We start from the raw sequence: 144,179 nt of genomic DNA, 5'->3' as shown, positions 1-144,179 counted from the left end.
CCTAAGTAAATGCATCCACCAAAACAATAACAAAAACAAGGTTGTCAATTATCTGCAAACCTAACAGGATAAACACACCCAAACATGTATATTATCACTGAAGAGAAGTCACAGTGTCCGAATGGACTGCCAGGGTTCAACATGCACCAGCAAGAGGGAACAGGAGAGAGCTGATCAGATTAACGAACAAAAGCTTAAGTATTTACACAGCCTGCCTGTGTGCGTGCGAGTGATGCATTCAGTAATAACAGTAAGAAGGGCTTGGACACACTGCCTCCCAGAACAGAATGGCTACTGACCAGTGTCACGAATGAAAGGGTACAGGGGGAAAGAAAACTCCCTCTTGTTGTTTGTTCCTCTTTCAGCGCATTAATTCTCCCTGGTGCATTCCATCTGCGGTGGGGTGCGGCCAAACTTTTGCCACTCAGATGAGCCAACACACTGAACTTAAGAGCATGTGCTCCATGGACAACTAGCATTTCCAGTCTCCTTGTGGGTGAAAATGTGTGTGTGTGTGTGCTCTGTGTGAGTGTGCATGTGAGTAAGGCTACGCACGCACCACACGTTTAAAGGACATTTAGAGCACATCCCCCTTTCCCAAATAACCCTGGGAACTGTAGTTTACCCCTCGCAGAACTGCACCCTTAACAAACTACAATAACTAGGACTGTCTGGGGGAAGCCAAGTGCTTTAAATATGCTTTAAATTAGGGTTGCCATATTTCAAAAAGTGAAAACCTGGACACAAAAGTTTAGGGGGTTTGTTTGTTTGTTTGCAAAGATGCTGAGCTTTTCTTTTTCTTTGTTTTTTTTTTTTGCAAAATCTCTTGACATTTTCAATCTATTTTTAAGGAAGTTCACCAAGAAATCGACACCAATTTTTGGAAATTCCACCCAGACGCTATTTTCGTTGGACGAATACCAGATATGCTGGGGAAATCCTGGACATATGGCAGCCTTATTTAAATGCATGGTGTGGCTGTGACCTTAGCACATTCAACAAATAGCCAAACAAATGACACTGGTACAAGTGTTCTTCTGATATATTTTTTTCCTGAATAGTTAAAGAACCAGATATAAAGGCTTATCCTAATCACACAGACCTGTGAATCCAGTCAGACTTACAGGGTTAGGATTGCACTGTTACTAGAGGGTCTTGACTGTACATTTTATTTTTGGCATTCTGGGTAGGAATAAAGGGGAATTCAAATGAAAACTATGGTGGTTGGTGGAAAAGAATATACATGATTACTGCTCGAGGAACCAGAGAAAGTTCAAGTGAGGTTGCAGCTCTGACAGCACAAATACCCAAGTTTATTACTCAAGTTGAACAAAATTAAATGTGATTTGGGCATGACTGTAGCCGCTGCTACAGGGTTAGGCCAGGAACCTACATGTGAAACGGGAAGGAATTCATTAGCTGGTTTGAACACACACACAAATATGCAGAAGGAGAGAGGGGTGTTTTAAAAGAAAGGCTTGAAGCTCTGTGCTTCAAGAGTACATCAAGGGGCAGGCGATATCCAGACTGCAATTTTCAGAGTTTGGTTAAAGCAAGACCCTTTCCTCTGTATCATTTCATTCCAGCTGCTTCTTCTTGTGCCAATATACTTTCCACATACTTTCAATACGTACACACAGGGATTCGTGCTGCTGGGAAGATCATAGGCAGGGAATTTAGATGAAGAGGCAGTGTGGCATAGTGGTTAGAACGTTTGACTAAGACCTGGGAGACTAGGGTTCAAATCCCCACTTAGCCATGAAGCTCTCTGGGTGAGCTTGGGTCAACCACTGCCGCTCAGCTTAATTTACCTCACAGGGGTGTTGGGATTAAATGATGGGTGGGGGGGGGATGTAGACCACCTAATAATAATAACAACAATTTTATTATTTGTACCCCACCCATCTGACTGGGATGCCCCAGCCACTCTGGGCAGCTTCCAGCATAAACTACCGTAAGCCAGTCATGGTGCAATTTTTACCCATTCTCATTGTTGTTGTTTTTAATCACTGACGCCAGAAGCTGAATATTGAACAATTGGTTTTCACAGCTTGCCATTTTACTTCAGAAAGATGCATTGAAGACACTTTAAAAAATTGGTCTGCTCTCTAATTTTTGCTTTCAGATTGCACAGTAAGTTCAAAGTTTCAATGTTAGCCTTTCCGATTTCACACAAACTCTCAACCATACCCCACTTTCCAATCCTAGGAAAGAGGGAGATCAATTCAGGGCTAAACCTTTTTAAAAAAAAAATGGCAAAGAACATGGTGCGATTTGAGGCAAGCTTCCTTTAAAAATAAACAAGTTCAGGCAGTTCCCCACTACTGCTTATCCTTTGATTCCTCTATGACAAAGTGAAATATTTGCCACCAGTGTTAATTACTATGTCAATAAGGATAGAGACGTTTTAATGAGAGATTTCCTGTGAAATTATAGCAGTCGGTTTGGTGCCAAGGTTCTGAAGGAAACACAGATTTTTTTCTCCAGCTGATAAATCACATGCCTGTTATACGAGTTGACTGTTTTTAAAAGAATAAATGGGAACCAAGAGATGCTAAGCCTTTGTAGCTTTCACTGAACTCATTTCCGCATAGGAAATGGCATTAATCCCATGTGTATTTTGCTCCATATACACCTATAGAGGCATAGCATTTTTACACGTGATGAATTACACACTGGAGTCATGCAATGCACATCATTATTCTTATTGTTCTTTAATATGTACATCTCACTTATCTCACTTATCTCACTTATCTTCATAAATAATAGCTCCAAATATCTCAAAAACGGCAATTATTTTTGCGGTTTTGCAAAACAACAACAAATAAAAACTTCAACAACTTTGGGCAAAAAGGAAGAAGGAGAAGCTCAAGAACTTTGCCGCCACCCCCCGAAATGAAAAAGCTCGACAACTTTTGTGTCTGGATTTTCACTTTTTGAATGAGGGAAGGGTGGTCTATAAAAGCACATGATAAATTATATGTTACATCTTTTACATATGTTATAATTCTGAGCGTTTCTCTCATGTGGTTGTCATTTATGATTTGTAGTTGTGGTGTTTTTAAAAAAGCTTTCTTTTATCTGTATCAACATGCCAACGAATCAGAGCCAGCTCAAGACATTTTGCTGCCCGAAATAGCAGATCAGATGGTAGCCCCCCCCCCTCCCATGTACAGAAGATGTCAGCATGGCTAGTTGAATCCTACTGCAACACTGACAACGGAGCACTGCACCTAAGGGCAAAAGACCAGCTTGGAGTGTGCAGGGCCGGCTCTGTTTTGCTCATTGCTGCTCCCCATTTTCCTGTGAGAGCACTACATTGCTGAAGGCAAAGCAGGGCTGGGAAGGGATGTTGGAGAACTCCAAGAGAAACGGGAGAGGAAATTGCCGGTTGTTCCTTTATTTCCCCCGTGTCCAGAATGTAAATCAATCCAGCTGATTCAACTGGCATTCATAGTTGTTGATGCTTTTAGCCCACAAACAATACATAATTGATTACACACACACACACACCCATTTACATTCTGTTCCCTTTGCATGGAAATGAATGGCAGGGAATAATGTTACGGCAATGTAATTTGCATAAATGATTACGTAAAGTACATAACTTCGCAACAGCAGACAATAAAACAAAACAAAAAACATCATTTATGGAAGGTGAGCTGCAGCAGAAGGGAAACAGTGCTGTATGTAACGAATACAGGGCAGAATGAAAAACGATGCCTACTTACATCCCTAGATCTTTCTTTGATCAGCGGCTGGGTACTTGGGAACCACCTGTACACTGCCTTGGGCTCCATGATGGAAGAAAGTCAGTTAAGAAAAATAAATAATCTGTTGCCCGAGGCAGTTGCTACACTCTGCCTAATTGTAGGGCCAGTCCTGTAACCAGTTTCCCCCCTCCTTTTTTTGCGACTGGGGGGAGATGTAACAGTGAAAGAGGTCTGTTGGACCGTTACATCCTTATGTCCTTGAGCTGCAGTGCATTTTGTGGATTAAATTGTTTATAAAATGACTAATGGCACAAAAGGCTCCCTGTTCATTCAGAGGTACCTAGAACATTACACCATAACCATGGCTCCATGTTGGCTGGGGTATGTGAAACTATAGACACTTATGAGTCTTTACTAAATCCATTATGTTTGAGTTACACTCAGACATAAGAGGAAATAGAAATGCTTTTGATAAATTCCATTTCTGCAGATGGCCTCTCTGTAACCTATTTCCAGGCAGAGGTGTGCTTTTTAAATATAAGCTAAATCACTTTTACGGCATCTTCGTGTCTCATGATGATTCAGTCAAATACAGTACCAGTATTTCCTGATTCCAGAAGCCCTTCGATGCATCATTACATACAGTGCAATACCCCTATATGTGACTATTTCCTAGTCAAATAATAATACATTGCAGAACAATGGTTTGCTATCAAGGAAACCAAGCATAACAAATAAACAACGCTGTCTCTTGACACAATAAAACTCGGGCTATTTGTTTGCCAACTAATCCTAGTTGCCCAAGCAACAGCAAAATTAATTGCTCTGGTACTGGAGCAAAAAACATACATAAACTCCAATGTATAAACAGACTTCTTGCATATATAGATACAGGACAACTTAGAGACATGGCTTTGTTCCAATCATATTCACAACAATCAAACATTGTCTTGACAACTCTATTTTGTTATGGTTAATCAGAAACAGAAACCTTACCAGGAAAGCTACAAACCAGGATGTGCCAATTTAAGCGCTCATTAACCACTTTATTTTTGCACAAGTAGATTTCACCCTACGAAATATTTTCTGTTTTCACCTTTAACGGATCACAAGCTGTGCTGTACTCTCTGTGTAACTTATTAAAACAAGGAGTGAATTGCAGTAAAGGGAGAATGTCCTGAAAAGCTGAACTCAGGACTCAGAGCCAGGACACAGAGCACATTCTCATTTCACAAGCTTTGCAAACAAAACTCTCATAGGCTATTTCATCAGTAGAATCAATGAAATGAACAAACAAATAAGCATTGCAAAATACGGCTTTTTCCTCTCTCTTGCCCCAGCAAAACTTTGGCTCCTGTCCTGATGGTCAGTTTTTGCCTTGACTACTGCAATTTTCGCTCTGGTCTTCATTTTCTCATGTTGGCCCTGTGTTCCCAACTCCCTCTCTCTAAGCTTCCCCCTCCCTCTTCCAAATCAGTTGCAGAAACTGGGGGGGGGGGCAGGATGCTAACCAACCACTGCTGAAATCAAATGATATGAGTGGTGTGCACAGCACTCATTCTGTTAGCACAACAATTTACACTTGTACAACAGAACTTCTTTCCCTCTCCTCCTCCTGGCATGTGTCCCACGACTGGTGCAGTCCCACTGCCATAACAAAGCTGTGCAACAGAGCCAGAAAGGTGCAAAATTTTAGAGCTGCAACGGAAGCTGCTGAAATTTGTATGCCCAAAGTCCGCCACTGCCCACCCCCTTGCCAAATCTGCTTGGGAAGTTTGGGAGAAATCATTTAGGGAGCACATGGGGGGAGGAGAGGAACCTCCGTTGCTCAAACATAAATCCTTGCACTGATGGAATGGAGTTCTAGCACATTGGATACAACCCTAGATATATATAATAATAATTTACTATTAATTATCATTCAGTTTCTAAGCAAATAAAGCATGTGTATTTTGTACCCTGCTCCCTGCTCCCAGGCTTTTAAAAATATCATAAAAAGCACCCAAGACCAAACTAAAGGTAAAAGTAAAGGGGCCCCTGACCACCAGGTCCAGTCGTGTCCGACTCTGGGGTTGCGGCACTTATATCGCTCTATAGGCTGAGGGAGCCGGCGTTTGTCTGCAGACAGCTTCCGGGTCATGTGGCCAGCATGACAAAGCTGCTTCTGGCGAACCAGAGCAGCACACGGAAACGCCGTATACCTTCCCGCCGGAGCGGTCCCTATTTATCTACTTGCACTTTGATGTGCTTTCGAACTGCTAGGTGGGCAGGCGATGGGACCGAGCAATGGGAGCTCACCCCGTTGCAGGGATTTGAACCGCCGACCTTCTGATCAGCAAGCCCTAGACTCTGTGGTTTAACCCACAGCGCCACCTGGGTTGCTATTGCTTTCTGTGCTTCTGGCTTGCTTTCTTCTTCTATGTATTCAATGCAGACCAAGATATCCCATTTTGTCGCCTGGCCTAAATCTTGATCCCTTGACAGGTGACCTTGTATTTGGCTGTATTGGAACACACTGCATTTGAACACGGAGAACCTTGCAGGCAGGCAGTCCGGCCGGCCAGCTGCCTTTTAGATGTTCTCATTATCATTACTGCACCAATCTTTTTATTATCTGCCGATCCTCAATGGCCAGCAGTGATTTTCGACTTCCTCCAGATCCCTGTTGAACACATTTAATCACATTGGGGCTAATAAATGGAAGGATATTTTTAACCTAATTTTAAATTCCCTCTGCGTGTCCTTTTTCATTTTGCATTTCTGAGAAACTGATAATTAAATACAGCTCATTTGGTTTGGTTTTGTGCACAAGCGTTTTTAAAACCATGTGGCAGTGCTGGTTTGGCAGACTGGCAGATGAAAGTTACTTCCACCCCAAAATGCCAGTGAGGGTGATTCAGCCCAGCTTATCCCCATTATTAAACATTTCGGCGCTGTGATTAAACTACTGAGCCTAGGGCTTGCTGATCAGAAGGTCGGCGGTTCGAATCCCTGTGACCAAGCTCCCGTTGCTTGGTCCCAGCTCCTGCCAACCTAGCAGTTTGAAAGCACATCAAAATGCAAGTAGATAAATAGGAACCGCTATAGCGGGAAGGTACTGGAGGAGACTCTTGAGAGTCCCATGGACTGCTAGAAGATCAAACCTGTGAGGGACAGGGGATATCGCGAAGTCCCTCCCCTTCTGAGTTCCAGCCCATCCCCGAGCGCAGGGGAAAGCAGGGAGAGCTCCGTCTCAAGTGGGGAAGCAGGAAGTGGGGTCCGAGGCTCAGACAGGGTAGCGGAGCCAGCGCCCTAGGTAAGACAGGAAGGGGAAAGTAAGGGGGGCAGACCTGTTCCCCCAACTCCGGAATTGCGCAGAAAACGTAGGGGGAAGAGGATGGGTCTCCCCAAGTTGTTATGTTGGAGGAAAACACGCCAAACGCCATTCGGAGGTTCTGATTCTAGCGGATAAGATGTGTCTCTGTAAATAGCACTGCCTTCAGCACTGTAAATACGCAGCACCAATAAAAAGATAAAATGCAGAGCGGTGTAGAGTCGTTACTCTGAAGTAGCCCACTCCGGCCACTGTGACAAAACCTATCCATTCTTAAGGAAATCAGCCCTGAGTGCTCCCTGGAAGGACAGATCGTGAAGCTGAGGCTCCAATACTTTGGCCACCTCATGAGAAGAGAAGAATCCTTGGAAAAGACCCTGATGTTGGGAAAGATTGAGGGCACTAGGAGAAGGGGACGACAGAGGACAAGATGGTTGGACAGTGTTCTCGAAGCTACGAACATGAGTTTGACCAAACTGCGGGAGGCAGTGCAAGACAGGAGTGCCTGGCGTGCTATGGTCCATGGGGTCACGAAGAGTCGGACACGACTAAACAACTAAACAACAACAAAACGGCGTTTCCATGTTGTTGTGTATTGAGTCAAAGGATTTTATATCTGTATTATTATTGTCTGTATTTGCATTAGGATAAAGTAACTGCCTTTTGGTTCCAGAGGGTACAGCTACTATTGGTTCATTTAAGCTGCTGTATTTGGATCCTCTGTCTTATTGGTTTCCTCCAAAAGGCAGCACTGTGATTGCTTGATATTGTTCCCTCCAAAATGTATCCCTTCCTAGCTAGTCCCCTGTCCCTATAAATGTAGCTTTCCTCTCCTCAGTCTTCAGTCTTGTTCACTTTAATAAAGAGCTGTTACTAGAGAACTGTCTCCAGCATGTTATGTCAAGAGAGCTGAAATCACAAACCCCACGTCACAACAACTGGCGACGAGGATGGGATCCGGAATGCTGAGGAGCGGTTAAACGCAGCCCTGCCTCAGAGTCCGGATTGCAGCTTAGAACAAGACTCACTGGCCAGCTGAGAAGACGACCCTGCCCGCTAGGACAATGGAGAGTCCAAGGGTATTGGAGCCCTTCCAGCCATCAGAGCCCCACACATGGGAAGACTACGTCGAACGCTTCGAGTTCTTTGCAGTGGCTCAAGGGATCACCGATGCCAGCAAAAGAAGGGCCACATTCCTGAGCTACTGTGGGCCCGAGACCTTCAAGCTGGCCAAGGCATTACTTGCTCCAGCGAAGCTGAGTGAGACATCTCTCAAAGATATTCTTGCCTGCCTAACAAGCCACTTGGCGCCTACCGAGACCAAGATGGCCCGGCGGATGGAGTTCCATAAGAGGCAGCAGCATGCTGGGGAGTCTGTATCCACATTTCTGGCTGAACTCCGGAAGCTCGCTCAGCACTGCGGCTTCCGCAGCTTCAGCAGTGCGACATGGAGGTGGACTCCGGATCTGCATTCACCATCGTGTCGGACCAGACCGCGAAGACATTCTTCCCCAGGGGTAAGTTGCCCCCTCTGGAGCCCTTCCCGGCAACCTTGCAGTCGTACTCAGCAGGCCGCATCCATGTTATGGGAATGTGTGCCGTGAGAGTACAGTTCCGGGACAAACAGGCTGTACTCAAACTGGTGATTGCGAAGGGCAGTCGCCCCAGTCTCCTGGGCACTGACTGGTTCCCCGCCCTGGGACTGAGTATCTCAGGGCTTAATTCAATCCAAACCTGCCCTGAGATGAGCGAGGCATTATGCAAGGAATTTGCTGGTCTCTTTAATGGAAAACTGGGTTGTTATAAAGGGCCCCCAGTTGACTTCGAGTTGGACCCCGGTGTGGCCCCAATCCGACTCAAACCAAGGCGAGTGCCATTTGCACTGCAACCCAAGATCGAGGCAGAGCTGGATAAATTGGTCAAGCAGGGAGTTCTCTCACCCGTGGACTCTGCTAAGTGGGAGACTCCAATCGTCACGCCCCTTAAAGCAAATGGGGAAGTCAGGATATGTGCAGATTACAAATGTACTATCAATAAGGCACTCAGGGGAAACTCATACCCCATTCCAGTCGTATCACATCTGTTGGCTAAACTGGCTGGGGGCAAGGTGTTCGCCAAAATTGACCTGGCACAAGCTTACCAACAGCTGCCAGTAACCCCACAATCAGCGGAAGCACAGACTATTGTCACACATAAAGGGGCGTTCAGAGTTAACAGATTACAGTTCGGAGTTTGTGTGGCCCCAGGGATTTTTCAAGGGCTCATGGAACGCCTGTTAAGAGGTCTGCCGGGGGTCTTGCCATTTTTTGATGACGTTTTGATTGCTGGAAAAGACCCACAGGAACTGGTTGCGCGTGTCCGTGCAGTGTTGCTCAAGTTCAAGGAGGTGGGGTTGCAACTGAAAAAGAAAAATGCAGTTTTGGGGTGCCAACTGTGGATTTCTTGGGGTTTAAAATTGATGCATCAGGCATCCACCCCACAGATGCTAAGATTAAGGCCATCATCGAGGCGCCACGACCACAGAACAAGACGGAGTTGCAGTCATTCCTGGGACTTATTAACTTTTATCATTCGTTCTTACCCCAGAAAGCTTCGGTAGCTGAACCATTACATAGACTATTGCAGAAAAAGAATGTGTGGCGATGGGGGTGGGAGCAGCAGAAGGCTTTTGACTCCTTGCGAGGAATGCTGAGTAGCAGGAGCGTCCTTGCTCATTATGATGAGTCAAAGCCGCTGGTCCTGGCATGTGATGCCTCTCAATACGGTCTGGGGGCTGTGCTGAGTCATAGGGAACCGGATGGGTCGGAAAAGCCCATCTCTTTCTATTCCCGTACGTTGTCGCCCACAGAGCGCAACTATGCTCAAATTGATAAAGAGGCACTGGCTATTGTGTCCGGAATCAAAAGGTTCTATGATTATTTGTACGGTCGCCATTTCTCCATTGAAACAGACCACAAACCACTGTTAGGGTTGTTCAACCCAAACAAACAAACGCCACAAATTCTCTCCCCCAGAATGTTGCGTTGGTCAATATTCCTGAATGGGTTCCAGTACACCTTGACCCATGTGCCGGGGAAACAGTTGTGCCATGCTGATGCGCTGAGTCGATTGCCCCTTCCTGGCGGGAGCAATGAGGATCCTGCTCCGGCGGAGCACATTATGATGCTAGAAACACTTCCGGGGGCTCCTGTAACAGCTACGGATATAGCTGAGAAAACTAGGAAAGATGCTGTTCTCTCCCGTGTGCTCACTTGGGTGGGGAGGGGGTGGCCAGGTGGTCCGCATGAAGAAAAATTCAGGCCTTATGCGACAAGGCAGCACGAATTGTCCATGCATAAGGGTTGTCTCCTATGGGGAGATAGGGTGATCATCCCAGCACCACTGAGAAACAGGGTTCTTGAGACGCTTCACATGGGACACCCGGGAATGGTCAGGATGAAGTCGCTAGCCCGATGTTATGTGTGGTGGCCTGGAATGGACCAGAACATAGAACAATGGGTACGAACATGCAAGGCATGCCAAGAGGTGCGGCCAGAAGTGGCCAGAGCACCAGTCCACTGGTGGGAGCAGTCCAGGACTCCCTGGAGCCGGCTGCACATAGATTTTGCTGGGCCATTCCAAGGGAAGGTCTTTTTGGTTATCGTTGATGCATATTCCAAATGGTTAGAAGTGGCGATGGTCCCTAGCATGGCATCAGCTGCTGTAATCAAGGTGTTGAGGCAGCTGTTTGCTACCCACGGGTTACCTGAGACCATTGTATCAGATAATGGGGCAGCTTTTGTATCCCAAGAATTCAGGGCATTCTTGGCTGATAACTTTATAAGAGGGGTCACATCCGCGCCCTTTCACCCATCCTCCAATGGGCAGGCTGAGCGCATGGTAACAACAGCCAAAGAATCCATTGCGCGCTTAATGGAGGGTAACTGGTCGGCTCGCATTGCGCGAATGTTATTTTTGCAGCATGCGACGCCGTGTACTGCGACGGGCAAGTCGCCAGCCGAGCTGCTCTTAGGTAGAAGACTGGTAACGGTGCTGGATTATGTCCACCCAGATAAAATGCCAAACCGTAATTCAAGAGCAACCCCCCAGGCTGAGACTGACACAACAAGGTATCTCGCCCCTGAAGATCTGGTCTGGGTGAGGAACTATTCACGAGGTCCGCGGTGGGTGGCCGGTGTGATCACCCGGGCTAGTGGACCTGTGTCCTATTATGTGACCTTGGAAAATGGGCAAGTTTGGAAGAGACATATAGATCAGCTGAGGCGCCGGGCGCTCAGCAGGGAGGAGTCAGATAATTCATCCCTGGCTAATGACGCACAGCTGCGAGACCAGAGTGAAGATGGCCCAGAGGTGCAGTCACCAGGGGCTTCAGCAAATGAACCAGGGTCTGCTAGTCCTCAGGATGACGAGGTACAGGTCGGGGACCCTGAGATGTCTGGGACTCCATCTGTCCCTGACGAAACCCCTATAGCAGCCCCTCCACCACAGGTAACACCCAATCCAGAACCTGCAACACCTGTTGTCAGGAGATCAGGTAGAAGTTGTAGGACCCCACAGTACCTGAGGGATTACGTCTGCTGTGCTCACTAGGGGGGGAGGGGTGTTGTGTATTGAGTCAAAGGATTTTATATCTGTATTATTATTGTCTGTATTTGCATTAGGATAAAGTAACTGCCTTTTGGTTCCAGAGGGTACAGCTACTATTGGTTCATTTAAGCTGCTGTATTTGGATCCTCTGTCTTATTGGTTTCCTCCAAAAGGCAGCACTGTGATTGCTTGATATTGTTCCCTCCAAAATGTATCCCTTCCTAGCTAGTCCCCTGTCCCTATAAATGTAGCTTTCCTCTCCTCAGTCTTCAGTCTTGTTCACTTTAATAAAGAGCTGTTACTAGAGAACTGTCTCCAGCATGTTATGTCAAGAGAGCTGAAATCACAAACCCCACGTCACAACACATGTGCTGCTCTGGTTTGCCAGAAGCGGCTTTGTCATGCTGGCCGCATGACCTGGAAGCTATACGCCGGCTCCCTCGGCCAATAATGTGAGATGAGCGCGCAACCCCAGAGTCGGTCACGACTGGACCTAATGGTCAGGGGTCCCTTTACCTTTACCTTATAGCACATTTATCTGTAGCGAAGTGAGGCAAAGTTTACAACAGGAAAACCTTGCTTCTTGAGTTTTGACCATATTACATTAGACAATATAAAACTTATAAACAATGTAAGATTTAGCGTAAGACAAGTTGCAGTATAATTACATGCTAGTTTTTCCCCACCCATTTTATTTGTATGCCGTCTTTCCATAGTTCAAACCATGCTCAAGGCAGCTTACAACATGAAAAAATACATAACTACTATATAACAAAAGTAGTCATAAACAATAAATAAAACATTTTTAAAAAAATTACACACAACCAAACTGAACAATTTCCACGTACATCACAAGATCTAAAACAAAGATACAAAGAAACCAACACCAATAAAATTCTCCTCTGCTTTTGTAGCTGGAGTCAGTCAGGGCCCTACCCTCCCAGGCCAGGTGGGGAAAGGCCCACAAGGCAGGTGGCAGTTCTTTTGGGACGCATTTCCAACTCTACAATTCTATGATTCCATGAACAATGCTTTTTAGAAGTCCTATCGCACTGTTCAGAAAGCAATTCCTTCCTTTATCTGCCCTCCTGTCATGATGCTGGTCATTGTCCCATGCTACATGCCAGGACCAGCCCTGTGATGGAGGAACAACGGCTGTGTCCACTTAGAGGTAATAATAAATTCTCCATTTTCTGGCTGTTTATTTGGCCTTCACCAAATTGTGCTGATGGGGCTTGCATTCCAAATCACAGGAGGGCATCAGGTTGGTGAAGGCTGTGCTAAGGAGTTTTTGCCCAAGGGGCCAAATACCCAGTAGAATACTTCCAAAGAAATACGTAGATTGGAGGACAGGGGAAAAGAGAAAGAGCCGCTCTTCTATTCTGCATGATACTTCTACCCCACAAGTGACAGCCTTCCAATGGAAACTGGAAGCGAAGTCCGAGGCCTATGTGATGCTCTTGTCCTCTGCCCTCTCTGGTTTTACTTCACCCCTGTGCAATGGTATGGTTGCGCTGCCAGGAGTCTTATAGTACACTGTTTTATTGAAGAATGGGCTGTTTTATTGCGAGCTAAATTATTGCACCGTAAAACTGTAGTGGGGCGATTTTATTCCACCCCACACAGAAGAACTATGAGGAAGTTATGAGCACAGAGACTCAAGCGACCTCAGGAACACCCGGCTTTAGTGTACAATTGCAGAACAACAACAAAATAATAATAATGGGGGAGGGAATGAGTGAAGAAACAGCTGCTGAAGAAGAATGTAACGAAACGATATTCCCAATACCATGACAACAAGGCGACAGTGGAGCTAACAGTGACAGCATGTCCCTAAAACTACTCTTCCTACTGGGATTCAGATTTTGCCATTCTTGAAACCTCTGTTTACAGTCATACGATAAGACAGTTCTTGCCTGCGTTTCATCAAGGTATCACATGAGGGCTACAATTAGTGTGCAGGATTCCTGAGCTGTACATTCACCATAAATGCTCGACATGGCCGGGTCTGATCCAGGGTATACTGAAATCCCATCACCGAAAGCGTTAGAGAAAAGCATGTATTAGACAACAGACCCTCCATGTTACCTGTAACGATCTCTGGCAGGCAAGCAAGCCCCGATAAGAAGTAATGACTCTCCGGCAGTTTTATGTACTGGTATGTTTATTTACAACAAAACACATCCAGAGCACGGCTTCTCGCCTGCTCACATTGACGATAGTTGGTCAGTCTGTATCTGCGCCCCTCCCACAGCAGGAAGGACGCCAATTTCCCGCCTTTCCCCTCTTGCCTTTTCGTTGCCCTCTGATCTTATCCAATCTCCCAGAACGAGGACTGAGAGGCTAACCTTCACCCTCCCCACTTTCACTTGACACAGTCTCAGTCCTCTGCCTATCTGCTAATTGCCTAGCAACGCTCTGGCTGCCTTCCAACTCTCCCTCTTCTTGAGAGCTGACCCGTGTCTTCCTTGGGAAGGGGGGTCGAACTGCCCTTTGTCAACTCTGTCAGCCAGCTCTCCTCTGCAGAGTCGGTCCCTCTTTCACTTAGATCAATTTCTGAGTCTGACTCTCCCCCTGCGCTCTGGTGAGCCACGTTCCTGACATTACCTATGCCAATGTGCCCACTAGCCAAACCTTTGATATTAACATGAAGAGGGTCTTCCTTATAGAACATCTGAGGTGTTAAGACCAATTGAAGAGACCTTTTTAGTAGTTCCACCACCCTCAAAAATTCAGGGGCTGACAGCCCTGGAGAGGGCATTCTCTGTGGCAGCCCTTAAGCTGTGGAATCCCTTCCCCAGAGGCATGTCTGGCACCTTCATTGTGCAGCTTTGGTCATATGCTCAATATGCACCTCGTTACCCCGGCTTTTGACCCCTGAGGGGTGTGTGCGTGAATAGTATTTATTCTTTATTCTAGGCTTCCTCAAACTCAGCCCTCCAGTTGTTTTGAGACTACAATTCCCATCATCCCTGAACACTGGTCCTGCTAGCTTGGGATCATGGGAGTTGTAGTCCAAAAACATCTGTAAGGTCGAGTTGTAGTCCAAAAAACACCTGTAAGGTCAAGTCTGAGGAAGCCTTCTGTATTCTCTTTACTGCAAATTGTTTTAATTGATTTTCATGTTGCATTTTAAAATAGTTATAACCTGCCCTGGATCCTTATGGTGAAGAGTGGGGAATAATGTGTTCAGCATTAATGTGAAAGGAATCTATGCAATGGAAGCCATGTTCCCTCAAATTCAGAGCACTAAATAGCTTGACCAGCATATATTTCTCTCTTAACAAAGATGGCACACCTGATTATGAGGGAATTATGGAGGAGGAGAAAGTAATGGTCTCCATCTCCATCCGTTTTCGTGTGGGTTTAGATTTTGGTCTCCCCAATCTCTAACAATACATCTTTTTCCAAAGCAGCTTACCCTAATAGAATGAATTTTTGTATGTTATTTTCACCAATATATGCATTTTTATGCATACGTTGCCCCAGTAGATGTATTTTTGTACACATTCCTTGGCTGGAGAACATTGCAAAATCTAGACAAGGGTGAATTTAGAAAGGTGGCTCTTTTGGTTTGCGCATTGTTTCGGAAAATGCTAATTAGGTAGGTTCCATTTTAAATGGAATATCTTCTCCAAACCTTGCTGCAAACACATCCATTGCTGGAGCAAGGTGACACATAAACAACAACAACAAAAACAAAAACAACAATTTATTATTTATTATTTATACCCCACCCATCTGGCTGGGTTTCCCCAGCCACCCTGGGTGGCTCCCAACCGAATATTAAAAACAGAAAGGTCTGTTATAGTTGTGCCACATCATTCCCTTCCGAAAAGATGTGCTGCATAGCTGAGATTATGAACACCCCCACACACACACACACACTTTGGGTTCAGCAAATATTAACCAGCTGGTGCTTCCCCAAATCATGGATGAAAAAGCATGAGTTGTTTGGGAGAACAGGACCTAAGTGCAGTCAGTTTCTGTTACTGTCTCATGAATCATCACTTAAACTCACAAACCTAAGTGGGTCAGAGCGCTACCCGTTTGGTCTTTCTTTCTTGAATCACTGATTGGTGGCTTTCGCTTTTAATTTTTTTAAAATTAAGCCTTCGGACAGCTTCATTAAGATCTGCCTTTACTAAGCTGCGTTTCCAAGTAATGCCTTCTTCAGTCATGGATGCCTGTTATAATAGGGTTCCATATGCAGAAAGATTTTGTGTCTGTGAGAAACCGCTGGTGGAGGAACATTCAGCATTATTTATCACAGTGCCCACAATGCACAGAACCCAGGAGACAATTGTTAAATTCCCTTGTTTGTCCAGGAAAACTGTCTCCCCCCCAGGCAGAGAAGGTTCTATGGCTGCTCGGTGATGCTAATGCTCCAGTGACTTATAATGTGGCCCCCTTTGCACTGGCAGCAAGAAAGATCAGAAAGAATCTGGACAAAATTGCAGTTAACTGTAAGGGAGATTCAGAGGTCTAATTAGGAAAATATTGACACATGCGTCTGCATTTTATGGCTCTGCTTTTTATATATACAGTGGTACCTCATGTTACAGACGCTTCAGGTTACAGACTCCGCTAACCCAGAAATAGTACTTCGGGGTAAGAACTTTACCTCAGGATGAGAACAGAAATCGTGCTCTGGTGGCGCAGCAGCAGCGGGAGGCCCCCTTAGCTAAAGTGGTACCTCAGGTTAAGAACAGTTTCAGGTTAAGAATGGACCTCCAGAACGAATTAATTTCTTAACCCAAGGTACCACTGTAGTTATATACTTATATAGATATTTCTTTTCCTGACAGTGCTTGTATGGTTTTGTCATGGCCTTTGGCTAGTACAATAAAGCTTATTTTGCTTTGCTTAAAAAAAGAAGTAATCTTACCTAAAGATGTTTAAAGGTAAAGGTACCCCTGATCGTTAGGTCCAGTCGCGGACGACTCTGGCGTTGCAGCGCTCATCTCGCGTTATTGGCCAAGGGAGCCAGCGTACAGCTTCCAGGTCATGTGGCCAGCATGACAAAGCTGCTTCTGGCGAACCAGAGCAGCACACGGAAACACCGTTTACCTTCCCGCCAGAGCGGTACCTATTTATCTACTTGCACTTTGACGTGCTTTCAAACTGCTAGGTTGTATTGATGTTTACAAATCAATAAAATGCAGATCCACATGATACATTTAAAGCACATGATTCCGCCCCAAAGAATCCTGGGAACTATTGTTTCTCTCTCAGAACTACAATTCCCAGAGCCCTTAACAAGCTGCAGCTCCCAGGTCACTCATTTATATCTGTAGCCCACTCTTCAATACTGAAAAGCCGGAACATACGTTGGGGTTTTTTTAAAAACCCTATTAAAACTCTCACGTAAAACTACACTTATTTAGGTAATTTACACCACTCCTACCCATAGGGAAAACGAAGAAATAGCTGAACAGTAAAAAAAGAATGATGAAAGTCAGGTTAAAACCAAGACCCAGCAAGGATAAACTGCTGTCAAAATGGCAGCTAAAATACCTGAGGAAATGAAGTGAGCAAAATGGTAGGATGGAGCAGAGCCAATTATCTATTGCATCCCATGATTTATAAACTGAGATCTGCATATAGAAAGAAGGGTATAGCTACTCCTGAGTTCCTATTGATTCTAAACAGCCTAATTTAGAGAAATGAGAAAAGGGAGACAGAGCCTTTATGTTATTGCTATTGTTAAGTGACGGAGAGTTGGAAACCCCTGCAAACCATCCAGAGATCTGTCTACCAGTAGACTCTGATCGACGTTCTGCCTATCCATCCTCTATCCTTCATGTACAGCCTGTTCTTGCAGGGCACTGGTATTGTTGCATTGTCTGGGCTGGAAGTGTGACAGCATACCCACATCCTCCCGCAGTGTTATATTCATTATGATGTAAGATCAGTAGAGAGGGCAGGCTGTCTTACACATGAACCTTTCTGCCATTACTGCTCCTGTCATTGAGGAATTCCTGATAAGCATCCAAGGAGACCCAACAGTGAAAAACAACACTTGTTTTGCAGCTAGGAATGGGCCAAACTATCCATTTTGGTTTCTCTCTGTTTCTCATGTTTCCACTCTTAATTTCAGCTCTCTACATTTCCAAACCAGCCTGCTATTGGGGTTTTTTTTTTAAAAAAAAAATCCTCATAAAAATTCACCAGCTTTTTAGAGCAATTTTTCTGCTAATAAACATATTTTCTATGCAATTTTGTCTACGGTGCAGATTTTGTCTTAATACAGAATATTTTTGTACAATATCTTTCCTAATGTATTCATTTTGTTGTTGTTGTTTAGTCGTTTAGTTGTGTCCGACTCTTCGTGACCCCATGGACCATAACACGCCATGGTCATTTTAGTGCACACTATTCCCTAGTTTATGCAATTTTGTATACATTGCTTGGTCAGAGAATTGCATTGCAAATTCGGAGATATGCAAATTTAGAAGTGTGGCTGTGTTTCCATTTGAGTTTTGTTTTGGAAACTGCCAATCAGATAGTTTTACCATTTAAGAATACAGAAGTGGTACAAGCAAGAAACAGTTGTGGTGGGGAATGTTCCTATTCTTTCAAGATATTCCACATACTACTTGAGTTTTACATCAACACCACAACCAGCAGCCATTCGACATTCTGTGACCACTGCACAAATTCAGTCCTCATTTGCCTGAATTGTCTTTTTGGGGGTAGGGTTCTCCACAGTAGGTTAATTTCCAGGTTTTGCTTTCTCTCTACTTTTGCAAACCTTTGGGTTCTCCTAATGAACCTGCTGATACTTTCCTATTTCGTGTGGAGTGTGTCCTTTTTGCTATATAGGGACTGGCACTCAGATAACTGAAATTGCTATTAACATATATGATAAAGAAATGAAACTGATATGCCTCCCCAAATTCTCCATTGCAAATCACTGACACTGAATATTCACCAAATCTTTTCATTTGAAGAGCAGTGTTTGATAGCTGACATGAAGCCGTCCATATTTGACAGCCAACACGCAGTTGTATTTAGCATTTCAATGGAATTGTGACAGCTGGCAGGCAGTGATGTTCAGATTTTGACAGAACTTGGCAGGAAACACACAGCACTGTTCGATATTTGACGGCTGACATGCAACTGTATTTGGCAAATAGTTGCCTTTTGCACTATTTCCCCACATTCATTTAACCGACTAGGGAACAGTCCTGCTAAAAAGTCAACAGAAACAATGAGACTTTGAGTCTGGGAAGCAAGTAATTCCTTTTAATGACTTTCCCTGCCCTAAAAAAAATAAAAACAAAATCCTGCTGGCATCTAATAGCCATTGGTGTCTCACCCAAATCTGATGTTTGGTGCTTGAACACCCCACAGAGTCTTTGCCCTGATTCCCAGGAAAACTGTGATTGCAAAAATGAACTGTATAAATTAGTGCTCCAGGATAAGCCTTTGGTGTGAATCACTCATCTGGGGTTTTCAGATAGATTAATCATACTTCCATTCTGTTCATAAACACTTGTTTGTGTGCCAAGACAGCAGACATATGTTGATCCTGGTGGGTCATCCTAACTCCAGGGAAAAGTGAGGGGGGAGGAAATTGATTGATTTTGCTGCATAAAACCAGTGAAAGCAAACCCTTACTCCGATTGGCCTTTATTTCTTAGCTAGGGTGGGGAGCATTATTTGGCCCATGTAGGTAACCTTATATGGGCTGTTTGCCTGGGGTGGGTGGGCAGAAGAGCCAAAAGCCAAAGCCAAAGGTTTCTTCTACACATGCACACTCACCTCTCCAGACAAACATGAGACAATATCGCCGTTTAAGGACACATTCTTGAGGAGGGTCGTTGAAGAATGTGGCCTGAGGGGAATTCCTGTGTTGTGCGCATGCACGTCCATGTGCATTTGAACATGTGCATGAGCAGCGTTTTCTTCCTATATACCAACAGGAGGCCATGCAAATTGTACCACAAGGGCAGAACAGCTTGCTCAGGCAGGTGGGCACCCAGGCAAATCACAGAGGAACAGTAGCAGCTGCTCTGTCCTGTCCTGATGGTTACTCTGTAGTTTGCCTGGGCCATGGTTTGGCAGGTGGGCAAGCAAGTGACCAAGGCTAGTGAGGGGCTGAGGAAGTCGGGAGAAGGTAACTGGGGGTGGATGCCCGGAGCAGGGCCGGATTTAGGTTTGATGACACCCTAAGCTACTGAAGGTAATGGGGCCCTTTATATGTCCAGCTGTCCTTTGTCAACAACAAACTGTCACTGGTTTTTTGTGTGTTGAATATATGCTATATGGTAATTTATAGACCTAATAGGTATCTAAAGCCATTTGCACATCACAAAATATGTATTTTATCAAAGTAATTGTTGAACTGAAAAACAATTAAGAAGACATATATTAATAGTATTATGGTGCTTAATACAATTAAGAAGAAGTATATTAATAGTATTAATAGTATTATGGTGCTGGAGGTGCTGGAGGAGACTCTTGAGAGTCCCATGGACTGCAAGAAGATCAAACCTATCCATTCTGAAGGAAATCAGCCCCGAGTGCTCACTGGAAGGACAGATTGTGAAGCTGAGGCTCCAATACTTTGGCCACCTCATGAGAAGAGAAGACTCCCTGGAAAAGACCCTGATGTTGGGAAAGATGGAGGGCACTAGGAGAAGGGGACGACAGAGGACAAGATGGTTGGACAGTGTTCTCGAAGCTACCTACATGAGTCCGACCAAACTGCAGGAGGCAGTGGAAGACAGGAGTGCCTGGCGTGCTATGGTCCATGGGGTCACGAAGAGTCGGACACGACTAAACGACTAAACAACAACAACATATTAATAGTGAAATACAATTAAGAAGAAGTATATTGGGGCAGGGGGCAAGAGAGTGGGGCCCTAAGCTATAGCTTGTTCAGCTTATATGTAAATCCGGCACTGGTCCAGAGGCAAGCAGGCAGGCTGACATGCTCTGAGGCTGAGTGAGACTGAGTAATCCAAGGTTATCCCGTGAACTTCCATGCCTGAGCTGGGATTTGAAGTTGAGTCCCTTTGCTTCACAATCCACATTCTATCCACTAGCCAATCAGACACACTGATAAAGCAATCTCCCAGGCCACATGAGGCATTGTAGATGCCTATGGTGGACCTTCCTTACTCAACATGGGCAGTGCTTTTTTCTATTAAAAATATATATATTTAGGGGTCCTCCCATTTTGACTCAAGAAAAGCACCATTTTATAGCTCAAATCGGGGAAAATAAATACAGTAAACGGACAAAAAGCCCCCATCGGGTGGGTAGCAACAGATCAGACGATTCACCGTGCTAGAGAAGAAACTATTTTTTATAATTTTTTTAGTTTCTTCTCCTGTTAGATTCAGTAAATGTTTAGGGGTTTACATCCCCCTGTGCCTAGGAAAGAAAGCACTGGACATGGGGACTAAGCAGGTATATGATCCACACAAGGATGTTGTGAGGGGCAGGGTTAACATGCACACCCCGATCCTGTCCACACTTTTGAGTGTTTGCATGTTCAGGCTGATACCTGAGCACACCTCTTCGAAGAGGCGCTCCTAACAATAACAAGAAAGCAGCTTATGTCATCATTTGTACCTCTTCTTTTGTCCTCTCCCTTTCCACTTCCTAGGTACTGCTGTTGTCAATTAAACCTACTCCTAACACTTCTGAGCGGACAGGGGAACAATTTGCAAGAAAGAAGGAGGCCCTTTTTGTAGCCTCAGAGAACTTAGGAGTTTCCTTGTCCTCCGTCTGAAACTTGGTTCCTAACGAGTTTAAACCAAAATAGAGTCAAGGCCACACACTTCCTTAAGTATTAGTGGTTCCTCAAAATATTTTGGAGAACAGCTGAATATTATACTGCTGACACAGCCAGCGTTCCAAAGTCTAGTAGCAAAATGTGGCGCTGAAGATAATCGGTCTGAAAATATGTCGAAAACAATAATAAACACTCATCTCCTGTTTACAGTGGTATATTCTTCAGCGAAGGAAGCGGAACCTACAATCTGGAACAAAAAGGAACCAGCCAAGTTCTAAGTAGCAGTTCTCTGAGCTGCCCTCTGCCTGACAAAACGATTCAGCCACATGGTTCGGCAAATATTTATGAATAACGAAATTGTCCATGGAAATCTGGAGGAGTGTCTGACAAACCACCAGCTGGAAGGGGAATGTGGCTGACATAAAATATGACTTGTAACAAACAGCTGTTTCAAATTGGCCCTCGCAAATCAGCCAAACCCCAGCAAAACAGCAACCTGCCTGCCTGCTTGTTGGTTTATTTCTTTTTTGCTGCACAGGAAATCCACAGTGAGACAGCTACTCAGTACCAAGTCATACAAGCTGGTCTTTCGAAAGTGGTTTTGTGTCTGCTACGATATGTGTCTAGGAGGCTGTGATTCATCACACCCTGGAAAACCCTTTGGAAGAAAGGAGATTTCTTAGGGTGAAAACAGAAGAAGAAAAATACACGTGGATCAGCTCTGTGTCTGCCCTAGCTAGGCATTAGGCATTGCCAACAAAAGAGGGCACCTATTTGCCTCAAATCTGCATAGTCTAATTGATATGTCTAGACGTACACGTAGAATAATTACTATAGTCTAAATAAAAATGCAGTAAGCTCACTGTGGGGACCCAGGTGGCGCTGTGGTTAAACCACTGAGCCAAGGGCTTGCTGATCAGAAGGTCGGCAGTTCGAATCCCTGTGACGGGGTAAGCTCCCGTTGCTTGGTCCCAGCTCCTGCCAACCTAGCAGTTCGAAAGCACGTCAAAAATGCAAGTAGATAAATAGGAACCGCTACAGCGGGAAGGTAAACAGCATTTCCATGTGCTGCTCTGGTTTGCCAGAAGCGGCTTTGTCATGCTGGCCACATGACCTGGAAGCTATACGCTGGCTCCCTCGGCCAATAATGCGAGATGAGCGCGCAACCCCAGAGTCGGTCACGACTGGACCTAATGGTCAGGGGTCCCTTTACCTTTACCTTTAAGCTCACTGTACTCACTTGTTGTCTGTACTCACTTGATGTATGGAAGTGAGAGCTGGACCATAAAGAAGGCTGATCGCTGAAGAATTGATGCTTTTGAATTATGGTGCTGGAGGAGACTCTTGAGAGTCCCATGGACTGCAAGAAGATCAAATCTATCCAATCTTAAGGAAATCAGCCCTGAGTGCTCCCTGGAAGGACAGATCGTGAAGCTGAGGCTCCAATACTTTGGCCACCTCATGAGAAGAGAAGAATCCTTGGAAAAGACCCTGATGTTGGGAAAGATTGAGGGCACTAGGAGAAGGGGACGACAGAGGACGAGATGGTTGGACAGTGTTCTCGAAGCTACCAACATGAGTTTGACCAAACTGCAGGAGGCAGTGCAAGACAGGAGTGCCTGGCGTACTTTGGTCCATGGGGTCACGAAGAGTCGGACACGACTAAACGACTAAACAACAACAACAAGCTCACTGTCTGCTCTCCCTTATGTTTCTCTAGGTGTATCCAACTAAGTCAAACTCAAAGGAGACCCTTGAAATTAATGGACATGGCTACTAATTGGAGGCAGCAATGCTTCTGAATACCAGTGGCTTGAAACCGCAGGAGAGGAGAGGGCTCTTGTGCTCAGGTCCTGCTTGCAGGTTTACCAACATCTGGTTGGCCACTGTGAGAACAGGATGCTGGACTAGATGGGCCATTTGCCTGACCCACAGAGGCGTAGGAAGGGGGTGTGGCAGGTGCGAGCCACCCCGGGTGTCAACCCTGAGGGGGGTGACAAAATTACCAACAATTACCACCCTCCCCTCCAAGAGGTGGGCGGGGTTTGCGACCAGGATCCCAGGTGCCACCCTCCTTGCCTTGGGGCCTTCGCCCCGCCCCCAAACCCAGCTCGGCCCAGTCTCATTTTGTTCCCCTCCAGGCCAACTTCCCAGGCCGCTGGATGCTGCCTGTCCCTCACACCCCCTTTGGGCCCCAATCCCCCTCCGAGAAGCCCCCCAAAGCAGAGTGTGTGGGACAACGGCACCGGCCCCATTTTGCCCGCGCATGGCGCCGGGAGGAACAGTGGAGCGCTGCCCTGGATGCTTGGCAGGCCGGCCTCCCCTTTGCTGATCCAGCAGGCTCTTTTTGTGTCCAAAGTTTGGTGATCCAGCATTAATTTTTATGCCGGAACCTTGAATTCACAGCACCACTACTCACCTCTTGGCTGTGATGGAAGAGGAATATATGTTTTGGAGGCACTGTTATATTCAGAGTTTGCTTCTGTTAAAGGGGGGGGGAGTGGTATCCATGAGAGTTGTAAGTGGAAAATCATGGATGGAGAGGTGAAAGCTTTTATCATGCATGGAGAGGTGGAAGAAGCTTTTTTTTTTTGTACAGTGCGGAACTCTCTGTACAAAACCTTCACAAAGCTGGGCAGCACGTAATGCCAGTCCTTGTTAGCGACAGCTATATGGAACGTGTGTGTTCTCCCTCACAACCAATTACTTGGACAAGTGAACAAAGTCATCTACATGCTGATGTCGTAAAAACCAGAGCATCACTGCAAATTGATTTGTGACATGCCTTGTCTTGACTTTTATGGCTACATAAGCCAGAAATCAGAGTTACTCAAGGCTATATACATATACACACACACACACACACACGATTTACACGCAAAGAAAAATACTGTGGAGCACAGTGTGTGAGCTTGTGTAATTTAGTATCTTTGGGTTCTCCTGATTCTGATGGGCAAAACACATACATTCAGACTAATCAAATCATCACCACATTAGCTCAACCACATGGAAACCATCACAAAATGGAGGTGGCTCCACACGAGGGGCAATAAACATGCACCATTTTGTTCCCCTGAATGAAATGGAATGCCACTAACTCCAGCCAGGAAGGGGCAGTGTCAACACGCAGAGTCTCCATGTAAATTGAGTCAACTCATGCAAAGTCTTTCTATATATTACAGCCGGTGCTGTTTTTCTAGAAAAAGAGGTGCTGGAACTTGCCACGAACACTTCCTTCATTCTCCTAGAATGGCAATGGCGGTCACCTGAGAGGCGACAGAACTGAGTTCCAGTGAGTTCCGGCTGAAAAGAAGCCCTGATTACAGCTCTTCCGATCATGGCAAGTGGCAGCCACAGGGAAGCACTTCTCAGTAGGCTGGCATGGCTGAGATAGTACGCAAATTGGCCCTGAACTCTGGCCAAAGGAGAGAATTACAGGAAGCCAGACCTACAGGAGCCATCCAAATGCTGTATAGGTCAGAGCAGACCATATTATATACCCTACACTCTGTAAAATCAGCCAGGCTATGAACTCAGCTTAGGAATCTTCTCTGCTCTGGAACATTTCAGAAGCATAAGAAGAGGCTGCCTCAGTCTATTTGTCTGCCTAGCTCAGTGTCGTCTGCTTGTGCCTCTCTATGGTCTTGGTTTTTCATCACCTGCTGCTTGTTGACTAGATATTCCAGAGACTGAACTTGGTGACCTTCCGCGGCATAGACCTACAAGGTTGCACAAACTCATTCTCATAATTTTGTTGTTGTTGTTTAGTCGTTTAGTCGTGTCCGACTCTTCGTGACCCCCATGGACCATAGCACGCCAGGCACTCCTGTCTTGCACTGCCTCCCGCAGTTTGGTCAAACTCATGTTTGTAGCTTCGAGAACACTGTCCAACCATCTTGTCCTCTGTCGTCCGTGGACAAAGACAACAGGCATTCTCATAATTATCCTCTAGCAAATTACTCCACCGTTCTCTTAATTGGAATAGGTTTTGAGATTTTTTTCCATGTGTTCCATGTTTCAACATGTAATCATCTGCTTCAGATTTGCATGCAGAGCAAAACTACACTATGAAACAAAACTATAAACACGGAACCCAACTAAGGAAGCCAATGAAAACCAAGAAAACCTCATTCCCACGGTATGGTCTGGAGGCACATGGGGCCACTGTCTTGCTAAAGCTAAGTTGCAGTCAGTGCTGGGATAAGAGATAACACCTTGGATGTTCCTTTGAGTTCCCTGGAGGAAGAAAGGTGGGATGGAAAGGTAAATTAAGTCAATAAACAGTGACACATCTCTGTTGTCTTTTAACTTTTCTGCACAGATAGCTGTTGTTGTTGTTTAGTCGTTTAGTCGTGTCCGACTCTTCGTGACCCCATGGACCATAGCACGCCAGGCACTCCTGTCTTGCACTGCCTCCCGCAGTTTGGTCAAACTCATGTTCGTAGCTTCGAGAACACTGTCCAACCATCTTGTCCTCTGTCGTCCCCTTCTCCTAGTGCCCTCAATCTTTCCCAACATCAGGGTCTTTTCCAAGGATTCTTCTCTTCTCATGAGGTGGCCAAAGTATTGGAGCCTCAGCTTCACGATCTGTCCTTCCAGGGAGCACTCAGGGCTGATTTCCTTAAGAATGGATAGGTTTGATCTTCTAGCAGTCCATGGGACTCTCAAGAGTCTCCTCCAGCACCATAATTCAAAAGCATCAATTCTTCGACGATCAGCCTTCTTTATGGTCCAGCTCTCACTTCCATACATCACTACTGGGAAAACCATAGCTTTAACTATACGGACCTTTGTCGGCAAAGTGATGTCTCTGCTTTTTAAGATGCTGTCTAGGTTTGTCATTGCTTTTCTCCCAAGAAGCAGGCGTCTTTTAATTTCGTGACTGCTGTCACCATCTGCAGTGATCAAGGAGCCCAATAAAGTAAAATCTCTCACTGCCTCCATTTCTTCCCCTTCTATTTGCCAGGAGGTGATGGGACCAGTGGCCATGATCTTGGTTTTTTTGATGTTGAGCTTCAGACCATATTTTGCGCTCTCCTCTTTCACCCTCATTAAAAGGTTCTTTAATTCCTCCTCGCTTTCTGCCATCAAGGTTGTGTCATCTGCATATCTGAGGTTGTTGATATTTCTTCCGGCAATCTTAATTCCGGCTTGGGATTCATCTAGTCCAGCCTTTCGCATGATGAATTCTGCATATAAGTTAAATAAGCAGGGAGACAATATACAACCTTGTCGTACTCCTTTCCCAATTTTGAACCAATCAGTTGTTCCATATCCAGTTCTAACTGTAGCTTCTTGTCCCACATAGAGATTTCTCAGGAGACAGATGAGGTGATCAGGCACTCCCATTTCTTTAAGAACTTGCCATAGTTTGCTGTGGTCGACACAGTCAAAGGCTTTGGCATAGTCAATGAAGCAGAAGTAGACGTTTTTCTGGAACTCTCTAGCTTTCTCCATAATCCAGCGCATGTTTGCTATTTGGTCTCTGGTTCCTCTGCCCTTTCGAAATCCAGCTTGCACTTCTGGGAGTTCTCGGTCCACATACTGCCTAAGCCTGCCTTGTAGAATTTTAAGCATAACCTTGCTAGCGTGTGAAATGAGCGCAATTGTGCGGTAGTTGGAGCATTCTTTGGCACTGCCCTTCTTTGGAATTGGGATGTAGACTGATCTTCTCCAATCCTCTGGCCATTGCTGAGTTTTCCAAACTTGCTGGCATATTGGGTGTAGCACCTTAACAGCATCATCTTTTAAAATTTTAAATAGTTCAGCTGGAATATCATCACTTCCACTGGCCTTGTTATTAGCAATGCTTTCTAAGGCCCATTTGACTTCACTCTCCAAGATGTCTGGCTCAAGGTCAGCAACCACACTACCTGGGGTGTATGAGACCTCCTTATCTTTCTGGTATAATTCCTCTGTGTATTCTTGCCACCTCTTCTTGATGTCTTCTGCTTCTGTTAGGTCCTTACCACTTTTGTCCTTGATTATGGTAATCTTTGTACGAAATGTTCCTTTCATATCTCCAATTTTCTTGAACAGATCTCTGCTTTTCCCCATTCTATTGTTTTCCTCTATTTCTTTGCATTGCTCATTTAAGAAGACCCTCTTGTCTCTCCTTGCTGTTTTTTGGAAATCTGCATTCAGTTTCCTGTATCTTTCCCTATCTCCCTTGCATTTTGCTTGCCTCCTCTCCTCCGCTATTTGTAAGGCCTCGTTGGATAGCCATTTTGCTTTCTTGCATTTCCTTTTCCTTGGGATGGTTTTCGTTGCTGCCTCCTGTATAATGTTACGAGCCTCCATCCATAGTTCTTCAGGCACTCTGTCCACCAAATCTAAATCCTTAAACCTGTTCCTCACTTCCACTGTGTATTCATAAGGGATTTGATTCAGATTGTATCTTACTGGCCCAGTGGTTTTTCCTACTTTCTTCAGTTTAAGCTGGAATTTTGCTATAAGAAGCTGATGATCTGAGTTACAGTCAGCTCCAGGTCTTGTTTTTGCTGACTGTATAGAGCTTCTCCATCTTTGGCTGCAGAGAATATAATCAATCTGATTTCGATGCTGCCCATTTGGTGATATCCATGTGTAGAGTCGTCTCTTGTGTTGTTGGAAGAGAGTGTTTGTGATGACCAGCTTGTTCTCTTGACAGAACTCTATTAGCCTTTGCCCTGCTTCATTTTGAACTCCAAGGCCAAACTTGCCAGTTGTTCCTTTTATCTCTTGATTCCCTACTTTAGCATTCCAATCCCCTGTAATGAGAAGAACATCCTTCTTTGGTGTCATTTCTAGAAGTTGTTGTAGGTCTTCATAGAATTGGTCAATTTCACTTTCTTCAGCACCGGTAGTTGGTGCATAAACTTGGATTACTGTGATGTTAAAAGGTCTGCCTTGGATTCGTATCGAGATCATTCTGTCATTTTTGAGATTGCATCCCATTACAGCTTTTGCCACTCTTTTGTTGACTATGAGGGCCACTCCATTTCTGCTACAGGATTCTTGCCCACAGTAGTAGATATGATAGTCACCCGAACTGAATTCGCCCATTCCCTTCCATTTTAGTTCACTGATGCCCAGGATGTCGATATTTATTCTTGTCATCTCATTTTTGACCACATCCAGCTTACCTCCACTCATGGTTCTTACATTCCAGGTTCCTATGCAATATTTTTCTTTACAGCATCGGACTTTCCTTTCGCTTCCAGGCATATCCGCAACTGAGCGTCCTTTCGGCTTTGGCCCAGCCACTTCATCAGCTCTGAATCTACTTGTACTTGTCCTCCGCTCTTCCTCAGTAGCATGTTGGACGCCTTCCGACCTGAGGGGCTCATCTTCCAGCGTCATAACTTTTATATGCCTGTTGTCTTTGTCCATGGAGTTTTCTTGGCAGGGATACTGGAGTGGCTTGCCAGTTCCTTCTCCAGGTGGATCACGTTTAGTCAAAACTCTCCACTATGACCTGTCCATCTTGGGTGGCCCTGCATGGCATAGCTCATAGCTTCTCTGAGTTATTCAAGCCCCTTCGCCACGACAAGGCATTGATCCATGAAGGGGGCACAGATAGCAGAACTGCACAAAAGCAACACATTGATAAATTCAGCTTCAGCCCACTGAACCTCATCCAATCTCCTCTCGGCTTTCCCAGACTTGCTGCATTCCTCTGAGCATTGCCTTATCTCACCTTGACCTTTGCACTTTTGTTCCTGTTCAGGAGCTTAAGCCTGATAGGGAGATGGGGTTAGCCTTCGGAGCTCAAGCCATTTTGAGCTCTAAAAAAAAAAAAAGCCATCTTGAATTGTGCATGAAAGGTTATTTGAAAGCGACTGCAGGCTCCAGAGCATATCAGGCACACCAGCACAGTCTGATTACATTCACAATCTTTCTCCAGTCAATAACTATACCGTTCCCCATTGAGGAAGGGTAGCTATTTTTAGCAGCATGTGAGAAAACCAACATCAACAGTCACAAAACAGAGATTAGCCAGCAATGGGTGGAACATGACAGCAGAATGGCTCGGTCACCACACCCAGGGAGTCAGTTGACACATGACCTTTCTCTTGGAACTATTTACTACTTTATGGGCTGTCTATTTGAGGCCGGGCTTCGTCTGGTCTGCACATGCGGTCCTTTCTTGAGGGCTTTACGGCGGCAAATGCTTACATTCAGGCCTCATAACTGGAACAATAAAATTTGCCACCCACACAACGCTCCACCCACATGTATACAGGAAACAACTGGCTGGTAAATCAATTTAGCATGGGGCCTGGGCATGCTTATGCTCAGAAACATGGTCTCGCTGGTCACAAACCATACGTGCGGTTTTATGCGACTCAGAATGGCCTGGAGGTTCACGCACATACACTGTGTTTCAGGATGTCAACGATGAGGTGTGTTCCGAACCTGGATCTGATTGACTGCAGGTAAATGGCTGTCACCAACCTACCTTTGTGGTGGGTGTGGCGACTCAAACGTACAAACCTTATGGTCTGGGACACCCAGAAGCCCTTACATATCTGAACTCTGAGGATCAGCAAAAAAAAATACTGGTAGTGAAAGAAGTCCATCTAGACAAGGCTCTCATTGTGAGGAAGGACATACCAGGCCTCACCCTGTCCCTTGGCTTTCTGATAAAAAAAAGATCTGAGAGCAGGAATACAGCAAACATCAAGAACGCATGGCAACTTGTCTAACATGTGTTACAGGAAACTAGTTACTCCCCTGTGGCACAGGTCTTCACCTGGGTGAGCTGACAGCCTTGTGACCTGTGAATGACTTGAAGCAGGTTATACCAGCAACACCCCCTTCATTATCCTTTTAAAAGAGGTTTTGTAAGAGAAGGAGAAAGAGATAAGTAGAAGGGGTTTTTTTGGGGGGGGGGTTTAGAGAGAGACAGAAGGAAAACAGAGGGAGAAAGATAACCGAGGGGGGGGATGGTAGGTTTGTTTAAAGTAGATTAGCATTTAAAACTTTGTTTGGTGGGTGCTGAATTTCTACCAACTCCCTGGGCTTACCTGACAACCATATTTATTTGGATTATCAGAACATTACCTGCCTTCCTTGGAACACAGCCTCACAATGTTACCAGCATGTTCTCAGTTTTGACGTATATTAGCATTAGGAGATTTAGGAACCGCTGCAGGAATAAAAATGTAGACATTTATAAATTCCACATGTGTTGTAAGAAAGTGAATCATCCGGCGCTTACTTTGGGGGGCTTTGCCCTCCAAAATCTGAAAAGGCAGAGGTCTCCAAAGCTCAGCACAGCACCATAAACTATACATATTACCTTGTGCATGACAAGACATGGAATTGCTTTGTGTTTTTCAGTTGAAGATGCTCACATCATGATGCTCACTCATTAAGGTCAAACCTGGTTATAGGTTACCTACAGGACACAGGCATGCAGGGCATGGATTGAAACCTTTCAAAAAGCTTATCCACCCATGTTTTCTCCTGCCAATTAAAGGCTTTATAGCTGGGCCTGGCATAGGGCAATGGTGATTTCATACGTCAAGGAGAGCTAATGCACTTGTAATTGATTATTTTTCCTAGGTCTATCTATCCTCAGGGGAGTTGTGGAAGATATCAAGAGGCAACAACAACAGAACACGATAGGAAAAATGTGTCCCGCACCTCAGCAACATCCCTCCCCCACCCACCCCACACACAAATCCAAAAGAAAATCTAGTCTATGATTGAAAGCCCATTTTTCATGGCAGGAAAGTAAACAAAAACAAATCACTACCATGCCTATTTTAGGAACTGAGAAACGAAGGGAAAATGTTCTTGTCCATTGAGTCCACTGTCCTGCCAATGTACAAAGGTCCTTCAGATAATATTTTCCATGGATTTTCCGCCCTGTCCAGTTTTAAAGTGAGCAAGTTATGGTGTTTCCATTTCTATTCTAGCCTCGAGGGAACAGAGCACAGAGGACATTCTGCCCTCTCCATCTTGTTGGCCCAAACTTTCCATTGCTAAAAGTTATCTTCCAGCCTTGGGACATCCAACCTTCTTTTACTTTTGGGGGAGTTGTTGCTGGTGCAAGGAAAAAAAATTAATATAGATGTAAAAGAGAATTCCTGGATGCCAAGAACCAAGTTTGGGGTAAGTAGTCTTTGGCAACAGAACCCTAGCAGAGATTTTAAATCTTGAAATATGAAGAAGAAGAAGAAGAAGAAGAAGAAGAAGAAGAAGAAGAAGAAGAAGAAGAAGAAGAAGAAGAAGAAGAAGAAGAAGAAGAAGAAGAAGAAGAAGAAGAATAGTAGTAGTTTGGATTTGATATCCCGCTTTATCACTACCCGAAGGAGTCTCAAAGCGGCTAACAATCTCCTTTCCCCTCCTCCCCCACAACAGAAGTGTGACTAGCCCAAGGTCACCCAGCAGCTGCATGTGGAGGAGCGGAGACTCGAACCCGGTTCCCCAGATTACGAGTCTACCGCTCTTAACCACTACAACACACTGGCAAAGCATGGAAATATAGGCTGTCAGACCTTTAGAATATGCCCTTGTGAGTTCCGAAATTGCCTTCTTCTCCTAGCATAGAAAATACCCCACACACATTATGTATTTGCTAAGAGGTGCCTGATCAGTTCTCTGTGTTGGCCAGGATATGGCAAAACATCATTTTTGAGACTCACCCCTGCAGAGGCAATATTGGGATAACATTAAAGGCCTGTAAATGCTCAAATATGTAAATGTTTTGACAGTGCTCATGATTATGAACACAATTCAGCCAAAACTGAAATAAAACACTTTTATAGCAATTGGTGACAAATGTTGAATTATTTACCTTTTTAAACAATTCATGGTGAAAAATTCACATCTAGATAATAGATTCTTGTTCATACCTCACTTCGCTTAGAGATAAACGGCTTAATTTTTTTTAAAAAAAGTGGTATATGATTTTCTTGAAATAAAAATATAGAAATGTTCGTGTATGCAACTTTCAGAACAAAGTAGTGAAATTGCGATGTCCGGTTCTGAAGTAAATCAGGCAAGGCTGTTGCTATCGAAATGAATATGGCTCTTAGCCATAGCTGCCAAGTTATCCCTTTTTTAAAGGGATTTTCCCTTATGCTGAATAGGCTTCCTCGCGAGAAAAGGGAAAACTTGGCAGCTATGCTCTTAGCAAACTCCTGGAATTTAGAATGCATTCACCATATGCCCTCAAACCACATCCAATATAATGAAAAAAGCAGGTGACAATATAATTGTTTCCCCCCCTTTGCTTCACTTCAGTCTGCATTCTGCCACAGGGAGGCACCTCTGACTTCTGGAAGAAGAACAGAGCATCACCAGAATTAACAGTCGGTTCCTTGGAAAGTCGCAATAAAATGCTTTGACGGGATGGCTTCAAGAGCTTGCCAAGGGTAAGGAAGAAGCGGGTGAATTATGCCTTAGATGACCTCGGGTTTATGACTAGCTGATTCCTACAGTGAAAATTCCACGCAAGTAGAAAATCAGCACACCGGGAAGAAAGGTTCTGGCCCAGCTCTTTCCCTGCTGTGCTCTTCTTACAAGGATTTTCATTTTTCTTTTCCTAATGTCAGGGAACAACGATGGGATTCACGCATCTGCAACCTCAAGTGGTATCGTTAACTCAACCTCTCAGAATTCTTCCAAGCAGTACATACAGTGAGGTGTGAATGGACAGCACCATGTTTTACTGCAGGCGGGATATACCATTTTTACGTTTCCTCCATGCTCTTCCTTTAAAATTCCCCATACGCAGAAATTCAGCACAGCAGAAATATAGCTAGGCTAGCCTCTTCTCTTCCCTGCTTTGCTGGCTTTATATTTGACTGGAGTTTCACATAAGGAAGAATTCAGAAGTGCGATCTCCTAATCTCGGAACCCGCTCTGCAACCTCAGCACTCAGTCGCCTTGTTCTGCTGCATGGGTAGACCAGGCCTATGTTTTCTTTATTATCAATGGTGTTCATATTAGTTTTAATATCCTCCTTTGCTAGGGGGACCCACCAGCTCCCTTTTCCCTGCAAGAGCATCAGGAATCCATCTCAGAATCCTTTTGCATAAGCCATTTAAACCCTCCCTGACCCTCCCACCAAGTCTGTGATATTTTTTTATAAAAAAATTCAATTACTTTGGCCCGACCCTGAGAGATTTATTACCTCAGCCTTTCGGCAGACATAGAGCTTTGTTTCAGAAGAGCCCCCCCCCCCAATAGCTCCCTTTTGGTGCCTTTCAGAATTCCCCCCTCTGAGAAGCTTGACACAGAGGATGAGCTAGCAAGACCCTCTTTGCGTCTCCCGGTGACCCCCTCCACGGAGAAGGTCAACCTTCCTTTCATGAACAAGCACCAACCACCCACCAAGCTGTTTAGAAAAGAAGAAGCTTAAAGGGCAGCTCACTGCCGGCACTCACATCTCTACCGGTTCCCTTTTGGCACTGAAACAACCCCTTGCCCTCCTTGTTACTCTCTCCTCCCTTTCTCAGCTGTTTGCAAACTTTGCTAAAATGGCCCCAGCTGAGTCAGGGCGATCAAGTTACACAGGCATAGAGATCTCTGGCTGATCTAGGGAGCTCCAGGCTCAGCCAGAGATCCGCTGCGCCCTAAGCTGCTCACCCAGGCAGGTCTCGCCATAGGATTGAGATTCCTGCATCGGTTGGGAAATCCTGCATTGCAGGGGGTTGGACTGGATGACCTCCAGGGTTCCTTCCAACGCTGTGATTCTATGATGATGCCATGAAATCATCAGTGAGTGCATCGCAATGCGTTCACTGCGGCCAATCGCAGCTGGGGCGAATAACGTCACTTAACACATCATACCAACCGTAAAGAAAAAACAAGCTGTTCTCTCCAGAGGTGATGCTGTTACGTGAACAGAAACAGCCCCAAAGCTCAGCATCTCCTTCGATCTGTTGAGATTTCCTTGTGAAACAAGATGGCGGCCTCCTCCCTACTTGTGTCCTGGGAGAACTGGACAATTGGGCAACTGGGCATGTGCGCAGGACAGCTCCCAGTCGAGGATCTCTTGCGTACTGCTGGTGTGGATGGGCCTGGCTTAAAGAGGGGGAAGCCCAATGCCTAGGTTCCCCCCCCCCAGATCTACGGATGAAGGGCGTCATACCAATGTAATAAATAATAACAGTGAGGGACGTGCTTGCTGGCAATGCTGCTGAGTTAAAGGCATGGCAGATGGCAGATAGAGACTGACTTGACTATAAAGGAGGCAGGCAGGATTTTGTACAAGATTCTGGAGGGGCCCAGAAGTGTGGGGCCCAGGCAGCTGCCCCTCCCTCTAAAGCCAGCAGCGCTCCAGGCGCCCTTTGTCAGGTCATCCCACCCTGACCCCATCACCGTTTGCAGAGTTGTTCTCCTTCTCCCCGATGAATGTTTGAAACCCGATATTCTTCCTGAATCAACAAAGGTGCATAATAACTAAACCCACATAGATTTCGTTCTTCGTAAGGCCCAAACTAGAGGTCGCCTGATGGGGCCCTAGTCTGCAAATATTGCAAGGGTGGTCTCACTTTAACAACCAGATGAGTGTTCAGGAGAGGGGCCTTCTTTCTCTCCCTCCATTGCTCCAGGCACTTTTTCCTCCTTTCACTAGTGGAAAAACAAGCAGAAATCTTTCCTACGTCTTTCACACAGTGGTGCCTTTCACAAAGATTGCAGCTCTTCCACATCTTCCAAATTGTTTGAGAGCTGCAGCCTACTCCATGCTTCACTTAGGCTGCAATCCTCTCCCTGTTTACCTGGGAGCAAGCCCCATTTCATTTACTGGAATTCACTCCTGAGTAGACCTGTATAGAATTGCACCATGAACGGCCCAGCCCAATACGACATGACTGCGCCTACTTCCAGACTCTGGTAGGGGGGCTCGTCTCGCAAAATAAGTTCTTCAGATCCAATAGTTCTGTGTGTGCATTTGGCATGTTGGCTTAAAACAGGGGTAGGCAACCTGAGGCCCGGGGGGCCGGATCTGCCCCAATCGCCTTCTCAATCCGGCCTGCGGACAGTCCGGGAATCAGCTTGTTTTTACATGAGTAGAATGTGTCCTTTTATTTAAAATGCATCTCTGGGTTATTTGTGGGGCCTGCCTGGGTTGCTGACCCCTGGCTTAAAAACATAGAATCATAGAAATGGAAGGGACCGTGAGGCTCATCTAGTTCAACCCTCTGCAATGCAGGAATCTTTTGCCCAGTGTGGAGCTCGAACCCATGACCCTGGGATTAAGAGTCTCATGCTCTACTGACTGAGCTCTCCAGCCTTGTCAGAACATAAGAAAAGTCTTCTGGGTCAAGCCAGTGGCTTGGTTCCACTGAATACTCACAGTTGTCAACCGGATGCCTGTGGGAAACCGGCAAGCAGGACCCAAGCAAGACCTGAGCCAGCACTGGCGCTAGGGCTTTTTGCGCCCTAGGCAAAATCACCTTCTGGCGCCACCCCCCGCCACGTGCATCATGACGCGTGCACAACACCGCTGACGCCCCTGCATCCCCTCCATAGGCAGGAGGGCGCTGAGCTCTCTCATTTTGGCTTGCGCGCTTCCCGCCTATGGAGGGGACGCTGTGAGCTTTTTAGCGGCGGCGGCAGCAACAGCGCCCATAGCTGAAGGCTTCAGCTACGGGCTCTGCCACCGCCACCGCTCGCTCGTTGCTCCTCCATAGGCAGGAGGAGCACGAGCACGCGCCTTGGGAGGGCGGCGGCGGCGCGGGGTTTTTGCGCCCCCTCCATTTACGCGCTCTAGGCAAGTGCCTAGTTCGCCTAAATGGACGCACCGGCCCTGACCTGAGCACAAGAGCTCTTTCTCTGCCCTTGTATGGCTTCCAGCTACTGGCATTACTCTCTCCAGCATAACCATCATGGCTAGGAGTGGTACTTTTTTTCTGGCGTACTCAATGGTACGCAGTACCATTTCCGTCAACAGGTTGTACTGCACTCTTCGGCTGCCCTGCAATGCGCACTCTCCCCCTGGACGCACCGCTGTGCTGCTGCCTTGCTGCGACACGAGTCCTTTGCCCCACTCTATGGTGCAATTATAGTGTGTGAGCTAATTCCCACATATGCATTGTGTGGAGATCTTGAGGGTGCTGGGAAAATCCATTCCACCTTTAGAGCAGACATGGAATTGTTGCGTGTCACATGTCTGTTTACATACCAGCACAGATTGCTGGGTACTTCCGTTGTGTATAGCTTTTGCTTCTGAGACTCTCTCTCTCTCTCTGAGATGAGGGAGAGATGACATGTTTTCTTTGTTCTTTGTCCTGATTTATGCTTAATAAATCTGCTTGCAATTACGCTTTCACAAGCCTCCTCACGCAGCGCGCTCTGCTAATATAGTGTACTCAGGCTTTTGAAGTCTGGGTCGCTGCTTTGTGTCGCACCAGAGATCGGGGGATCGTCCAGCATGTCGGCTGGAAGGGCATGATCCAGCTGGGGGCTAGCCAGCTGGCCTCTCATCCTCCTCTGGATGCTGATAGAGGGAACAGAACCTCCTAACTGGGTTGCTGAAATGCAAAAGTGCCTTCAATGTGGCAATTGGAGAAATAGGCCTGCTCCTATTTTACTGGAAACAAAATGGCCAACCTTGAGTCCAGCGTTAGACAAACTGCCCTCCCTCACGAAAAGACCTACGAAGTATCCACATGACTAGCGACTGCAGACGTATAATAGGTTGTTTTTACTTATCAGATTTTCTGCAGTAAAGAGAACTGTGCATTATGTAGCTGCAAAGGAGTGGGGGGGGGGGAAGCTTTCATAACAATGGCATTGTGTGGACAAATAAACTTGTGTGCATAAGCTGCACTGACTTCCACAATAAGCTATTCATCTTGCAGTGATATTTGAGAGTGCCTTTAGCCAGCAGCGGAACTGCATGCAAGAACTCAGTTTACCTCTGCAATTATTTTAATATATTTATTCAGCATTGCTTCTGCTTCAAGCTACAGGTCCCGTCCCCCCCATCACCTCAGTCTTGGTTCCACTGAATACCACTTCCAATTTTCATTTTTGTTACTGACATGCTCAGATATTCACTGTATTGTTTCCTAGATACTTTTTAAAAAAAAGAGTGGCTTTGGTTCAGCTCCCCTCTCCTCCAATATCTTAGGGATCTGTTTGGTGCCTGGTGGGCTTATTTGATGTCAGTCAGCTGAGTACATATTTGCAGTGGCTACACCTTAAGCACTGAGCAAGGTGCGAATGTTCCTGCTGAACATTTTTAATGGGCTGTTAAGACCATAAAACGTGTCACCAAAACAGAGCCGCTCCATTTAAGTAATTGAAATGCAGTAACACAGCGCAGCTGTTGGGCTGTATATTCAGCTGACCTAAAGAACAGATTGAAAGACAAGGACACAAGGCCATTTCCCCTCCCTCTCTCCATAACTCAAAAGAAAAGCAGAGCGAGGCCCTTGAACAAACTTACCCTTTCATGGAATGTGTTCTGTCTGTAGGCATCATTTCAGGGAAGGGAAGACTGAGGTATAGTTGGCCTTTGTAACAGCTGGGGTGCATTATAGAATCATAGAATCATCGAGTTGGAAGAGACCACAAGGGCCATCCAGTCCAACCCCCTGGCGAGCAGGAAACACCATCAAAGCATTCTTGACATATGCCTGTCAAGCCTCTGCTTAAAGACCTCCAAAGAAGAAGACTCCACCACACTCCTTGGTAGCAAATTCCACTGCCGAACACCTCTTACTGTCAGGAAGTTCTTCCTAATGTTTAGGTGGAATCTTCTTTCTTGTAGTTTGAATCCATTGCTCCGTGTCCGCTTCTGTGGAGCAGCAGAAAACAATCTTTCTCCCTCCTCTGTGTGACATCCTTTTATATATTTGAACATGGCTATCATATCACCCCTTAACCTTCTCTTCTCCAGGCTAATTGTAGGGTATGCACAATCTATCAGTTTTGGCTTCTCTCCATTTCTCACTTTTCCAGCATCATCATCATCATGTATTGTTTATACCCCGCCCATCTGGCTGGGTTTCCCCAGCCACTCTGGGCAGCTTCCAACAGAAAAATAAAATACAATAACTTATTAAACATTAAAAGCCTCCCTAAACAGGGCTGCCTTCAGATGTCTTCTAAAAATCTGGTAGCTGTTTTTCTCTTTGACATCTGATGGGAGGGCGTTCCACAGGGCGGGCGCCACTACCGAGAAGGCCCTCTGCTTGGTTCCCTGCAACTTGGCTTCTCGCAACGAGGGAACCGCCAGAAGGCCCTCGGTGCTGGACCTCAGTGTCCGGGCAGAATGATGGGGTTGTGTACATTTCCACAGAAATTTGCAGTGTTAAAAAAAAATCCTTTTGAAAATTCATCGGTTTAGTGTGATTCCCCCCCAAAACACACATTTTTAATGTTGTTTTGACTAATCTACATATTTTGCAAGCATTTTTCCAAAATATAAGGCATTTTTGCATGTTATTTTAACAAATATAGGCAATATCCCTCTCCAAGGGCCTTCTGGGAGCTTCCCTCACTGCGAGAAGTGAAGTTACAGGGAACCAGGCAGAGGGCTTCTCGGTAGTGGCACACGCCCTGTGGAATGCCCTCCCACCAGATGTCAAGGAGGGCTGAGGAAACACAGCCAGATGGGTGTGGTATGAATAATAAAATTATTATATTATTAATGCTTCAAGGTAAAAGGACCCCCGACCATTAGGTCCAGTCGTGACTGACTCTGGGGTTGCGGCACTCATCTCGCGTTATTGGACAAGGGAGCCGGCGTACAGCTTCCAGGTCATGTGGCCAGCATGACAAAGCCGCTTCTGTCGAACCAGAGCAGCACACAGAAACGCTTTTTACCTTCCCGCTGGAGCGGTACCTATTTATCTACTTGCACTTTGATGTGCTTTTGAACTGCTAGGTTGGCAGGAGCTGGGACCGAGCAACGGGAGCTGCTCACCCTGTCATGGGGATTCGAACCACCGACCTTCTGATCGGCAAGCCCTAGGCTTTGTGGTTTAACCCACAGCGCCACCCGCGTCCCGCTTACTTATCCCTAAAAGATGCATTTGTGTACACATTGTTTGACTGGAGGCCCTTCTTTTAATCCTGCCATCGTCACAGGCATGTTTGATGGCGACGTGGGAGAGGGCCTTCTCGGTGGTTGCTCCCAAATTGGCACTCCCTTCTTAGAGAAGCTAGACCAGCTCCCTGCTTCTTGTTCTTCCACCAGCAAGTGAAGACTGTTTCATTCCTGCAGGCTTTTCGGAACTGACTGCTCTGAAGCAAAGAATAGTGCTGACAGTCGGGTGCCTGACTCAATAGAGATTGCTTGCCTATGTATAATGAACGAGATTATATACAGCCCAATCCACTGCGTCCAAACTCAGCAGTCTCCCTGTGTTTAACAGGTTTGCTCCCTAGTACTGTAAGTGTTTTTAGAACTGCAGCTTTGTGAAGCAATTGTATGCACGCTTGCTTCCTTACTCAGAAGCGAGTCTCACTGATTTTACTCTCATGTTCCATGGGTCTAGGTTTGTAGCCCAAACAAGTTTTGCAAGGATCACTAGTAAATGCACCCACCTGGTGTGAACAGAAACAGCTTTGTTTCAAAAGACAGAGAGCCCTTGGTTGAAGAGCCTCTGAGAAGTTAAGAAATGGCTGTTCAAGGCCAATTGCAAAAATAAACACAAGAGCCCTCCTTCCTCTTAGAAGCTGCTCCACTCTACCATGTAAAGAAAAAGTGAGTACCAAGGAGTGTCCGAGTAGGGCTTGAAAGCCCGTCAGAGCTGCTCCCCAATGTGTCATAACAGCATGTGCTATTGCTTGGTGACGACTCATCCAAGTCTCTCCAGCCCAATTCAGAATGGCATTGATCTATACTAGCATCATCGCATCAATGCATCCGCCTCTGACCCAGGTGGCAGAGATCTTCCAGTTCTGCAGCATGAAGGACGCAGTGCTGGAAACACAAGCTCTTCACTCCCTTCATACAGTTATGGGGTCTAGTGGGCAGTGGGCTTCTCATACTGTTCATGCATATTTCCCCCTCCCCCACATTGCTGTAATAAGAAATATGCAAGTACTAAAAATGTTGATTGTGGATGCCACATTGCAAAATTGCATGGCTGTTAAGTGGGAGGACATACTCTTCAACCTTTCTCTGATGAAAATTGGGAAGTCTTATTCCTTATTATTATTATTATTAGTAGTAGTAGTAGTAGCAGTAGTAATAGTAGTAGTAGTAGTAGTATATTACTCTGCCCATCTGACTGGGTTGCCCCAGCGGCTTCCAGCATATATAAAAACATAATTGTTATGTACTGAGCTGAATCATAGAACAATAGGATCCAGAATCAGCAGTCTGATTGGTCCGCAGGAGCCACCCAATCCAACTCCAGGTGGAAGTGAATCCACAACCTGATTGGCCTGCAGGAGCAGCCAATCAGGCTGCTGGCAGAAGTGAATCCGCAACCTGATTGGCCTGCAGGAGAAGCCAATCAGGCTGCTGGCAGAAGTCAATCCACAAACTGATTGGCCCACAGGTGTAGCCCTGAAGTAGCCAATCACACAAGGCCCATTGTGTAAATAATGTATATAAGCAGATGGTTTGGGGAAAAGGGCATTCTTCTTCTCCTTGATGACTACGAGCTGAATAAAGAGCATGAAATTCACTCTCGACTCCGAGTATATTTCAATAATAAAACATTAAACATTTTAAAAAACTTCCCTATACAGGGCTGCCTTCAGATGTCTTCTAAAGGTTATGTAGTTACTTATTTCCTTGGCTCGGGGTGTGTGTGCATAACTCCACACCCTCCAATATTTCTCTGATGAAAATAGGAACATTCTCAGAAAATGTGGGACATTCCAGGATCAAATCAGAAACCGGGACGGATTCTGTGAATCTGGGACTGTCCCTGGAAAATAGGGACACTTGGATGGTCTGGGAAGATCTAGTCCTGCACTGTGCTGCTTCCGGTGGAAGGAGGAGAGGCCCCTACCTTCTCCCGCAACGATGCAGCTGCTTTTCATCGTTTCTCATTCTTCTCACACCTGACTTTCCTTTCTGCCTGACGCCTCGGCCCTGACAGCCCCAGATGGCTACACGCCATTCATCATGACCAGTTGTGATCAAGAGCTGTCTCAGCCCAACTCAGATGAGACTCGGATCCCTCCAAATGGGAACAATTTGGTTTAGGATTTGGGCTTCAGCCAAATCGGGTGTTCAGCCCTAGTAGTTATCACTTGGACAGCAAACTAGGCAGGCACCATAAGTCACCTGGTCTCAGTGTCCCCCTGCTCTGGTGAGAGGTATTGCATTTATATTTATATTTCTAAATTTGCATCTAAAAATATAAAGGTAATGCTTTGATTAAAAAGGACATGGCAGAGTGAAGCAGCTTCTAAGAGGAAGGTGGGCTCTTGTGTCTATTTTTGCGATTGGGCTTGAACAGCCATTTCTTCTCAGAGGCTCTCCAGCCAAGGGCTTTCTGTTATATTTACCATGTAAAGATAAATTAGCATATGCTTTTCTTATGCAATGCTGCACCCTCTTCTTTGGCAATGTATAAGCAGCCACTAGAGGCTCCTTCACATTTTTATTGAGATATGAGCCCAATTTTGTGTTCGCAAGTGAAATATACTCAGAGTCGAAGCATGGGTTAGTTTTCTCCCATTTTGCTTTATTACCTTTTAATATTTTAATGCTTTGATTAAAAACAACCACCGTTTTCGCCCTAGAAATGTCTCTGTCTCCTCTAGGATGGAGCCTAGTAAATCATATGGAGGGACGCAATCGGTTGCCTTATATACTGAGTCAGACCTTTGGTCCCTTCAGTTCAGCATTGTGTACTCTGACTGGCAGCAGATCTCAAGGGCTTTAGACAAAACTATTTCCCAGCCCTACCTAGAGATGTTGTTGTTTGTTGTTTAGTCGTTTAGTCGTGTCCGACTCTTCGTGACCCCATGGACCATAGCACGCCAGGCACTCCTGTCTTGCACTGCCTCCCGCAGTTTGGTCAAACTCATGTTCGTAGCTTCGAGAACACTGTCCAACCATCTTGTCCTCTGTCGTCCCCTTCTCCTTGTGCCCTCCATCTTTCCCAACATCAGGGTCTTTTCCAAGGATTCTTCTCTTCTCATGAGGTGGCCAAAGTATTGGAGCCTCAGCTTCACGATCTGTCCTTCCAGGGAGCACTCAGGGCTGATTTCCTTAAGAATGGATAGGTTTGATCTTCTAGCAGTCCATGGGACTCTCAAGAGTCTCCTCCAGCACCATAATTCAAAAGCATCAATTCTTCGACGATCAGCCTTCTTTATGGTCCAGCTCTCACTTCCATACATCACTACTGGGAAAACCATAGCTTTAACTATACGGACCTTTGTCGGCAAAGTGATGTCTCTGCTTTTTAAGATGCTGTCTAGGTTTGTCATTGCTTTTCTCCCAAGAAGCAGGCGTCTTTTAATTTCGTGACTGCTGTCATCATCTGCAGTGATCAAGGAGCCCAAGAAAGTGAAATCTCTCACTGCCTCCATTTCTTCCCCTTCTATTTGCCAGGAGGTGATGGGACCAGTGGCCATGATCTTGGTTTTTTTGATGTTGAGCTTCAGACCAGATCCCTTCATGGATCAATGCCTTGTCGTGGCGAAGGGGCTTGAATAACTCGGAGAAGCTATGAGCTATGCCATGCAGGGCCACCCAAGATGGACAGGTCATAGTGGAGAGTTTTGACTAAACGTGATCCACCTGGAGAAGGAACTGGCAAGCCACTCCAGTATCCCTGCCAAGAAAACTACCTAGAGATACTGGGGATTAAACAAAGTACCTTTTGCATGCAAAGCGGATGCTTCACCACTGAGGGATGGCCAAACTTGAGTGGTATATAAGCAGAGACTCTAGAGATTTATGGCTTCCCAGTATGTGTTGTCGGGCAGAACATGGTGTCACTGCTTGGCCCAGGAAATGCTGGCTTTAAAATCCTAGACTTTAGCTTGATGCTGCTGAGGATTTCCAGTGTCAGGCCTTGATAATCCTTTGCATACAGATGCTTCTCCTCTTGCAGTTTCAACTCCCCCTTATTAATGGCTCTGGGATTTTTGCACAAGGTTGAGCATTTGTATAGGAGCATACATTTGTAAAGGAGCATAGAGCCAGTGTGGTGTAGTGGTTAAGAGCAGTAGACTCGTAATCTGGGGAACCGGGTTTGTGTCTCCGCTCCTCCACATGCAGCTGCTGGGTGACCTTGGGCTAGTCACACTTCTCTGAAGTCTCTCAGCCCCACTCACCTCACAGGGTGTCTGTTGTGGGGGAGGAGGGGAAAGGAGATCGTTAGCCGCTTTGAGACTCCTTTGGGTATTGATAAAGCAGGATATCAAATCCAAAGTCTTCTTCTTCTACTACTACTTGATTTGCACTGTAATGAAAGCAAACAAGATCCTGACCCCCATCTATGGGGTACCATTTGTTGACTGCAAACGGCCGCAGGTGCCAAAACCAGGCCTCCAGAATGAGACAGGTGGGGATCTCTTTACAATCAATGCTTTTATTTCACCCTGACTTTCATACACAACCCTTCTTTTGAAACTTTGTTACACACACACACACATGCAAAGAAACCGAGGAGAGCTTTAAAGACATTTTCCCACCATGCTGTTCCCAGCAGCTGGCCTTTTGATTCGGAATGTGTTCAATGTAATCAAATGCCTATTTATGCTAAATTGTTCGTCAACTTTTTGCTGCAATTGAGACATTCAAAAGCTCCGAAATATCTCCAGCTGTAAACACGGACCCTGCCCCACACCTTGATGCCTGGAATCAATATGGGCCAGTACCCCCCTTTTTATATAGCATCTGCAAGAAATAAACACGACATTTTGACAAGCATCTGCTACCCGGGTTGCCCAGGAAAATGCAGTGAGTTGCATGTCCTTCCTTGAACTACAGCCAATAACGACCTCTAAAGCCTTTCCTTTGACATTTTTATGGTTCCATTATGTCATCTTCATTGTGCTCTCAGCAAGCTGATGTTTGGAATAGCCCCCAAGTAACTCGTTCCTTTTAATTAGAAGACTTAACAACCTACAATGTCCTTAAAGCATCATGCTGAAGGACTGCTTGCGAGGTAATCAAGGAGAACCCAACATACTGGCAGCTGTGCCATAACTTGGGAGGGAAAAAAATGCTCTTTCTCTAATTCTCTAACAAGAGCTGGGCTCTGAATCGTGCACCAAATATAATACCTGGTCCCGTTTTCAAGAAGAGATTGCGAGGCACAAAGACGGAACGGTATATGTTTTGTGTCACAACTGCCAGAAAAGGAAAACACGTCAAACCTTCATCTTTCCAAATGAGGCAAGAAAGCTGTAAGGTAAAGGTAAAGGGGACCCCTGAACATTAGGTCCCGCCGCGGATGACTCTAGGGTTGCGATGCTCATCTCGCTTTACTGGTCGAGGGTGCCGGCGTTTGTCCGTAGACAGCTTCTGGGGCATGTGGCCAGCATGACTAAGCTGCTTCTGGCGAACCAGAGCAGTGCACAGAAATGCTGTTTACCTTCCTGCTGGAGCGGTACCTATTTATCTGCTTGCACTTTGACATGCTTTCGAACTGCTAGGTTGGCAGGAACAGGGACCGAGCAACGGGAGCTCACCCCGTCACGGGGATTCGAACCGCCGACCTTCTGATCGGCAAGCCCTAGGCTCTGTGGTTTAGACTGCAGTGCCACCCGCTGTACTGGATGCTAAAGGACCCTTTCAGTTCTTTAAGGCATGGGGAACCTTTGGCGTTCCAAATGTTGCTGAACTGTAACTCCCAGCAGCCCCAGCAAGCATAGCTAAGCGCCAAGGATGACGGGAGTTATAGTTTAGTGACAACTGGAGGGCCAAAGGGTCCTCACACCTGCTCTGAGGTGATCTCTGGGCCATTCCCTCTCCTGACTCTGCCACAGACATTTTTTCCTCTGTTCAAAAGTCAAAAGCTAATAGGCACCTAAATTCCTCTGCACAAGATACAATTTGTCTATACAGTCATACCTTGGAAGTTGAGCAGCTTAGTTCCTGAACATTTTGGCTCCCGAACGCTGCAAACCCGGAAGTGGCTGTTCCAGTTTGTGAACTATTTTTGGAAGCCGAATGCCCGATGGGACTTCTGCCATCTAGTAACAATATAATTTATGTCTAAGAAGGCAGTGCTGTCGGTTCACACAGTGTAGTGTGAGGTGGAAGAAGCCATGCAGAGCTGCCCCCCCCCAATTTTGCTGCCCAAAGCAAGAGACAAGATTGCAGCCACTATTCCCCGCCCCACAAGCCAACCAAACTGATGGGTGAACAACGCAGACAGAGGGATTGTGTCATGGCAGAATGGTCCTTTGGAGGGCACCGGCCAGGGCACACCCAGCCTTGTCTTCCTGCAAGGGAAAATGGCTGGGGAGGACTGAGGGAGAATGGCAGGATGGAAGGCACCACTATAGCTGCCTCTCACAGCCCCCAGCTCCTGCCACCAGAGGCATCTCGCTCATTTGGTTTACTGGTAGGACCGGCCCTGGCAGAAACACCCCCACCCCATATCTTTTCTCATTCCGAGCAGGACTTTGCAGCCAACTGCAGCCAGCATTTTTGCCTGTGTGAAACCATTTGTGTTAATAACGCAGTACGCTGTGATCTTCAGGCTGATGCAGTCCAGAACTAGGTGTCTTTGGATAGGCTGTGCCGCATTACTAACCCTTTGGGGTCAAGAGTTTTGGGAGCCTATGGAAAAAACATTCTGTCCTGCGATAGGCACAGAGCGTTCACTAGTAACGTTGGGCTTTCATTCTGAGACTTGTGTTAGCGTCAGTCATTGACCCTTAAGGAATTATGTGAAATATTTTTAACTCCTTGGGTCTACTTGCTCTGCATTAACCATAAAATGAACCTTTAACGGATGCTTGCTTGCTTGCCTTCAAGCAGTGGCAAAACATCAAATAGCATGAGTTCCTGTACATGTCTCTCTGCTTTCTGTTCTAATAATCGGGGAAATTTTGTTTCTCCCCCATTGCATATTCTAGTTTAAATAACGACGCAACTCTATAATAACAGGATATTTGCTGCCTTGTGGGTACAAAAAGAACCTCATTTTATATATTGAGAACACAGGTAATTTATTATCCTGGTGCCAGTAGAAATTCATGACAAGCACAGGGTTCTGGGTGGCAAGATTGTAATAACTCGATATTTGTAACCCTACGTTTGCTCAATGGACAAGAGAGTCTCTCTTGAGGGCTGGGCAGAGATAATGTAAAAGGGCAATGCCTTGTTGGAGAGATTTTGTGTCTCATGTATTATCTGGTTGAGATTTTGGCATCGCAGGGGGTTAGACTAGATGACCCTGGGGGGTCCCTTCCAACTCTACAATTTTTATGATTCTATGCCCCAGAGAGGAGTTCACAATACAACATTGGGGGCTCAGGGTGCCCATTTCACAAATTGTACCTCCAGCGGCGAAACCTTTTGGCAGAGAGCTTTTGAAACAACCTCTTTAGAAGATGGCGGTGATTATTATAATGTGCTTCAGAAAATGATGGATGCTGTTGAAGACTGAGCATAAATGAATACTCATTATTATTTGCTTCTGGCGCGTGTGCAACATACCAGGTACTTACAGGAGAAATAAATACCTTCCAGTTGCTGTGATCAAGAGCACATATTAGCAAAACAACAAGGCTTGTTGAAAGAAAACAGAATTCTGAGTTGGTAGAGTGAACTACACCACTTCAGACTGCAGGAGGCTGGGTGATTAAAAATAAAAAAATAAACTAACATTTCCAGGCCTAGCATGAGCCCAAGGCATCCCCAGTCAGATGCCAGGGCCTCAGTACCTGACTGTTGCCCAAGACCCACTGTTGCCCAGCCCAGCCCAAGCCCCCTCTCCACTCCAGCACCAGGCAATCCACTGGCCCAAGCCTGGGAGCCACATTTCAGATTTCCTACAGTGTCTCTGATGTGGACATTTGGACAGGCCCCACTTGGAAGGCAGATGGAAGGAACTGTGCTCATCAGCCTGTCACTGAAGCCACTGATTTCGGAACAGGCCCACCCTCTCCCCCCATAGCCCCCCCCACATGAAAAGTTCCCTGCAACTGTATTTATTAAAAAGTACTCTTCCCACCCATTTGCTGCTGCCTTTTCTGTTCCATCACTGCTCTCCTCAACCCTCAGTCACCTTCCACAGAATCCCCGTTGTCCTTCCCTCCAAGTTAACCAGGCAGAAGCAGCAGTGGGGTCTCCCCTCTCCCCACCCCTACACCTAGCGCACGGCTGGCAAGGCTCCAGGGAGCCGCCGTTTTATTTCCCCAAGACCGGTTGCCCCAGGCCTGGGATTGAAATCATTTTTTTAAAATTGCAGGAGCGAGGTGCCACATTAGGGATGATTGGACTAACATAAAATGGCACCCTCCATGCAACTACCAAAGCAGGAAACGCCAAATTAAAAATCTCAGAGAGCCTTTTGCTGAATCGGGCTTGCTTTTGAGTAAATATTGTAGGAGGAGATTTACTGGCTATGCTATGGAGACAGGTATTGATGGAAAATAGAGCACTGTATTAAGCGCTAATTCCACCTGCTAATTGCAGAAAAGCATCGCCTCAGCAGTGGAAGCAGCTCCATGGTGAATCCTTTCGTGAAACATGCACTTAGGATAATATGACATGGCTTCTTTGCCTCCATCATGACTAATTAAATCCACTTACTCCAGCCTAGAGGGTTCGAAGATCAGACTGATAAAAGGTTCTTATATTTCTGCCTAGTTAGAAGCTAGCGTCTTCCTGCATGCCCTGGAATAAAATATCCATGCTAATATAAAATACCTTGCAATATTTTCTGCCTCTTCCAGACATGCCTTGTCTTTCCCCCTCTCATTCACTGGCTCAGTCAGCCATGATTCCAGCTTCTTTTAGCTCCGGTCTTCAGGTAAAAGCAGAAAGGAATTAAAAGGAAACAATTCCTGTTTCATTCCAGTCTGAGATGGCACATACTTGCTAGTGAAATCTAGCTGCACTGCTGAGCACAGCACTTACATAGCTGCCAAGTTTTCGCTTTTCTCGCGAGGAAGCCTATTCAGCATAAGGGAAAATCCCTGTAAAAAAGGGATAACTTGGCAGCTATGCACTTAAAAGATACGATAGTTACAGAGGGAGCCTCTTTTTTTTTTTTTAAATGTGTCTTTACTAAAATGAACACATTCTAGAATAAAACTTGTAATATGCTATTCTGCTGTCAAACAGTTTGTGCCACAAACCGTACCAAATTTGAAAGTGCCGTTGCTTAGTGAATAATATAATTGGCCACATGAAAAAGGAAACATTGTCATAAAGCTAGTTCTGGCTGATAGGATGCTTCACGTTTAATAGAATCCAGGTTTGGTGGGGGAATCTTGGTAGGACACATATGGTTGGTGCAGAGCAGTGGAGGTGTTGAAAATAAACACACACACACACATTTATTTGCTTATGAGATGAACTTTTGAAACTATTGCTTCCGCTGCTTCCTGACACTCATTTAGCAAAAATGTCCAACAATTTTGCTGTTATTATACAACTTAGGGCTGTTCATCTCATCACTGAGCCACCAACATCTTCAGGTGATTTGGCTTCTGCTCAGTGCGATGTTTATAAAAATTTACGGTAGTTTCCTTTGCCCCATAAGCAATTTGTTTATTCCTCAGGCAAATATTCTGCTGCCTCTCTTCATTCTGCAGTTCTTGGCTATTTGCACATCTAACCTCGAAGTCAGAATGAGAAATACTGGTCCTTTACGAATACTATTCGTTTGAACAGAGCAACACCACCACAGTACAATCATGCTGGACAAGTAGGACAAAACCAGAAGTTGTGAGGTGGGGGGGGGGAAGAATTTTGCATGTTTTTATTAACATTTTAACAACGGAGGCACGCAGGGTGAAAAATACTTCAGGATGGTGTAGGTGTGAAGTACTTTAATCAATTTATTATATCCTCTACACCCGCTGTAGATAGGCCTCATTCTCATTGACATGCTTTATCTGTGTCTGCATCGTACCACTTCAGATTGAATACATATCCTGTACACACACAAATGTTGTAGCCCAGTCTTCTCCCTGCCACACTAGTTTTCTACATGCAGGGACAAGGCTAGGCTTGACACCCCTGAAATCTACTTTGCTGTAGGGAAATACTTCCACCCTGCTCTTCAGTTTATCCTTTATGTGAAGCCCCACCTGCAGGCAGAAGCCATATACAAGATTGCTACTTCAGTCAGAACCAGACCTCAGTCACCAGAACCAGACCTAAGTCATCATTTACTAAGCAAAATGCCGATTCATGATTTCAGTATAAAACATAAACACGTGTGAGATTAAAAACCACTGCTTAGCTTAATTTGATGTTGCTTGTATATAAAACAACACCACTCAGCGCTAGAAACATGCTTATTGCCCAACAGTAAAATCTGGTATTTTCCCCTGTGGGCCACACTGAGGTGGCCTCATGACCTATGTCACTGTTTTCCCCCCCCCCCCCGACTCTTCTCGGAGGGAGAGAGAGCGAGAGAGCAGTCCTTGACTCATCACAGCCCACTCATCTGTCTTTTTAGAACTGCTGTGATTCTCTTCCTGGATTCATCTAGAGATGTTTTTCTGCTTGGGGACTGCAGCGCAGGCAGAGCAGGCAAGCTTGCGTTCATGCCGCTTTTGTACCTATTGGAGAGTGGTGCTTTAGTGGTTCTTGAAATCCCAGAGTTTCCCGAGAATGTGATTCCTTTCCCACAGTTTGGGCTTCTCTGCCTGTGATTGCTGACCAATGCAGCGGAGGTTAGGCTGCCCTGACTGAGAGAACACTGTGACAATTGGAAGTTTCCACCGAGTTTCTTGAGCTCCACGACTTGTTCTTTGGCTTGAGCCAAGGCTTCGGTGAGCTCATACCGTTCCTCACACTCCCTGCGCACTGTGTCCTGGAGAAGAGCATTCTGCGAGCATAAAGAAACACATATTTCATAAGGCATTTGTCAGGGAAGACAAAAAAGAAAGGTATAAATATTGCGTGCTTTCTTCTTAAAACGTACAGGACTCAAGGAACAGAGTGCACAGGCGACTATGCATTATGTGCTGAAACGCTTGCAACAGATAAGCAACGTATTCGTGTCAGTAAAAGTATTGGCTGCCGCATTCTTCTGCCTTGGGTGTGGTGACAGAACATCTGTGCCTGGGATGCACAGTTCAGTTCAGATGCGCTCAGGACTCTCTAAAACTGTTTTTCCTTTGAACAGCGCCGAGTGCCATGACGCATCACAAACTGCTTTTGAAACTCACTTCAGTTTCAAAAGCAGTTTGCTTTTTGGAACTGCTTGCTCTACTTGGTTCTTTGGCTAGACACAAAACTGTTCCTGGATACAACTTGATTAAAATACTATATACCACTATTCATTTTTAAAAAATACTATTGTGGTTTACAACAAATATACAACCCCCCCACACACACTTAGGCAAGAAGAACCTGCTGCACAGATGGGGGGGGGGAGCACCTGGCTTTCCAGTAGTACATGTGAAAAGGATCTAAGGGTTTTAGTAGACTACAAACTTAACAGGAGTCAACACTGTGATGCAGCAGCAAAAAAGCTAATGCTATTATAACCAATGCATAGTGTCCCAATCAAGGGAACAACAACAATTCTATTTATATGCCGCCCATCCGAATGGGTTGCCTCAGCCCCTCTGAGTGGCTCCCAACAAAATATTTAAAACTCAATAAAACATCAAACATTAAAAGCTTCTCTATACAGGGCTACCTTCAGATGTCTTCTAAAAATCAAATAGTTGTTTATTTCCTTGACATCTGGTGGGAGGGCTTTCCACAGGGTGGATGCCACTACCGAGAAGGTGCTCTGCCCAGTTCTCTGTACCTCCAGAAGGCCCTTGGAGCTAGACATCAGTGTCCGGGGTGAACGATGGGGTTGAAGGCGGTCCTTCAGGTATACAGGACTGAGGCTGTTTAGGACTTTAAAGGTTAATATCAACACTTTGAATTGTGCTTAGAAATGTACTGGGAGCGAATGCACCAGTGTTATATGGGCCTTGGCAGTAATCCTTTGTATGCGAGTTGTGATATTGTTGAGTGTGAGTAGTTTATGTTTGAGTGGCTGGTTGATAAGACAAAATGTATCAGGCAGTGAAAGGTTCTGGTGGCTGTGTGGACTGCTGAGTGAGATTGGCAAGTTGCATGAATGTGTGCTATATTCCTTGAATAATTCTCATTAAAAAGGTAAAGGTAAAGGGGCCCCTGACCATCAGGTCCAGTCGTGTCCGACTCTGGGGTTGCGGCGCTCATCTTGCTCTATAGGCCGAGGGAGCCGGCGTTTGTCCGCAGACAGCTTCCGGGTCATGTGGCCAGCATGACAAAGCTGCTTCTGGCAAACCAGAGCAGCACACGGAAACGCCGTTTACCTTCCCGCCGGAGCGGTCCCTATTTATCTACTTGCACTTTGATGTGCTTTCGAACTGCTAGGTGGGCAGGAGCTGGGACCGAGCAACGGGAGCTCACCCCGTTGCAGGGATTCGAACTGCTGACCTTCTGATCAGTAACCCCAGACTCTGTGGTTTAACCCACAGCGCCACCTGTGTCCCTAATCTTCATTATGCTGCCTTATTAATGCTCTCTGGTTTTATCTATATGGCTATTCTTTGTTCTCTTATGTAAATTATTTGACATGCTTTTTATTGTACGTACAGTGGTACCTTGGTTTAAGAACAGCTTAGTTTATGAACAACTTGGATTAAGAATGCTGCAAACCTGGAAGTAGGTGCTTTGGTTTATGAACTTTGCCTTGGAATAAGAACATGTTCCGCTTCCTGTTGAGTGTGTTCCATTTGTAAATTGAGACCCTTGCTTCTAACGCCTTGGTTTAAGAATGGACTTCCGGAATGGATTAAGTTTGTAAACCAAGTTACCACTGTACTTATTATGTGTGTGTATATTTTGTGTGCGTCATTCATACACACACTCTCTCTAAATTGTCTGTAAATTAAATAAACAAAATAAATAAATAAAACAAATTATGTCAACACCATTCATAATTTTATAAATCTGCCTTGAGTTGTCCATCTTATTTTCAACCACTTTTCTCAACAGAATTGCGGTTAAGGTTAAATGAGAAAAGGATGATAATGGTAGAGGAAAACATCCACAATGATACTAGATATGCAAGCTGCATTTAAGTTAATAAATGGAGCAAAACCCTTTTTCCTGAGTCATAGTGCGTAATCCAGCATTAAGAATTATACTGTGCAAGCCACATTGAACTGAATGACAGTTGAATGCCTTGTCCAGCAATTGTACAACACTTAGATTTGCTGACAACAGAACTGCAAAGGCCGTATCTCCCCACCCCCACCCCCGGAAAGCTCACATGGTTCAGAAATGTCTTAGTCAAAGACTATGTCTATGTGCCTCAAGCCCTTGGAAGGAGTGAGTTGGAATTTTTTTAACACACACGTCTACCTTCACCTTTATTGCAGCAAGACTGCTCATCTTTAAAGGGATCTGAGAGTGTGGCTTCTGTCTGATGCCCGGACATGGGCTAGGACCATGCCACTACCCCAATGGGGACCCCTCGGGGTGCCCCTATTTGATGTAAGATAGGGCTCCCCTTATTGGTGGTTTACTCTTAGTTGGACTCCCTGCAGGCAGGTGGGAGTCGAGATAAAGCCTGGCTTCACCCAATGCCTAAGCCAAACCACACACATCTGTAACCAATAAAATTGTGCCTATTTGAACCCATAAGCCAAAATACTTGTGTACATGTGTTTATTATCTACTAGGGAACTGTGGGTCATGAGGCCTTGGCATGCAATAACCATTGAGCATTAAGGGCTGGAAAAATGTTAGATGGTTTTGCGTTTTATAAAAAAATTAAAAGCAAACAAACCCCAATATAGTCAAGGACATCGTGAAGGATCTGATTCTAAATTATGAGCTCAGTCTGATTTCATTAGTAGTCCTATTTCAGTCTGAATCTGAATAATGAGGTCTTATTTTAGTCTGAATCCAAAATAAGACCTTGTTAAGAGAGATGAAATCACATCAAGCAATTTAAAAAATATTTAAAAGCGAAGGTGGTACTAAAATATTTAAAGGTGATAAAGGTGATATTCACTCTTTCATCAATACCCCAAAACTGCCCAGCTCCCACCCTGCAAGCAAGATCAAGAAAGTTTGGGGCAAGAAATAAAACTAACAGCCTCTGGTTGCAAATGTCTATTTGAATGGCTCAACCTTTCTACCTTTCAGTGGAAGACAGGGGGGCATACGGTACAGTCTCAGAGATAAATATATTTACTTTAGAAGCAGAGTTTTATGATGAGCTAAAAAGTTACCCAAACTCACCTTATGGCCTAGTTGTATCTGTTTATGTTTGCTCTCAATTTGATATTGTATTTAGCAAAATTTTGGCTTAGAATCATAGAATCATAGAGTTGGAAGAGACCACAAGGGCTATCCAGTCCAACCCCCTGCCAAGCAGGAAACACCATCAAAGCATTCTTGACATATGGCTGTCAAGCCTCTGCTTAAAGACCTCCAAACTTCTTGGCAGCAAATTCCACTGTTGAACAGCTCTTACTGTCAGGAAGTTCTTCCTAATGTTTAGGTGGAATCTTCTTTCTTGTTTTTTTTAAGAGATTATATGAATGAAGGACTTGCTCTCTTATTGACTGCAGAACATCCTTAGGGATGTCTACAGTCAATTAACAGTCTACGCCATTAACAGTTGTGTAGAAGAGAAAATGTTAGCAGGTGTAGCTTGCACCTGTCTACCTTTGTTCTAATGTCACACAAAGGGAAATATTTGGATTGTGGAAATTTAGCAAAACATGCCATCATTTTACCCAAACAAAAGGACAAAACCTAACCCTCATGCTTGCATCTCTTTCCCCTAGGACAAGGATGGTGAACCTGTGGCCCTCCAGTTGTTGTTGGACTACAAGTCCCATCCTGGCTGGCCATTGGCCATCCACACTGGGGCTGATGAGAATTGGAGTCCAACAACATCTGAAGGGCTGCAGGTTCCCCATACCGGATTTTTGTTTCTATCCATTGATCAGTACTGTGGCAGAGGATCTCACTACGGTCCCTATCTGAATTGCCCCTTTGCATCCATGCTGGCTATTCATGTTTTAGAAAAGGGCTTAGCCTCTTTTGGGGTGTATTAGGGTGTTGTTTTTTTACTGTTTAATTATTTTATTATAAGCTACCTTGGGTATTTTTAAAAAACGAAAACTGGGGTACAAATTACTTTTAATAAGAAATCCAATCAGTTGTCACAAGGATAATTTTTGACATCTGGCTCGTAATTCCCACCCACAGCCAAGTCTTTGGGGTTTATTCTATTTTGGAATGTCTTGTTCTGGCCTATGTACTACTATTCCTACTACATTTTGCAAGATTCAAGGTCACTACCACAGTCTGACTGAACTTGACAGCTACATTTCATAGGGCACTTTTATTGTGTCTGGGGCAATTGGTCTGCGGCCAGCAGAGAACTCCCTGGAGACTTCATAAGGATATGTGCACTTTGTTGGAAGAGAAGCGGGAGGGGGGGAGAAATGTGGACACAGCTTCTGTTGAGGGTCATGCGCAGAGTGAGACAACCTTGGTCAATCTGCTGCACAGACTACTGCTACCACAAGGATGCCTTCACCCTAGGGCCAGACTACACTCATTTGGGACTGATGTTGCTACACAAAGATGTACCTCTTCCAAAAATTTTGTTTCGCCTTTCATGACACTTATCAGTGGAGCCAGTTCTGTTCAGACAACTAGGGATGCTTTCAAGCGCTGAGCAATGATACCTTTTTGCATGTTGCTCTGAACATATGAAAGTGAGCAGCACTGTGCAGTGTCCCTGCTCTAGACCTCCTTGTGCCTCTCTGCAAAGAACTTGGTTGGCATCCATCTGTCTTGGGAGATAATGGAGAAGTGCGCCTTTGTGGGTGAAAACAAACTGTTGGAAGGTACAGTGTCTGCTGTGGCTGTAGAGACCAATATGCGTGAGACATGTTTTGTTGTAGCTAGGGCAGATGAAGGCATCTGGTTGTACTGCTGTAGATGCACCATGGGATTTCTTCTCTCTGCGCTCCTCCCAGAAAATAACTTACGTATTTACTATGGTATACATGTAGGGCTTTCTGGGAAAGCAGGTTTCTTAAGCACCCTACTACACTGATGCAGACAGTCAAATGAGCGTGTAGAATTTGGGAGCCAGGTCAGTATGTGCAACCCTAATCCCCTCTTCCACATGTTCAACATAATGGTCTTAACAATCCTAACCCAACAAACCACTGTTTGTTCAACCAGGAACAAGCTCCCTCCATCTCTTCCATTGTGTCTTAACTGAACACTTCCTTATTTCTTAACACAGTTTCTCATGATGTCCAAACCGAGAAACTCTGTTTTGAAAGACTCCTACATACCCGGACATCAAAACGCAAGTTGATCTTGGTTAGATATTCTAGTTTTTGGCTCTGATGTCATGGACGACAACGTACACATTAAGCAACCAGGAAGGAACACAAGAGAGGAGGGAAAGGTTGGGGAAGACTGTGCAGGCACACAACTTGTTCCCTAGTTTGTTGGACTGGGATGGTTAGGGCTCCACCAAGACAAGGTGTAAAAAGGACTTGAGAGATGAGAGATTAAATTGTGAACCCTGGTTGAACTCATACCTCCTCTTGAACCTGATTCATTTTCTGAATCAACTGCGTCTGCTCTTGAGTCAGTTTTTCCAGCTCATAAGTTTTCTTCTTTATTTCTTCTCTCATGTCTTCTGTCACTGAATGACGGGCACTCTGTTCCTCCTGCAGCTGGAGCTCAAGCACAGCAACTTGTTTTTTTAAACTTTGCCATTCCTCCTCTCTCTCTCGGTGCTTCTCTGTCAGCTTGATCTGGGCTTCACAGAGCTTCTTTTCAAGGGTGCCCACTTCCATCTTCAGGCTATTAGTGGCACTGGATATCAATGCAGGTATCTGAAGGACAAATAATGACATTCATTGGTTTGCAAGGCGTGACGGCAAAGCACCCCTTTGGTTAATCACATTTTCAATAGGGTTAAGTGAGGTTTCGAAAGATGGAGAAAGATGTGAAATCATCACTTCATAAATCAGTAGTGCTAACAATAGTTCAGATAAAATGTGTGGCCTTTTTCCTTTAAAAAGGGGTGGGTTGTCAGGAGGGGTTCTGTGGGACAGGGGGGTGGGAGAAGATGTATGTTACGTGAGTTAAAATAAGAGGTAAAGTGTAAAGATAATGATTAGCTGTTCGAATTTATGTGTAAAAAGTTTGATTTGAAATTTTAATAATGAAACTGCTGTGAATAATGATGAGAAATTATGAAAATCAAGAGGGAGAGATTTGGGGAAGTCACCAAAACAATGTTAAGTAATTAAGGATTGAATTTATGAATCGTTTTTCCTTTTTCCTTTTCTTTTTTCTTCTTTTTCTTTTTAATTTTTTTTGGTAAGAACTGTATGGAAATTAGCTGGGCGGACACCCAGCCCTATCTTCCCTTGTTATCCCGAGGCCCACTGGTGGCAGGAGTGGGCTCTGGGGGGGGAGGGGGGGAGAAACCCAGTTATAAAATGGTCCGCCTTCAACTATTCGCCCCACATGGATCTCTCTTGTGGCAGGAGGGGGCTCATGGGGGGGGTGGAAGAGGGTGGTTGATTATGATTATGTATCTTCTGTGTTTATTTTACAAAATTAATAAAAATTTATTATAAAAAAAATAAAAAGGGGCAGGTTGTTTCCAGTTTATTGTGGACTTGATGCATGCACATTTTACACCATGGACCCACACAATATTGTCTTCCTTAAAATGCCATCAAGTATTATTTTCCCATTTAATCAGGATTTATTTTTCAGAAAAAGAACTAGATGTTGAAAGGAAAAGCAGAATGACATATCTGGTTTAAAGTGGGGACACGGGACAGCATCGTGATGAGGATGATGTTTTGTGGAAGATGCCAAAAATATGCATTATTATTATTATTGCCTCACCTTTTTCCTAATGGGACTCAAGGTGGCTTAAAGATGGAAACAAGAATTGCAAAAAAACCCATAGAAAATAATAATAATTAAAAACAATTAAACCATGACAGAATTAGAACTATATACATATATAATATCTGTTTAAATCCAAATCCACGATAAACAGTTGTGTGGGCACACCTGTTCTTTATGTAAGTGTATTACTGCAATAGGACGAGAGAGAGAGAGAGAGTAAACTGCACTAGATCAAGGACAGATCAAAAATGAATGAACAAGGAATATTTATTATGTTATATATTTTATTCATTAATTTACTTTGCTTTCCAATAAACAAATAAACGGCAAAGAACTAAAAGGATCCATAAATAACGTAGTAGAAAAGTTTTAAGTATCCAGAAGTCAGAATTGAGATAGAAAGTTTTGCTCATAGAAAGCCTTGCAGAACAAGCAAGCAAGCAAGCAAGCAAGCAAGCCTTTGTGACATGTCTGAAGACTCTGTGTGTGAGGTGGGGATGTTAGCTGCTGGATTTTCTCAGGGAGGCAGTACCATAATGGAGCCTGTCCAATGAAAAGGTCCTGTTCCCGGGGACTGCTAGTCTGATCTTAACAAATGACAAGGTCTCCAAAGCAGATCCTGCTTCTCAAATCCAGAAATTCTGAGGTGATCCTTGCCAAGTGAGCTGCAGTGCTCCACAAAGGCATGGCGGGGGCTGTGAGAGAAGTTAGTTGCTGTTCCCCTCTACAGAGGTGGCTGCCAATGGCTTCTCAGCTTCCTTTACTATTCCGGTCTTACTTAGCCACCTTGCATACAAAAGGTAAGACACACCCCTTCCTCACAAAAAAGTGAAGAATTTGCTTTCCCCCACCTCCCGCAAAACTGGAGAAGCCAGAGCAATTAAATAAACAATCGGGTTAGGAATTTGGGGCTTATACCAAAATGTAACACTGCATTAGCTTGATTGCACATTCTTTTATCATTTGATAATCAGAATTTACTTCAAGCACATAAGAGATGTGAGAATTTCCCTGTTTACATGATCAGTTTTCCTGGGACAGCCACCATGGAAATCACTTCAGGCTCTTTGAAGTATCAGCCTCAAGGGCCAGAGCTCAAGAAGTAAAATGAATGGAAAGAGGGTTCCTAACTCATTTCTTTTCTGAAGTGGGATAAATGTGTTTAATGGCAGAGCTGCTGCCTCTGATTGATGGATTTCACAGTCACACAGAAGAACATTGTGATCTGTAAAAGACCGAAGGGAGTCGCAAAGGGGTGTGCCTGAAACTCCCAGGGATTCCTCAAATTTTGTAGACAGAATTGCAACTCAGAAATGACAATCTGGGCGTCTTGACTGTATAAACAAGTCCAGTTTGAGCAACATGCTGTAACTAAAACACTCTTTTGCTGCTTGCCCATGTCAACAATAACTATTGATTTTGGGATTGTTTATTGATGTCAGCTCTAAATCTTCAAAACCTAGACCGTGACTCTGTCTGTGTCTAACACCCTGACTGTGTCTGACAGTCCCATGGTATCATATGATCTACATGATAAAATTAAGTGAATTCCCTCTGCCTGGTGCATTTGTCAAAATCCCAATGCAGTTTATTTTTAGTTGCTAAAACCTTAAGGTGTAGCTGGTCACCGTGATCTTTCTGATATTTTGCAATCAATTCCTGATGCTTTTGTTTCTCAATTTCTAGTTCCATTCTGGCTTCCTCTTTGAGGCTGAGAATCTCCTCTTTGTGATGAGCTTGTTCCTTTGCTCTATCAGCTTTGATCTAGAAAGCGAAAAACCTGGGTGTCAGTACTCATGTCTTGTTTTACAATGAACGCCCAGGCACCCAATTCAGAAAAAAAGGTGGTGGTAAAAAATTATGTTCATCAAGATGAACGGCCTGTATATATATTTATATCTATAAATTTTCATTAGTATGAAATATACAAAGCATGCAAAACCATAATATATATATATAATGTTACTTACAGAGAAATATAAAAGCTATCAGAAATATTGTATGCACACACACATTTAAAGGCTTCAAAGAGATATAGATGGCTGTTGTTGCCACCTTAAGTGCCTGATGCACCACTGGTCTCTAAACTTCACACAGCCAGCTAATCTTATGCACGTTTACTTGGATGTGAGGGTGATCTAGATGCGACATCTGTCACCCCATTGATCGCCAGGGTTGATTCGGCTGATCTGGCTGGCTAGGCGGGTGTCCCCTCCCTCCCTCACCGCTCCATGTGCGTCCCTCCCGAAGCTGCGCGCTCGGTGGAAGAGGACGACCTTCCCAGATAGAAGGAGTGTACCGTTCTTCGGTCAAGGGTATAGCTGCATGTTTACTTGGAAACAAGTACCTCCCTGCTTGATGATGTTCAATTCCAGTTAGTGTACATAGGACTGCAGTCTAAGCTCCATTCCAATTGTTTTCAATAGAACTTAAGTGCATGCCAACATATTGTTTTGAATGATTTGAATATAGGTTGTATTGCTAAGAGTGAATCATTAACACAATGATTTTGCCTAAAGGGTTCAGGGATTTCTTCTCCGATGACTCTCGCCTCCAAAATGCAACACCTCTCAGAGCTAGAAGGCAATGCAAAGAAACAGCTTGAAGCCAGTCTGAAGAACAAATTTGGGGAGAGGGAATGATGGGACATTTGTCTGTGGAAGGTGAAGTACGGGCTCTTTCTGGAAATCTTAAAAACTGTTAAACATGTCTCTTTGCTTCCATTTGCATAGGTGAAAATAGTCCCCACTATTCTTTCCCCCTCTCTGCCAACAGAACCTAAGCTCTGTAACGTAACCTCAGGAATTTCTCACTGCTCAAGGAAGTGAGAGCACACCCAGAACTCTTGCTTGCTCTGAAAAGCATTATTTCGATTATATCTCAAAGGCAAATTAGCAGAATGACTGGAGCCCACACAAAAGGATGGTCTCGTTATTGCAGCTTTCTAATCAGAGATTCACACCTTGGCACACTCTCAAGCTCTCATTATGAGAATTTCACGAACATTTACAAGAAATGTCAAACATTTCTTGGCACAGACAAGCAGTGAGGAAGCTCTAGCCTTTCAACCTGGCAGCTGTACGGATTCGGCCCACAAGGCAGTTTGGTGCAAGCCATACCCACGTTCCCCACACTTGATATAATGTCAAATGTGGGGCAAGTTGAAGACACGGGTGAAAAGGAACATGGTGGCAAAGGACTACCAGGAGTCTTTCAATGCACCTTCAATAGTTCCTTGGCAGGCAGGGCTTGTACTCGGTGCCTTTTAATTGTGCCTTTGCCCTCTGCTATGCTCGTTTTGCTGGGCTGAAGCCCAACCTAGAGAGAACCCCAACCCCAGTCATATTGAGTACTGCTGGGCATCTCTTTGGGGAAAGAGGGGAGCACAGGCTCAGCTCCCAGATCGGGCTTTTTAACCCTGTGAAATGTGTGGGCACCACTCATTCTGTGTACACTTCTTCTTACAAATCAGGATAATTGTGTTTTTCCTATCAGGACATCACCTCTGTGCTGGTAAAGAAGTGGACCTCATCACTGATGAAGTGCAGCACAAGTGCTTATTATATGTTGCATGTGCAGGTCAGGGAAGTGGCTGAAGCACACTTAAAACATTACCAACAGGGGGCTGAAATGAAAGTTGACTGGCAGTATTGACATATCACTGGAAACTACTCTCAGGATGAAAATGTTTCCCATTTAGCAAACACCTGAAATCAGGGTAACTAATACCCATCATAATAATGAGGATTCTGAAAGACATTTCTCAATTATCTTGTTCAAGTTGCATAGCAACAATTGATTTCTTCTACTTGCAGAGCATTTTTATAACTCCATGCATTAAATGCCAAAACACCACTTGAAGCAACTTAATTTTTAAAAGATATTTTTTCCCATTTAACAAAACATGTGGATTGATTTTTTTAAAAAATATTAAAGGGAACACATTATGCCTATGTAATGGCACAATGACCCAAGAAAAATACAGCAACATCTCTTTGGTCTGATGAGAGCATTTTCAGAACACTTGACATTCAGCACATTTTAATGCAGGCTAGCAAATCTAAGTGCTGTCTCTTATTTCTGTTAGTTCTTTATCCATTTTAAATGTCAAGCTGCACAACAAATTCTGATGGTGCAAACAGAGTGACCTCATGCTAAAATTATATCCTATATGTGAGAAATTAAGTTGTTTAGGACAGCTTGATATATTTATTAATAAAAGCCTAAAATTATGATGAATGTGTATAACCTGTGCCTACTGGGATAAAAGATGTGAACATTAAGAGCCTGGCATAGAAAGCTTGGGGTTTAATGACCAATCATGAGTAAAGAACATAAGTAGACTTTTGAGGAAGTTGTTTGAAACAAAAGATTGCAGCTCCCTCAGCCCAGACACCTGAATAGAAGACAGAGAACAGCTGTCTAATATGGGACTTATTCACATAATCAAGTCTGTAGATGAGCCATTATATGTTTGTTATAATCATGAAAATGAGGCACCACAGAAAGAACCTGCCCAAAAACCCCGATGGCAATCAGTGGAGTAAGTTCACACATTCAACTGCAAGTAATCAAGTGATGCATTTGTGAACTGCTCAAAGAGGGTTTTAAAAAGCAGCATATCAGCATGTCTGATGTTTATTGCAAGAAGAAGCAATGTGGTGTGCAAGAAGTGGAGGAGATAACAGCAGATTCTTCACCATGACAAAGAGTTCAAAAGGAGACTCGCCACTTAGATACTTCAGTAATTAAGCAATATAAAAATACCTTAAACAAACAAACAATAGGTGACATAGTTCTGCTTGTATTAGATTAGGAACTGGAGGAAAGTTGGGCATTACTATTTTCAGGAGGTCCCACGCTAATGTACAGAGCTGCGTTTGCCAGCCTGTTGCCATGCAGATTTTTTTTTACTACAACCCCCACCACACCTGAGGGCACCAGGCTGGCAAAGGCTGATACAGAGAGGGTCTGAGATATGTTTCGTCTCAGCTGAGGGATCCTAGCTCACATTCCCAGACAAATGTTGCCTTTTGCGTCAAATACGGTGATGAACACACAAAATGGCAGCAGAATAATGGCTGGATATTTTACAATAAGTCATGCGTTTTATAGCATTGGGTCTTTAAGCAGAAACCCTAAACCCTGCCTTTCCTGCTTTACATTCACTGTGTTTTTTAAAATGCCATACGCTGCCCTGTGTTTCTGTAGAGCTGTACATTGGAATAAACATTTTAAATAAATAAATCAGTAATTTTTTTGTAGAGTAACCTTAATTTTGGGTGAAAAAATATGAAAGCGTAGCTGAACAGAAGCTGTTAGGAAATGAGTGTCGGGCAACTGACTAAAGTTAGAGAAAACAAATAAATGTGACACTGGAAATCCAGAATTACCTTTTCCTGCCAGTTCTTTTCCTTCAGCTCCTTCTGCCTCAAGGTTTCCTGCAGTTGCTCCATTCTGCTCCGATGGGAAATCAGCAGAGACTCCCTAAACATGACAAATATCCATGAATACCAGTGTTTCTATTGAAAGAGGGACGGAAACCAGCTCTAGCTTATGAGTTTTACCTTCTCTCTCACCATTCAACTACAACACATGCTCTCTCTTTCTAATTAATTTTGTTTGCTATTACTGCAATGGGCCCAGAAATCTAGTCAGAGCCGATGTATGCTTCACACTATAATTCAAAATATTGATGTAGTTGACTCCAACTCTCTCAAGAACTGCACTGTATTTGTAATATTACTGATGTGTGATCTTGTGAATACATTGGTGTAAAATATTTCTCTGCACCTGAAATAATTTTCAATTCATATGATTGGATAAATATGGACATTTATGGCATCAGTTGTCGGCAAGGTGGGCAGGGCTTCACAAAAACAGCCTTATGGGCCACATGCAAAGGCCTCAGCCATGATTTCAAGGCTCTTATCATTCCCAGTCCATTTTGGGCACAGAGGTCAAAGCAAGTACTAACATGCCCAGCCCCAATTAGTTGGGAGCTGTTGGTGTTATGGGTACAATTTATATTCCACTCAACTATCTCCCAGAAAAGCAGCTTCTACTATGGGAAGAAGGAAATGATTCTGATAGCCAGCTGATCCCCAGACTTAAAAGTGAGATCACTCTGTGACCTGCAGAGTATTCTGGGTGTGTTGCCCTGGAAAAAGATTTTCCTTGATTTAAAGGAAGCTGGCAGGGGCTGGGAACACTTGTTCTAATTAAAATCTCATTGCTTGAAACGATGCCCGATAGATGCTCTGCAGGATTCCTCTGAGTACACAGAGCTCTGTGCAAGAAGGTCTGTGGATTTTTGCAGTGTTAAGAGAAAGCACCAGCTCCTCCTTACATGAAGAACTGTGAATGTATCAGAGCCCTTGGTTGGTGCCACAGGGCAGAGGTGGGTATGTTGTGATTGCTGATAGATCTGGGTTGCAATCTACTCATATCTGTTTCTGTTAAATGCCTCTTTGTAAGAAGATGGGGAAATGAACATTGCAGGGGGAAAGAACAATCCTAGCATTTCTTTCCCAGCCGGTGAAACTTTATTCAATTAACTATACAAATAAATAATGGTTTGCTAGCTTATGAAGGTCTGCTGTGGAGAAGTTTAGCAAGGGCAGCTTCTCTTGTGAAGCAAGAACGTGTACTTGCTGGACTCCTAATTTCCGTTACTACTGCACTGTTCTGAAAGAAGTAAGAGCCCACTCATTCAAAATTTCGCCTGCAACTTTAATTTTTCATGCGGTGACATTATTAGTCACCCAGTGGTGGGATTTATACATATATGAAACTTCCACTGAACTGTGTGAATTAAGTGGGGCTACGTGTTCCAACAAACAACAGAATGCGTACACCACTTGGAAAGGCTGCAAAATGACATCTGCTCAGCGACTGCTGGGCTACAGAATCCAAAGTTTGTTGGGCCTCTTGACAGACCATGTATTTGGAAGAGAAAGACTAAGGGTCAAACTACATGATAGACATTGTGGTGGTTTTGAAACAGCACAATTGGATTGGGGCCCTGACACTGAGAGAAGAAGTTAATCCTTTTCTCTGCACCATTCTTGTCATCCCTACCCAAGGTATTTGCCCCACAGGAGAAAAAATATATGCATATCCCACACAAGTAGCTGAATATTATCCCTAGGAGGCAAATGGGCTGCCCACTATAGATTGGGAACATGACACAGAAGAAGGGTTAAGCCCCACTTCCCCAGCACTGTAGTTCCAGGCTGAAATCCTCCCCTCCTCACTGCTGCTTTTAAACTTTAAGAAACAATGGAAGATGAGCTCACATATCTCCAGACATCTTGTCTTGGCTGAATTTCAACCCCATTCCATGTCTAATGTAATCCACATTGTGTTTCCACTTTACGGAGCAGAAACATGGTATTACTGGGGCTACTGTACTGAATAAATTGGTAATGTTATTTCACTGGGGCACAGTTTGAAAATTTTATAGATCTTGTAAAACTGGCAGCCACTGCCAGTTAGTGTCGGCAGTGCTGAGCTAGACAGACCAATGGTCTGACTCAGTATAAGGCAGCTATGGGGGAGCTTGGATACCTTTAAGAGCCTATCCAAAACCCATTGCCAGTAGATGTTGAATCAGTCTGCAGAATTCACATCTTAGGTAATGTAGTTAAATTAACCACCACCACTATGGGCCAATTTCACTGTTAATGGTTTCCCTCCGAAGAATGCATGCAGAGAATTATGTCGAAAGCTTTGCAAAATGCACACATATGCTCCATGGGTATTTTCTCATGGAGGAAATAAACCAATCTCAGCTTCAGTGGAAGAGTCTGCCTTAGAAGATGGTGGACTCTTCTTAGCTAGAGATTTTAGGCCAAGGGTGGCAAGCCATTTTGGCTCCAAAGACCACATTGTTTATCAGGATCTGACTTCACCCACTTGTCTAAATTCCATTTGCTCAGCTCTCAGAAGTGGGAAGTGGTTTGTAAAAGACTTTGTGAGTCTCCACCCTTCTCTTTCAAACCCCCCCCATCTCACTTTGATCTTTAATCTCCACTCATCAGCTGACAGGAGGTGATTAAATCCTCTTGCCAAGGCTGCACAATCGTGTTCTATGCTGGGAAAAGGGCAGTGCAGCAAATGCATGATTAAATCCTGTCCTTCTACCTATCAGCTGACATTGCCAATGATGTCACCTGATGGGCAGGTGGCTATTGCTTGGGGGAAATGGCATGGCAAACCAAACTGGACCCACTGGAGAGCCAGGATTGACTTGTGAGCTGGAGATTCTCCACCCCTGTTTTAAGCAGAGACTGGATGGTCAACGATCATGGATGTCATAGTGGCAGAATTCCTGCATCAGCAGGAGGTTGGAATAGTTGACCTTTGAGGTTCCTTTCAACTCTGTGGTTCAAATCCCCACGCATCCCATAGTATTGTAGATTGGGAGCAATAACTTGAAAACATGCAGCTCGGGGAGGGGAAAGGTTATCCCACAAGAGTTCTGCAGAAATGAGATGTTTACTAGACAATTATAATTATTTGCTTGCACTCTTATGAAAATGAAAACACCTGCTGTATAAATGATACTACACTACTGAGGATAATAGATTCAGGATGGTTCAGGATTAGACAAATTAATGGAGAACATGGCTATCCCTAGCTACTAACCCTGGGGTTGTAGCCAATGCTAGCCCTACTCAGAGAAGACCCATTGAAATTAATGAAACTAAAGTCAAGCTCATTCATTTCAAAGGGTCTACTCTGAGTAGGACTAGCACCGACTACAGCTCTTGGTGCTTAAGTTCTTCATCACTTGCTGGGAATCTCAAGTGGAGAGAGTGCTCTTGCCCTCGTGTCTCACTTGTAGGCTTCCCATAGGCATGTCACTGGCCAGTGCGAGAAGAGGATGCTAAACTAGGTGGGTTCTTTGGTTTGATCTAGTAAGGTTCTCCTTATGCTCTTATGTCTTTTCATTGCAAGCATTATTTGAAGAAGCACCAGAAAAAAATTGCTTATAGGATAGCATGCTTAGAGAAACAGGCAGGGAACAATTTTACACGCTCTTTAAAAATATAGTATACATAAAAAGAGATGAACATAATTGTTATACGTGAATGTCATCACTGAAACAGATATGCCATAGCTGAGAACTGATCTGATGTGATGGCTGTGATTGATGTGAACTACTGCATCATTCAAACATCAAGTTAGCCTTGAACGCACTAGGTTGGTTGAGATAAGCTATTAGGTCCCTATTAGGAACATGTGGCTAATATTACTGAATCATCTCCCAGGGGTGTCAGCAGTGATCATGGAGGGTGGTTGTGGAGGGCAGGAAATAGCCATTGCTGCTGAGCAGCTACCGGTAGCAACTAAGGGGGTTGGGGCCCCGCATCCTCACTTTCAGATGCTGGTGGAAGGCAGGGGGCAGTGCAGGCCTTCCACTTATAGAACAATAGACTAATAGAATTGCAGAGTTGGAAGGGACCACCAGGATCATCTGGTCCAACCCCCTGCGATGCAGGAAACTTTCGGCCAACACGGGGCTCGAACCCACGACCCTGAGATTAAGAGTCTCATGCGCTACCAATTAAGCTATCTCTCAGGACACTTGTAAAGATGTGAATTCTCCCTCCACACAGATGGCTGCTAAGTGGTGGTGGTGGTAGTAGTATGTGAAGCATCTGAGACATTTTAAGTACTATATCTACTGCACCCCAATCCAGAGGAAACCAGTCATGATTTACCCCTGGAAACAAATTTATTTATTTATATTAAATGTGTACGTTGCCCTTCGTTGGTAGATCTCAGGGCAGTTCACATCATGCAAACAGGGTTTGTTAGCTGTTGCAAAGTTCTCCTGATGACTTAAATGGGATTTAAACATGATTAATTTCTTTTAGATTGGGGCCAGTATTTCTGTTCTAATCCTATGCAGTTAAGGCTGAAATCCTAAACACACTCACTAGAGATTAAGCCTTACTGCGTTCAACGGGAATAGTGTTGTCCTAAAAATATTCCCCCCCCCCCCGCTTATTATTTAAAATATTATTAGTTCAGTGCACAGTTAATATGCTGTGCTCTGTAATGATTTATTTTGGGTGTGGAGGACTGTGAAGAGTCAACTTGTAGGGGACTTTCAGTTCGACGATATTCTCAGAAAGAAAATCTAGGCAGAATATCCTGTCCTGTAACGCTATGCATGGCAAGTCATTTCTGATTACCTTTCTTGCCTAAGCATTACCACTTCTTCCTCTCGCTGCTTGAGAAGACTCTTAATTGTTTCCAGGTCGCTCTCCAAATGGCCGGTGCGTTTTTTTAGCTCTTCTTCTTGCCTCTCTTTCTCAATCACTTCTTCCTGTAAACGTCCAGATGCTTGTTGGCAGGCAAGCAAAGATTGTTCTCGCTCTTTCAGGATATTAGCAAACCTAAATGCAAAAAAAAGGGGGGGGGAGACCGCATGTCATAACCGAAGCAGTCGGTAAGCATATATAAAATGTATTCTGACATGGCCCTTACAGTAAATGCAAACACTATGCAAATAACTCTTCTGCATTATACCAGTGTAGTTAAGTCAGTGTGAACAGACTGTGTACTGATAAAATACTGTATATGAAAAAGCACATGAAAGAGAGCATGATACATTATTATTATTGTCATCATTTGTTGTTAATAATTCTGTGCCCTAAAAATCTAAATGTTTTACAGAAATTGATGAGGGGAAAGGGAGTTTAGCATAAAAGGCTTGGGGAAGAAAAGGAGATATGAGAATAAAAAACAGAAAATTAGCACAAAGCAAAAGAGGAGAAAAACTCAGCTAAATGAAAAACGCCAGTAAAACCATCATGTGAATAGAATAATTTGATTTTCCACATTTCAGAGCAGCATCTGCATACAGTTGTAATAAATTCTGACTCATACTGAGATGTGGATGCTCCAATTTCAGATGTCAGTTTCTGGAGTTCACTTTGATAGTCTTCAACTTCTTTTGACTTCTTTCTAGAAAATAAAATTTAGTATTATAAATCTACTTGCCTTTGACTTTGAAGGCCATTGTTAACACATCCACACATCCCTTCCGTTTATGCCGTGACGACATTTCCTTGCTGATGCTCCAAATTATCAGAACCCTGAATGATATTACGGGCAATTTTCCTCCATATCCAAAAATTCAGATAAAGTATTAGGACAGAGTCAGGAGAGGTACTTATCATAGGAGTTGATGTTTTTTGCATGGCCGTGGCCTGTTTTGGATACCCTTTTGGCTAAAAGTTACAAAGGAAGTGTACAAAGTAAGTGTACTATGTCACTTAGTAGGAGCTGAAAGGCTGGACTGGACGAATCCCAAGCCAGAATTAAGATTGCTGGAAGAAATATCAACAACCTCAGATATGCTGATGACACAACCTTGATGGCAGAAAGTGAGAAGGAATTAAAGAACCTTTTAATGAGGGTGAAAGAGGAGAGCACAAAATATGGTCTGAAGCTCAACATCAAAAAAACTAAGATCATGGCCACTGGTCCCATCACCTCCTGGCAAATAGAAGGGGAAGAAATGGGGGCAGTGAGAGATTTTACTTTCTTGGGTTCCATGATCACTGCAGATGGTGACAGCAGTCACGAAATTAAAAGACGCCTGCTTCTTGGGAGGAAACACAATGACAAACCTAGACGTGACTAAACAACTAAACAACAAGAGGAGCTGAAAAAAAGGATGAGGAAATGAGAATCTGAAATAAAGGGCAAGTAGAAAGTGGGTAAAGATGGGTGGGGTATAAACAAAAAATTATTATTATTATTATATCAAATTTTTGATGAATTCTTTATGATGCAGTAGTGGCACTGTGGTTTAAACCACTGAGCCTAGGGCTTGCCGATCAGACGGTCGGCGGTTCGAATCCCCACGACGGGGTGAGCTCCTGTTGTTCAGTCCCAGTTCCTGCCCACCTAGCAGTTTGAAAGCACGTCAAAGTGCAAGTAGATAAATAGGTACCACTCCAGTGGAAAGGTAAACGGTGTTTCTGTGCGCTGCTCTGGTTTGCCAGAAGCGGCTTAGTCATGCTGGCCACATGACCCGGAAGCTGTCTGCAGACGAACGCTGGCTCCCTTGGCGTATAGAGGAAGATGAGTGCTAGAACCCCAGAGTGGGGTTAGGGAGTGGGGTGAAGGATTTGCATAGAGCTCTTCTTTGCCTGGACTGATTTAAATCAGGATGGCTCAGAATAATGAATACTTGACTTTTGTGACTTGATGTCACAAAAAACTATACCAGACCTGGCATCGTTTCTGACAGGTAAGGCAGAATGAGGACTCAAGGATTAATCCAATCATCCAGAAAGAGAGAGAAGTCACATCTTGGCATCAGAAAACTCTGCATTTGTATAAAGATGTGGGGCTTGTACTGTGACCAATTGATTGTTTAGATTTTGTACTTAACAAACGTCTCATTAACTAAACATCCAGGCATATTGCAGAAGCATTACATCACTTTTAAGCATAAGCCCAGTAGGAAATGCATAACTTGGACAAGGCAAATACCTGCTGTGTATTGCTGGGGCTACTATATAAGCAATATTTGGAAACAGCTCAACTCATGCATAAGGAACCACTGTACACGCCACTGACTAAGGCTGACCAAAGTGAAACATGTCTGCCATTCCAAGTACTCATAGAACTCCACGGAAGATTATTTAGAACCTCTCATGTATTGTGCTGGGTTTTTCTTTCATACTCATAACCCAGCCACATGGGCAGGGTATAAATATAAATATCAGCAACGGCAACATGCTGTGGATACATTATTGGGAAGTTTTGAATGCTTGATGTTTTAGTATGTTCTGATATATGCTGTGAGCCACTCAGAATGGCTGGGGAAACCCAGTCAGATGGGTGGGGCATTATTATTATTATTATTATTATTATTAGTCAGTTGAAGTCTCTGCATTAGACAGGTTTTGTTTACAATTTCTATTTCCACATTGTTCGTTTTTGTACTTTTGCTTTTCACATCTATGCCAAATTTCAACTCCCCACCCCCCTTATCTACACTTTGTGATAAATAGTGCAAACACATTCACTGGCCATTTCCTCATCCTGCTTTGTTGAAATATAGGTTGAAAGGAAGGCACAACAGTACCAGAAGTGTGGCTTCTACAGATTAAGGTAGGGCCTTCGGAGTATAAAGACTGCACTCTGCCAACCCCAAACACTTGCTATGACTTCAAACCTTCCCAGTCTCCCGTTGTTTTCCCACAGAACTGTCAGGACTCAGGATCTGGAGGCAAATTGGAAGTTCAGCCAAGAAGCAAATGGGGATGGGTAGTCTAAGCATGGTCAGGTACAACCTTGCTACTTGGCAACAGGGTAAAAACGACCTGCTTCAGGCAGCAACATGAACTGGGTCAGGACAGATAAAGGCATGAATTGATGTCTGAATGGTATAGCAATACGTTTCAAAAACTTGGCTCAGCACTGAGAGCAACTCAGACAAGAATCAGGTGGAATCTTACTGGCACATTTGTGGCACCTGACCCTTATTTGAGATGGTATGTGCAACAGCACTCTCTGACTATCTGCAGGTGTCTGTTGCTTTCTTCTCAATTTTGAATAGTTAACAGCATGAGAAAAAAGGGTTAAGTAGTCACTCTCGCCTACTGGACTCTAATGAAGTTATCAGCTTATTGTAGTTGCAATTTATTACTGTATGTAAGATACTGGTTGGCCCCTGCAGTTGTCAAATTAATTACTTTGGTGCTGATGTACTGTACATAATTATATATATTCTTTTAATTTGTGTTTCTTTAAAAAAAAAGACAGAATTTTGAATGCCTTTTCATTCATTCCTTTTATTCTACTTTCAGAAGTAAAAAATAATTAGCCAACTGTCCAATGATTCATATACCTACTTACTGTCAAATAACTGCTACATGAAAGTAAACATATTTGCTGAAGAATATCAGAAGACCTTTAAGTCTAAAGAATTTCTTTTGAAATTTGTCAAGTCAATAATTTCCAGAACAGGCTGTCACAATGATTTATGTAATTGCTGAATTCAAGCATTCAGTTCAAAAGAAAGTTCTACAGCCATTACATGTGGCATGGAAAAATGATGTCTTGACTTAATATCATTATGTGTTACTGTTGCCAGTAGGCATTCCTTTGAAATGTATAGATATTCTTTGGTAATATGATTCAAATATTCAAGATTATAGCTGTAAATCCATGACATAGACACCACAGATGTTAATTTAGTCTGAATGCCACTACTGTAATTATATACTGCCCCTGACCATCAGGTCCAGTCGTGTCCGACTCTGGGGTTGCGGCGCTCATCTCGCTCTATAGGCTGAGGGAGCCAGCGTTTGTCCACAGACAGCTTCCGGGTCATGTGGCCAGCATGACAAAGCTGCTTCTGGCGAACCAGAGCAGCACACGGAAACGCCGTTTACCTTCCCTCTGGAGCGGTCCCTATTTATCTACTTGCACTTTGATATGCTTTCGGACTGCTAGGAGCTGGGACCGAACAACGGGAGCTCACCCCGTTGCAGGGATTCGAACCGCCGACCTTCTGATCAGCAAGCCCTAGACTCTGTGGTTTTACCCACAACGCCACCTGGGTCCCAATTATATACTAAAAGCACCTAATTCTGAGTACCAAAACTAAAACTAGGAAGTATAATGCATGATAAACTTTGGAATAAGGTAAAAACAGAAATAACTCAAGTGAACTCAGTGCTGCTGCTGTTACTACAACACCACACACAGAGACACTTGTTTTTGTAGAATAAATATTTCAGGAACCTTGCTGCTGTTAGCCATGGGCAAGTTGCCATTCTTCCAAGCAACCTGGTTGCTTCAGATGTGACTGAAGTTGCCATTTGTGATATATATGGACAGGTGGGCAGTTGATAATATAGATTTTGTGTGGGTGTGGGTGTGTGCACACACACACGCATGCACATGCACCTCTTCAAAATCTTTTATTTTGTTTTTTGGTGTGTGTTTGTGTGGCGTAGCACATTTTCTGTATGAACCTGCAAAGCTGCATTACTGATCATCCTTTTGCATGAAATCAGTGAGAAAAGTAGAAAAAGGGGCACAAAGTATGTAGGCTCCCAAGGGAGACTGTGCCACTGTTGAACAGCTCTCAACCGTCCACATTACCGTGTTTCTCATATTATAAGACATGTCTTATATTTATTTTTTCCTCAAAAAAACACACTATGGCTTATTTTCAAGGGATGTCTTATTTTTTTCCTCCTCCTCCTGCCGCGGCCGGCATTGCTGCTGCGCCTATCACTATGTCTTATTTTCGGGGTATGGCTTATATTCCTTGAATGCTTAAAAATCCTGCTATGGCTTATTTTATGGGTATGTCTTAAAATATGAGAAACAGGGTAGGTAAATGAAAGCCCTTCCTCGCTATTCATGCACCTTACCAGAGATGAAAAGGGCCTCTGCTAGGCACATCAATTGGAAGTATATGAAAAGCAAATAAAGAAACGAAACATTTATGTGGTAAGGTTTAATCAATACACCAAGGGTTCTAGTGTGAAAGATTTAGGAGGCCTGCCCCATCCCCACAGCCTCAGAAGTTGCATGCTAGCTGATCCTTCCATCTCCGGGCACATGAGTCCCTGCCTACATAGAAACTCCAAGGATTTATCTTTTCACCAGATGTTTCCTGGATCTCCTGTCTGCCCTAGTGATCCAGGTTCAGTGGGATTCATTTGAGCAGACAGGAGAAATTTGCTTGGCTCTTCTGCTGACAAGACCAACAGACCTCCCAATTCCCTTACCCTCCAAATGTTCCTGTAGCCTCAGGGGCATTTTGTAGCCCCCAAGGGCATGTGTCAAGATATCTACCCCCTGCTGGCACCAATCCACATCCTTCCTTGCTTTGTTTATTCCTGGCCAGGTTGTTCTTGTTACAGAGCCGCAATCAGTGCGATCCGATCCACGATGTCTTTACATGGATGGCTTGCTTAAATGACTATTTATTGAATAACTACACAACACTTCAGAGGAAAAGTGTTTCTGCAGCACCGCTGATGAAGTAACAAAGGGAACTGGGCATTCTCACCCCATGATTGAGCTGTAATTTCAAATTACAGACAATCGCTGCCAGTCTTTCCTCTCTTCTATGGAAGTTGTATAAAATGAAACTTTCTGTTCTATCTTGCAGATGGAAATCAAAAGGCATGAATGGAAGATGAGCTTTGGAAAATGAAGGAGGAGGAAAAGGGATATTTCTTATTGTACTCAGCAAGTATGCCGCCCAAATGGAGCCAGGCCCCTGGGCGATCATTCTTGCTGGAAATGTCTGCTGAGGAGTGATAATAACTGCCGCCTACTAGACGGAGAAAGTCCCTCCAACATGTTCCAGATTCTGTGCACACAGAACATGGGCACATTGCTTAGTTATCTCTTTGTTAACCATCACTTGGTCTGACATAGAACAACTACTGTTACTTCCACATTTGCCAGGGCTGGTTGGACATGTACTTCTTTATTCAGATCAGAAAATTAACTGCTTTAAATATTTACTGTGGTTTTTTGTTTGAACTGTGAAAGGTGTTTCCTATTGAGAAAAAAATGATGTTGTTGTTGTTTAGTCGTTTAGTCGTGTCCGACTCTTCGTGACCCCATGGACCAGAGCATGCCAGGCACTCCTGTCTTCCACTGCCTCCAGCAGTTTGGTCAGACTCATGTTGGTGGCGTCGAGAACACTGTCAACCATCTCGTCCTCTGTCGTCCCCTTCTCCTTGTGCCCTCCATATTTCTCAACATCAGGGTCTTTTCCAGGGAGTCTTCTCTTCTCATGAGGTGGCCAAAGTATTGGAGTCTCGGCTTCAGGATCTGTCCTTCCAGTGAGCACTCAGGGCTGATTTCCTTAAGAATGGATAGGTTTGATCTTCTTGCACTCCATGGGACTCTCAAGAGTCTCCTCCAGCACCATAATTCAAAAGCATCAATTCTTCGGCGATCAGCCTTCTTTATGGTCCAGCTCTCACTTCTATACATCACTACTGGGAAAACCATAGCTTTAACTATACAGACCTTTGTCGGCAAGGTGATGTCTCTGCTTTTTAAGATGCTGTCCAGCTTTTCTCTCAAGAAGCAGGCGTCTTTTAATTTCGTGACTGCTGTCACCATCTGCAGTGATCATGGAACCCAAGAAAGTAAAATCTTTCACTGCCTCCATTTCTTCCCCTTCAATTTGCCAGGAGGTGATGGGTCCAGTGGCCATGATCTTGATGTTGAGCTTCAGACCATATTTTGCGCTCTCCTCTTTCACCCTTATTAAAAGGTTCTTTAATTCCTCCTCACTTTCTTCCATCAAGGTTGTGTCATCAGCATATCTGAGGTTGTTGATATTTTTTCCGGCAATCTTAATTCCGGCTTGGGATTCATCCAGTCCAGCCTTTCACATGATGAATTCTGCATATAAGTTAAATAAGCAGGGAGACAATATACAGCCTTGCCGTACTCTTTTCCCAATTTTGAACCAATCAGTTGTTCATTATCCAGTTCTAACTGTAGCTTCTTGTCCCACAGATGAGATGATCAAGAGACAGATGAGATGATCAGGCACTCCCATTTCTTTAAGAATTTGCCATAGTTTGCTGTGGTCCACACAGTCAAATGCTTTTGCATAGTCAATGAAGCAGAAGTTGATATTTTTCTGGAACTCTCTAGCTTCCTCCACAATCCAGCACATGTTTGCAATTTGGTCTCTGGTTCCTCTGCCCTTTCGAAATCCAGCTTGCACTTCTGGGAGTTCTCGGTCCATATACTGCCTAAGCCTGCCTTGTAGAATTTTAAGCATAACCTTGCTAGCATGTGAAATGAGCGCAATTGTGCAGTAGTTGTTGTTTAAAATGTCTATGTGGGTTTAACATTGGACTGGTTTGTTTGTTTGTTTTAAAGAAATCTATGAGCCTATTCATTCATTCCTTGGCTCCTGAGAATTTGCCTAGGGTTAGACAGGGGTGGGGTGGGGATCTTGAACTTACACCACCAGCAGCTCAGTACCATTTTCCGGTCTACATCACCAGTCGCTGGGTGCTCAACAGGCTCACTCTTGCTGTGGGAGATGGTTCATGGTGTCAGCAGCCTACACTGAGCACTGAAGCTGCCTGATGGCTAGTTCTGACTGAGCCATCTTTGCTTCTACAAATGTCACACAATCACCACCAGAAGACTGCGTGGCTGCCTCCCCTTTGGTACCACTCAGAAGCTGATTTTCACACTTTGCCTCACATCACCAGCCGCCACTAGCTCACACTGCACGCTTCCTCCTCAGCTCTTCTCAGAGCAGGAGAAAGCTGGTGACTGCATCATGCAAAGCTGCATTTATTGGAGTACAATACTTCCCTCTCACCTGGAGGAAACTAGAGGGAAGTAGGGAGCGAGGGAGAAAGCATGCTCAAGGCCTGCTCCTGGTCTCTGGCTGAATAGAGTCAAGTAGCAATTGCAAGAGGCTAAATGTGTCATATGATGCCAGACTCAACACCTCCAATATTTGATACAGGAGTAGAGAAGACTATGAGAGCACCACAGAAGGTGGCAGGCACACAGAAACGGATGCACTGCTAGTCTCCTGGTTAAGGCCAGCCAGAATGTTATTTCAGTGCTCAGTTATGAAGTATAAATTAGGCACATATTGAGGAATATATGAATCTATCCTTAATTTTCTTGTCTTTTCTTACAGTAATTATAGGTGAAACAACAGAGAAGATTGGGACTTCAGATTGGGGGGAAAGCCTTCAAATTGGGGAAAAAGTTGGCAGGCATGTATTACAAATGAGTGATGTGCTGCAGTGTATGTTCTCAATGTAATTTAAACGTAGTATGTGATCATTTACTGTAGCAACCACCAAACACTGAATTTGTGGTGCTGGTTTTTCACTAAGTCAGGAATGAAAACAGGCAAGCAGCATAACAATTCAAACCCCTCTAAAGCTGGAAACTTGGAGAAATTTCTCATCATTATAACATTACTTCACCTATTAATAACGCTAGTTAATCTTTATATTTATACTTAAACTGAAATAGAATATACTACTTTGCTAAATTAGACCCAGACTCATTATGGAAACTAATTATGGTATATTTATGTATATGCAATCACTGTGTTTTTCATTTCAATTACTGTTAAAATATTTGGAACGCTTAGCAACAGGCTATTTGTAGATTTGATTTTCCACCCCCACCCCCAAAATGTGAATGCAGGAACGTACATGTCATAAAGAAACCATACATATATTTCAAGAAAGGAAAGCTATTGAAAAGAATACTGATTGCTGTCTTTTGAAATAACAATGCATGTACGCTACCTCTGAATGTAAAATGTACCACAACTATAAAAAGGAATTTCACTCCTGAATTTGTTATGGTTAAAAGTCCACGTTTGATATAGCAAGGAAAAAAGTATTAAGGGCAAATATTACTAATCATGACTGTAGCTAATGAATGCTGGGAACTGTATGATAGTGGGAGAGCACATGCCATGCTTTCCATGCAAAAAAAATCCAAATTTCAACCCCAGACATTTCCTGGATGGGCTGGAAAAGTCTCCTTTCTGAAACCATAAAGAGCTACTACTAGTCAGTGTCAATAGTGTTGATGCAGATGAAGCAAAGACCAATGGTCTGACTCGGTATAGGTAGCTTTTATAAGACCTGTGCTTGTGTGCATAGCCCATCCAGCAATGTGAAAAGGGATCTATCTGACAACTTGTCCTTCTTGTGAGGATTCCCTGGCCTTCACCAGCAGGGGTTGCAGGAGCTCAAAAGCTCCCCTGGGAGTGTGATAGACCACAAACAACCTCTTCACTTGGATTTATTAGAGCCAATGGAGGTTGTAGACAAGATCCTAGGTTAGGTGGACCATTTGGTCTGACCTCGCATGATGATTCTTGTGACGGTGCCAATGGATTTTCTACTTGTTGAGGTATCATTTGGCAGGAACTGGCTATTATGGGTAATGAACTTTTCACCATTCTTGCCAATAATGTTTCTTCCGCTAAAGTCTGTTTATACCAGCTATCTCATTTCCACATGCTCAGTGGCAGGCCTCCCTCCTGTAGGGCAAGAGTTTGGGCTTCTTCCTGCAGACCGTGTTGCGGTCTGAACAAGCCAAGCAGCCACTCGCTCGCAGTGCATTCTCCACCCATATTTTGCGGCAGGCTTTTCTGCATCTCTTATATAACCATCTGCCTTGACTTTGGGTGCGTGCAGGTGTTTTTCACTTAGCTCGCCCTCGCTTGTTCCTTTTATGAGCTCTACACTCTGACTTGGCAGGATTTCCTGTTTTCTTTGTAGCTCTTGCATTCACTTTGTACAAATGGGTCCCCCCACCACCACCACCTTGCTGCTGGATATTGTACGTTGGAGGAGGGAGAGGGTTGTGTGCCACTGTTCCTTATCACTGCAGTGCCAGATGCCATGTACTCAAAATCTGAAACAAAAATGGGCTTTTGTCCACATTGGTCACTTCCCACAAATTACGTCAGCCTGACCCACACATGACATAATATGTGCCTTGAGGTTTGCGGCAGGTAGAAACGTAGCTGCCACTGCAGAGTCAGAAGCCTTAAAGTGGCCAACCAATGACTATTGATCATGGAGTTCCATGTTTGGAGGCAGTGGACCTTTGGTTTGATCCAGCAGGGCTGCTATGTTCAATTTCCTTGCAGTGTAAAAGATTCCCAGTATCTCCTGAATTGTTTTTCTAACTTCTCTACTCATTCAAAAAGACACTATGCATATAACCTCGTTAACTCTCTTGATCCCCAAATCTAGCAGTGGCAAGGATATTGAGTTGGAAGTTGTAGGGTCACCAGCAGAGGAGGAGGACTGGGTTTCTGGCTCTAAGCATGATGCTGGTGTTCAGGAGCCCACTGAAGCCAAGACTGGCAGGCAGCACCAAGACCCATAGGACCACAGCCGGGAAACTCATGGTTGACTTTTTTCTAGGCCTGAGGAATTGAGCGTTCCCCACTCCTAAAGTACAATGGTGCAGGGAGTGCACCAAGTGGAAGGTCCAGGAGCACAAGAAGAGAAGTGCCTGTCTCTTTAAAAGACTATTGCTCTCCAAAATAAGAGGAAACATAGGAGATCAAAAGGGTTCATTTCATTTCCAGCTCTCCTTGGAACAAGTTGCTCACTAAGACCTCTATAGGTTGCTTCATGGGATCAGAAGAGGACAACAACCTACAATGTATTAAGGCACCACAAAAATAATAAAGTAGTGTTATGAGTCTGTGGGTCCCAGACTCCCCTAAATTCCTGGGTCCAGTGGGTGTTAAGATTTAATTAAGGCTTGGGGTGCTAAGCTATGTGCTTGGCACTTCTAATCCCCTGGAATCAGTAAGTGGTAAAAGTTAATTAAGCCAGGCTAGTTTCTCATGAGGTGATGGTCTGGGTGATGGGCCATTATGAGATAAAGCCGGAGCCAGAGGTTAGTGTTAGGAGTGAAGTCTCTGAGAAGGAAAGCAGCAAGCTAGGGGCAGGGAGAGAGAGCAATGGTGTCTGTTTGAATCCAAGGCTGTGACTATGGGAGAAACAAGACCCTCATGAGGTGCTAATGCTGCGAACTCCTCCATTGTAGGCTCAGGTTGTATATATGTGTAAATAAACCCTGTATCATAAAGACACCGCAGTGAGTACTGCGCCTCATTCTGAATGGAAACATGAACCCTAGGTAAGCGCCTGGAACCCCTGGAATCTTGCAGCACTCTGAGATTGGGGTGATGTGAAAGGAGATTGAGGCTGCATGCAACAATATGTTCCATGTCTTATAAATCTTGAATATAAAAATCAACACTACTCTCAGTCCTTAGCAGATTTCAGTAAACTAACCTAGTATTCATTATCTCTTACATTTTAGCACATAATTATAGGGGAATCAGGCAGAAAAAAACGATACCTGTTATGAATAAAATTTATACCTGATATGAATAAAATTAAGTGTCTTACACGAATAGTTCTTTATAATGGCTGATTTCGGTAGCTGCTTTCTGGAACTTGTGCTCAATCGTCTCGACTTGACTTGTTAAATCTGAAATAAGAAATTGTTAATATATATTATCATCATCTAACATTATTATTCCATCCTGCGTTCTTCCTCAAAAGCCCATAGTAGACTGCACACATTATAGCAGGTAGTCTTTTTTAATGCTCTCATTTGCATGTCACTTTAAACCGCAGTTAAAGGAGGTGGAACATGGCCATTGAAGCTAGTAGCCATAAAGTCATCCTAGTTGGTGGCCTAGTTGTGGGGAGCTAGTGCAATAGTTTAATTGTGTGCTGCATGAATAACTTTCTATGTCCAGAATCTTCAAATGTTCAGGTTCAGCCATATCAGACCTTAGCTCCCAGCAGTGCAGGAGCAGTAGGAATAAAGGAAGAACCAATCGCCCATGATTTCAGCATCATACACCAGCATGCTGCACATTCACCTTACTTCATCTGTGATTTAAAGTGATACAAGAACAAGGCACCTTTCTACAGAACCAGAAGTATATAATAAACATCATGTATATAAGCTTTTTGTAAAAAGAAGTCAAGCAGCATCAACTTCTGAAACTGATAGGCACTGATGGGAATTGGTCTTTCAACAGATTTTGCATTACCGATAGGAAGTAATTAGTACATTTATATTGTTTTCTTACTGTCTTTTCCAGACTGATTTTAAACTTGCACATGATATTGTTATAACCTGCACTCTAAAAAAATCATTCTGGAAATAAAAGTCACTGGTTTATACAACAGTCCAATATATCTGATTTCAGAAAGGAGATTCTTAAAAAAATATTCTTGTGCTGTCCTATCCTTAGGTAAAGATAAAGGGACCACTGACCATTAGGTCCAGCCGTGACCGACTCTGGGGTTGCGGCGCTCATCTCGCGTTATTGGCCGAGGGAGCTGACGTACAGCTTCCAGGTCATGTGGCCAGCATGACAAAGCTGCTTCTGGCGAACCAAAGCAGCACACGGAAACGCCATTTACCTTCCTTATGTGCTATAAATTCCAATACACTATCATTAGCCTAGGGAACTTTTCTAAAAATTCAAACAATTGATATTTTAAAAAGCTATACCAGGCAGCTGGTATAGACAAGTGACGATACTATTAACTCAGAGGGCAAATTTACACTTTACAGTTGGTGAGAATTTTGCAGATGTAGTAGTCACTCCTTCATCAGCATCCATGGGGCCAGTGTAATGCGCAAAGTGGCAGATCACAGACCTCAGCTGCTAGGCTAAGTATGTACAATGAAGCTAGAAGTGGGCAACAAGAAGGGATAGTCACTTACTAAAGGTAAAAAGGTAAAGGTACCCCTGACCATTAGCGGACGACTCTGGGGTTGCAGCGCTCATCTCACTCTATAGGACGAGGGACCCGGCAGTTTGTCTGCAGACAGCTTCCTGGTCATGTGGCCAGCATGACTAAGCCGCTTCTGGCGAACCGGAGCAGCACATGGAAACGTGATTTACCTTCCCGCCAGAGTGGTACCTATTTATCTACTTGCACTTGTCGTGCTTTCGAACTGCTAGGTTGGCAGGAGTAGGGACCGAGCAACGGGAGCTCACCCCGTCGCAGGGATTCGAACCGCTGACCTTCTGATCGGTAAGCCCTAGGCTCTAAGAGCCCCATAAATAACTTCACAATCAAACAGCATTTGATGGTAATTGCTGCATTAATCTTGGCACAGATGTCCCACCCCTTGAATCTGAAACTATTCCTACCCTGATGTACTGCATATGCACATCACAGATAACTCTATCGCCATTGTGGTCTAGCATATCCAGAGCATCTGGGTACTGCATGTACCTAAGGTGTGTAATCTAAATAAAAAGGAATGGAAAATGAATGACAACTTAGATAGAACCTTCTTAAGATGATGTTCAAAAGAAGAGGACAAATGGTTTCCCCCAAACACTAATTTGCTTTGAACAATTACAGTGGGCCATACGGACAAATGATCACTGCAAATGATGGAGAAAATAAAGAAGTTTCACAGTCACTTCCCCCACCCCCAGGAGTTAATCTGTCAGCTTTTGTTAGCACACAGTGGCTGCCAACTTGCCTTGCTTCCTGCACCCTGCTGTGGGTATATTGAAGCACCTCAGATTGTACATCTCCCAAGCCTGCTGTTTCCCCCTCAGTGAAATCATTTAAGCCAACTGACTGGCAGTGGCAGGGAACAACAATAACAAAGCTTCAAACTGCCTGGACTAAATACAATCCCAGAGAAAGACAGACACACACACACAAACAAACAAACAAACAAACACACACACAACCACAATAATGGGAAAATACCCGAGAACTTAACATTCTAGAAAAGCAGCCATGTCAGCCTGTAAATACCTGATTGCATATAGCCTTGGGTGCTTAGTTTCTGAGTGGAAAGGTGACTCATAAATGTTTTAATTAATAAGAGCAGCAAGAAGGCAACAGGCACCTTGAACTTATGACACGTGAATTAAATTCTATTTCTTTACCTAGTGACACATGGCAGATTTAATTCTATTTCTTTAGTTCAGTGGTTCCCAGCTGGTGGTCCGTGGACCCCAGGAAGTCTGCATAACCCATCCGAGGGGTCTGCAGCACCATTCATGTAACAAAAACTATCATAGATACATATTTAAAAAATCAAAAGTAGGGTCCATTGCTTGGCCTTTGAAAAAGAGAGGGTCTGCATTTCTTAGCTAATTGGGAACCACTGCTTTACTTACCATACTTGTGGCAAAAAAAATGGAAAGCTTCATTTGTACTCAGAATATTTAGCTTATGTTTTTCATAGAACAATATTTTTTATGCTGCCCTTCAGATATAAACATGTGAAAAATCTGATAAGGACAAAAAAAAAACACCCCACATAACTGTAAAGGTAAAGGGATCCCTGACAATGTGGCATTGGACTAAAAGGTAAAGGTACCCCTGACTGTTAGGTCCAGTCGTGACTGGGTTGCAGCGCTCATCTCGCTTTACTGGCCGAAGGAGCCGGCATACAGCTTCCAGGTCATGTTGCCAGCATGACTAAGTCACTTCTGGTAAACGAGAGCAGTGCACGGAAACGGCGTTTACCTTCCTGCCGGAGAGGTACCTATTTATCTACTTGCACTTCATGCTTTTGAACTGCTACCGGTAGGTTGGCAGGAGCAGGGACCAAGTAACGGGAGCTCACCCCGTCACGGGGATTCGAACCGTCGACCTTCTGATCGGCAAGCTCTAGGCTCTGTGGTTTAACCCACAGAGGGCCTTCTCAGTAGTGGCACCCACCCTGTGGAACACCCTCCCACCAGAGGTCAGAGAGAAAAACAACTACCAGATTTTTAGAAGACATCTGAAGGCAGCCTTGTTTAGCGAAGCTTTTAATGTTTAATAGATTATTGCATTTTAATATTCTATTGGAAGCCGCCCAGAGTGGCTAGGGAAACCCAGCCAGATGGGCGAGGTATAAATTATTTATTTATTATTATTATTTATTTATTTATTTATTTATTATTATTATTATTATTATTATTATTATTATTATTACCCACAGCACCACCCGCATCCCATAACTGTAGAATATATCAAAAAGGTATTGTCAACAGCTATAACAGAGACAGGCATGGTGACTCTTTCGTTACAGCTCGAACATTCCAGGTGGCACACAATGACGCCAAATGTTGAGCTAACAATAGGTGAACCTTTTACATAACCCCCCTCCAAACCCATCTTCTTAGTAAAACCTCATTTACCGAGAGGAAAACGAAAGTACATGCAACTGGAAGAGCCGTTACGTAAAAATGTTTCAATAATTATTTCAATATGGTATGACAGATAATCCAGTTGGAGAGATCAATGTGCTTGAGTAAGTTGCCTTATGCAGACCATTGGTCCATCTAGCTCAGTACTGTCTGCACCAGGAAACCTTTGACCCTCCAGATGTTGCTGAGTTGCAATGCACATCAGTTCCTGCAAGTATAGCCAGTATCCAGGGAGGATGGGAGCTGTCGTTCAAGAACGCGTGGAGGGCCAAAGGTTCCCCACACCTGGTCTACATTGACTGTCTGCAGATATCCACGGTTTTAGATAGCAGACTTTTCCTGCCCTTTCTGGAGATGCTGGCAATTGAACCTGGGGCCTTTGTATGCAAAGAATGTGCTCCACAAGGCTAAGCCACAGCCTCCAGGTAATAAGGCTGATCCGTGGGGTGAGCAGCCTTTGCACATTACAGCTTGTGCATACAGCCTCCTGCCACAAAGAGCATTTCCTGCAGTTTCCTGTTGGGGTGTAGGAGGCATAACATGAGGATCAGAACCAGGTTATTTGATAGGACTGTTGCTGTTCTGAGCTCCTTGAAGCGAGGGAGGGAGGGATAACAATGCAATAAATATGTTTACTGTGCTTGTTGAAGTCATGGCGTCGAGGATTTTATTTTACAAGTAGCAAGAGAAAATTGCCAACTATTTTGCATGCATGCCTCTTTTAGATTATGTTCTCTGCAAAAAGTTCTAGTCCGGTTAGTATACTGAAACATTAAGCACATGGGAAATTAAATTACAAATAATGGCTTTCTGCACACGTTTTTTTGTCTTTCTGGCTCCCCTAGTGGGAATAGATTGTTTTGTTAGACATTTCTTTTAAAATGCTTCCATTTACAGCAAAGCAGAAACATAACTGATTAAAATATATTTTGTTTTGCTTAGTTATTTCCAGGGAAAACAGTAATTTGGCCTATTAAGTTTTTGTTTTTATTTTCCTTCATGATTTTTGTCTGTTTGTTTGCTAAATTTCTATACCACCCTTTATCCGAGGGACATAGGGAGGCTTACAATGTAAAATGTTTATTGAAAATAAGAGAGCACTCACCCTCTTCTGATGATAAATAGGAATTTAGTTTACTGATTTTCCGGTCATACTGACCTCTAAGAACAGAAAGGCAGATTAGAGAAAGAAATATGAATATTGAAAACTACTTCAGTGAGAACAAAATGTGCAATTATTAATATGTGGTTTTTATTTTTACTTGTCGGCTATAACTGCTACATCACTGCCTGTTAACTCAATGCATTTATCACTCTTAATAAAACAACTAGTTCTAGATAACTGCAGCTTCATTAAAACACAGTAATTAGATGTTTGCGGTTTTCCCCCCAGCCCACTGCTTAAACTTTCTCCAAGTGTGTTCGCTATGTCAATGGAATATTACAAAAAGGGGGAGGGAGGGGCAGCTCAGTCTGCACCTGCTTTCCTACCGTATCTGTCCCTTACAGTGGTGATGTTGCAGCACATGGAAAAGAGGATCTTGATCTTATGCGGCAGTAAGAGCAACGAGACTAGAAATTCAAACTACCGGCTTCCGGGTTCAGCGCCAGCGTCGATCGGCGGGGTTTCGTCTCGTCTCCGAGACGGCCCGTCTCTGCTAGGAGTGGGGAGGGCAGCGAGAGCAACGCTGCGCCCCTTAGAACCTCGGGAAGGGCGTCCCGAGGGCAATTTGCTCGGCACAGACCCAATCCGGACTCCCCAACTCTTCGGTTAGCTCTAATAAGAGCTCCGGAGCGAGGAGGGTAGAAGTCGCGGGGGCCATTTTGAGCGGCAACGTTATTCTAGCAGGGAGAAGCTTCAAGCCGAAGACGGAGAGCGCTGGATTCTTCCGAAAATAAAACGATTGGAAAAGACTGTAAGTAACCTCACGATTTGGATTATAAAACAATTTGGTCTGGGAGAGAGGGGAGAAAAGAGGAAGCCACCCCCCCCCCACGGCAACAAAGAGACAGTAAATAGAAACCCGAAGCCATAAACAGAAGATTTGTAATTCAAAAGGATCCCTCAAAGGCATCAAAGAGAATATCCCCTTTGATGCAGGGTGAAAAGGGGAGAGAGACTGTGGTTTATGACTGCCCTGCAGCAATGAGGTAAAGCCTAAGAAAAACCTTTCTTTCCCTCGGGAGCCGGCAGCCCAGGCAATCCAGTGAGTTGATCAGGATTTATAAGTCAATTTTTACTTCACTTTGTATTTCTGGACTTTGTGGAATTTCTTTTTTGGCTTAAGTGCTTGTGAAATGTGAATTCGAACTTTATTGTTAACAAGACTTGAAGAATGCAGCCAGCTTGTTAAAATGGAGTCGAGAAAATAAACTGTGATCATATTCCACCCCACGTGATAAGTTTTGACCTTGGCAGGACTGAAATATGTCAACAAAAAAGTGTTCCCCTGAGTTCCAGCGGTCTGTTTTGACCTTAATGTGGGAAACAAGAATAGAGTTATGTCAAGAGGAGACACGACGACAGGAGTTACAGCAGAAATTTCAGGAGGTGATGGCGGAATATGATTTTCTAGGAGATGAAGCTTTTGACACTGGAAAAGAGCAATGTGAGAATGACAATGATGGGGAAGGAAAAGATGAAGATGAGGACTGTGATGATTCAACACAAAATGAAACACACCATGAAAAAAATGATGACTTTACTCTACAAAAAGTTGGATGGAGTGCCCTGCCTTTGAGGGGGGCACGATTGGTATTATTGGAACTCCAGAACGCCCACAGGGAAGAAGGAAAAAATATGCAGAGAAGAGAAGAAATTCAGGGGTCCTGTATGGTGACCTGGATGGCAAGAGACTGTAAACAGGGGGTGGGGTGAAGGGAAAGTGATGTTGTGATTATAAGGATGGATTAACAGGTTTATAACTGGTCTGCTGATTTTGGAATTTGCTGGATTGGGGGGGGGTGGAGCCGGTAATCGGGGATGTAAGGTTAAATTGAGAATAGTTATAGTTTTAAAAGTGAATGGATTTTGGAAAATGTGAAAATATGGAGGCTTATAGAGGGAGAAAAAAAATTAGGCACGGGAAGAGAAAATGGGAGTTTGAATTTTCAGTGATTTGAATATTAGATGAAAATGTTAACAATTGATTTATAAGTTGTATAAGATACAAAGGTGTATTTTTATAAAGTAAGAAACTGTTGCAGATGATAAAAAAGGGATGAAAACCGGGGAAGGGGGGGAGGGGAAGCCCATAAAATATGGTTTTTCAACTATGAATGCAAGAAAAATTTTTCTGTTTTGTATTGTTTTTTTCTTTTTCTTTTTTTTCTTCTTCGCCCTTTCTTTTTCCCCTTTTTTTTCCTATTTCTATTTTTCTCTTTTTTTGGTATAACAATAGATGGTTGGATGGATGTCCTCCTGCGTACTGCCCTGGTTTGCTGGAGCTCCCTGGTGGCAGGGGGGGGCTTTGGGGTCAGGGGAGGGGGAGGAGGACAGAAATCCAAGCATAAAATGGACCATTTCTGACTGTTCACAAACATGGGATACTTCTGTGGCAGGGGAGGACCCATGTGGGTGGGTAGGAAGGAGGTGGAAAAGGGGTTTAAGTATGTACCGTTTTTTTTTGTTTTTTTGTATTTTGTAAAATTAATAAAAAGTATGTTAAAAAAAAAAAATAGAAATTCAAACTACCGGTACTGCAATGTGTTATACAGAGGCTGTCTTTAAAAATAACTCAGGAACAGCAATTGGCCCAGAACAGGGCTGTAAGATTCTGAACTGGAACGAAGCAGTTTGATGCCTCTGTTTTGCAAGTTGCACTGGGCCCCCATCCATGTTCGTGCACAATTATTGTGCAGCTTTGACCTTTGAAGCCCCAGGCAGCTTGGGACCAGGTTATCTGAAAGGCTACCTTCTCCTTTAAGTATCCCAATAACTTCAAGGTCTTCTTTGGAGGCCCAGCTTCAATTTCCCTGTTGAATGATATGAGGTGGGTAGCCAGAAGGCTGTCTTGGAAGCATAGCTGCCAAGTTATCCCTTTTTTAAAGGGAAATTCCATTATGCTGAATAGGCTTCCTCGCAAGAAAAGGGAAAACTTGGCAGCTATGCTTGGAAGGAGCACCTCTGTTATGGAAACGCCCTCCTAAAGTAGGTTTGCCTGATGCAATCCTTGTGGTCTTTTGAGTTCACCCAGGCTTTCTAAGTAATTTATCGAGGGTTTGCAGAAAGTTTTGGGTTTCTTGCTGTTATTTATGCATATTTTATGGTTTATGCCTTATTTGTTATTTAAATGTATATTTCTGGATTGAAAACCACTCAGAGAACGCTATGCTGTGGGGAAGCAAACAAATGTAAAAAAAATAAATAGGCTCTCTCTCTCTCTCTCTCTCTCTCTGTGTGTGTGTGTGTGTGTGTGTGTGTGTGTGTGTGTTTGCCACAGGAGCTTGTGAGGCTCAGGCAGGTGTTTTACATCTTTTACATCTCCTTCATTGTGCCCAGATACAGTGGATTCCTTGGCTTTACATGTCAAGGGCTCCTTCTGCAACAACAGCACATGCTAAAATGGCAAATTCCTCTGTTCACTGCTGTATCACCATTACTATTGGTTCTGTAATGAAAGCCATTCCGTACCATAACTACCGCTGTTCAGGACTTGAAATCACATACTGTGAGAGCGGCAGTGCTCTGCAATTACCCTGTCATTTTGATGAATCAAAGCTACTTTTTGAATAGCACAACCTGTACACTTTTAGAATATTTTAGTTGCCGGTCAGGATCATGGACTGAATGATGGCGTTGGTTTTGAAATGAAGTTTTTGAATCAAAATAGAAAGGCAGCACACTTTTTTAAAAAACAACAACAACAACAACAACAACAACAACAACACCTGTTAATGCCTGCATGTAAAATGAACGAGAGACTAACACGATGCTTCTTCAGTTTCAGAGAGGAGACCATTAGACACAATTAGGAGAGGTCCCAGATTATGCCAAAACAGACAGGCATTGGATGAGCCTAGGAACTCTGTGCCTGGCTCCATTTAAGCTTCACCAGGGATGCCAAAGGCACTAAAATGATCAGCTAGAACAAAGGGTGCCTCTAAATGAATATTAAAAAGAGATTCACAATACTGAATGCTCTTCTGAGCTCTCGTTTTAATGCATTTATTTATTATTAAAAGTTGTATCCTGTCCACATGCTGTTGCAATGTATCCATGCAGTATTATCTAATCCATCAGTGGAATGTGCTTTTCCCCACTGGCAGGCTGCTCCATCACTGCCACCTCATCTCCCCTCTTTGACAAACAAAGAGCCCTGTGGCTGAGTGCCTAAGATGGAAGCAGTATGACCTCCTCCTGTCTTTGGCAATCAGCTGCTAGGAGCTTTATGACACATAATGCAGACACAAAGCTGGTGTGCAGCACAGTACTTAAAAGAGTCTCCTCGAATTTTGGTCACATCCATGCCATATATTTAAAGCACATGCCTTCGCCCAAGGAATCCTAGAAACTATAGTTTCTTAAGGGTGCTGGGAATTGCAGTCCTGTGAGGGGGTCAATGACAGTTCCCACAGTTATTTGGGGGGGAGCTGGTATGTACAAAGCATTGTGAGATGCTTTAATATACCGTGTCTCTGAACGTATCTCAAGAATCTCTCTGTGACAGGGCAAGATGTTTGGAAGTAAACACAGATGTAAAAGTAAATGCCACGAGATTATGTAAGGCAGCCTGAGAAGACTCTTCTCAGTTGGTGCAAAATGTGAGCCACCAGAAACACGTAATACAGTGGTACCCCGGTTAACAGACGCTTCAGGTTACAGACTCCGCTAACCCAGAAACAGTACCTCGGGTTAGGAACTTTGTTTCAGGATGAGAGCAGAAATCGTGCGGCGGCAGCAGGAGGCCCCATTAGCTAAAGTGGTACCTCAGGTTAAGAACAGTTTCAGGTTCCGGAATGAATTAAGTTATTAACCCAAGGTACCACTGTATCAGGAACTCCAGGTTCTGCCCTGGCTTCCGGTACGTCGGAGAAAAATGTTATGGAGAGATTTGAAAGGGAGAAGTGGTAGATGGGAGAAATCCACCTTTTCCCAGCCTTCTGTGTTTCCTCAGAAACAAGTTTATGGAGATTAGTAAGGCTATTAGAGGCGTCTAGCACATCTGGTCCAGCATCCTGTTCTCAGAGTGTACATGGGAAGCCCAGAAGTAGGATCGGAGTGCAACAGTACTGTCTGTACTCTCCTCGCAAAAACCAAAGTGGAATGAAATTGCTGTGGTGGTATGAATGCACTCTATGGGCTAGTTCGGATGTAAGAATGATGGTTTCTCAGTACATTAATGAACAGTTGGTTCATGAGCAACCCTCTCCCCGTGTGGCTGTAAGGATATTGGGAACACTGCACTTCTGCTTTCAAAGTAGCCACAGTTCCTCGTTATGGCTGTAGTCGGGGAACTGTGGCTGATTTAAACAGTGGTTTCAAATTAGCGGGGATCTGAAAGATCCTGGCTTTCTCCTTAACATACCACCATTTAATGAAACCACAGTTCTCTTAAGCACAAAAATAATGGGGAACTGTGGTTACTTTGAAAGCAGAAGTGAAAACCACAGAAACAGAGGAGGAAGCACATGTGAAATGATGGCTCATTGAGATTCGCACATGTACCTTTAAGAATGGCTGACTACAGCAGGATAGAAGTTTTTAAACATGCTGCTTGTCAGTGAAGCCAGCTGCTTGTTCTAAAATTAACACCTACCTTGTGTTTTCTTCTGTAGTTCGTGACATCTGTTTTGTAATTCACTCTCTCGTAAGAGAGTCGCCTGGAGTTGCTCAGCTTGCTGCTCAGCTGTGTCTGATATCAACCTTAAACGCTGCACCTCCTCCTGGAGGAGCAGATTTTCCCTCTGGCATTCACCCAAGCTTCGGTTCAGACTGGATATTTCTGAAAGGTAATTGAATTTCAATAACCATCACAATAACAATGACTGTCCTCTGTTGTACAGAAACAACTCTTCAAGAAAGAAGAATGAATTTCAATTAATTTTTGCTGGCTATTTAAGTACTACAGATTCAGTATCTACACCTATGAAGATGCCATCACTTTTTAAATAAATAAACATATGATTTTGATCCCTTTGTCCCAGCTTCAATTTAATTGTCAATTTGTATAGTATTTCTGTATTTGACAAGTACCAAGCATATTTGCTGCTCTTTATTCAGACTTCCTTTGGCTAAGTATGGATAGTTATTGCCAGTCACTGCTAGAATATACATTAATTGTGACAAGTCAGGGCTGAAGGACCAAAAATCAGAGGTAATTGTAAGTGTGGTCTGTATTGCCAAGTGCATAAACAGTTACAGAATTTCAAAATGGCACTGCGTGCAGAGGGGCACAATGTTCTCAGGTTCCTGAGCCTTAATTTTCTGCCATTCAAGCTCAACATTAACAAAAGAAGCACTTTTAGAATGAGATGTTACAGAAAGAATGGGGAAAGCATGCACATATTTTTACATTTGCCTCATGTAAGATATTCAGAACATTTCTGCAACAGCCACTCAGAAAAACCAGAGACAGTGTCGTATTCAGCAAGAAAAGCACATGTATCAAGTCAGCTGCTCTCAGCATTTACAAAACCTGCTGTAGTTAACTGAGCAAAATAAGAACACACCTGAATAGGAGGAGCTGGGATTTCATGCAGATTACAAAAATAAAAAATGTGCATAAAAAGAGTCAGGTATCTGGGGTAAAAAACAATATTAAAACGGATTTTCTTATACAGTAACACATATTATCTAGTCAGATGTCTGACCGGGGCCCAACGTCAAAATAATTCACTCATATCCCTATTTCCTGCTATTCTGTTCTGAAAAGCTGCAGTGAATTTAACACTTGCACAAGAACCTGAGATCACCTGGAAACAGAGAACAGCAGTGGCAGAGGCAGCATCCTGCCAATGTGCCTCTTTTGCCCTTTGCCAATGAGAGCACAGCGAGTTCTCCCATTGCCTACCCCTTGAGGCGCCTTTGGAGACTTCAGTTTCCATGACCCTTCATTTCTATGACTTAAGGGGAAGGTTGACAGTTGTTTTTCCTGTGAGGCAGAAAATTCCCCGTGTTGGATTTTGTTCAAGTCATTTCAACGTGACCCATAAAAAACGGTCAACAGTCATAAGCTACTGTGTGCAGCTAATTTTTGTGGGCAAAAGCTGGCAGGGAAGAGAGACCTGGACCCAAATCAGAGCTCAGCTATCAAGCTCGAGGAAGCCATTCTCTCCGACTCTCATTGAAGTGGGAAGCCCTTGCTAAGGCTGTACCCATTTCAGCTCACAGGTGGAAACTCACAAGACTAAATGCCCAGTGATAACTAAAAAACTTTCTTTAAAAAGCACCTTTGCATAGGAAAACAGATTTCAGTGAGGCTGGGGCACAAGCCTTCTCCCTGACATCTCGCTTTCTCTTTTTTTTCTTTTTTTTTCTTTTTTCTTTCCAGAAAATACTCTTTATTTAAGAAATAATAATTTTACAAAAAATTAAATGCCAATTCAGATAAATACAAATCCGTTCTATACAACATGTAAAAAAAAAGAAAAGAAAAAGAAAAAATGATAATAACAACATAAACATAGGAAAAAACAAAAAGCAAAAGCAAAAAACCCCGCACCCCTTACACCCCCTCCACCCTGTGATGACCTCCAGCCTTTTCTCTATTTCGGTTTTTGTATCCAAGTTCATCTGTATACCTTTTTACATGTTTTCTTCCATTTTTGTTTAGTTTCCTTGGGCCCTTCACCTGTCTGCTAAGAGGTTAGCATTTTCCACAAATTCTACCATGTAATCATTGAATTTTCTCCAATCTTTATCTATTTTCTGTTCTGATATTCCCTTACTTTCTCCTATTTTCCTCGCCACATTTTGATACCTTATCAATTTAATTTGCCAATCCTCTATTTTTGGAATTAATTCGCTTTTCCAATTTTTAGCAATAAGGACTCTGGCGGACGTGGTTGCATACATTACTAGACATCTATCTTTTTCCTTGATATCTTCACTTAACATTCCTAATAAGAAGAATGCTTTCTCTGTAGCATTATTATAATTAAAGATCCCATCATATCACAACTGACCATCTAAAGTAGTACAGGGTTTACTGCCTCAGCAATAACTAGTTTTTAGTCTGATATACTTTACAAGGGTTCTGTGAAGACAAGTAAATCAGAAGTGTAAATCACTATTAAAAGTTTGTAAAAATGAGCAAGAATCAGATGCTGGGGAAAGTTGTAATCTGGTAATTTACCTGTCAATGCTGTTAAATTAATATTTTTTATGTGTAAAAAAATCTCTCCTTTGAGTGCACTCCATTGGCCGAGAAAGTCAAATATTCCTCCTTTAACACTGTGTACCTCTCCTTTGATAAAGGGAAGGAGAACAAAGGCTTTCTTTAGTATGAATTTATGTCGTTCCAATGTTTTTCTGCCAAAAAGGAAAAGAAGAACTAATTGGTAAATGGTTTTTTAAAAAACAAAATAGCACTTTGAAAAAAAGCATTTTAAAAATATTATTGGTTTATATAAATAAAAGAAGCTAATTTAGTTTTCTGCCTTGCAGTCAGATTCATCAATACTTGGAATATGTTTCAACATTTTCAGCTAAGCTTCATATGGCAATTATGACTATCTTTACCAAATACCTCTCCATCTCGTGTAGCTGGCACACACCTAGCACATGCACTTTTGAATTCAACATGCATGATTTTTTTTTTTAGAATTATATCATTGTTTGGACAAAATGGGTGCTCTACCAAAGATTACAGCTAATATTCAGACATAATTTTCGTGGATTTTTTTTTATATGCCCAACCATTTGTAGGAATCTTGCATTTTTGGATAATTTTCTGATTCGGAAAGACATCAGTCTGTCAAAAATCTTGATTTGTGGTAGAGATGGCCAAACTTTGGGTCATGACGTATAGCTCCACACACTTAAACAAATGAATGTGTATTAATGAAGACGCTTGTAGGGAATTCCTGTGTGAGGGCTTTCAGCTTGCTTTTTACTCCCAGCCACAAACTGGGATCAAGGGAGAAGATGGGGAAATACCATGGTGATTTGTTGTGGTCCAGTGCAGGAGGTTTCCAGGGATTATGTGCTAGACTAGGGAATTGAGAGAAGAAGTAAGCAGGCTGGTCAAGGGGGAGTTGGGTAGAGCAGAGCAGCAAAAGCAGAGGCACACATAGGTAGACCAAGAGGCTTTCAGGAAGTTGGACAGTGATGACGGGAGCACAAAGCTCCATTTAGGATAGCAGTTGACAACAGAAGACTATGTATGCTTCACTTCTCAGCTGCATCACTATTAGATAACTCTTGGGCACAGAAACTTTGGACATTGTCAATATTTAGTCTATTTAGAAGGTTATAGAGCTAGAAATAATGAACACTGGGAAAGACTGGACACAATTAAAGAAATACACTTTGTGGTCATGGATGGGGTGAAGTAAAGAATTCAGACCCACTATAACTCCAACCCAGAAATGCATGTGGAGATATCTATGTGTCTTTTTGCTTTCTTCCCCAAATGGCAGTCCCCCCGTCTTCCCCTATGAGGAAGTTCTGAACACAGGTTACAGCAAAATATACTTTCACTCGAACATACAATGTTATTTCTGATTACTTGCAAACCAGAATGCTACCTGCTTGTCTGACAGCATAACATCTGAATGCAAGCTATGACGTGGGTCACATGATTACCTACGTTGTGGTTGACTGGGAACAAGCCACAGTGAGCCTTTGGCTCTTCTCCCTATGTGACAGGTGGTGAGTGAAAGGTCTTTAGAACTTTAGAACAACCACAAACTCAGAGAATGGTGGTTTTTCTAATTAAAGTTTGTTAACAAACCAGAATCTGAAGCCACCATTTCATCGTGATTTGTTTAAACTAACTTTGGTTGGAACAAACTATAGTTCCCGAATACAAATGTAACACACCGGATCTACTAATCATAGTTTACGGAAAATCATAGGAATGAAGCATTTCAATAAAAACATGTGGGCAGCTAATGCTACGATTTTACCAGATATATCCTACTGCGTGCATCACAAAAAAGTTAGTTCTCCTACATATTGCCTTCTGAAATTTCTTACCGCAACAGCTGTGATTGTCTGCATGAAACTTCATTCTCTTTCTGGAGGCTCCTCATCTGTTCATTTAGATTTTGTATTGCTGCTTGCTTATTTTCAAGCTCCAGAGATAAAGTTTTTATCCTATAAGAAGTTTTTTTAAAAAGGAGGGGGGTTAAAAAATAAGAAATCAATGCCCTGGATCCAAAAGTACCCTTCCTTGAGAAAAAAAGCATCTTCTGTTCATGCAAGGGCAGCTGCTGGTTTAGTGGAAGAATGTTGCACTAGACATGTGAACAAAAGCCCTGAAAGGCTATTGTTAAAGACCTGATGATACTGTGAGGGGTGGGGGGGAACACCCCGGCATCCTGCTTGTAAATATTGCGCTGACATATCTGCCTTTAACACCAGTTGTAAAGTCATGTTTTGCTCAGCATCTTCTGCTCACCAGATAGCATGCTCCAACATAAGCGCTTTTTTTTTTTTGCTGGCACAGCAGATCTTTCCATTATCTTTTGATCACTGTACAGTTTTAAAGCAGAAGGATTTTCGTCTTCATTTCCCCCATATTCTTACAGCTGGAAACTGGCATGATTTTGCTTTGGCAGGAAGAATAAGGGGAGGGTGGGGAGGGTGGCGGCGGTGCAGAACTTAACAGCAAATTTAAAAACTAATTAATCGTAAGATATTTTACACTTCTTTCAATAGCCACAAAAGGCATTTGAGATTCAGATTACATAGTTTATTTAAATTTAAGACTGTTTATCAATTAATTAAAAGCCTGGCGATTAAACTAAAAGTCTTGAGATGGTTAACATTCTTAGACTACAATTCATAGCCCTGGTAGGCAGCGAGGGGATGTGGTCAAGTGGCATAGGGACTGTCACATCTGTAGCCCTGCTGCTCATCCCTGCTACAGTGGGGCAGAGCAGCTAAGTCATACTTGGAGATGTAACTAATTTAAGTTCACTCATTTCAGCGGGTCTACTGTGGATATTCCTAGTAGAATACAACACATGGAATACCGAGGAACTGACCACTCAGTCATGCAAAGACAACCTGTGTTAGATTACTGGCTCATTTTATTCATTCATTCATTCCAGTTAGTAAATAAATGTCTGCTAAACACTTTGTAATGCCATCTTTTTGTGGTACCTTCATGGCTTTTTAAATCAACTGGCTTTTTAAAGGCAGCTGAAGGTAGTTTGAAAATGATTCATGCTAGCCATCTTCATGCATTCAAAAGGGGGGTAATATGCATAGGAGGGGGCAGCCACTGCCCCCAATCAACATATGTCCAGATTGTGAACAGCTTGAATCCAGACTAAGTTGATTTTAATGGTGACTTAGTCGTTGTTGTTTTTTTACACTGATGTCAACGGGACCCAAGTTCAGCTCATTTGGGGTTGTGGTCCACCTAAGTTGGACTACTCAGAGAAGATGTGCCGAAATAAACGGACAAATTGGTTACGTCCATTAATTTCAATGAGTCTGCTGACTATGATACATACTAGATACAACCCTTAGTCTGGATGCAACCCAGTGTGTAGTTTGGGAGCGCAGCCTGCTATCAAGATGTTCCACCATAATCACCATGTTCATCCCCTCCCGCTCCGAATGGCTGAAAAAAGCTGGTGTGTTAATTTACCCCACTTTCAGCTCAGGTAAACCAATTTGCAAGTTTTCTGTACTCCAGAAACTGCAAAACTGATTTGACCTGAGGCAACAGTAGGACAAAAGGAAAATATGGGGAGGGTCCATATGAGTGGTAGAGCATATGCTTTGCTTGCAGAAAGTTTCAGGTCTGACCACCAGCACCTTCTCCAGTTAAAAAGATCAGGTAGCAAGTCCTGTAAAAAAAAACTCTGCATGAAACCCTGGAGAGTCCCTAGCTGTCAGAGCAGGCAATACTCAACAAGATAGACAATAAGGGCTCTTTTCCTGATAAAAAGCTGATGTGAAAAATACAACATGAAAAGTAAAACCTCTTAAATCACGTTTTTAAAGCTATCTGTCCCTAGCCTTGGTGTTCCTTGTTAAACCTCTCACAATGAAGTACATTTCTTTACCCTATAAAACACATCCCACTGAGGCTCCAAATGCACTGAAATACCAGACGCGGCCGACAGATCCAAAGGATGTAAGAACTATGGTGTGTGAACAGCACAGTCTTATGCTGTGCCCTTTTCTCTGGCGTCCAGCTTCTGCCAATCGGATGCCCTTAGATAGCTATCAAGCAGTTTTTACTTTTTAAGACAATCATAGAATCATAGAGTTGTAGAGCAGGAAGGGACCCTGAGGATCACCTACTCCAATCCCCTGCAATGCAGGGATATGCAGCTGTCTCACACAGGGATCCAACCTGCAACACTGGCGTTATCAGCATCACACTAGTCTAACCAACTGAGCTTTCCAGGCTAGGAGTCATGGGGTTGCATCCCATGAAGCTCTACTCAGAGCAGCCTCAATGAAATAAACAGAGCAAATGTCATCGTGTCCATTAATTTCAGTGGGTCTACTCCAAGTAGGATTTAGTCGCCTAAAACCACTTTATTTAATTCACAAATGTATGCATTTCTGTGTACTCATGCATCTCTAAAATATGGAGAAGCCCCTATGTTATTTTTCGGTAGCCTGACCTTGACCACTTGACTGGACCCCAAAAAGATTTCACCTGCAAAAAAACCAGAATGGCCAATGAGAACAGTATGGAGCTAGCATGGTAGTGGTTAGGAGAGTCAGGCCACCACTGGAGAAACCCGGATTGCATGATGAAGCTCGCAGTGATCTTGGATTAGTCATTCTGTCTGCCTAACCTGACACACAGGGTTGTTGACAGGGATGTGTATAATGTATGCTACCCTGGGGTCTTTGGAAGAAGGATGGGATTAGGACATTAGTTTAATAAAACACATACAGTCTGTACACTCAAGACTTGCACCAGCTGGAGAGTTCTCCCCAAAATTTAATGTGTGTGAACAGGCTTTTGATGGAAATGACCGATGTTTGCAGGATCCTGTGAATAAGGCATTAAACATTATTAAAGACAGAACTGAATGTCCTTCTCCTTGGACGTTTTAATCAAACATACTGAAAGTTTTTTGAAATGAAACACAAGTATCTAATCTTTATTCAAGGCAGTATAAAATATAATATGGAAGTATAGGGTTACACCATTAATATGCACACCAGCAATTCCTTGCCAACAGAGGCCTTTAGCAACACCAGAGACTGGTAGCTTTTGAAAACTGAATTACTTAAGCTAATAAAACTTGCAGTGATACTTCTTGAACTGAGCTTATTGTTCCTTATAAAATAATTATATTCATCTGCATTTTACTGCAACGATTCAGGTCAGGCTAACATTTGATACCCATAAATTACATCCCATCTCCCTTTTGAAAAATAAACAGGAAAATGAACCAATAACAACTTCATCACATTTTCTTTTGCCAAAAAAAAGCATTTTTTTTGTCTGATTCCCAGGATTGGGTGATAAATATCTCCCGGGAATGCCTTGAAAAGAACAGCCAGCTCTCCCAGTTTAGCTGAAAATTGCACATGACATAATTCTTGCTGGGTGTGCAATAAAAAAAGTGAATGCAATCAATTATTTTTAGATCAGCACTTCTGAAGTTGGCTGGTGTGAACCTCTCCATTCCTCTTCCCAAGTAGGAACACACCTCTTTGAGGATCCCCCAGTGTGACTGAGTAAAAAGAAAACAAACATGTGGTTTACATGACAGTGGCTGTTCTCAAGGCATAGTTGAATTTCCAAGAGGCAGTGTGGTGTAGACTAGAACTGGGGACCCCCACCCTGAATTTTCAGGGAAACATATAGAATTGCAGAGTTGGAAGGGATCCCAAGGGTCATCTAGTCAAATCCCCTGCAACGCAGGAATCTCAACTAGATCGTACATGACAGGTGGCCTTGCAACGTCTGCTTGGGGAAAACCATTTGCAATGGGGTAAGAGTAAGGGCAAAGTAGCGGACACTCTCCCAAGCTTAGTGTCTGGGTAAGTGAAGGATGTTTCCTTCACTTTCCATTTGCAAGTTGCCTTCCTTCAGTGAAAGAGAGACAAACATGGTTTAAGTTTGGGTGATACTGGTTTAATATTCTGTAACATCTTAAAGACTCTAGTCCACAAAAGCTTGTGCCATTAAATAGTCTGTTGGGTTACAGTTAAGGGAAGCAGGGCCACTCCATAGGCTCTGCTGAGAAGCCAGCTGGCTTACCCACTCCCTCAGTTATCACCTGGCAGCAGCCATTAAGTCAGGCTGCAAGCAGAGGGAGGAAGGGAGGGGATGAAGGCCCACTCTATAAACTCAGCTGATAAGCCAGCAACTTTGGCTTTCCCCTTTCCTTGAACTGTTTCCTTTCCAGCTGCTCATCATAAGAACTTTGTAACTGAAAACTAGTGCCTGTGTTTGCTTTCCCCTCTCCTTCCTCCTAATCCTTGTTCGTCTTATATTGTTAATTATTGTTCAAAGTATTGTAAGCCTGAGAACTGTCCTATTTTTAATCTTTGTAAGTCAACCTGGGAGCCTTTGCAGCTGAAGAACAGGGTAAAAATGCTTTATTTCAGTGGTTCTCAAAAGGTGTGGCAGGGGAGGATAGCAAGTGTGGCAGGAAGATTCAAGGACAATCAAAGAAACATTTGAGAGCAGGAGCACTGAGGACAATCCTAGTTGACATCTTTTTGTTTTCCAATGTATTTCTTAAAAATAAGAAATTTGGTGTGGTGCAAGCAAATTTTTATTCTGAAAATGTGGCCCAGAGAATAAAGTTTGAGAACCACTGCTTTAAATAAAACAAGCCTTTAAGGTGCTACAGGACTTCTGGTTGTTTTGCTGTGCCACGGTAAATCAAGTACCTTCCAGAAGTGTTTTTTGTTTCTTAGGCTTCTGAGGAGGAAAGTCAGACTCCTCAAACTTCTCCTATGAAGCTGCAGCAGCTGTATATTGAAACAGACCACCTCTGGTCCATTAGTCTGAGATGTTTTTAGCTGGAGAGAAACCAAGGATTAAACATGGGACCTCCTGCATGTAAACATATGGTCAACTGATATGCTCCCCTCAAACTGCCCTTCACAGGCCTGTTCATAACAGGTGAGATTACTTCATTTTCTTGAAGACCTGCCTGCTTTTCTCAGCAATATATTTATTTGACTCTATGTGGGTATGAAAATACTGGTAAGTCATGACAACTTGAACAGTGCATCTTGGTGTCAAGGGAAAGCACAGTGCTTTAATGACAAAGGTTGATTATAAAACCATGTCCTCCTGGCTGTGTTTCCCACATCAAAAAGTCAAATTGGAGAAAGAAAACTCTTTGTCACTTTCCTAATTTTTAGCAAATGAAACCATGAAAAGCATACTATGCTCCATGGATAATTAACTGGGCACTAAAAGGGGGTGGGGACAACAACAACTAAGAACATGCTGATCTCCTCTGCACTTGCACAGTTCACATAAACCGTGAAACTGAACATCTTGCTATCACAGCCAGCATATGGTCATATGCTAAACACAGGCTAAATCTTGACAACCAGTGCTGATAAGGAAAATAGAAGGCAGGAGAAAACAGGTCAGCAGGCATCTATTCCGGAAAAAATGACGGATCCTTCCTCAAGGCTGTGTAAATGGTTAGCAAACACCATAAAATCTTGCTAGGGGACATTGGTGACCACAATCATCTTCAATTTCATACACAGACTTATATTTGCACACATAAAGAAACTGGAGACTTGCTTCCTAAGGTAGATGAGAAGTGCAGTTGGGAACCATCTGTAGAGAAGCCTAGGCTGGCAGGATTTCTCTCCACAACACCTCCTGCTTTTGAATAGCATTCCTATGCAATGCCAGTTTCAAAAGTTGATTTCCCTGCAGTATGGGCTGATCTTGCAGAAACACACACACCCCAAAGCTGCCCTGGGTGCACAGACCTAATTGGCCAGGCCTATGTATTGTATATCACAGGCAACAGCAAACTTGGCTTCTTCACATGCACACACAATCGGTGGAGAAATTGAAAGCTGGAAAGCTGGCTACATTTTTAAAATAAATAAGATTAGTCTTAGATTAGCAAGTATATAGATATTTGATGTGCAAAATAAGTAGAATTCTGAATCGTGATTTGTCAGTCATCTGAAACTGTGATTTGTATTGATATAATCTTATTCAACACAAAGCAATTCCTTCAATAATATTTTTTGGAGGCACTGATTTATTTATTTTTAGATCAGAAAAATATATGCAAACACTAAAATACACTGCCTAGAAGAACAATACTGTTTAATCAGGGTTACTGTTCTATCTTATCAGGTTTTTCGGTGACATAAGGTGATAATTGTGTAAAAGAAATCCTTCTCAGAATCACAAATGTGTTTGGCTCTGAGCTTTGAAATTTTCCTATCTGTATGCAAGCCATCTTGTGCTAGGTTTGCCTGTTTCTTTCTAGAGTTTAAGTGACTTTCAGTTTTGCTTAGCAGTTGTTCAAAACAAGGAACAAGTGCTGAACCCCCATACAGTATTAAGTTTCTTTTGTCTGCAATTAGATTTGGACAACGTAGCGGCACTTTTCTCTTACCGTAGTGCAAACCATTGGAAAAGAATAGCACAGTCTGACAGTCTAGGGTTGTCAGACACAACATTTCCTCCTTCGGGGAGGACACACATGCCGATAAGCACATTGACAAAGATATGGGTCAGATAAAGCTCAGTCAGCTAAATTTAAAACAATACATTGAAAAGGAAAACAATGACGTTTCTCATGCTTCTGGCACTACGTTATATCTTCCATACTTTGGTATGGAACACAAGTGTCAGCTTTCAGATTACATATTAAAATTATACACAGGAGTCTGTAGGACAGAAATATCAGTAATTTGAAAATTACAAATAAAGAGCACTCAAGAGGGATAGCTATATTAGTCTGCTGCAGCAAAAGCAACAAACCTTTGGCACTATAAAGACCAACAGATTTAACATAGCATCAATTTTCCTAAACTCAAGTCCACATTGTCAGAAGATAATGGAGATTTTTACACGGATAACAGTTCAAATGTGACAAACTCCAATTATAGAATAACATCTACCCCTGACTAAATAACTATACAGTATTGAGAAGCAAGTTCCCATGCAAGAAACATGAGCTGTCTGCTGACCAGCAAGTTTGCATATTAGCTTGAAAGAGTAAAGAGACATCCATGCTTTGACTAAGTGAAATACTAGTTTTAGGAGAATAGTTCTGTTTCCAAAAATGTACTTTCAAAACAAGCAGAACTATTTCTATTTCCCACATGGTATGACCAGCTGAAACAGATAACACAGCCTACAGAATCCTGCATGCTTGATAAAAACCTCCAGCTGCGTTATCTGCACGCCTTTTCTGAGAATGAGTCACACTGAGGGTATCCAAGTCAGAGGTCACACATTCATCAAATGTCATTCAAATATAGGAAGAATGGGTACAAATCCAGATCCACACTTCACAAAGATAGCAGTTCTATATCCGGCTGGGCCCTGCTAGGCAGCTAGATCATAGCTCTACAGCTAGCGACTTTAAAATAATGTAAACACAAATTCCATTCAATCAACATGAAACCAGCATACCAAACTTCATAGGCCAACAAGGCCAAATCAATTAATGATGGGGCTCTCAAACAGGAGTCCCCTGGTGATTAGCAAGGCATATTATACAATGAGATCCCCTCCACCCCTGCTTCAGGTGTTTCTTGCCTCAAAGGACCTTTGCACTCTTCCTTTGTAAATTGGAGAAAAGTCCACAGCTCAATTGTCTGGCAACACCTGGGCTCTGAATGCAGTGCATCCAAGAGAAAAGATCAATAGCCCCTTATCTTTTGTACACAAGGCACTTCCTCAAATGTCCACCCAGGCCTCAAACCTATTCTTTTTAACCTTTTCCCCTCTGAGTTGTGATGTCCTGCCTTAGTTATCATACAATGGATCCTGGCCCTGCACATTTACTCAATACCACCCGTTTCCTCTAATAAGGCTTTCTGATGCTGTCATTTTTCAAGATTATGATGCCAAGAACCATCTTAATAGATGTGGAAGTAGAGGTGAGTGGCAAAAAAACAAAGAAACAACCACCTGTAACAGGAAACACAAGCCACTGCAAATCTGGAATAGAAAGCCATTCTAAGGAATCATTCATAATCATTATTATTATCCTACCTTACAGAACTGTTTTACTAAGATAATGTATGAAGTGCTTCCAACATTCCAATTCAAATGCTAGGTATTGTTATTATTTGCTGAGATTGCTCATGCCAGTGTTGTGAGTGATAAAACTTTCACATTTCAATACAATTAAACAAGGATTTCTGTTTTAGCCAGGTGTGTTATCTGTATTAGGATTTGTAACCTAAAGCTACCAGTACTGGCCAAATTGTTTATAACAATTACAACCCTGGTAAGCGGTTACCATCGTTGGCATTAGTGCAGATGTAACACTACATCACCTTATAAATCCAGCCCGCGGACAGTCCGGGAATCGGCATGTTTTTACATGAGTAGAATGTGTCCTTTTATTTAAAATGCATCTCTGGGTTATTTGTGGGGCATAGGAATTTGTTCATATTTTTTTCCAAAATATAGTCCGGCCCCCCACAAGGTCTGAGCGACAGTGGACCGGCCCCCTGCTGAAAAAGTTTGCTGACCCCTGCACTAAACCATGGTTAAAGTTGACAAGGGAGGGAAAAGGGACATTTATATCAAAAAGTAAGTGGGGAAACTCTTGTCTATGTTGGCTCCTGATTCGCAAACCAACCCATGACTGAGTTCAAATTTCCCATGTTACAGCTGGAAGGGCAAAATCATATTCTCACCTGTCTTTTTCACAACAGGGCAAACCTTTAGGTTGCTAAGAAAACTCTTAAACTGGAGTTTCACCTCTGATGACAGCAGACTTTAAAATAACTTTCCTACCATGACGTTACTGAATGGTACTAAACAATTCAAGGAACGGACACTGACCTCTAAAGAATCATTTGAACTATGGTTTTATGAACATGAATTCATCGGGATGCAAGCTGGGTCTGGCAAGCCAGCCAAAGTTTGCTTTTCCTTGAATGACATTAATGAGTATGTTACTTTTAAAAAAAACAAGGATGAATAGCACATTCCAACCTTTCTCTTTTTGATTTGCTAGCTGCTGCACACTGTTCAAAATCTTGATTTAGCTGCTGTAGTTTCTCTTGAAGTGTTTTCTCCCGTTCTATGCTGCCTTCATAAAACTTCACCTTCACTTCCATTGCTTTTACTTTCTCTTCCAGCAGCTTAAACTCATGGAGGATCAAATAGCTGACTCCGCAATATTTACACACTGTCTCTTCCCGGGACATCTAGAAGGGAAATGGTAAGCAATATATTTACAGAATGGATTAAATTAAATAAAGTGAAGTAGCAAATCACATACAATGCTGAGTTAGGCCACTGGAACATCAAGCCTCAATTGTTTACATTGACAGGCAATGAATCTCTGGGATCTCTGACTGGAGTCATGGGTGGAATCTATACACCTATAAAAAACGCTGTGAAAATGCTTTTTTTTAAAAGCGTTTTGAAAAATGTATTGATTTGCCACAAGCTCACCATCGCCATCTAATGTCACATTTGTATAATGCACTTAAAACGTTATATTTGCAGCTGTATAGCTGAGTCTATAGAATTGTAAAGTTGGAAGGGACCCTGAGGATCATCTGGTTCAACCCCCTGCAATGCAGGAATATGCAGCTGTCCCATACAGGGACCAAACCTGCAGCCTTGGCAGTATCAGCACCATGCTCTAACCAACTGAGCTATCCTGGGATCTTCTGCATACAAAGCATGTGCTCTAGCAGTGAGCTACAGCCCTTTCCCAACTGGATATAGTAGCATTAAAGAAAAGTCTAGGGGGCAGCGGAACCAGAAATCACAGCTGTTTCCCCCATCAATTAGACTGTTTGCTATATTAGCAACAAAACAGATTAAGATCTGACCAAAGAAGAAGAAGAGTCTTGCTACTTGTAAACAGCAAAAATAATCTGAGCCCCTGTGAGTGGGAATTTCTGTTTGGAGAGGCTCTCCTGTTCCCTTTTCCTGCTAGCTGTAGCAACATGTAGCTGGGTGTTGCTTCTGAACAGAATTACTGTAGAGACAGAGAAGCCATTTCTACAGTGGGAACAGTGTCTTCTGTCAGGGGTTGCTGTGTTCCAGTCTTCCACTCTGCCTTTGCCATCTGTTAGTTTCTGCAACCAGCAGGAGATGACAGCAGAAAAATAGAACATGGTGGCGCTCATGCAACTGGGGCAGGGACAAATCTCCAACCCCTGGTTAAAAGATACTGAAAGTTGCGAAAGGTCTCCATCAGGTCTCCACATAACCTAACAAGGGGAGGAAGCATTTCTTGTAAGAAGAGCCCTTCTGGATCAGACCAAAGGTTCATCTAGTCCAGCATCCTGTTCTCATAGTGGCCAACCAGATGCCTACAGGAAGACTGCAAGCAACAGCACTCTTTCTACTTGTGCTCTCTTTTGTTCTTTAAAAGGGTTAAAAAAAAAAACCAAGATACTGAGTTATTGACTCCTTTGGAGCACTTCAGACAAATTAATTATCATCTCTTGCCTGACAAAACCACATCTGCGGTCCACCAAAACCATGATTAGGGTAGTGTACATAGAGAACATCATGTGATGCGCTGCACGTGTCACTTATGAGTCACACAGAAACTATGAAATCTGGCAGGTGTGGGAATATTAATCATCTACACAGGATGTATTTCAGCACACAATTACTTATTTGGGTGAAGCGGAGTTTCTTTAAAAAAGAAAAGAAAAAAAGATTTATAAGCCCTGCAGCATAACTCTGTTCCCCCTACACTTTCAGTTCAGTAATTCTCCCCTGCAAAATGCAACCCAATTTAATTACTCCTGCTTGTGTGCATGTGCAGAAACTGAAGTACTGAAACAACATTACTCAAGCATGTAGGATTACTTCAGCTATATCAACAACATGCAAAATTTTACCTTGAGAAAAGAGGGCAAGAACCACAGAACTTCCATGTGAGCACACACGTTTCTATCTGTGCTCCTGGACTATCGTTATCTAAAATATTTGAATTCTAAAGCTACCAGAATCTGCCAAATGATAATTTGGCATTAGAATCTGGTGCAGATGTGACAATAGTTCTCAGCAAACCATGGTTTAGCATTCAGTAGCCAGCCCTGGTAACAGGTCTGATGTCCTCCCTACACACACACACACACACACACACACACACACACACACACACACACCGCAGACCAAGTCCCCACCCAAAAATAAAAATACGATGCAGCATGAATCCCTCCTCCATGTGCACAAGCCACTGGACCATGTTACTTTTTAAACTCCTAAGAAACCTTACTATTGTGAAGACAATCATACAAACACCGGCACCAGACTTTAGCTTAAACAATGTTCTTGATGGGAACATAACAACTGTATTGCAACATTAGACCAACACAGGTAGGCAGCTCACAAGAAAAGCATGGCAGTGATAGTTTTCTCATTTGCTTGCCCCCAGCACCTTGTACTTAGAAGTATATGGCCTCTAAACATTGAGTGATCATATGTAATGTCATGCAGCCATTACAATAACCTCCAGCAACTCTGCAAATCCAGTCAGCGAAGGCAGTTTAGGGTTCTGAAGGGTAGGATAGAGCAATATGGAGTAGTGGAAGAAATGGCAATTTGAGACAAATTGGGGAGGCTAGTCATCAGATGAGCAAAGGCACATGGAAGGGAAACATAATGAATGGGGCAAGCAGAAGAAAGGAGCAACCTAAAGAGGCCTCCTATCAAGCAATGCAAGTTGAATCTGCCATATATTAATAACATTCTCTTCTGAGATCACCAATGGCCACCAAAGGGAATTGGCAATATGTATCCAGCCTAAATAACCACACAAACCGGTAAAGCATTTATAATGCTGAACTAATTGCATGATTTTTTACCCAAAACCATGTTGGGACAGGACCTGTCATCAAATTATCAAATAGATTGTCAAAACAAAACAAAAACTACCCACATCCCACAGCATATATAACTCATCATATTTCCATGAATGAAGAAACACTTTTGACTATACAGTGGTACCTCTGGTTGCAAACGGGATCTGTTCCGGAGCTGCGTTCGCAACATGAGCAGTACACAACCCACTTCTGCGCATGTGCGAGTCGCGATTCGGTGCTTCTGCGCATGACATCATTTGACGCTTCTGCACATGCGCGAACCGCCAAACCCATAAGTAACCGGTTACATTACTTCCTGGTTCGGCGTGTTCGTAACCCGTGTTGTATGCAACCCGCAGCATTCATATCCAGAGGTATGACTGTACTACAATTATTTTAATTTCGTATTCCACTCAAAGCCTTTGAAAGAAGATGACGTTTATCTGATAAGAAAGCTTCCTGTGAAGAAGGGGGAGGGAAAGAAAGAGATTCTAATGTATGCAAAAGGGAAGAAAAGACAGTCAAGCTTTGCAGCAGTCAAAACAATGAACACTAATAAGATGTAATTATGAGACAAGCCGTAACCAAATTAAGAATTCCAATGCCATACCTCGTTGCTATGCATTTTAACTATGCTTTGATAAAAACTATGCATCTGAGATGTTGGCTCCAGGACTACTATGCAGCCTTTATTTATCCTAATTCTTCTTTTTGCCTCATGAAGCCTGATCATTAGCTACAGTGGCTCTGAAGGAAATGAAAAATTAATTCTGTTTTTCCTGGCAGTTACAACCTGTGCTTGGAAATATGAAACTGTTATTCAGAATAAATACCATAAGGTTCCAAAGTACTAAAATTACTTATTGAAAGGGGACAAACTGAGCTGTAATGTGAAGGGAAGGGAGGGACTGTTATCCCAAAAAGAACATTGTGATTTCTTGCAGCATCACTGCTTCTGTCTTTCAAAATAAACAGTTTTAGACATTCCACTTCATGTCTCCAGTATGAGCAGGGCAGTGGAGAGGGAGCGGGGGGGGGGGTTCCTGCTTGCGGTCTATCTGGAAATGTCACAGAAGTGTTAATTACATTATAGTTCCTAAAATGAACAAGATGCTTTTACCATTGCTAATGAAACTCAGTTGTGTTTAGTTGAGAATTATCACAGGCTCATCTTCCTTGCACTTCAATAACTTGATTGTACCTTTCACTGTATATTCCTAATCTCATATGGGCGTGAGTGGGCAGGGGGTGGGCATCTTGGGACTCACTCTAGCACAAGTGACTTAACTGCTCTCTGATTAAAGTATGATTAAAAGTGCCAAGAATACAATCTAAGCATAGGCAACATAATGGATCAATTTAATCACAACTTAACATGCATTTGAGCCGTATCTGCCAGGTCTGTGCCTATGATTTCTGAAGTAACAAAGGACCCTACTTTTGTCCAGATTGCACATTATACGGCAACAATTCCAATTTGTTATGTTACACATAATGGGAATATAGCGGAGGCTGGGATAATATGACACCAGGCATGTGTATGTTTAAGCCTTTTATTTGTATATCCCCACCGTTCAGGAATATGTTGCCCTGCCCATGGAGGAACGATCCATTAGGCTAGAATGCTGAGTTAAGGTGGGGAGGGATCTGGGGGCGGAAGGACATGGAACAGAAAATGCTAAGGGGTGTCCATAAAAAAGCAGGAGAGTTTTGAGAAACCAAAGGAATTTACTTGCAGGGTTCCTTTAGACATCTGATTGACCATAGTGAGAAAAGGATGCTTGACAGGATGGCCTTTGACCTGATCCAGCAGGACCCTTCTTAAGTTCTTCTTCTATTGGCACCAAGTAATGATGCACAAAATCAAGGCTGTGGAACCTTTGGCCCACGAAGGGCTGCTGATTCACAGGAAAAATCAAGAGAGGCAGGAAGTTTGCAGCCTTTCAGGATTTCATCCCTCTTTCTAAACCTCTCTGCCATCCCATCTCTCTTCCTTTCAACAGCACGCCATGTCTGTGGGCTGTAGGTTCCCTATCCCAGTACGAATTGAAAGCACTCGGAGAAACAAGCTCAATATTGTTCTATCACATTCCAACCAAGAATCCATCCCTTGGGTTAAATGGAGTTAAGTGTAACTGTGTTGTAAACAGAAGTTTACTTCCTTATAGACATTGCTTCAAACCAGCGATTGCGTCAGAGGTCAGCATCATGGAGACTTGCCAAGGCTCATCAAGCCCCAGTAGGGGGCCTGATTCCAATCCCTGGAGACTCCTGGCTCTGGTGATATTCCTCATCTTCCTGCTGCTGCCTGTTTACCTGTCTTCACCAAGCAAGCAGTGAAAAGAATGAGAAGCAGCAGTGACCACAGCACAACTTTACATCTCCCTTTCTCTTTCTCTGGAGGTTGGTGAGGATTTGGCCTGAGGTGGGGAGAGGGAAGCAAATGGATATGGCAACAGCGGTGAGGAGAAGGAGATGGGTACAGTGTGAGTGGAGGATCAGCTATCTTGCCCAAGGGCCCCCTGGAACTGGCACTACTTCACACAGAAACACAGGAGTAAATATTGTTTAAAAGGTTAAAGGAATCAGTACTTGTAACAAAGTACTGCACTGCCTGTACTACATGTGAAATGGATCATGGGGTCTTAGTAAGTAGAACATAAGCTTAACATGAGCCAACAGTGTGATGCAGCAGCACACACACACACACACACACACACAAGTCGCTAATGCTATTCTTGGTTGTATCAGCCAAAATATGGTGTCCAGCTATGAAGGGAAAGTCATAGTCCTGTCTTATTCTGCCTTGGCCAGACTACACTCTGTCCAGTTCTGGGTGCTACAATTTAAGGAAGATTATGTGCAGAGAAGGGTGACCAAGATGATCAAGGGTTTTCTCCTGCTCCAGAGGCAAGAACGCAAACAATGGTTTCAAGTTACAAGAAAGGAGATTCCAACTAAACATCAGGAAAAACTTTCTGACAGTAAGAGCTGTGTGACCGTGGAACAGACTCCCATGAGACCTTGGAGATTTTTAAGCAGAGGCTGAAAAGCTATCTGTCACTTAGGATCTAGCTGAGATTCCTGCATTGCAGGAGGTTGGCCTAGATGACCCTTTGGATCCTTTCCAACCAGGGCAGTCTCGAGCAGGTCGGCCGCCCTGGCGCTGAGGGGCAGAGATCGCTCCGGCGCCCCCGCCCTCGCAGGGCGCAGCATAGTTTCCGCGCAGCGCCCTGGCGCACCGCGCCACCGGGGGTCTACCTAGAGCCGGTCCTGCTTCCAACGCTACAATTTTATGAATCACAATTTTAGTATAGCTCTTTATTCCACTCCCCACAGTGTATTATGAATGACCCCCCCCTACCCCTCCAGGTAATTTGTGCTGTCAGGTTTAACAGGACCAATTACCTGCTCAGAACTCTGCAAGTGCAGTCCCTGATCTAACAACAGGTAGTAAATGTTTTCTGAATGCACATGCAAATCCTCTTCCAGAAAGGGAATCCATGAGTGGAAGCTTGCACAAATCTTCCTTGTTCAATTAAGAATTATTATATATGGCAGAATATAAGGCAGAATATAAGGGGCAGAGGAACCAGAGACCAAATAGCAAACATGCGCTGGATTATGGAGAAAGCTAGAGAGTTCCAGGAAAACGTCTACTTCTGCTTCATTGACTATGCAAAAGCCTTTGACTGTGTCGACCACAGAAAACTATGGCAAGTTCTTAAAGAAATGGGAGTGCCTGATCACCTCATCTGTCTCCTGAGAAATCTCTATGTGGGACAAGAAGCTACAGTTAGAACTGGATATGGAACAACTGATTGGTTCAAAATTGGGAAAGGAGTACGACAAGGTTGTATATTGTCTCCCTGCTTGATGGCAGAAAGTGAGGAGGAATTAAAGAACCTTTTAATGAGGGTGAAAGAGGAGAGTGCAAAATATGGTCTGGAGCTCAACATCAAAAAAACCAAGAACATGGCCACTGGTCCCATCACCTCCTGGCAAATAGAAGGGGAAGAAATGGAGGCAGTGAGAGATTTTACTTTCTTGGGCTCCTTGATCACTGCAGATGGTGACAGCAATCCCAAAATTAAAAGACGCCTGCTTCTTGGGAGAAAAGCAATGACAAACCTAGACAGCATCTTAAAAAGCAGAGACATCACCTTGCCAACAAAGGTCCGTATAGTTAAAGCTATGGTTTTCCCAGTAGTGATGTATGGAAGTGAGAGCTGGACCATAAAGAAGGCTGATCGCCGAAGAATTGATGTTTTTGAATTATGGTGCTGGAGGAGACTCTTGAGAGTCCCATGGACTGCTAGAAGATCAAACCTATCCATTCTTAAGGAAATCAGCCCTGAGTGCTCACTGGAAGGACAGATCCTGAAGCTGAGGCTCCAATACTTTGGCCACCTCATGAGAAGAGAAGACTCCCTGGAAAAGACCCTGATGTTGGGAAAGATTGAGAGCACAAGGAGAAGGGGACGACAGAGGACGAGATGGTTGGACAGTGTTCTCGAAGCTACGAACATGAGTTTGACCAAACTGCAGGAGGCAGTGGAAGACAGGAGTGCCTGGCGTGCTATGGTCCATGGGGTCACGAAGAGTCGGACACGACTAAACGACAACAATATATGGCAGAAAATTGGAATACTAATCCCTCTTTAATAATGAAAGTATTACTTTAATCTTGCATTTAAAAAAATGAAATGCCAACAGGCCTGTGACACATTATTCATTACACAAATCTCTCATGTGCCACTGAATCCTGTTCCCATCCCCACATCTGTGTACTCTGGTGTCCATAGTCATATTTAAAGGCAGTTCATACTGAAAGATAGTTGCAAAATATTTATATATAAAGCCTTTTCATTTTACCTTTCAGAATTATAATTCCTGTTTTATAAGGCTGCTGAAAAATGTGCAATACGATCATATGTGATACCCATGTCAGAAGTGAATCCCACTGGGATTTATCCAAAGGGTATAGGATCACAGGTTTAGACATGACTGTATTACCAATACAATGAAACAGATCAGTTACACATCAAGAACATTATCTCTAAATACTGTTAGTACACAGTGCAAGCAGATACAGTTACCCAGTTTGCATGAACATGCATACTAACTAAGCTTCGTGCAAACAAGCTGGCTCCCAGACAGGAGATCATGGCTTGTATTTTGACTGGAGTAAGATGAATCACAGGCCTGGGTTGGACATAATGCTAAAACAGTTCACAGAAGCACCACAGTAACAAGACCAGAGGTGGAGCACAGCGGCTGTGATCTTCTCCATAGGAGAATGCTTGCCTATTCATGCTAAACCATTGAATGAAGCTCTTAGATATATAATGTTTTCTTGAAATGGCTGCAGAAAATACAGCAATGGGAAACACAACATAACATGATATAAAATCAATATAAATCAAAGTGTCCTCACTTTCCAGGCTACTGTTATTTTTCTTTATTTCTTACTCCCCAGCCCCCTTTCATCTATTTTGTAAAATTACTGTACTTCAAAGTCCTGTCCTACTCTCATTCCATCCCACCTAAGTATCAGTCTCTAGTAGGCATGATGAAATGGCAATTTGGCTTCTCTCAGCCAGGCATATAAAAGGGGATACAAAGTGTCATTTTTAATTATTTGGTATTTGTTTAAAAACAACTAATGAAAACACTACAATTTCTGTTGAAATACAGTCAATTATGTTTTCAAAAACACTGGCTTGTACAGTGTACTTTATCTCATTGCATGCTTTACATTTAAAACTGAACTGAAACAAAGGAATTCTTCTATAACAAGCATATTCAGGTTTCACTCAATTTCCCTTTTTTTGGTCATTTTTGTCATTGCCCTGGAATAATTGCAAAATGCTGCCTCATTAACAACTTCTATCTGCAGTTCTGGTTTTACAGCTACTAAGGGCTTCAAAACCAACATAAATAGTGCTTCTTAATTTGACATGGTACAAATAGCATGGCATTACTTTATTTCCTAATAAAGTCCAAAGAGTATGGCTTATGAATGTATACTAGTAAGAAAAGCCATATACTAGTACAGTGGTACCTCAGTTTATGAACACAATTGGTTCCGGAAGTCTGTTCATAAACTGAAGCGTTCATAAACTGAAGCGAACTTTCCCATTGAAAATAATGGAAAGTGAATTAATCCGTTCCAGACGGTCTGCGGAGTAAGCGTTCATAAACTGAAGCAAACTTTCCCATTGAAAGTAATGGAAAGTGGATTAATCCGTTCCAGACGGGTCCGCGGAGTACTTAAACTGAAGCGTTCATAAACTGAAGCATGGGTGTAATTGGTTCCGGAAGTCTGTTCATAAACTGAATCGTTCATAAACTGAAGCAAACTTTCCCATTGAAAGTAATGGAAAATGAATTAATCCGTTCCAGATGGGTCTGCAGCGTTCATAAACCGAAAATTCATAAACCGAGGTGTTCATAAACCGAGGTTCCACTGTACTACTAAGAAAAGCCATATACGTATCACGTGCAGGTCTTCACAGAAAAGCATTCTATATGTTTTAATTAGTATGGCAAGTGGTTTTTATGCTTCTGCTGTTGTTCTTTCACTAATTTATAATTATTTTTATTCTAGATAATTTACGGTACAGTATATACTTTTGATCTCTGGATCTTTTGCGCCAGTCCCTCCTTCATGCTCAGCAATGCATGTGCATCACACATTACTGGGCATGTGGAAAAAGGCTGTCAAATGGAATCTCTTTAAGTGCACAGAGGTTTGCTATTGAAGGAATGGGTTGAAAGAGAAAGACAAAATCATTCCCTATGCTGCTATAGTATTGCATGTCAGTCACTTTTGAAAAAAAATTCCTTCAGAACTTCTGAAGAAGTGTGCATGCACACGAAAGCTCATACCAAAATAAAAACTTAGTTAGTCTTTAAGGTGCTACTGAAGGAATTTTTTTCTATTTTGCTTCGACTCAGACCAACACGGCTACCTACCTGTAACTAGTCACTTTTGAGTATTTTAAACATGAGGAAGAAAATATTTACATCTGTATAAAACAAGATTCTTCTCTTCTAATGGTGTTAATTACAGGTAGGTAGTAGGTAGTTGGACTGCCATAGTCAAAACAAAAATTTAAAAAAATTATTTTGTCATTGGTATGAGCTTTTGTGTACTATTTATGTTATACTTTTAAAATTCTCATGGGCTGGATTCTAGACACATCAAAGAATGATTTCAGTAAAACGCATTGCAAACTTTGCATGAGAAATCAGGTTAGCAAAAACGGAACTCCACAGTGCCATCTGGTGTCGCAGTGTTAGAATGCATAAACAACACATACCGTATAAGGCATTTTTTCTTTGCCAATGGAGCTGAGTCCCTGTTGAAACCTGTGACTCATTAAAGAGGGAAAAACCTTTCTGTAATTCAGAGGACATAAAACCCATATCATCCTTCTGCCTGACCAACTTTCTAGTCTTCCTCCTTCGTTATCAAACCCTTTCATTTCCCAGTAGCTTTCAGTTGGCAGAAGCTAAATCTGGCTGCTTCACAAACCCTCCCATCTCAAGGTTCATTTTTTCTCCAACTGATTCCACAATCTGTCAAATTTGGGTGTGTGTGCATGGGTTTATTTGCACAATATAATTTCTTCAAAAATCCCAGGCGCACAACTCCAAGAGGCAGTGTGCATGTGCAAATATTAATATATATCGCAGACAGAACGCAACTATGGCAAGAGTTCTGTTATGGACATGACAACAAGCTGCAGACAAATAAAATAAATAAAATATACCAGAAAGCAAAAGCTGCCAAGTTTGCTCACTGTAGCATACCTTTCGTATTTCCTCAGGTAGCGGATGCACAGGAATATGTCGGTCCATATCCTTCTATGGTTTAATACAGATTTTCAAGACTGGCATACAAAACTGTTAAAAGATTATAAACAGACAAAACTGGTTATAAGTTTGGAGTTGAAAATTCCCCAATATGACCTGCCTTGCTTGTGTTTTACTTTGGCAGCTCAAATGGCAGGTATACAATATTCCAGCCCGACAGCACAATCTGACAACAGCATTGGCACATGGAAAGATGTTTAAAAGCAATCAGCTACATTATAACATGAACACACAAAAAATCCCACAAGGGTACTGCTAGTGCACTGATGTTGGCAGAAGGTAGCAAGTGGCTGCTGCAGGAGTTTTGAAGCATACAGTATACACTCACAATGATGGTTACCTACTACATTGATTGGGCTGAGTCCAAGGCACTAACAGATACTACCTCTCCCTGTCCTACATATCAAGAAACAGAGGTGCTTTAGAAGATTTACTCTGAATTTTTCAGAAACACCAAGCTTTGGGGATAATAGAAGGGGGAAGGAAGACTCCATCTACAGTATACTGTAGCCACATCTGCCAGCTCCCCTCATGTTGTAAAACATGGACGCGGGATACTACAGTAAAAAGGAAACCAATCCTCAGATTACCTTACTGGTGCATAGTAGAATACAGTAGAATTCACAATAGAAAGGACTGGGCCAGATGGAAGCACAGTGTGACTCTGCAAGGAGTGGGACCTGCAGCCCGCCAGATATTGTTGGACTCCAATTCCCATGAGCCCCTGCCAGGATGGACCATGGTCAGGGATGATGGGAGTTGTAGCCCAACATCTGGAGGGCCACCGTTTCCTCATCCCTGGTGTAAGGCAAGTTCTTATGTACTGTAAGCAGGGGAGGAAGGTATCCAGAAGCATAGCTGCCAAGTTATCCCTTTTTTAAAGGGATTTTCCCTTATGCTGAATAGGCTTCCTCGCGAGAAAAGTGAAAACTTGGCAGCTATGTCCAGAAGTAGCTGCCTCACCTATCTTACCTCCCATCTTATAAACATGCTGTAGAGTTTAGTGCGTTGTGCAAGAAGATCCAGGTTCAAATCCCCTCTCAGCCATGAAACTATCTATCTATCTATCTCAGCCTAAACTATCTCAGGGTTTATGTGAGGAATAATAATAATAATAATAATAACACTCAAGGCGGCTTCCAACAGATTAAAACACAATACAACATCAAACATTAAAACCCTCTTCAGATGTCTTCTAAATGTCAGGTAGTTCTTTATGTCCTTGACATCTGATGGGAGGGCGTTCCACAGGGCAGGCGCCACTACTGAGAAGGCCCTCTGTCTAGTTCCCTGTAACTTCACTTCTCACAGTGAGGAGACCACCAGAAGGCCCTTGGAGCTGGACCTCAGTATCCGGGCTGGATGAGGGGGATGGAGACGCTCCTTCAAGTATACAGGGCCGAAAAAAGGAGAAGGATAACTATGCACACAGAGCTTCCTGAAGGAAGAGTGTGGCAAAAGTGTGATCACAAATGCACAAAAAATGTGAATATTTTGCAAGTTATAGGTGAGAAAATGCACTGCCCCTGCCCCAATCCACTCCCTTCTTCACATAACCGTTAAAATACAAGGCCCCATGTTCATCTCCTTTGCCTCCGGTTCGCCTAGGGAGGCGAAATAAATGAAAACAAACTTCAGCAGCCCGTCTGGAATCTGCTAAGCCAAAGCAACGGGGCAAAGCAACTTTTGTGGCAAAAAGCAGGCCATCGCTGAGCCAAGCGCCTTGCTTGCCCCAGAGAGCGAAACGCAGGGACCCGTGAAACTGCCTCATGCCAAGACCCACTGTGCTGTCTAGGTCAGTATTGCCGACACTGACAGGCAGCTGCTCTGCCCCAAGGTTTCAGGTGGGGATCTGAGTCCCAGCCCTGACTTGCTGGACCTGAGACCTTCTGCATGCAAAGCAGCTGCTCTGCCCCCGGGGGCCTCAGTCTGCCCTCCGTCCCCACAAGTCTTGCAAGACTGGGGTAGGAGGCTTCTTCCCGAGGGCCTGCTCAGAAATAAGCCCTCGCCGAGTAAGGCTTACTCTCCGGTAAGTTAGGCGCTCACTTACCCAAGCAGGAGGTGAGCAGAGCAGCGCGGAGACCGTGGGAGCGGTAAACCCCCGCAGAAAACACCGCCGTAGGCCGCGCCGCTTCCTCGTTGCCCTGGCAACCAACTTGCCGGCCAGGCAAGGAAACCAGAAGTAGGGCAGGCGCTAAGGGCGGAACTCTCTCCTCTGGCTTCGCGTCCTCCCACCGGGCGTGCGCGGTGCTGCCGAGCATTCCACGGCGTTCAACCAACATGTGCCGCTTATAGCCCAAAGTCCTGCGCGCGTTTGATGGGAAGCAAGCTCTGCTTGAGCGCAATTTCACGGATTTAAATGTATATACCGCCCTTAATTGAAAGTTCACAGGGCTGTTTACGTACAAGATAAAACCCGAACAGTTCTTGGAATACAAGTAGAATAAGAAGGGGGGAAATACATCATTTTTTTAAAAAAAAACAGATCTGGGAGGAAACTTGGTAATGGCGTTTATGCACTGAAAATCAATAAAACTTCTTTTTAAAAAAACAAAAAAAACCGCATTATAATAACAATGGCATAAACATTATTCCCTCGTAAATCACAGAATTACTCGTGGGAGTAAATTATGTTGGCCGCAATGAGACTGGCCTCTCAAGTCCGCATGGCGTTTTGGAGCACAGTTCTTTACACGTCCGCTCCGGTGTTAACGTCCACACAGTAGCAGTTCCAATGAGAGCAACTTCTCCCATTTTCCTTTCGAAGCTGAACCTGTTACCTTAATCCCCGCTGCCCAAAAGACCTGCCAGTTTCTTCCGTCCCTCTTCCCTGATTCTTTTACATTAGCTCCTTCTACAACAGCTTTCCTCTCTCATGCCTTTCCCTGCTACCCTCTGTTTTGTTTACTAATAACATTAGAAATATTAAAGCTTCATTTCTTTCTTATTTCCTTCGACACCTCCTCCTCTGGCCCTTTCCCCTCCAAAGGAGGAGACACAGGAAGCTGCCTTATACAAAGTCAGCCCATTGGTCCATCTAGCTTGGTGCTGCCTGCTCTGACCGCAGCTCTGCAGGCTTACAGAGAAGGCTTACCAGCTCTTCCCCTTCCCTCCTCGCCACCCGACCTTTACTAAGCGTGCAAGGAGTATGCAGCAGCTGGCATTGCTCCAGACAGCAGGCACAGCTAGGGGGCAGGGTAGGCAAGTGAAAGGACACCTGGCAGGGTGTGGCCCTGCCTGAGAATGGCTCAAGGGTGACCTACTGTCAGAAAAACACAGACCCATGCAAGTTTATGTCATAGGCCTGTGCGCCGGATCCTTCAAAGCCCCTAGTGACACCACTGGTCACCACAATGCCCTTGTTGTTAAACTCTGGGATGGGGCGGAAATGACCAGGGTGGTTGACCCAATTGCCCCCAAGCATCCCATCCTTGTTGGTGGATAGGATGGTTTTCGAAGGAGCTGGAGAAGATGAAACTGCGAGAGTGAACCCTAGACCTACGGTGGAGGGGGGAAATGGGGAGTGAACAGGGCTGAGCACAAGCCAGATTGTACGGTAGGACCTCCTCTGTAGTGCTAATTGTGGCCAAAATATATATACAGCAAACCCACCTCTTGCACGCCTTTAATTTGTGTGCATTCAGTTTTATGTGCTTGGTCAAAAAAAAGAAATAAATAATAGAAAGGGGTCTGGCGCCTGGAGAAAGTACTTTTGACAATCCCACCCACCATTGAACTCAATGCACTTAACCGTACGTGGTTTGGGCTTTAGGCACAAGCCCCAGAACATAACCCCCCATGTAAGTTACTGGCATACTGTATTATGATACCACCACCATTCTATCTTCGCAGAGCCATTCAGAGGAGCTGATTTGAATATTTTTGAATAGATGAAGAACCCTCTGTGATTGGAGAAGTATACTTGATGGCCCAATTTCCACCATTTCCCCCTGGTTCCTTTCATCCACCTGGTGGTGCCAACAGCTGACCTGGTAGCTATGACAACTATGTGACTTTACAGCCAAAAGAGAGCTGTGTGTATCCATGCAGGTGGACACACATCACGTCAGAAAGGCAAAAGCAGATCACATCACCCTCTTATCGGCATCTGGCAAATACATTTTTTATTATTGTGCCAGGCATTACATGTGTTTTAGGATGCTGCTGTTTATGTTGCTTTCTTTTGATTCCTCTCCCTCCTCTTAACTTGTTCTGCAAACTGTCCTGGAAGCTTTGCTGCCATATAGGAATCATTAAATTAAATAAGCGAAAGCCTTTCTCACAAAGTACTTGGCTTTCTGAGAGAAAACCTGGAAATGGAGCTCTGTTGGGGGTGGGGTCTCCAGAACTAGGCATTGCCGTGCATTTTGGTGCAATCCTGTGTATATCCGCTCAGAAGCAAGCCCCGGGGAATTCGATGGGGCTTGCTCCCAAGTACGTTTCTCTGTCTGTGATCTTGTAAGCCTCTGCTCTGCACCAGCTGTTCCAGGTCTGTTCTGCTGATGGAGCAACACTCATTTCCCTCTTAGCCTTTTTCTAGTAACGTAATGCCAAAGCTGCTGCCACTCAGCCGCTGTGCAACTGCTGAACTCCAGTGAACCCGAGAGCAACGGAACGGGACTTAAGCCTAATTGTAGCGTTTTGCCTCTGCTCCCATGAACTCTTGGCCTGGGCACGCTGTCATCTCTTACCAGCTTACTACCGCTGCTGCACGACAGACTGCAATGTCCTTGCATGCACTCTTGTGATGCGCAGCCTGGTCGGTGCCCCCAGCTAAAATTAGCAGCCAACGCTTTGAACGGGCACAGCACATCCAGGCCACAATAGGAAGGAAGGAAGCCAGGAAAACAGGGACCTCCTGACCATTTTAATGTTAACAGAACCTGATTTCACTAGAACTCTCTGTGAACCCTGAGCCGTCCCTTAAACCCAGGTCATTCCCCCTAAACTGGGACATCTGTTTACCCTGTACTTGAACTGCCTTTGCTCTGCCAGCCCTGGAGGAAAGCTCTTTCGGAGCAGCGTGCAAGCAAAGGGAAACAAACTAATAAAGGAGATGATCCTCAGGAGTGGGCAGTATTTCAATTTCATTTCTATTAGGGCTCCATCGCAGTGGAGTTGATTCCACTCATATGTTTAGACCTTTCCCTTCATTCTCAGTGATTAGTCCTTCTAAACCTACCAAGGTCAAGCCTTCTGGGACGCCTTAGCAGGGCTTGATGTGCACATCCCAGCTGAGTTGTTTTGTTTCCAGACCGCTGCTATCTGTCTGCGGTGTCGAGATTTGATCTTAAGATTGGCTCAGAGGTTTTCATTCCACCAGCTTGTTTGCAGAACGAATTGGTTGCATGGTGTGTCTACTTGTATTAGCAGCACACCATCTGGGGATGGTTCGGACATGACTTGTACATCACTTGGTTACTAAGACCTTGGGGATAGGAAGTGGAACGTGTGAACTCATTTGGTGACTTGTTTGCACAACGTTTGAGATTGCAATCATGATAAAATGTGTGGGTGAACCAATGATAAAAGACCCTCATAGTCGTTGCCCACACACCAGGCATGGCCAAACTTGGCCCTCCAGCTGTTTTGGGACTACAACTCCCATCATCCCTAGCTAACAGGACCAGTGGTCAGGACCACTGCCCATAGCTGTCAAGTTTCCCTTTTTCTCGCGAGGAAGCCTATTCAGCATAAGGGAATTTCCCTTTAAAAAAGGAAGAACTTGACAGCCACTGCCATACACTGAGATTTGCACACCCACTCACAGCTTCTCCACACTAACAGAAGCTACTGTGAGGGTTTTCATTAATAATAATAATAATAATAATAATAATAATAATAATAATAATTTTTATTTATACCCCGCCCTTCCCAGTCAAGATCGGGCTAAGGGCGGCTAACAACAAATAATATCAACACAAGTATAAAAGAAACAATTCAGTTAAAACGCAGATTAATACAATGTTAAAATTCAATTTTAAAATAAAAAATCTACAAATAAGATAAAACCATTGAAATAAAACCTTAGGGGAGGATAACTGTGGGTCAGACTGTGTCAGTCCGAAGGCCAAATGGAACAGCTCTGTCTTGCAGGCCCCACGAAAAGATGACAAATCGTGCAGGGCCCTAGTCTCCTGGGACAGAGCGTTCCACCAGGTCGGGGCCAGTACTGAGAAGGCCCTGGTCCTGGTCGAGGCCACAACCAACATTTCATAGCTCATGTGCTGTGAGCACTTTTGTGCAATGATCCACTGGAAAAGCCATTTGAATCAGCTTTCGAAAGAGCTGCTTCTTTTCAGCTGTTTCAGATGAGGTTTTAAAAATCACCCAACAAGTCTTGGCAAATGAACCTACCGTACCTGCATAGCAATGTGCTGCAATCAATCAGTTTCTTAACAAACTTCTGTGTTTTGCTGCTAGTTTCTTAAGTATCTGGAAGGGGTTTGCCTGCTGTCTAGGCCTGGTCTACGTCACAGAATGACATCCTGTCTTTGTGGGGCCTGTTAACATACTCTGTTTCTGCAGACCCCACCAAACCATGACCCTCAACCTTAGGGAAGAATAAGGAGACAAACTGAAGCCACCCACTCCTTAGTGGAATGCTCTTATGATCACATAGTGTACTCAAAACGGATGGGAAGGTTTTTTGAGTGACAGATATGCTGACCCAAAATACGCCTGGAGACTGTGCTGATCCCTTTATTGATTGCTGCTAACCCACAAGCAGACCAGGTTTTGGGGAAGAGCTATAGCTGGTAGAGTGGTTGATTGAATGCAGAACCTCAACCCTAGGGGCTTAATTCTGCACACCAGCTCTCTCTGGGCCATGCTTGCTTTCCGGGTCACAGCCCTTGCCGCCCCTCCTGTGTGCTCTCTTCGGAGTGCTTTTGCCCGACTGAAATGTGTCCTTGAACTGTGATGGCATCTCTTGCTTGCCTAGATGGAAGAAAGAGAGGTGTCTATGCATATAACACCTTTGACTTTTGTGTCACACCTGTGTTTGCTTATGGTCCTGCCCAGGACTGGCATGAGGTCCCTGGAAGGTTTCCCAAGAGGAAATGCAGCCTTCGGGCTGGAAAAAAGAGATTCCTCCATCCCATATTTACATGCAGAAAGTCCCTAGCATCCCCAGGTACGTCTGGGACAGACTCTTCTCCGAAACACCTTAATTGCTACCAGTCAATGAAGACAACACTGAGCTCAACCGAGTGATAAGTTCCTATATTCCCGTAGCTCTCTGAACCTTTAAAATAATTCATCCCCTGTGCACTGGTAAATACAGTAGAGGATATAATTTTAAAAAACTTTCATAAGGGTGCCCTATGTCCTTTTCCCCCAGGACAGGTCCTCTTTTTCATGGGTATGTAAAATGAGTCATCATAGTGATCCATAGCTAAAAGTAGAAGTCAGCAAATGTGTCCTCTGTTTTGCTCTTCAAAATATGGCAATCCTAAACTGAGACCAAGTGTGTTACTGATTTCCTTATTTGTGACTGTTTGATTATGTAACACAACTCTTGATCAAGCATCTGCTACCTCTGCTACCATTCAGAATTATAAAGGGCTTTCGGGAAGGGAAATAAAGCAGCATTGCTGTGGTGCCATTCGTCAAGCAGATTTTCACTCCTGGAGGGCTAATTCAACCAACTGTTACTTCTAAAACAAAGAGGATGTGGCTGATACGATATCGACAGTGAAATCTTGTGTATTTCTACTGAAAAGCCCCATCAAGTTCAAGGGGACTTACTCCCATGCAAGTGTACAGAGGATCATAGGCTGCAATTTGGTGCACAGTTGTAAGTCCCGTTGAATGAAGTAGCACCTACTTTTGAGTAAGTATGCAACAGGCTGTAGGGTTATTATACAACTCTTCTCATGCCAAACCCCAACAAGCTCTGCTGCTGGTTAAGGGCCTTTCCCCAACATACTGCTAACCCCACCTGCCTCCCAGTGAGTTCACAGCGAGACAAGGACTTGCTCAGATGTAGTTCTATCTACATCTACATAGCTCCATCCTTATTTCAGACATAGTGGTTTATCAATATATCACAATGTTTAGATGGTGATATATCACAAAGCTGAAAACCAGATATAAACACACACACACACACACACACACACACACACACACACACACACACAGAGTTAACCTGCTTTTTTAAAAAAACACATGGAAGTTTAACCTGTGGGGATATGCTGCTTTTTAAAAAAGTCTGGTGTATTTTAAGGGCATATGTTGTGAACGGAGAAGTTTTATGTACTTTTCAGTAACTATAGCAATGTCAACAATATAAAACAAGCAAGCATCATTGGGTGCAGGCCAGAGAAGCAGAAACATATATGCCTTGGGCATGCATACTTTATATTCAACAGGCCCATTTAATTCTTGGTAACAAGTCACTCCATGTGTAGAAACAGGTGCTCCTGAATAATAATCATGTGCGATCTCAAACATGCCTCCACCTCTCTAAATGTTGTTCCTGCTGCAAATACTTATCAACATGAGAAGATCCCTTGCTGGGTGGATGGGCTCAAAGGTTCATCTTGTTCAGCATCCTTTCTCCCACAGTGGCCAATCAGATGCCGCCAGGAAGCCCAACAAGCAGGGCGTGGAGGCAGTGGCTGGAACACTCAGCCTCACCATGTCATGATGAACAGCAATCGATAAGCTTATTATACTTGACTAATCTAGCCCAAAGCATGTCTGTGAGGAATTGCTGACTCTTCAAGCACTGATCCTGCCAGGTACAATAAGAAAAGCCAACCTGACTGGAACAAATGTTTACTTATCATTGCCAAGCTGCCACAATGTTCTCCTCCCACGCTTTACAAAGGTAATGTTGGAGCCTGGCTCCCAAGCAAGTGCATACTGGAGAGCAGAGGTAAGGAGAGTTCCGGCGTGGGGTGTGTGTCTGTGTGTGTAAATGAGACACAGAGACAAGGTTGATGCCCCTATACCTGCAAAGTAGAACGGAACACAAGCATCTGAACAAGCAGAGACTGTGCAGGGATACCAAGGGCCAAGATGATGCCAAGTTCCTAACCGGAACAGCTCACACCCAAATTAAGGTCCAGGCTTGCTGAAACTCCTGGCGTGTCTTCCAGCTATTGAGAATAATTTGGGAGACAACCAGACACCATTCAGAACTACACTAGCATAGCCTAGAGATGATGGGAACAAAGTGGATTCAGTAAATATTTTGCAAAAGGAAAAATGCAAGAATGACCCTACACTACAGTCTAAGGAGTTTAAGTTGTGCATCATAAAGTGTGTACTGTACTTAGGTTCAAAATGTTTATCTTAGCGCAGGCAGCCACAACTTCAAAGGTCCCTTTCTTTTATAGAAAGGTCTTCTGTAATTTTAACTGGCAAACATAAACAGCCACCCAAGCCTCCATTTGTTTCGTTTTCCCTCCTCTGCACGGGGGAACGCATGTTTACATTTAAACTGCTTCAAAGCAAGAGTTATAACACTTGAGGGAATGTGGGGGGAGGGTCTCCCCGCCCCCTCCATCTGAATGACGACATTAAAAAAGGCCTCGTTCTCTTCAAAACTTCTTTCACCAGCTGGAGAGGCGTGGGAAATGTTTCATCTCTCAACACAGGAGCCTCCCCAGGCCCTTCCTCCGTCCTGGCTGAGAAAAGTTCTGTTGAGAACTTTTTCTCATAGGGTTGCAACCCTATGCAGGCTTACCTAGCAGCAAGTCCAGTGGAACTTGCATCGACACGCTTAGGAATATTGAGGAGTAAACATACATAGGAGTATTGCTGGGTAAACACGTGCAGGATCTGGTTGCTAACCAGCCGAGGAGGGGATGAGAGGGGGCGACGGCTGTTTGCAGCAATCGTTTTTCTCTAGATAAGAGAGGAGACGTCGCCTTCCCGTTCTCGTCGCGCTCCCAGGACGAACGCCCCCTGCTCGTACCCGGCGTTCGCGTGACTGGCTCCCCGGGCCGGGCGCGTTCGGCAAGCGGGAGTCACAACGGCTTAGCGCTTAAGCGGCTCCTCCCCGCCGCGGCACCTGCACGCCAGCCCGGCGGTAGCAGCAGGAAGAGGGCGCCGGGGTCACTGGGGCGGGAGGGGAAAGCGAGTGCGTGCGCGCTCTGCCGCCAGCCCGCTGATCCCGTCGCAGCACGCAAGCCTGGAGCCCAGAAGGCAGCGGCAGCTGGCCTTGCGTGCCAGCGCCGCACGCAAGGCACTGCACAGGACGGCGCCCGGCACGGAAAGCGCCGCCGCGCGCACTGGACACGGCCGCGCCCTCCCCGCGCACGCGAGCAAGCCCGGGTCGAGGAGATCGCCCTCCCCCAGGGGAGGAGGGGGGCGTGGGAGGGAGTCCCCAGCGCAGCGCTGCAGGGCATGATCCGCCCGGCCCGGGGAAGCGTCTGGCGCTGCAACAGATCGCAGCCGCAGTAGCAGTCACGCTCTGCTTCGCCGACACGCAGCCTGGGCGCAGAGCGGCGCCCGGGGAGCAAAGGAGCCAGATGGCACTGCAGGGCACGACTCGGCACATCGGGGAGAGGGGAAGGAGGGCGGGGAGAGAGAGACCCCCGTCGCCTCACTGCATGTCACGATCGGAGGAGGGGCCGGGGAGCTGGCACTGCAAAGCACGGGAGATCTCCACTTGAAGCCCGTTTCTCAATATCTTGAGTATTTTATAATACAAAACAGCAGGGACAGAGTACGATCTGTTTCCCTGACTATACAGCACTGAGATCCAGAAAAGGGCGATCACCCTGGTGGGAAGGGATGGGTGTCCCCGCTGTGCTCCATTTCCATCCTTCAAGTAACGTGTGAAAGGTTCACCACCTGCCTGCCCTCGCATGCGAACTTAATGCACAGAGGTTGCTACCTACCCCCGGTTCCTATGCCTCTTAACGACAAGGCAGGCGGAAATTCAACCTGTGCGTGACGACGCTTTCTTTCCCTACATTTGCAGAGGGTCCCCCGCCTCTGTTTGGGCTTTTCTACTATCTATCACGCCCCTTCGAAAAAGATACACAAGCGCCCTTTCAGAATGTAAAGCTGGCAATCGCGCGAATACAAAGGGGGTGGGGGTAGGCGGGCGCTGCGATCTGTTCACTTGGCGAGGATTTCTACACGTGGCGAGAGCCACTCTCCCCTTTATTCGAGCTCTGAGCCCTTAGTTAAATGAATTAAATCCGGCGGCCCTTGGATGTGTGTGAACGCAGAAGCGGTGGCCAGCAACACACACGGCCACCCTCCCCAGGGAACCTGACATGTTAAGGCAGTATCAACATCACTGATGACCAGGCCCAGTAGGGAGGAGGTGGTGCGGAGTTGTTGGTTGATTTTTAAAAACCTTTTCTCTTCCTCTAAGAAGCGCACATGATTCTCTTCTTCCATTTTACCATCACAACAACCCTGCAGATTAGCCGGTAGAACGATTGGCTCACGGTTGCCTCGCGAGCTGGAGATTTCTCATTCAATCTAGGCCAACCACTTAAAACTACTGCGCCCTGCCTCTTACTCGATCCGTGCGGATGAAAGCAGGACGGGGCGTGCGGTTCGAGGGATGGCAACCTCTAACCTACTAAGGCTCATAGATCTGGTGTCACGCACGCCACTCTAGGCGCCCCAGGGCTCAGCCCCACAGCCAGTTTGGAAGATCCGGTGGTGGCATGACGAGAGTGCCTCTGCGCATGCACAGAGAGGCACGCGCCCCTCCCGCTACTGAGCAGCCTTGGCCCATTCCCTACTCCTTTGGGGATGGAAGGAAGGGCTTCTCGCTCAGGCCCCTCTCTCGGTTTAATCGTTCGTGTTGCAGCTGCGCTGGGCAACAACGACCCCAGGAGGAGCTCCTCCCTTTCCCACCCGCTCCGGGCGATGCGGTGCGATCCGACGATTCCTAGGCCAAGGTCCCCTCCTTTTCCTCCTCCTGGCGCGTCCTCGCTTCTATTTCTTTTTCAGCTGCGCCTCGCGCGTTGATCCGCCTTCGAAGGATGCAACTCCCTCCGGGCTGGGCTTGGAGACGCGCTGCTGGGAGCTTTGCGTGCCGACTCGAAAGCTGGCCTGACTCGCTTAATCCGGAGTTTGGCAATAGCAACAACAGCAGCGCCGTCGGCCGTACCTCTTTGATCCCTTCAAGCGGGACAGGTTGGCTGGAGTGGGAGACCGTGGGGGCATAGCTGCCAAGTTATCCCTTTTTGTTAAGGGAAATTCCATTATGCTGAATAGGCTTCCTCGCGAGAAAAGAGAAAACTTGGCAGCTATGCGTGGGGGTCCTTATTTCACCCCTCATCCCCAACCCCGAGCCCTGGCCTTGCCACGGGAAGCTACCCAAGCGCCAAAAGCAGCGAGATTCTTGACGTAGGGACGCGCGACACGCGTCCGCCGCCCCCCTTCTCTCTCGTTAACCCAATTGCAGCCCGGAAACTGCTACTGTCAACACCCGAGAGCGTAGCCATCGCCGGAGATGAGGCAATTACCTCGTCTGCCTACTCGGCGGAGCTATTTTGAGATACTGTACAAAGGCGGCAGTGCACGCGCGCGGGCCCCCCTGCTGGGCTCTTTGAATGCGAACGCGGGGGAGGATCCGGCGCGGAGTTCCAGTCCAGGAAGGGTGCTTAGCCCCCGCACCTGTTCCAGTAACTCCCCCCCGCCGCCGCCGCCGCGGTTTCGTCCCACTGGAGCAGGCATCCCCAAACTGTGGCCCTCCAGATGTTTTGGCCTACAACTCCCATGATCCCTAGCTAACAGGGCCAGTGGTCGGGGAAGATGGGAATTGTAGTCCAAAACATCTGGAGGGCTGAAGTTTGGGGATGCCTGCCTGGAGTATCTGACTCGGTGACGCAGCTAGGCGAATGGCGGTGCCCTCGAGCATGTGCAAAGTGCCCTTCGCAAGTGTAGACATGAACACGTCTAGAAGGACACATTATGATTGCAGTACTGTTACTAAGCATTAGTGTAACTAGAGTAAGCCGGTAGAGGTACCTGTTTTGGGTGGAAACTGGACACAGTTGCAGGAAGTATGTTACAGGTCGCATTACCTACTGTTATTAAAACATTGCTAAGTTTCATAATATATTTTTTATCATCCTGGCATCGTTAAGTCAATGAACAGAGCTAAACATCATACAGAAATGTACCTCTGAGTCAATCTGACCATACATGGACACTGTTTGTTGATTTACCTGGTGTTCTTCCTCCCAAGCCATTTCCTTATGCTATATACACTCAGTATTTGTTTTTATTATACCTGTGATCTTCTGGGAACAGTCAGCTATCACATGGGTCCCAGTCTCTTTATCCAGGCACATGGGCGTAGCCAAGTGGGGGGCAGGGAGGTGCAGCTGCCTACATAGCTAACAGAAGTTTTGCCCCCTTTAACAAAAGCCCTGTCCCCCCTAACAAAAAATCCTGGCTACGCCCATGTCCAGGCAGCTTACCAAACCAGACCTGGTCAGCCTCAGCAGTCTGGAACTGTACTTCAGACCTTTCTCTGTGGACATTTTGCTGGACACAAGACTGAGCAAGTCGCTTCCCCACCCAGCAGATAAGGAGAATAGGCACTATTCCTTCAGAAAGATCCCCCCCCTATTTTGCGCAAACTGCCATGAGATTAAAAAATAATGATGGGTTTTGAAAAATCACACACAAGAAGTCCTGAGACAGGCAGTATGTAGTTAGAGTTAGACTAGGAGACCAGGTTTTGAACCCTAGCCCAGCCATGAAGCTCACTGGGTGACCCTAGGCCAGTCACAGTCTCTCAGCCATAACCTACCTCACAGGGTTGTTATGGTGTTTAAATGAAGAGGAAGAGAACCATGTAATGCCACCTTGAGCTTCTTGGAGAAAAATGGTGTGGTATTAAATGCAATATATAGACTAAACCTGGGGTCTACTTAAGATTCAGCAGCCATTCCAACAGGCCTGCCAGAAATATTTAAACTAACATTCCACAAGTGTTGTAAAAGTGTCCTGCAAGCAAGTCTTGGGATGCTGAGGTTGCGTGCTATGTAAGCAAGAGAGGCATGAAGACGTGAAGCCTGGAAGCAAGAAATTGAACAGCACAGTCCTGTGCATATTTACTTGGAAATAACTTCCCCTGTTTTCAGATCAGGGTGCATGGAATTGCAGCCTTAACTTTGGAAGCATAGTGCTGGTTAGCATACGCATATTCATTCTTTGATAGTTGCTGTATTGAGTGACTGCGCTTGAATGGACAGATCAATTGTCTGTGCTTGTGTTTTGGATGTGAAACAAAAGGAGGCACCATGTTTGGATGAGTGAGAGTGGGCATTTGTTCAGCTTCCTTTTGGACAGCCCATGCTTAGGGAATTTCTCATGGATCAGATCTTTCCCCTGTCTCTGTTGGGGCCACCTCACCTTGCCTTAATGGTAGGCTCACCTGTGTTTACATTTGGGACCCAAGTCAGATAAAGGATTCTTATGCAAGATTTCCGTATGCAGTGCCTACTCAAGTACAGTCTTATGTGTACTTTACTCAGAAGTGTGTTCCATTGAGTTCAATGGCATTTCTCAGTAAGTGGGAACCTTGCAATTCCAAACTCACCTGGAAGTAAAGCCCTTTGTATACTCAGTGGGACTTAGGGTTGTATCCAGAAAAGTCAACCCATTAGTGCAAAGACTTCTGCTTGCACAATGCAAATTTCCCTTCTCCCCGACACCCTGCTGCCACACCTCACCCAATTTGCTCTCCAGAGGAACATGGGGAGAGAAGGGGGAGGGGAAGTCTGTCTTTGTGCACACAGGATGAGTTTGCTGGATGCAACCTTTACTTCTCAGTAGACATGAATAGCACTGCACGTTACCCATCTCTTTAAATCCACCACCAGGGTGGCTAAAGCCTAGTGAAAGCTGCAGTGGGTTTCTCCTGTTCTTTCAATGCATATCAAATTATCAGTGTGTGGGGTGGTGACCCCAAGCCGCCTTTGGAGTTACCAGGATGAAGAATCGGGGTGGTCCAGGATGAAAGTCTGGTCCTGTGTGAGAGCACCCAAAGAGAGAGGAAGGCTTTGATCTGATCGTGCAGATGCATTTTTTTTATTTTGGCAGCATTAATTTTAGCCGAAGGAAATTGCCATCTGTCCCTGTTGCACCAGAAATAGTCTCTTTCTTCTCTCATCGCTGTCACACACACTTTCCTTTCCGTTAATTTAATTTATTATATCTGTGGATTGACTTGCACAGCAACCAGAGGGTAAAAAGGGAGTGCAGTATGTGTTCTTAGTGTGTTTGCACACCTGCTTCCTTTTGTATGAGATGGGGAGATATGTATTGGAAGCAGCACATGCTGAGAAATGTTACAGGTAGGTCATTCTAAGGACTATACCACTTCAAACTGCAGACTGGAGATCATGTGTAATGCTTCCCTCCATATAAAAAAGTAGAACATTTGGAGACTAGCGATGGTGCAATCCTCCTCTCTGGCATGCTGCTTTTCTACAGGCAAGGATTTTTATTTTTACAGGGAGAAGCATTCGAATGCACAACTCTCCCACCTGCAGCCTGAAGGCCACACATCCCAGAAGTTCTCTGGATTGTGTAGATTGCCTGAGGTTTCTGAGCAAACATGAATAGAGCGGCTGTAAATTCCCTCTGTACAGCCCTAGATAACGCAGTCCGATTATCCCGCATTTCCAGACGCCCTTTCTCCTTCCCTGTTTGCAGATCCTTTTAATAAATCATCACTTTAGCGCACTGCTTAGCACTCGTATGGCGCTTTACAAGGTGAAAGCTCCTTACAAACATTAAATCGTGAACTGTCACGTAGGAGGCCATATGTTCAAAGGTCAAAATCGACTGCTTGAAGCTCCATCTTTTAACGCTAACTAAAACACCCACCCACCCCAGGATTTCTCTCTCCAACATCCTTGGAGTTTTCCCTTTGGCTATTTAGTCCTAAATCAACCGTGGATAAGCCCACTGACATCAGTTGCCAAAGGAATCCGAAATGGTTCAGATGATGCCTGATATTGGACTAACAGGTTGTTTCTCACAAGCTGTTCTTCCTACATGAGCATTTCAGTGTAGGAAACATGCCTTTATCTCCACTTCTGAAATGTATATTTCCCCCTCACTGTCTTGTTTAATTGCAGCAAAATACTCACCAATGTTGCATTTTCAAAATCGGCAAGTACACCCCCACTACCCACCACATTTATTTATTTAAGGTATTTCTAGCTTAGCTCTTTAGAGTGAGGTACGATGTAATGCTCATAATGCAATAAAACAAAATCACATTATTTATAATAATAAAACCACATTTTAAAACTGACAAACCAGCAGCAACAAATAAGCCTTGGGCAGCAGTGGCAAAGCCCATCTCACAACCAGGCCTAACTATCCAATAGAGGCCTGTTATCTCCCCTGCAGATTTATGCAGTAATTTGTACTAAAAGACTTGCGGCAGGAGCAGGGAAATGCTGAATGTGATGTGATGACATCATGCCACACGTGTATCATTGGCTAAAGACATTTCAAACGAGACTTGTGGGGGGAGACCAGGTTGGTAGCAATCAACTTAATGTCTAGTTAGGAACAACATGGGGAAGCTTTGGCCTGCTAGACAAGGCACCCCCAAACTGCAGCCCTCCAGATGTTTTGGCCTACAACTCCCATGATCCCTAGCTAACAGGACCAGTGGTCGGGGAAGATGGGAATTGTAGTCCAAAACATCTGGAGGGCCGAAATTTGGGGGTGCCTGCGCGGCTAGACCAACTTCAACTTCCATCCCCAGTCACATGGGCGTAGCCAAGATTTTTTGTGTGCAGTAGGTTCAGGGTTCAATCCTTAGCATCTTCAGGTAGGGCTGAGAATTGCCTGGATCTGAAACTCTGAACAGCAGCAGCAGCAGCAGCTGCTGCCAATTAAGGCAGGTTACAATTCTCACCCATGCGTCTTTGTCTATACATGTCTGTCAACTGGGGGTAAACTCCAGATATAACTTGAGGGCAAAAAAACGCAAGGCAGTTTTGCACAGGTAGCGGTAGAACATCCTAATTGCAAATGACCCTCTCTCTGCCTCCCCTGCTTTTAAATGCTGTTGGCCAGGATGCGTGCAAAGAAAAGAGGCCACAAATGGAACCTTCTTAATTCTTATCACCACTGGAGATATTTAATTCCTAGCCTTGAATTTATCCGAGAGAAAAGCCAGTGCCTTTGATCAGCGTTCGAAAACAAAGGCGCTCCTTTCTCTCTGCGTTTGATTTTGCCCTTTGAACATATGTTCCTCCTGCGTGAGCCTCGCACGGTAATTTGCTTCAGTGGGGAGCGTTTCGGAGAAGGGGGAGCCATCGGGGCTGCGGGCGGAGGGCATGGGGAGAGGAGGGAGGAGCTGGGGACAGTTGCCTGCGAGCAGCCTTCGCTCTTCTCACGCTATCGCCGTGCAGATTTCAGGCGAAGGGTGTCGTGCACATCGGCAGCGAAATCAGTTTAAATAACCACAGTGTTGTGGTTGCGAAATGGAGTTGTCACGCAGCAGCCTGCCGGGAAATCTGGGGAGGGGAAGGGAGTCCTGGGGACCACCACCCCCTTTCCCACGTGCAACCCTGGCTGGCTGCCTATTCTTCGCACTGCCTGATTTGGAGAGGGCGGAAGGGGGGCGCTTGCCAATTGCGCACGCGAACGACGCCCCGGCCCCAGCTCTCTCCCATTTGCAAAATTGAAAAGCGCAGCGGCTGGGAACAGCTGACTCACACGGCCGGCAGATCGGTATAGAGCAGAGTTTAAAGCGTGAGAAGCCGGGAGATGCGGGGGCCGGGAGAGAAGGGCGCGCGCGGAGAGGCAACGCGCGCGCGGGCCCACACACCCGCTCGACCGCCCGCTGCCAAAGGCGGTGGCGGAAACAACAATGGGAAGAGCCACTGCTGGCTCTCCTCCACCTTTTTCGTTTATTCCTGCTCTAAAATAAACGAGGTTTATTTTCTTCCTTTCGCTCTCTCCCCACCTTCTTCTTAGATAAGGCAACGCGGAAAGCTTACTAAACCATAAACGAGCCCCAGAAATAGCTGTGGCTCCTGCATTATTATTATTATTATTATTATTATTATTATTATTATTATTATTATTATTATTATTATTATTTTCAGTGGATTGGACTATATGACCCTTTCCAACTCTACACTTCTGTGATTCTATGAAGAGAAGCTGCTCAACCTAATTCAGAAATATTTTTTCAAAGTCCCAAGATCCTTTGAAAGGCACAAATACAGGATGGGTGACACCTGGCGTGAGAGCAGTACATGTGAAAAGGATCTACGGTAGGAGTCTTGGTAGAGCACAAACTTGACATGAGTCAACAGTGTGATGCAGCAGCTAAAAAAGCCAATGCAATTCTGGGCTGCATCAATAGGAGTACAGTATAGCATCTAGATCAGGCATCCCCAAACTGCGGCCCTCCAGATGTTTTGAACTACAACTCCCATGATCCCTAGCTAACAGGACCAGTGGTCGGGGAAGGTGGGAATTGTAGTCCAAAACATCTGGAGGGCTGAAGTTTGGGGATGCCTGATCTAGATCAAGGGAAGTAATAGTACCGCTGTATTCTGTTCTGGTCAGACCTCACCTGGAGTACACTGAAATCTTTAAATGTTTTTTTGACCGTTTTTGAATCTTCCTGCCACACTTGGCCTTCTCTCCTGCCACATCCTTTGAGAACCACTGATCAACCCAGTACTAGTCTCCCTCACTGCCACTGTGTCCAGAGCCATAGCTAGGTGATCTTGCGTCCCTGGCAGAACTATCCAGATTGCACCCCGTAGACACTGACAAATTAGCTCCTCTTTCCGCCTCTCCTCTGACCCCAACCCCCATTCAATTCACTCTCTATTAAAAACCTTTTCTTGTGAGGCAATAATCAATATTTTTATTTATAGACATATTAATGGACATATTATTTTTAAGTCAATTTTGCGTCCCCCCTGTGCCCCTGGCGGGGGTCCACCTCACCACCCCCTAGCTATGGCCCTGACTGCCTCCCCCCCCAATGTCTTCTACTGACCACAGCCAATCCCAAATGAATTTTTATCATGTACAGCTGTTTAGATGTTCACCCAAAGCATTTTACATTTTACATTTGGACTTGGGAAGGGGAAGTCATGCATGAGCCACTCTGAGATCAAGGGAAGGGACAATAAATATGTGAATATGGAAAGGTCTTCGCCCACTCCATTGTTTTCCTGTAAGGGAAGCTTCGTACTGGCTCAGCATTAAAACACACAGCCAGGGCTTCCCACAGTGCTTTCAGGAACCATGATACAGAGGAACAGCATGTGTACTTTTGTGTGTACATCTAGGAATCGAGCTAATACTACGTCCAGGCTTAGGTGCTAAGAGGTCTCATTCAGAACCGTTTCACATCTTCTGCAAGGTGTTCATAATGGGAATGCAAGCACGAAGCCGTCATCTCACAACTTGGCTTTTTCTCTTGTCTGGTATGAAATGGATTTGCTGTGGAGTGTTATTGTCACGTTAGTAGCAGAGAAAGAAGAGAAGAGAAGCAGATAAGAGGAGAGCTCCCATCCTTAAAAACAAAAACCAAACCAATCTTAGGGAAGCTTTTGAGCTTCACAAAGAAGATGCTGTCGTTCCCCCCTCCCCAGGTTGATTCCCCCCCCAAGAAACCCTCAGTACAGTATTTAGGAAATAAGAAATTTGCTGCATTGTTCCAAATACAGTCTGTTATGTGAATTGGTAAAGTTTAGCACAGGCAATGCTGTTATACTGTCAGTTCTACATATTTCTGGCATGATAGAAAAGTTGTCATGTATGAAGACTAGCACAAAGGCAACTTGCGTTGGTGGGTTGGGACTCGCACCTTGGCCTCAGTCTGACCAAATTCAGCACTACCAGTGTGTGTGTGTGTAAATAAACCATATATCATAAAGACACCACAGTCTTCGCTGTGCCTCATTCCGAACCCTGGGTAAGCACCTGGAACCCCCACAGTCTCACACACATGAAGATTGGGGTGACATGATGCAACACTATCAAGAGATGTCAAGGAAGAGGCTAAGAGCACACAGGAGCTGTGTGTGCATGTTTGGGGCGATATATTGCATTATACTAGGAAACTTTGCTCCGTGCCCGCTTCTCTGGAGCAGCAGAAAACAACCTTTCTCCCTCCTTGTCCTTGTCCTTTCCATTTGCTGTTCTGGGCTTCCAGCCACGTCCTGTGGTTCTAGATGGGCTAAGTCAGCGTCTCCTGAGTTTGCTGTTACTGTACTCTTATTTCTTCTTGTGACATTCCATCCATAGTGACTCAAAGTCGCTGTCATGATAGCCAAAATGATAACACTGCAGTGTTATGGTGTGACCAGACAAATCAAAACAGGTGGCAACCCCGCAGGACAAGACAGGGTGTGCTTTTTATGATGTGCTTTTCCCGTAATTGTGACCTTCTGCTTCACAGCTGGAAATAAACATCGCCTAATAAAAAATGGGCCTGTTGCAATTTGGCTGCCTTTTACCTTCATGGCAAAACTCCCACTGACTTTGAATGAGAGCAGCGGCAGAATCTAGTGTATAATTTGCTTCCATTCTGATTTAACTGGGAACAACAGCAATCAAATGCTAATAAATCTGGCTATAATTTTTGCAAAATGAAAATATAGCCGGAGACCTGGGAGGATATGAAAGTGAAAGATAAATATTCAGCATGGCCACTGACCACACTACATTAACCACAGCTTGAACAAGCAATCCTGTTTATTTGATTTATGGTAATTTCCATGTTTGGTAACATGCCATTCACCCCTTGCGCTCGCACACAAGACAATAATAGCAAGTGGCGACTTACCTTTTGCTGTGTCGCTTGAAATACATGACCATAAACAACTTTTTAGCCAGGAAAATGGTGAGTGCCGGATGATTTCTCAGCTAGATGATCATTTAATTTCCAACTCTTTGATTCAGTGGGGCTTACTCCCAGGTATGTAGGGTTAGAATTACAGTCTCAAACAGTCACCACACAATGAAAACAGATGAAAACGGGGAACCTGTGGGCCTCCAGATGTTGCTGGACTCCAACTCTCATCAGCCTCAGCTATCGTGACCAATGGTTGGAGATGATGGGAGTTGTAGTCTAACAATACCTGTGGGGTTTTAGAAAGCTTGGGAAAATAAACTGTTTTAAAACTCTTGCCGAGAAAGGTATAAGCAAAGTGCTAGGTGGACCTCTTTGTAGAGGACATTCGATGGCCTGGCTACCACCCCTGGAAGGGGTAATTATTTAAATAAGGGAAATGGGGTTTGTTTGTTTGTTTGTTTTTTTTAAAAAAACCTGAATTTTAACAAGGAGAAATGTAAAGTACTACACTTGGGCAAAAAAATGAAAGGCACAAATGAAAGGATGGGAGACACCTGGCTTGAGAGCAGTACATGTGAAAAGGATCTAGGAGTCCTAGTAGACCACAAAGTTGACATGAGTCAACAGTGTGATGCAGCAGCTAAAAAAGCCAATGCAATTCTGGGCTGCCTCAATAGGAGTATAGCATCTAGATCAAGGGAAGTAATAGTACCACTCTGGTCAGACCTCACCTGGAGTACTGTGTCCAGTTCTGGGCACCACAGTTCAAGAAGGATACTGACAAGCTGGAACGTGTCCAGAGGAGGGCAACCAAAATGGTCAAAGGCCTGGAAACAATGCCTTATGAGGAATGGCTTAGGGAGCTGGGTATGTTTAGCCTGGAGAAGAGAAGGTTAAGGGTGATATGATAGCCATGTTCAAATATATGAAAGGATGTCATATGGAGGAGGGAGAAAGATTGTTTTCTGCTGCTCCAGAGAAGCCGACACGGAACAATGGATTCAAACTACAAGAAAGAAGATTCCACCTAAACATTAGGAAGAACTTCCTGACAGTAAGAGCTGTTCTACAGTGAAATTTGCTGCCAAGGAGTGTGGTGGAGTCTTCTTCTTTGGAGGTCTTTAAGCGGAGGCTTGACAGCCATCTGTCAGGAATGCTTTGATGGTGTTTCCTGTATAAAACAATGCAGGTAACATGAGAACGTGAATCATTGCCAAAATATAAACGAGCTTCTTACATACGTACCTTAAGTACATATACAAACTCAATGAGAGATGTGAGGTTGCTTTCGGTAGGTAATCAAGAATGCTTTGATGGTGTTTCCTGCTTGGCAGGAGGTTGGACTGGATGGCCCTTGTGGTCTCTTCCAACTCTATGATTCTATGATTCCCTACAGTGCCACAGACTTATCCAGTTCTCTCCTTGTAGATGCCTTTCCCTGCAAAAATAAATAAATAACAAAATAAAATTAGGAGTTGTGATCACGAAACTCCCACATCCTGCATGGTTTAGTGGTGTGGAACACTTCACGAAGGGGAAAAAAAATCTGGAGTGTGTGCTTACCTGTCACACCCTCTTGATTGTTCCCACATTTCTGTGATTCAGCCATGAACAGTGTTCTGCAATTTTATTTTGTAAGGCACCCTTTAGTGCAACATGTGAGCCTTCTCATTTTCAGAACCTTCAGTCCATGCCTTATTATTGTTACCGATACTTTGCAGGATATGAGTGTTCAAAACAGAAAACGGTTTAATTATTTCCAGTGCTCAATTTGTGTAGCAATTCATCTGTGGGCAAAAGTCCTGCTGTTACTGCTGTAATTTTTCTTACTTCCTCCAAAGAGTCCAAGGTGCCTTAAATTGTTTGGGCCAAGAAGTCATCCTTTACTTGCAAGGCATAGCATCCATTTAAGGTGCCCATGTATCTTACTTTACAGAGGACTACTAGAGGTTAATGTCTCTTTGAAGGAGTCTCCCATTTCACATACATATTCTACCTCCCAATTCACACTGTGTCTGGATTTGAGAGACTGATTGTGGTGCTGGGCCAAGGAGATAGAAAGAGGATGTTGTTAGTGCACTACAGCCTCCCTAACCCGAGCTACTGTAGCAGGGGCAGTCTCAGATGTGGTCCTGGAGAACTTCTTCAAGGTAGTGTTGAGAGACTTAAATATCCCTGCTTGAGGCTACCTCAAATGCACAAGACTTCAGGGCCCCTCTGTGCCTTTGACACCTAAGATGTGTGTCAATCATAATAATATATCACCTAGTCAAAGTTTTTCCCAATAGGATGTATTTCTATTTAAATCGTACTGATTATTTCTGAATTTGCATTTATACATATAAATTAGCACATGCAAATTTCATGCAAATCACATCATTTTGGGTGATGCACTTCTCTATCTTCTTCTTTGGGGTGAGGAAGTGACCAACCTACTTCCATGGTTTTTTTTTAACAGCACACAATACCACATTGCTCTTAAATCCATCACTATAGCCAGCATCAATTCAGAATCAAAATCAGTGAGATGCTTTAAACAGGAATACAGTAATGCAAACTTTGCATTATTCCTGTTTATCTGCCAGTCGAATTTTGTACTGTTTGCTTTCATTTTAGAATAGTAAGTACTGTAACGTCTACAGTCGTACCAGTCTGAGAAGCAGGCCTGCAGCACTGTGCTGTCACTTAGGATTAATCATAGCCACAGCCACAAGAAAACTATGGGGACAAGCCATCTCACATTTGACTGTCTATAAGGTCTTTTTATAGTTGCTTCTCTCTTCCCATACGGAATATAAGCTTACTTAAAACAAAACAAAACATCATGACCTTCCTGATGTCCTTTCGCATGCAATGTAGAAGGGACATGTTGCCTTTCTGCTCTGCAAGCCGATCTGAATACCATCCTTAGCTCAGCACAGACTCATATTTTAGATTTAAACATAGGACGATGTTATTCAGATCATTTCCTGGGCACACCAGATCTCTAGTCTGACCTGTTACAACCCATGATAACCAGACTACCCTACCCTCCACAGCCCATGGCCAAGTCTTGGTCATTCTTGCTGACGTCTGCCTTCTTCCAGTGTTGCGTGTACACCAATATGTGTACTGTCAGCATTAAGCCATCCCGGGGGCCAGTGGATAAACTGGCCCCACAGGCCAAATATGCGATTGCTCTCACATACGTGAAGAACAACACACACAAGTCAGTAAATAAGGCTAAACTGCTTTATTTACATATAACCTGGGAGCTCTACATTATGGCTCCCTCTCTCTGGCATCACAGCCAGTAAAGAGAAAAGATAAAGGAAACAGCAGTCCCACTTAGGATCAACAGTAAGACAAACAGCCTGCCTACGTCACATCCACTCTGTGGAATGAAAACACATACAGTCATATGATATAATAACCCTATGACTGCAGACGGGGAATGAATCTCCCAACAACCTCCCCCGATTTATGCCCTGTGCTGCAGTTCACCTTTGGAACTACCTGCAACTGGATTTGGCATTGGCCTGTCCACCTTGCACTTCTGATAAGTCATGGGCGTCATAGCACTTTGACTATCAGGAACTTGCACAGTTGGCTTTGTTGGTACACACGGCCATTTGGACGTGGTCCAGCTTCCTTCTCCAAGGAAAATGGTATTTACCCATATAGCCTTTGGGCATGGTTTTCTGTCTCTTGAGGACAAACTCTGTACCCTTTTCTGGACTCCGGGTTTTGAGACCTGTGTTGAGCCGCTTTCAACAGTGTAATCTATAACAACTGTGTTAGCAAACTCTTTAGCATACATGGTGAGCTTTTCACACTTTGTAGTGTGTCGAGCCGCCTGCAACAGTGCCATTATGTGACAACTGAGTTAGCTACACAAACAAGAAACTCTGGTAGACCCCACAGAGGAAGATACGCAGGCAATGGTGACAGCAGGGCCGGCTCTACATAGACCCCTGGTGGCGCAGTGCACCACGGCGGGGGGCTGGCAAGCTGGGCACTGGCCTGGCTAGAAGGGCGCCGCGCGGCTAAGCCGCGCGGAAACCAATTGCGCCCTCCGAGGGCGGGGCGGGTGGCAGAGCAATCTCCGCCCCTCAGCACCAGGGCGCGCGATCTGCTGAAGACGGACCTGGGTGACAGATGGGAAAGCGGCAAAGGTTGAGAAGGGATTAGCTGCAGAAACTAAGCAGGCCTGACATTGATCCACCGTGATCTCGTTGAGGAAGAGGTGTCTATTGGTTTGGAAACAGGAAAGCAGCTCGTATAGAACCAAGTAATTATCAGAGCGACAAAAGAAAGTCCATCTCTCCACACAGAATGATCATTAATTTATGGAATTGGCTGCCACTAGTTAGGAACATAAGAAGCTACCTTATACTGAATCAGACCATTGGCCTATCTAGCTCAGGCCTGTAAACACAGAGTGGCAGCAGCTCTTCAGGGTTTCAGGCGGGAATCTCTCCTGGTCCTCCCTGGAGACACCAGGTATTGAACCTGGGACCTTCTGCATGCAAAGCAGATGCTCTATTACAGCCAAAGCCCTTCCCTTAAATTGTGGGGATGGCAATTAACTTAGATGGCACCAAAAGTGGATTAGACACCTCATTGGAGGCCATGCCTATGCCAGGCTATTTTGCTCACTAGGCAAGGCGAACTACTTGCACACAAACCCCACCCCCAAATTGCTATTTTCGATTTTCAAAAGTGTGTGGGGGGGAATGTAAAACACAAAACACAAAACTGCTCAATTTGTTTTAAATTTCAGGGAAAAGCAATGCAACCATATTTGATTATCTTTCTCAAATACAAAAATAAAAATAAAAATGTCTTGGCACACAAATCACTTTGAATCATCTTGGGATGTTAAAATTAAAGTCTCTTAAAAGTTTCAATTCCAGCCACATCGAAATCTCACTTTGCCTGCCTCTTCCTTTGCAGATTTTGCCACCAATTCCTTCAGGTTGAGTGCTGATGCGAGGGCATGTTGAGTTGATCTAGCTGCCAAGCCAACTAGTCTCTTTTGTGACTCTGTTGAATGTGTGCAAGTTTGTGTAAGTTTGAGTTTTGAGAAACTGTGTTCAAAATCTGAAATAAAACTAAGATACGTAATACCAGAAATTTGTAAGATGTAACAAAAAACCAATCTGTTTAAAAAACTGTACCCCTCAGATGTCAGTACAGCACCCCTCAGAGATCTGCACCCTAGGCAACTGCCTACATGGTCTAATGATAGCATCAGCCCTGCTTGGAGGATAATTTTGCCCATTAGCCATGATGGCTATGCAGAATCTCCAGGTTCAGTGGCTGTGGTGCAGAGCAACAAGAGAAAAGAGTTACAGTATTGCCTTTGTTTCCTCATAGACTTCGCCATAGGTATCTAGTTGGCAGTAAAAGGTAAAGGGGCCCCTGACCATTAGGTCCAGTCATGACCGACTCTGGGGTTGAGGTGCTCATCTCGCATTATTGGCCGAGGGAGCCGGCGTACAGCTTCCAGGTCATGTGGCCAGGGCCATCTCAAGCGTGTCGGGCGCCCTGGTGCCGTGGTGCGGAGATCGCTCTGGCGCCCCCGCTCCGCCCCGTTTCTTGGCGCGGCTGGTGGGCGGGCGCAGGGCGCAGCACGGCTGCACCGCACGGCGCCCCCTGCCGGGCCGGCACCCTGGCACCCCACGCCACCCAGCCTACACCTAGAGTCGGCCCTGCATGTGGCGAGCATGACAAAGCTTGCACTTTGACGTGCTTTCGAACTGCTAGGTTGGCAGGAGCTGGGACCGAGCGATGGGAGCTCACCCCGTCGCGGGGATTCGAACCGCCAACCTTCTGATCGGCAAGCCCTAGGCTCTGTGGTTTACCCCACAGCGCCACCTGCATTAACCACTGGTATTTCCAGATGGAGGCTTTTACTGAATCAGTTAACCTGAGACACCCTCAAGCCACATTGCTCTGGTCTCTATGCTTGAGCTCAAACTCCAGATTCCAGTGAGTTGATTCCTGAGCTAGGTTCTCATCTACAAATTCAGCTCCCATGGAGGTCCTAGTCCATGTGGCATGTTCTGAAATTAACTCCAGAGATTCTTAAAGGACTGCAGTCAATGTGTTTCATTAAGGCAAGGAGCTTGTAGGCTTCAGGTCAGATGCAGGATCTGTATGGGCTCACACCCCAGTCTGTTGTGGGCAAACTGGGATCCTCTCCCCGACTTCCTGTTTGTGTCTTGAGCATCTCCACGTAGTTCTGTTCCTCATGAGACATTAGCTTCAACACAGATGGTAGTTTTTCGGACGCCATGTTCTTAATACCTTTTATGTAATGGTTTATTTCTGTGTCACCTTAGGGCCGAAAAGGCTCAGCTAAAGTGGCTCACAAAGGGTAAGAAACATCCAAAAGTCAAGTGGTTCAACAGAATACAACTGATAACAAATTTAAAATAGCAGTACATCAAAAATATAGGGACCTAGGTGGCGCTGTGGGTTAAACCACAGAGCCTAGGGCTTGCTGAACAGAAGGTCGGCGGTTCGAATCCCTGAAACGGGGTGAGCTCCCGTTGCTCGGTCCCAGCTCCTGCCCACCTAGCAGTTCGAAAGCACATCAAAGTGCAAGTAGATAAATAGGGACCGTTCTGGCGGGAAGGTAAACAGCGTTTCCGTGTGCTGCTCTGGTTCGCCAGAAGCAGCTTTGTCATGCTGGCCACATGACCCGGAAGCTGTCTGCGGACAAACGCCGGCTCCCTCGGCCTATAGAGCGAGATGAGCACCGCAACCCCAGAGTCGGACATGACTGGACCTGATGGTCAGGGGCCCCTTTACCTTTACCTTTTACATCAAAAATACATTTCAGGTGATGCTGCACTACAATTACCAACATGCCTGGCCATTGGCCGTGCGGGCTTAGGCTGAGGGGAGTTGGAATCCAACAAAATATGTGGCTCAGGATCGCAATACCTCAAGGTTGTCTCTCTCCATAGGAACCAACCTACTTGGACCCTGAAATCATCCTCCGAGGCCCTTCTTTGTGTGCCTCCCCCATGAGAGGTCCAGCAGGCAGAAACGTTCCTGTTTAATTAGGCCTTTGGCTGATTGACATCCAAAGCCTTTTGAAAATGTGTTGTGGGAGGGGGGGGGGATTATCGGTTTGTTTTTGTTCTTATTTTTATTATGTGTTTTGCGGTTGTTGTTGTTTTAAATGTTGTAATTCTATGTTGTGAACTGCCCGGAGGTCTACGAAAGAAGAGCGGCGTACAAATTTAATTAATTAATTAATTAATAATCCTATCTGAAGGGTCTCAAGTTCCCCATCTCTGGTTTAGCGGGAAGCAGTGATGGTTCACACAAACCGCACACAAACCTGCCCCCCCCCCCCCCGCCCGCCTATGGCAGTCAATAGCCTGAATGGCCCAGAGGAAGGCTTGCTGCTGTTAGGCTGCAAACAGAGCTGAGTTTAAGAATGCAGACGTGTCTCAGTTCAGCGCACTAATGACAGCACGTTCTGCTGTTGGCATGTTTCTAGCTTTGAACGCCTCACCCCCCACCCCTTTCCCCTTTAACCTTTTTATTTGCGAGTGTTCCCATCATCTGCAAAATAAGTGCTGAGGGAAAGAATGTTCAGGCGTGGGTGCCGGCATAATCGACGTGATTTCTCTAACCTCTAGGGAACCTGTTTGTCAAGTGGTGGATTTAGATATCTTTAAAAAACCGCTTTTTCTGGCTGGCGTCTGACCACGGCATGTGTGCTATTGCCAGGGGTACATGCAAAGATGCACGATTTTTGCTTAGTGTTGGAACTGCCTGTGGTCTGTTTACTCAAGCGCTTGCCAGGCCCGATTCTCACAACCATCCTGGGAACATTACCTATGCAGTACATTGTGCCTAGCTGGTGACTGAGGTTTCCTCATACGTTGTCTCGTTGCATCATCCTTTATCACCTTCCACACTCATGTCTCAAGGCAGTGTAGAAGGTACAACAACATATCCTCCAATATTTCTCTGATGAAAATAGGGATATCTTCCATGACAACAGCAACATTTACTGATAGGTAAAAAAGATAAAAGGTTTATACTCCAACCAACTGACTGGCTTGCCCCAGCCAACTCTGGGTGGCTTCCAACATATATAAAAACATAATAAAACACTAAACTTTTTTTTTTAAAAAAGCTTCCCTATACATGGCTGCCTTCAGATGTCTTCTAAAGATTGTAGAGTTACTTATTTTTTTGGCTCAAGGGTTGCAGAACTCCATACCCTCCAACATTTCTCCTAAGGAAAAGCGGGACATTCCAGGATCGAAGCAGAAACCGGGATGGCTTCTGTACATCTGGTACTGTCCCTGGAAAATAGGGACACTTGGAGGGTCTGTAATAAAAAAAAGGGGGGGCAGCTAAAACAGGGGGAAACAACACAGGAAACAACAGACAGACAGACAGACTAGGGATTGCTGCCGCACTTGCTCTGGCCACCAACCCCACCTATCTACCAACTTTTCGGCCAACCCTACCCCCCCGCCTGCCCAACCCCTCCACCCTTTACACCCGACTATCTCCCCTACCTTTACACTTCAACCACCCGGTGTCTATCCCCTCAAAACTCTTCCAACCCCCCAACCCCCAACCCACCCTAAAACACACACCCTTCACTCAGAGCTCACCCCGTCTCCAACCCTCTTAAGGTCTTGGAAGCAGTTTGAGCGCTAAGAATTAAGTCCCTTCTTCTATTGGTTAAATTTTTGACATAATGTTATATGGACGTCTGGTTGTCTTGCATTTGTCCGGAGCTGCTGCTCGTTTTATCTGTGCCAGCCAAGGTCTTGGTTGTTCCTCTCGCAGCCAGACAACCACGTGAAAAATCTACAACACCGCTTGTCAAAAAACACTTCCTCAAAGTTGACCCTGGTTGCCACTTCTCCTAAAGACAGTGCTCTTAATAGCTGCATATACAGCTGTTTCGGGATGCCACCCTCTATACAAAGGCCTTGCTGAGAGTAATGCTCCCTAGTGCCCCATAAACATGCCTACGACACAAGTCATGCCATGGACTGGATGAAATGATCCCTTGGTAATGGGTCATGGCACCAGATCTTGTTTCAACTACAACTCCCAGCAGCCCCTGCAAGCATGGCCAATGGCCAGGGATGATAGGAGCTGCGGTTAAGCAACATCTGGGGGTGGGGGCAAAGACTCCTTGCTGCTGCCTTGCAGGTGTCCAACACTGCCATAGCCAGTTTTTCTTCTCCAACTGCAGCATTTTGGAGACCTAATGGAGAAAAAGGCTAGCCATTAGCTCTCCAAAATGCTGCAATTGGAGAAGAAAAACACCTGGAATGG

The 144,179-nt window shown here is 44.2% G+C and overlaps 1 protein-coding gene across 6 annotated transcripts; it reads right to left on the bottom strand.

The window, feature by feature from the left end:
* Positions 1-49,237: 49,237 nt before the first annotated feature.
* LEKR1 (leucine, glutamate and lysine rich 1) lies at positions 49,238-116,225 on the bottom strand. Of its 6 annotated transcripts, XM_060274454.2 has the most exons (14): positions 116,130-116,225; positions 114,017-114,109; positions 113,524-113,572; positions 103,356-103,570; positions 94,226-94,345; positions 92,382-92,557; positions 89,844-90,029; positions 79,301-79,382; positions 68,241-68,318; positions 67,544-67,747; positions 62,732-62,825; positions 58,947-59,102; positions 56,003-56,302; positions 49,238-50,253 (listed from the first exon to the last, which is right to left on the bottom strand). In XM_060274454.2, exons 3-14 carry the CDS (start codon positions 113,533-113,535, stop codon positions 49,855-49,857), a joined length of 2,022 nt encoding a protein of 673 aa, XP_060130437.2. In that variant the 5' UTR covers positions 113,536-113,572; positions 114,017-114,109; positions 116,130-116,225; the 3' UTR covers positions 49,238-49,854. The 6 variants fall into 6 exon arrangements, with proteins under 6 accessions (XP_060130437.2, XP_060130436.2, XP_088525238.1 ...); XM_060274453.2 differs by lacking the exon at positions 113,524-113,572; XM_088669112.1 differs by lacking the exon at positions 113,524-113,572 and having other exon boundaries at positions 114,017-114,070.
* Positions 116,226-144,179: the final 27,954 nt, after the last annotated feature.

Source organism: Zootoca vivipara, chromosome 5 (assembly GCF_965207765.1).
Source record: "Zootoca vivipara chromosome 5, rZooViv2.hap1.1, whole genome shotgun sequence".
In the NCBI taxonomy this organism is placed as follows: domain Eukaryota; kingdom Metazoa; phylum Chordata; class Lepidosauria; order Squamata; family Lacertidae; genus Zootoca; species Zootoca vivipara.
Note: the sequence above shows the minus strand (reverse complement) of the source record. Positions and strands in the feature narration are given on the sequence as shown.

What these genes read in the sequence shown, in the direction of transcription:
- LEKR1 (XM_060274453.2), bottom strand. Translation starts at nt 114,064, where the DNA reads ATGGACCGACATATTCCTGTGCATCCGCTACCTGAGGAAATACGAAAG. An exon ending in CATTATAAAGAACTATTCGT is followed by an intron (nt 68,319 to 79,300) that starts GTAAGACACTTA and finishes TTTATTTTCTAG; the next exon opens with AAAGAAGTCAAAAGAAGTTG. An exon ending in GTGACCAGCTACACCTTAAG is followed by an intron (nt 56,303 to 58,946) that starts GTTTTAGCAACT and finishes TTTGTCCTTCAG; the next exon opens with ATACCTGCATTGATATCCAG.